At 57.3% G+C, this 118,266-nt stretch overlaps 6 protein-coding genes across 6 annotated transcripts; 1 reads left to right on the plus strand and 5 right to left on the minus strand.

Moving 5' to 3' along the window:
- Positions 1 to 8,991: 8,991 nt before the first annotated feature.
- Positions 8,992 to 10,226, minus strand: TCIM (transcriptional and immune response regulator). Its single transcript, XM_082495654.1, has one exon. It carries the CDS (start codon positions 10,187 to 10,189, stop codon positions 9,869 to 9,871), a length of 321 nt encoding a protein of 106 aa, XP_082351780.1. The 5' UTR covers positions 10,190 to 10,226; the 3' UTR covers positions 8,992 to 9,868.
- Positions 10,227 to 29,478: 19,252 nt separating this feature from the next.
- Positions 29,479 to 37,135, minus strand: LOC309681865 (indoleamine 2,3-dioxygenase 2-like; the record flags this gene model as incomplete). The annotated part of the gene is made up of 10 exons (XM_082495833.1): positions 36,827 to 37,135; positions 35,286 to 35,381; positions 34,631 to 34,750; positions 34,323 to 34,441; positions 33,898 to 33,912; positions 33,336 to 33,435; positions 32,999 to 33,116; positions 32,498 to 32,549; positions 30,543 to 30,691; positions 29,479 to 29,849 (listed from the first exon to the last, which is right to left on the minus strand). Exons 1-10 carry the CDS (start codon positions 36,977 to 36,979, stop codon positions 29,479 to 29,481), a joined length of 1,293 nt encoding a protein of 430 aa, XP_082351959.1. The 5' UTR covers positions 36,980 to 37,135.
- A 1,674-nt stretch (positions 37,136 to 38,809) lies between these two features.
- Positions 38,810 to 48,232, minus strand: LOC309681867 (disintegrin and metalloproteinase domain-containing protein 2-like; the record flags this gene model as incomplete). Its single annotated transcript, XM_082495836.1, has 17 exons — positions 38,810 to 38,915; positions 39,414 to 39,573; positions 39,733 to 39,841; positions 40,394 to 40,474; positions 40,722 to 40,905; positions 41,332 to 41,440; positions 41,917 to 42,115; positions 42,635 to 42,724; positions 42,941 to 43,121; positions 44,183 to 44,319; positions 44,451 to 44,571; positions 44,819 to 44,985; positions 45,808 to 45,879; positions 46,680 to 46,872; positions 47,036 to 47,112; positions 48,029 to 48,093; positions 48,199 to 48,232. 17 exons carry the CDS (start codon positions 48,230 to 48,232, stop codon positions 38,810 to 38,812), a joined length of 2,085 nt encoding a protein of 694 aa, XP_082351962.1.
- A 90-nt stretch (positions 48,233 to 48,322) lies between these two features.
- Positions 48,323 to 78,968, minus strand: LOC309681704 (disintegrin and metalloproteinase domain-containing protein 9-like). The gene is made up of 22 exons (XM_082495631.1): positions 78,850 to 78,968; positions 69,279 to 69,376; positions 67,813 to 67,877; positions 66,638 to 66,716; positions 64,755 to 64,831; positions 63,836 to 64,025; positions 62,970 to 63,035; positions 62,463 to 62,534; positions 61,551 to 61,720; positions 60,228 to 60,309; positions 59,316 to 59,449; positions 58,912 to 59,083; positions 58,701 to 58,793; positions 58,275 to 58,470; positions 57,646 to 57,751; positions 56,702 to 56,885; positions 55,955 to 56,035; positions 54,937 to 55,042; positions 53,139 to 53,277; positions 52,558 to 52,660; positions 51,795 to 51,922; positions 48,323 to 51,013 (listed from the first exon to the last, which is right to left on the minus strand). The coding sequence occupies exons 1-22, from the start codon at positions 78,947 to 78,949 to the stop codon at positions 50,899 to 50,901; spliced, it is 2,556 nt and encodes an 851-aa protein (XP_082351757.1). The 5' UTR covers positions 78,950 to 78,968; the 3' UTR covers positions 48,323 to 50,898.
- A 5,375-nt stretch (positions 78,969 to 84,343) lies between these two features.
- TM2D2 (TM2 domain containing 2) lies at positions 84,344 to 85,629 on the plus strand. Its single transcript, XM_082495655.1, has 4 exons — positions 84,344 to 84,560; positions 84,650 to 84,737; positions 84,837 to 84,952; positions 85,117 to 85,629. The coding sequence occupies exons 1-4, from the start codon at positions 84,355 to 84,357 to the stop codon at positions 85,328 to 85,330; spliced, it is 624 nt and encodes a 207-aa protein (XP_082351781.1). The 5' UTR covers positions 84,344 to 84,354; the 3' UTR covers positions 85,331 to 85,629.
- A 5,409-nt stretch (positions 85,630 to 91,038) lies between these two features.
- PLEKHA2 (pleckstrin homology domain containing A2) lies at positions 91,039 to 109,872 on the minus strand (the record flags this gene model as incomplete). The annotated part of the gene is made up of 12 exons (XM_082495731.1): positions 109,789 to 109,872; positions 105,241 to 105,404; positions 104,200 to 104,256; positions 101,997 to 102,045; positions 100,757 to 100,854; positions 96,829 to 96,975; positions 93,771 to 93,917; positions 93,534 to 93,602; positions 93,331 to 93,401; positions 92,519 to 92,582; positions 91,803 to 91,880; positions 91,039 to 91,380 (listed from the first exon to the last, which is right to left on the minus strand). The coding sequence occupies exons 2-12, from the start codon at positions 105,379 to 105,381 to the stop codon at positions 91,039 to 91,041; spliced, it is 1,263 nt and encodes a 420-aa protein (XP_082351857.1). The 5' UTR covers positions 105,382 to 105,404; positions 109,789 to 109,872.
- Between the last annotated feature and the right edge of the window lie 8,394 nt (positions 109,873 to 118,266).

Below are 118,266 nucleotides of genomic sequence, written 5' to 3' on the forward strand. Positions count from 1 at the left end.
TCGCAGTGGTGGCGGGGGCTCGGGATGTCCCCGCAGCCGCGGAGGGGCCCCCTGGGACGGGCTGAAAGGCGTTCGTGCGCAGTGCTCCTGCTTTGCTTCTGTAGTGTCCATGATAAGTGATGGAAACGATGTGCAAACGTGGAACTGCTGTCCGGGCGCTGTTGTGCTCGGCAGCTCTCAGCACTCCACTGACGTTTAACCTGGATTCCCCCTCGGGGTGACGGGGGGTAAGTCCAGGCCAGTCCAGATTCGGTGATGTTTTGCTCAGCTACAGATAATTTCGGTTTGCTTAGTCAAAGCTCAGTCAGCAACAGAGCGAGGGCATTCTCTTCCGAGAAGGCTCATTTGGGCAGTTTAAATGTTTCTGAGAAATGTCCCTCAGTCTCGAGGGTCGCAGCGGCGCACGGAGGTGGCCCGTGCCGGTGGAAGGGTGGCCGTGGCGAGGACAGCCGCAGAGCCCCGGCGGCTCGGCCTCTCCCGGGGCCGGGGACTCGCTGGGGAGCACCGGGAGAGCGGGAGGCGTCCGCAGGGCTCCTGCCCATCCGGCTCTGTCCTCCGGCGCGAGAGCGGGGAACTGGCAGAGAGCTACAAAATGGTGGTTGGGACTCGATAAACCGGACCAGCCAACCCCCCAAAACACAAGCACAACCCCGGGGCTGTTTGATTCGCTCTCCGCTGGCTTTGGCACCCGCGGACTTTTGTCGGAGGCTGCGTGGGGAGAGCTCCCGCTGCAAAGCCCCTTCCCATCGCACGGTCCTTTGAGTCATCAGTTTAAAGACCGAAGTTTGAGCCGTTTCTGAGGAAGGACCCAAACATGCTGATTACACAACGGGTTGCAGAAAATAGTGTTGCAACAAAGATTAACATGATTAGAGAACCGAGAGGAGCACTTGACCTAAAACAGTACACGAAAGGATGAAATTTTTAATTCTGTAGTAAGCAAAACCTGCTCAGCGTAGCTGGAGGCAGAACGGGAGTTAAACCCAGCCTGGAAGCCGTCCGGCGCGGGTCTGCGGCGCGATTCAGCCCTGGGATGCTGGTAAAATGGTTAGGATGCTGTTTCAAGTTCAAGTGCTTGACTTTATTTTTTGTAAGATATTAAAGCTGTTTACATTATTCAAACGGAAAAGGTCTCAAAAAACCCAGCAAAGTTAAATTTCAGTCTGTAGCAGCCGACCTTAGATCACCCCTGGGTTTTGTGCCAAAATAACCCGGGTTTCTGTGCGGCGCCTGTGGACTCTGCTCTGCCCTGTGACGAGGCGGGTGCCTTAATTACAGGCAAAGAGCAATAATTCGCCCCTTACAGCCAGGAAGAGCGGCTCCCTCGTCGCCCACGCCGGGGGACTGGGATCAGGCTGGGGGTGGTGGAAGGTTTCCCGAGCCGGTGCTGCCACGCGCTGCCCGCCGCAGCCACTCCTCGCGGCCGGGAATTAATGGGGCTCTTCATTTAGCTCAATTACTGGGCATCCACCTGAGAAGCTGTAAAGAATAGAACAGTAAATCTTACAATCAAATATTAAATTATACCTAATTTATTTACTTATGGCAAGCCGTAAGCCCCGCAATGGAGCGTGGAGAGGGCTCCCGGCGGCGCGGGGCCGTGCCTGGCAGCGTGCCGGGAGCGGTGCAGTGGGGGTCCGCCCGGGGGGGGCACAGGCAGGGTGAACCGCCGCAAGCCGGGGCTCCCCGGGCTGCAGAGACGGAACCCCGCAGCCCCTCCGGGGGCCTCCCACGAGCAGGGACAGAGGTTTGCTGCCCCTGCTTTACCTGCTCCCACCCGGGGAGTGGGAGGAAGGAGCTCGTCGAGCCTCCGAAGCCGTCCCCGCGCTCCTCCCCAGCTGCTGACGCCCTGCCTGAAACTCCGCAGCGCCGGCTGTCCCCGCTCAGCGCCAGCGAGACCCGCTGCAATCCTGCGCGAGCTCTCGGCGCCCAGTCCCGGGGCCGCGTGGCGTATGGCCTGGCAAAGGCGGGCTGCCGGCACCGTCTCGCTGAAGCCGAATGAACCTCCTGCATGCCGACCCCCCCGGCCCACCGTGTGGGCTCCCGCGTCTGCAGTGCGGCGGCCGCGCGCCTGAGCGCAGTGTGGTCCTGAGTTTCACTCCATCGCGCGTTTGCTCCCCTTTATCACGTACGCGGTTTCGCAGGGCACGTCTTTTGGCTGAATATATGCCTGGTATGAATTGCTGCAAGAAAATATAGGGGGGAAAGAATGTGAAAGGTTTAGCTTTAACGGGCAGGAAATAAGTGTGAATCAGTTCACGCAGGCGGATGGGAACAGGCTGTTAAAACGTCCCCGTCGGTATTAATTGCTCAGATGCATGTTGCTTCATGCGGGACACCCTTTCCAGCAGGGATGGAGCTAGCGGTGACCCGGGGGATTGCTGCAAGCGCAGGTGGTTGGGAACTGGTGTCCACGGGGGGCACCAGCAACAACGAGCGGAACGGGGAGGGGGTCTGCAATGCTGCCGCAAGCAGAAAGGGATCTGCGTGGTTTTGTCTGTAAGGATCCTGGGGGAGCTGGTTCAAGGCAACACGAGTCATTTTTTTCTATCTGAACCAATTTCAGAAGGCAGATAATGTTTTATTCACCTTTTTTAAAAAGCTATTTTATTTTTTGGCCAGTTAGCCAAGGAAAACCTGGTCCTTGACTTTGATAAATGTCTCTCCACCATCATAAAGTACTTTTGCATACTTTTTATTGCAGCTAAAACACTCAGTGTTTGGGAAGAGGCTTATTGTTAGGCTCTGGATAAAAGCCACGAATGTTTGGCAGTGCTATCTGCAGAATATATTCAAGGTTTTTACTTCTGCACAAAATCCTTCAAGTCGCAGGGATTTTTTCCATGGACTTCACTCAGGTCAAGATTTTGATACGCCTTTGAGTTGTAGGTTTGTCCTTGAACTCTCTGGCAGCCCCGTGCAGTCGTTCTGCAAACGGGCTCAGAGAATGCCACTCGGGCGAAGGTGGTTGGGTGTAAATCAGAGCCTCCCAAAAAGCTTGGCAGAGGCACAGGGTCCGATGGCTCACGAGCACATTTGTGAAATGATAAATTGTGTCTTGTACTTTGCAGTTTGGAGAAAGGGAGAGAAAAAATGCGTCTGGATTAGAACTTTTTTACCATTCAGGATGGCAGGTGAATTTTAAATAGAAACCCAGTTGGAGAATATGTCCAATCTGGGAAGCATAATTTGACAATTTTCTCTTTCCTTTTGATTATGCAATGTCAAAGCAGAAACAGTAGCAGGTGGGGAAAGTACCTTGAGTTGTGTCAAGGCATTGTGCGATGTTTACATGCCAGTGTTCGTCTACTTCCTTGAGGCGTAAAAGCACCTTTCCTCTGCAAAGACAATAGAAATCCACTTTTTCGTCTGCATGAGCATTTAAAAAGATGGAATTGTTCCCCGACGCTGTGGGAGAGCAGCAGGAACAGGGCAGGAGAAGCTGCGCAGCCGCCTGGTGGGGTGCATTTCCCGGGAGGGCGCCGTGCACTGCATGCAGCTGGAGCCCTGCCCGCACCGCGGGGCCACGAAAGCCGAGTCATGAGCCGCGCTGCCGCGACCCGCTCCTCCTGGCAGGCTCTGCAGCACCGCGCCGTAGGGGGGCTGTTGCCTGCGAAAGGGACGTCCCCCCCGGGGGACACCCGGGTGCATCTCTGCTACCCCGGGCGCGTGGGACACCTCTGAGCACTGGGATCAGCATAGACTGGTCGGTGTGGGGCTGGGCCAGCCGAGGGACCCCAGGTGCCTCTGAACGCCCTCCCTCGGGGCAGCTCCAGGACCGCTTCCACCTTGGGGTGTGCGGACACGGGGTCCTTCCGCTTCACTGCCGCATCCTCTCAGCCGCTTCCAAGCGTTCACGTAGTTTCTTGCGACCATGGGGAATGTCTTCCCCCAGAGCCATGGGGTCCTGGCCCCGGGGGCATGGCCGGAGGCAGCCCCCGGCAGCACAGCACCCGGTGGGAGGGAGGTGGGGAGCAGGCAGGGCGCGCAGGACCCCCGCAGCCACCTGCTGTGGCCGGGAAGCTGCTCCGCATTGTGTCCACCCTGCTGTTGTGCAAACCAGTCGCTTTAGCGTGAGTCAGGGAGCCCCCCCGGCCCTGGGCCCACGCTCGGGCACTGGGAGGAAGCGGGTTTCCCACGGAGGAGGATGCCGGTCCCTCCACTCGCACGATGATGCTCGCTGCGCGTGGGCGCCAGGAGGAGCGGAGTCAGGGAGGTGACAGCTCGCTGGCTCAGCTCTGATTCACTGCCCGACCCCCCACCCTGCCTGCCGGGGAGCCATGCGCCATAAAAACCTCTTGGCATGCTGGGGAGCCCACGGGCCAGCTCTGTGCCAGCCCTCTCTGCTCCGAACCCCCCTGTGCCCTCCTGGAGGCCCTCGTGAGCCCCCGTGCAGAGCAGAGGTGCAGATTAACGTCACGGAGTAACTAATCCCGTACAAGATGGTGTTTAGGTTTTGATGCTTTAGCTACATCTCGGTACCTTGACATCCCCTGTAAGCGGTGGCTTCTGAAGTGCTTACGGTTGGATAGCGATGGCTTCACCGCTGACCAGAGCAGAGAGCACCGTCGTGCCCTGCCACGTGCACCGATTCGGCGCACAGCTCCACGGAAATAAGGGGTTTTCTCAGGGCTGTGTATTAAGATTCTGGTCATAGTCTAACTTTTATTTTTTAGCAAAGATATATGGCGTCTCCTGTTGGCTCCAGTATTTTGGAGGCTTTTCTTCTCATAAATAGCCTTATCTATCACTTCAAAGTGACACTGTAGCATCATTGTACTGCATGTGAGGCATTCGTGCTTTGAAACCCCAGACCAGCTCTTTTCCATGAAAACCATACTAACCCAACTATAAATCTCACCGCTTTATAGCTCTTCACTCGCATTTAGTGTGCTTTATAGTGGAGGTTTTCCTTTTGCAGCCACAGATGAAATACTCTTCATCTGTGCCCGTGGTCCTGCCCTGCGCTGAGCCCTCTGGCGCTGAGCCGGGTTTGCCCGCCTGGGCACCGTGGTGCTCGTGCTGCTCCTTGTCCGGGGAAGGCTGCACGGGTCCGTCTGCCCGGGGATGATGCTGAGCCACCCCTGCTCCCCATCCCTGTGCCCCCCCTGCCGGCAGGGGGGTTTCCCCCGAGCCCTTGGCACACTGGCGGTGTGCTGTGCCACTGCGCCCAGCCTGGTCGGGTCTGGCACCGGACGGGCATCGTTCCCGCTGGAGTTTTCCCATGCAAGGAGAAAATCTACTCGCTGCCTGTCGCTCCCCAGCAGAGCTGCTGCCGGCCCCCGACTGCTCCCCCGGTGCCATGGTGGGGCGGGTGGGCACGCCGGGGAGGGGGTGGCTTTGCCTTGCCCGGGGCTGGCAGACGCCTCGTGTGCGGGTGCTCTCCTGAGAGTGCCAACTAGCCTGGGTGCACCCTGGGTGCTGAGCCGCCCGCTTGCCAAGGAGAGTCTGTACCTCCGGGCAAAACAGATGTGCGGTTCAGCTGAACAGTCAATTTTTAACTTGCCCCATTGCTCAATGGCTCGGAAGGGAAACTTGCCCGGGAGGTGTTGGCGTTGACTGGAGCACCCCGTCCCTCCGCACACAAACACTGCTGCGTGAGGTCTGGCCCGGCTCCGCTGTGGACTCTGCTCATGTTGTGCACATTTGTTTTCACCAGAAATTCGAAGGTCGCAGCACGGGGTGTTCAGACGCTGGGGAACGTCCCATCTCCTGCCGAGCACAGTGGACAGGCGGAACAGCACTGTTGACTTGTCCCATGGCAGGACGGTGGCAAGAGCAGCTTTTTGGAGAGCTGGGGATGGCTGTTTGATGGGGGGACACATCGTGGGACCTCTGCGCTGTCTGCTGTAACTGACCCCCCCTTTGCTCTGGGCTGTTTCTTTCCCGCACCCTGCGAGCTGCTCCCCACCTTCCCCGGTCTGTCGAAGCAGAGCTTGTCCGAGAAAGGTTCCTGCCTGTTTTCTGTCCCGGCTTTCCACGGCTTCTCCCCAGCTGCCTGCCGGGGGGACCCCACCGGCGCGCTCCCGGGCACGGCCGCTGGGGCTGGGGGTGCAGAGCCACCCCGCCGCCGTACCACTGTCTGCGGCAGAGCATTAGAAAAGGTAGATAAAATTAGCCGTTCGGACGCATGTTCCTCAGGATGCCGGGACAGAGGGACACCCAGTACAGCCAGTTTGACTCATGGAGAAGAATTAATGGAAACGCCCGGCTCCTGCAGGGAGGAAATACCTTGAACAGCCTTTTCCTCCGTTTGTTGCGTGGGGAGGGGGACAATGGGCCCTGCGTCTGGCGGGAGCGCTGCCGGGCTGCCCGGCAATGCAGCGCGCGCGCCGACAGACAGCCGGTCTGCGGCACCGAGCGCGCAGGAAGGGCCCGGCACAATGCGGTGACCTGCCCTCCCGCACCTCTTCTGCACCGCTACCCGCGGCGCTTTGCTCGGCCGTACCCCCGCGGGCGCCGCGGCGCCGGGAGCCCCGAGCCCTCCGCCGGGCAGCCCCGGAGAGCCGCAGCAAAGGCAGCGCCATGAGGGTGAGGGGCATGCGACGGCTCACGTTTGTACCTCGAACGCTCGTTGACAAACGTTTCATAACAATTAATTGCAATTTACTCTGAGCCCACTGCGAGATGTGCTGCAGTGCAGCCCAAACCTGCCAACACGGCAAACAGGCTGCGACCAAGGAAAATCGCCTTTTTCCACTGTAAAAATCCAATAACCACATAACTTTCTTGTAAGTGGCCGTTATTTATCAGGGATACCACTCGGGCCGATAATTTAAATGTAATGAGACAAGAGGGACTGTAAAGTCCCTAAGTCACCAGATCTTATCAGTCACATTATGCAGACGTCTGTGAGCAGGACTGTCTGGGCGCTCTGGGACGTGCCCCCAGCAACCGCTTCGGTCGGTGCTGCTCTCGCTCTGCCGCAGCCGTGGCCTCCTTCAGATTCACTCTCCACGAGGAAAGTGAGCGGCAGACGATGCATGGGTCTCCCCGATTGCAGGCAGCGCTGGGCTGTGGGTGGCCACAGGGAACCGGAGGGACCGTGGCACGAGTCAGGGCGCTGTAGGTGCCGCCGGCCGGGCTCGGGGACGTCCCCGTCCAGGGGAAACGGGCGGCTGCAGCCCTGAGCGGGACTGTCACCCCTCGCAGACCTGTGCCTTGCGGTCCTTCCCGCGGCACACCTCGGCCCCTTCGGAGCGGGGCGCGGGGGTTGGCACGGGGGCCAAGCGAGTGGCGAGGCTGTGACAAACCCACGGCTGGCCCGGGCGCAGGGGGTGCGCTGGGGAAGGCTCGGGGGTCCGGGGCAGGGGAGAGGGGCGAGCAGAGCCCCGGCAGCAGAGTTGGGGAAGTGGGAAGCAGCAGGACAGCATAAAGCACTTTGGGTACCCTCCAGGGGTTTCGGAGAGCATCCTCGTGCAGGGTCAGGGGTCCCGTGGGGTAACACACCCCAGAGGCAGACGGATTTGGTGGCGGCATCGCCCCGCTGGTTTCTGTTTTGAGTGTTTGTCACCCAAGGAATGGCGCTGATGGGAAAACCCACCGGAGCGGCAGGAAGGGCGCTGCATCCCAAATGCCCGGAGCGGCGGGAGGGGTGGTGCGGCAGTGTCCCGGGCTGCGGGCGGCCGCTCAACGGCCCCGTTTGGCCTTTTTTGGAAACAGCCTGTTTGAGGCACTTTGTGTCACTATGGATGGTTTCGTGGGGATGTGTCACCAGTGGGTGACACGGCTGCAGCCGAGTGTGGGACACCGCGCTGGAACAGGTCGAATGCCGGAACACTGGCAGCTGCCTCCCGAACAAGTCCCACGCCGAGGAGGGTTTTTCTGAGCGAGGGGAGATCAGAGAAGCCTTTGGGGGTCCTTTCAGAAAGGTCCATCCCAATCCAGGCGTGACTCCAGCTCCCTGTGGTCATCCCGGGAGGAGGGACCGCCCGGCATCCCCTCCCCTGCCCCAGCGGGGTCTCTGCAGCCGACGCTGAGCCTGGGACACACGGCAGCCCGGGGCAGGGGCGGCCGGGGGGGGCACTCAGCCTCTTGGCCCCCCCGCTGTGGCGGAGGCCACAGACCCTTCTCCCACCTCCCGCTTTCGGGAGGTCGGTGCTGTGCCCGCGGCCCCGGGGATGCGCGGGGGAGCGGGTGCTGCTCCGCACACTGGGCACTGCGCTCCCCAACGTGGGGCTCTTGGGCGGTGCTTGGCTATGCTCTCCGTGCTATAAATAATGACAATCATCCATTCTATTAAGTAATTTAAAGGATTATTTCTAGTCTCCCTGCCTTATCGGCAATTTCGAGTTTTGACTGTAGGCAAAAAAAATGCAGCTGGTCTATCGTTCTTCTGAATTGTTTTATCTTTGTTGCTCTAAGCAGAGTCATGGGAATGTTTTTTTCTAAACCAGCAGGTTATTAGAGGACATACTTATAAATAACTAGTCTTGGCTATTTTTAAGTATTTTCAACATAGTCTATCATGGTAGTATGGCATAGCTTGCAGAAAAACTGAGTCTGTTTCTGCTGCCAAAGTGTTCATAACTCACTTCTGTTTCTTTGGATGATGGGGAGCCAAGTCCGAGCGTTGCAGAAACGGCCCGAGCCCGACGCACCGCACCGCACCGCGCGCTGTGGCTCGGAACCGGTCAGCTCTGACACCGATTTTTCTGTTGCGCTATTGCAGAAGATGTAATTCTCCTTTATTACATGGGGGAAACTAACAGCTGAGTCCCATTTACAATTAAATTTGGTGAGGCCTTTCTGGGGATGCCAGAGCCCCCACAGCAGCCGTGGGTCGCGCTCTGGCGCTGCTGGCGCGGGCGACGGGCGATGGGCTCGGGGCAGCCGGGGCTGCTGCCGGCTCTGGCACCGGGCTGCCAACTGGCGCTCGGGAATTACGGAGAGGTGCGGGTAGTCCGCTCTTGGAGCCTCTACGGAATGGCCAGAACAGTATAACCCCACTCCTCCAGGAGAACTGAGCATTTCAGACAAGAGAAATTACATTTACTTCATAATTTATTAAATTTCAGATTGCCATATGCAATAAATTATAGTCGGTATAATAATAACATTGTCATAAAATATTACCATGAAGTACTTGTCTAAAAGCTATTGTAATCTATACAGATAAGAACTGTAGTTATGATATTTAGATTTTTCTTGTTAATGGGAAGTGAACAAAATATTAAGGAGCTTCACAGTAAGTTCAGGGAAATACGTCATTATTATTGCTTCGGTGCAAACAATTTATACTGCACACATACAGCTTGAGAAAGAAAAGGTACAGTTGCGTAGTGTGTCTCTGGAGCGAACGCATTCCCTGAAGGTTGAGTTTACCGCACCCGTATGGTGCACTTATATGCATTTTAACAAATGCAAAGTGATCCGCGATCAGCGGCTGCTCCGTCCCTGGAGCCCCCCCGCTGGCAGCAGCGAGGCTCGGCCGGGCTCGGGCTTCGAGGGAAGGAGTTTGCGGAGGCAAAGCACGCAGTCAGTAGACACCGAGTCCCTCAGAAGGTCTCGGGTCGCGCCCAGGCGCGGGGTTTCCCCTCGGCTCGGTCCCACGGCCGCCCGGGAGCCCGGCTGCCCCCAGACGGGGCTGCCCCCCCTCGGGGAGCCTCTGGCTGCCACACTGCCCATGCTGCCGCCCGCACCGGTGCTGCCGTCGGTGCTGATGCTGCCGCCCGCACTGGTGCTGCGGTTCGCGCCGCGGTTTGCTGCGTGCGCGGTGGGGCTGAGCCCCTGCGGGCGGTCTGTCAGGTCCCGTCCCGTCCCGTCCCGCCAGCGGCTCGCGGGGCAGCGGAGCGTGCCGCGTGTGGTAGGAGGTCACAAACAGTCCCGTCCTGAAATGTTCTCCTCCATTTCTGCTGCCTTCGCCCGTTCAGTGGACTTTAATGGAGTATTTCCGAAATGTCAGGAACTGCAGCAGCTTGTCTTTTCGCCTCTGCTTTAGTGCCATTAGCGCCCTCGTTTTCTCCTCCAAGTCCTGGTCGGGGGCGAGGATTATCTTGGCTCTTTCCTCCGCCTTCTTGTCCCCGGAGTTTTTGAAGAGTTTCTGTAGGGACTCTTCGTTGATGCTTTCAAAGATGTTGGCCACGGCTTTCTTGCGCAGGGCTGTGTCGAAGCGGTAGCCGTGCACCGAGGGGCTCACTCGCAGGGATGTGGACATGGCGGGAGTTTTGTAGCTCCTCTTTGCTTTCATCTATGAGGGGAGCTGCCGGGTTTGCCCTCGGGTCGAGTCGGAGGGATCGGTGCTGCGCTGACTCCCAGGACTGGTATTTAAAGGCAGTCTGGAGAAAAAGCCGGAGGCTCAAGTTACAGTGATGAGATCACGCTGATGTCAACACTGAATAGTCATCGGCGAGTTTAACAGTTGAGTTGCCAACTTTCCTCTGCCGTGCAGCCACGGCGAAAAGTTTCCTGTGTTTCTGCGATGGGGACGGGTTTTCTTTGACCCGGTGCGGAACGGGCTTCACGCAGCTCCAAGCATCGCTGGGGGACTTTGAGCCTGGCCTTTTGTCACACACGGAAAAGCTCTGCGTTCGGAATATATGATACGTAATAAAATAGACAGTTAGAATTCCAGGTGAGAGCTGTTGCAACACTAGCAAGAGGTGGTAGCTGTGAGCCTGTCTGTGTCCCGGTCAGCAGAAGTACAGCAGCGCAGCGGGACCTGCTCGGGTCGGGCACGGGGTGCTTTCTGCTGCCTCCCAGGTGATACAGGTCGTGTTTAGCGCTGACAGCACCATATTTTCTATTCGGCAAGTGGTTTACCAAAGGCAGCTGATGCATAATGGCCTCTGAGGTGACTTCCCCGGGATGTCACACCGCAGAGCTGCCCGTGGCCATGCTCTCCCCAGGGCAGCAGGTGACACCTCTCTGCCCCACGGCGCACATGGCACTGCAGCAACAGCACCGAGCAGTGTGTTGCCCTGCTCCTGCCTCAAGCATCCTTTTTCCTTAGTTTCTTGCTGACCGGTGCAGTTCCTCCGCTCCAAAAGAGTGTGTGCTCTCTCCACCCCACCCTCGGCGACGCCAAGCCCTTGGGCTTAGTCATACGGTTTAGTTTGAAGCCGTCCTGTGGTGAGCAGGGAGTTGGACTCGGTGATCCTTGTGAGTCCCTTCCGACTCGGGGTATTCTGTGATTCTGTGAGTCCCTCTCGCTGAGGCCGTGGACGTGGCATGGCTACCTGCAAGGGGCCGGCGCTGGCCACTGGAGCGTCTTGCTGGGCTTGGAAATCTGGTATTACTGAGCACGACTGCATCTGGCCCAGAATGGCGGTGCGTCCGAAAGTCACTTGAGCCCAGGGAGCCGGACATAAGTGTATTTGGGATAGTGGCTTAAAAGCGGCCGGATGCTTCAGAGGCACTGTTTGGGAAATTAGCTGCTTGTTTACTGGTTGTGTTGGTGACCCCTATTACTCATCCTTACTGAAGAAGTCCAGAAAGAGCCTCTGTCCCCACGCCAGTTTGACCAGCGGCCCCAGGGGGTTTCCCTTATTTACTGGAGAGCTGTGGAGGGGATCTCTGACCGCAGCGATGAGCAGATCCAAAGTATCATCACCCAGTTGTGTGTTGTTCCATATTCCCTTTAAAACTTCAGTTCCTTTGGACAGAGCGGGGGGATGTGTCTGAGCGCAGCCCCTGCAAAGCCCCCCTCCTGTGGCCAGTGGGAGCCACGGGAGAGGGAAGAGCACCTGAAGTCCGTGTGCCCGGCGGCTGTGCCGGCACAGAGCCGAGAACGGGATTAATGGTGAGCTGTTGCTCTCCCGGCAACGCGCAGAGCCTGCTCCCCAGAAGGACTGCCGGTCCCAGCCCCATCCAGGCTCTGCTGAAGCCCCGGCTGGCCGGCGCTCGCCGGGCTTTTATCTTTCGGAGAGGGAGTGGGCTGCGTGTCGGTATTTGACCGCTTCCCTGTGCGGGACCTGGGGAATCATCCCTGAGCGCTGGGCGCACCCCGGCACCGCCTGTGCCCTGCCTTCACCCGCATCCCGCCCCAGGACCGGCGCTCCCCGTGGTTGCCGGGACTTTGCTCCGCGCCATTGTGAAGGCGGGAGCTCTCCCTGCACGTGCCGGACATTGTTTCCCCCGATTCGGCATCGCTGCCATTGTACGGGTTATTTTTTACAAGCTCGTCTGGATTTCTTTTGTATGTGCTGGCTGTTATGCGCTTTAATGTGTAAACAACTACTTTGCAAACCCTGTGATTCTCCTTCTGCCAGAAAGACTTAAAAGCCTCTCGCTTCGCTGCAGTCTTGCCGAATTGGTGCGAATTACACATCAGCCGCTGTTGGCTCAACATGTGCAGGGCTGGTAAATCCACCCTGACAATAGGATCTTTTTGATGCGGCTGGCTCCCGGGGCTCTGCCGGTGAGAGAGCCTGGTGTTTTACGGGCTCGCAGTAACCTGAAGTACGAGGGGGGAGCAGCAGGAGCAGGGGCGGCGCTCACGAGGGGTCCCCTCCTGCTCAGGGGGAAAGCGCTGCCTGGGGCGCTGCGGGGGGAACCTGCCCGGAAACGTGCCCGACCGAAACGTTGGATGTACTTTGCTTCGCCGGACAGATAATAGAGAGTACTTAGGGCAAAAAATAGTGCCAGGAGAGCGGTGCTGTGGAAAACGAGCCCTTCTTTTGCCAGGCCGGGTTCCCCCGGTCGCACACAAGAGCGATGTTAACCTCCACCTGGTTTTCACCGCTCGCGTGGCCCGTGGAATCGTTCTGCAGGTAATTGCAGAGAGCTGGCTGAGAGAATAAGTTAGCAATATTTGTGGAAGATACGAGCTCAGAAAAGTATCTGCCATGGAAACCAAGAATAAAGCTGATGCTTTGGGAGTAAGACATCAGAAAGCTGCCAAGATGAAGCACACGTTTTCGTGTGAGCTCATCTCGCACTGAGCGGTAACAAATGTCTTTGCCCCTTCGAGCTTCTCTGCCCACTCTGTATAAATTTAGTTGTGCTCAACTCTGACTGAGAGATGAAACATGCCTCATCTGTTTTTTCCAGTAATTTTTGTTTATATCAGTCTTTTAATAGTGCTTTCCCAGTAATGCCTAGGAGGAATTATTCATGTGTTGGATTGGAGAGAAACTTCAGACAAGATGCGATTTCCATCACAGCTCTCCCGCTATTACTGTATAATTGCTTCGTGAAGCGCAAACGCTCTGTTTCACACATTAATGGGAGGATTAATTCCTATCTCCTCCGTCTCTGCAGAGCAGCTCGGCCACAGCCCTAATTGCGCTCTGCTTCTGACGACACGTGGGGGTCTGGAGTGCTGCAGCCGCGGGGGCTCTTCTTTCGGGGGACGGGCAGGATTGTGCCCGGCTCTCGGGTGCGGGGCAGCGCAGCGTGCCGGGCGCCACGCAGGCGTCCCCTGCCGGGTCCTGGCCATGAAGTGCTTCTGAGTTCTTGCAGGCTAAAGCGCGCCTGCGGGCCTCGCGATCAGAGCAAGCAGCCGCCGGAGGGCAAGGCTCGGGGAGGAGGGAGGGGGGCTCAGGTCTGCGCTCCGCCGGCAGCGCACAACCTGTTTGAATAGACCCGGAGGCATCTCTGGCTCCGAGCTGGGAATTGCCGGGGGATCCCGCCGGCACGGGTGCAGGAGAGGGGCAGGTAGAGCGGCATGCTCGCCCAGCCAAGCTGTCCCCGGCTGGGAACGCCGCCGGCCCTGCGGGGCGATGGCGGGGGGAGGTAGTGGGGGGCCGGGGCTGCCCTCTGCCGCAGCGGTGGCTGGAGCAGCCCCTGCCTTTCCCGCAAACTCTTGCAGAGAACTTCGTCTGCATTTATGTAACTGTCCAAAATCACTCCAAAGAAGGTAATCTGGGATGCCTCCGCGCTTTGCTGGGGCATGTTTTGCATAGCTTTCCTTTCCCTGGCCTGCCTAAGCCTGCAGGGCTTGCAGCACCGCGCCGGTACTGATGGATGCAGCGGTCCCCGAGGAGAGCATTGGTGCTGCAGAGACCCTTCCAGCCATGGGAACGTTCAGCCACTGAGCCTTTGGACGGGCATGGAGAAGGCTTTGGGGCAGGAGAGGGAAGTGAAATGATTGCCTTAAAAACATATTTATGTGCTTTGTCTTTAGCATATATAAAATCTGAGAATCCGAAATGCCTGGGAGCCTCAGAGCATCCCTTCTCTGCCCATCCCCTCCCTCGCTACGTGTGTTCCACCTCGGGCTCGCTCGCAGCCCGCGCCGCTTCCGCCGGCCGGGGAGGCTGGGGAGCCCCCGCCCCTCTCTGGAGCCGCAGACACCGCTCCTTCTGTTCGCTCTCTGCTGGGAAATGTGCCTGAGACGGAGCGCTCCGCAGCAGCCACAGCTGCAGGATGGCTGTAAGGTCAAAGAGGGACTGGTTCATCGTGTTCCTCGTGGAATCTGAATTCCTGGGAATTTGTCAGCCATCCAGGTCGTGCGAATGGCAGCGCCCGCCCCGGCTCGCCAACCTCCCTGCCGGCGGCTTCGGCCAGCTCTGGTCCTGCGCCCCTCTCTGCGCAGCGCGGGCTCCACCGGGGCTTTTCTGTTTGGTTGGTCGGTGGTGGGGGGTTTCTGCAGTTGTCTCTTGTGTAGAGCACGTGGGAACGCTCGCCCCAGATCTCAAGGCCGGACACTGTGTGCCCTTTGCTGACAAAACCCGAGAACTTGACTTGCCTGTGCGTGTTCCCTGCGGTCCCCAGGTCAGATGTGCGGTACGGTGGATGCACGCTAATGGCAGTTCTGCCGCAGCTCAGTTGCTGGAAAGTAAAGACGTTTCTCAGACAATCCTGCTCACACAGCTGCCTGCCCAAACAGCAGAAAGCAAGCTCTTGGCTTTCAGACAACAGAAGCCACGATTAAGCTGGTTACATTCCATTGGAGAAATTTTTAATGGGGAAAAAAAATTGCACCGTGTCCATTTAATACTTGTCTTTATCCTGCCTGTGGAACCGAAATTAGCTGCTGGATTCCGGGCCGCAAAGGCAGGCGTTGTTATACCAGGCATAGGCTGCACGGCATGAATTCTGCGCTCCAGCCTCCCGCAGCCGAGGGGAGCAGCAGTATTTTTAACGGACGTCTGTCCCTCGGCTGCAGCCGGCGGCTCCCCGCAGCGCCCCCCCGCCCCGTGCCTCCTCCCCTTCGCCCGTAACCTGCGCGTCTCTTCTGCTGACACGTGGGAAAATGGGCAGCAGCCGGTGCCAGCCGGGCCAGTCCTGCACCCGGTGGGAAATTTACCCTTTTAAGGACAGCACAGGCTGCGGATGAGTTACAGAAAATCATTTTTCCTGGTGTCGGCGCAGTAAGAGGAGTCGGTAAAAAGTGTCAGGGGTGCAAAGTGAGAGCAGAGCTTTGCCCCTCGCTGGTCCCACTGCGGCTTTCGGGCAGCGCGGCGTGTCCCCGCGGGTGGGTCCGTCCCTGGTGGGTGACACCGAGGTGCAGGTCGGACTGGCTGGAGCGAGGGGGGCTGTGGCCTCGAGCTCTGGGGACCGGCACGGTCCCGCAAGGCAGCAGGGAGGCGCTGGAGCTGCCTGGCCGGGGCACCGCTGCCGCTCAGCTGCAGGAGCCGAGCATCGCCCTGTGCACGGAGACCATATAAGAGTAAAGTTTGTGGTATTACTGATAATGAATGTCTCCTCATTTCTCATAAATTCTCTGCTAAATGTACGATCACCGAGTTAATAATGCAGTGCAGGACATAATGAATAGCCAGCTACAGTAAGTAAATCACGCCTGTTAAGAAACAGAACAGAAACAGAAAATTCTGGCACTTTTAGAAGGCAGGACCCTTTTAAAGAAGCCCCGCGTTCAGCAACACGTGGCTGAGGACACGTCGACTTCTGGCACGCGATGTGTGCTGCCGCGGGGGCCGGAGAGGCTGGGACCGGGGGGAGGCTGGCTGGCCACGGAAGCCTCGGGTGGCTTCTCCCGTTGCCTGGGGCTTCCCGCAGCCGCCTTGCGAAGGGACGCTCTGGCTGCGGTGCTCCCCGCTTGTCGTGGGCGATAATTACGAGAGCGGCTGGTGGCAGATTGCCAGCCGGAGCACGCGGTACGGCTGAAAGCCGTGTTGAAAGAAGGCAAGCCGTGTTCAGCGGGGACGCAGGCGGCGGCAGGCAAACGATGCGCTCGGGGCACGTGGGCAGGGCAGCGGTGAGCAGGTTTGCTGGGGGCCCGGAGGGTCCCCGGAGGGGTCTGGGGTGACCCCGCAGCCGGGCTGCTCCGCCAGAGGGGTGCCGTGCGCTGGCAGAACCAGCGCCCCGAAACGGCATCTACCCGTGGCGTTTGCGGTCCAGCCCACCGTGTCCTGCTATTCCCACGGGCACCAGGGAAAGTATTTTAATATCCTGACTTCAGCATCTTCCGCCCGGGTCAGCAGGACGGAGCACGGCAATGAAAGTTTAGACTTTCAAGCGCAAACACCCTTTTTCTTTCTCTGCTGAATTTCCTGTTTGATCTTCCTGAAGGTCCCCGAGTCCCCCTCGCCGGAGAGGGGTGAAGGCAGAGCCGTCTCCAGTTGTCAGACAGCTCATTGTCTGCTGCCGCGGGGACGGGCTCACGGGAAATCCTGCCTCGGGGCTGGGACGCGGCGCTGGCGCGGGTCATTGTCGCAGCCCAGCCCACGGGCAACGGCACCAGACACACGTACCGGCGCTCAAGTGTCCCCCTCGTCAGGGCTCTGCCCAGCCGCTTCCTCTGCCGCAAAAAGGGTGGCAGACAGGATGCGTGCCTTTGTCCTGCTCCGGCTTCTGGGGGCCCGTGGTGCCCCCCGTCGCTGCAGCGGCTGCAGCCCAGGGCTGTGTACGGGGGTCGGCGCCGGATCGTGCAAACCGGCATGGCACAGCCTGCCACGGGGCCGGGGAGGGGGTCCTAAAGCGGGAGGAGGGGGGAGGCAGAATGGCGGCAGCGAGGCACTGCGGGGGGGTGTTAAGCTGCTGATCGGCGGTACCCGGTAAAGGCTGTGACGGTGCAGAGGACATTCCGGGCTCGGCAGCGGTTCACCAAAGGCTGAGGGCTGGTGGTCTGCCTGGGACCGTGACCCAGGGGAAAGCCCGGGTGACTTCTGTGCGATGCTGCGACTCTGCGAGCGGTCCAGTGTGGCTGGGAACCAACCGAGGGGCCGTGCCGGGACGCGAGAGAGGCAGTTACAGAGGCAAGGCACCTTCACGCCGGTGCGCCCAGCCTGAAAACCGGTTTTGGTCTGCATCTGCTGCTTATGTGCCTGCTCCGAGCCAATTGCTGGGTCGCAATAAGGCTATTTCCCAGCTCTGGGGCACGGGCCGTGACCGACCCCTCACGCTTTTGAGGCAGTTTTCAGTTCTGATTTGCAAAGTGCAGTGCTGGTTTGTGACCCACCCACAAGCAAATTAAGGAGCATTTTCCCCGGTGGGGAAAGAAGCCCCGCGCTGTGCGGAGGGAGCCGAGCCGGGTCCTGGTTCGGAGGGAGAGGCTGTGCTAGCAGAAAACCTGCAAATTCAGTTCCTTAATCTCGTGGCAAAGCGAAAGGGGCACGTGGCAGAGGTAGCGCGTGTCCTGGCTGCGCCTCGGGGACGCGCAGCGCGTATCTGGTGGCAGCGTGCAGTCGGGGCTCGGGGACACGTACCCGAGTAACGCTGGGAGAAGAAAACTGATAATCAGAGCTGAGGGAAACACCCCGCCTGCGCCTGCGGGGAGTTATCAGGAAATCAGCCGATACGTACATTGTGTGGGAGATGAGCCTGGAACCGTGGTGTTACCAGCCCTGCGCTTCATTCCTCCGGTAACAAAAGAGTTCCTCGGAGAGAACAGATGGTGTTTGCCTCCCTCCCGTCAAGGGCGGCCCGACAGCTTTGTAGCTGCTAGAAAAGCAATTTCTGCCATCCTCCTCCCATCACCGCTGCCGTCAGCGGGGCGGCACCGCAGCCCCAATCCCCCGCAGCGCCCTGCCCGCACCCTGCCTGCGGCAGCGCCCGCCCGGATCGCAGGGCTGGGGGTTGGGGACGGGCTTTTGGGGGGTGGGCTTTGCACGCTCAGGCCCTGCCGCAGACCCCCCCACGGCACACCCGGGGCTGGCCGTACCCGCAGCGCTTCGGGGGGACGGGAGCTGTGCGGCACGGGCGTTGCGGGGGTTTGCGACCCACACAGCCGCCGGAGCCGGGCTCGGGCTGCTCCCCGGAGCGCTGCGGCTGTTGATGGGGTTACAGCAGGTTACTGAACTTGCGCCAGCGGTTGTTTTCCCCAGCAATTTGCAGCGCACGTCAGCTCCCGCTCCGAAGAGCAGTGGCAGGGCTGTAAAGCCTATCTCCGGGACAGAGGCGAGGCGGGCGGTTTCGGGCGCCGCGCCGGCGTCGCCTGCCCAGCCGAGGGCCGTGCCGGGCAGCACCGGGGCCGGGGAGAGTCCTGCCACCCCAAAATCACCGGGAGCGCAGTGGGGCACGGAGCTGCTCCGCACGGCCGCAGAGTGGGAAACCCCCCGAGGGTTCCCGGGCACAGCCCGCTGGCTGCCTCGCTCCTTCAGCTCTCGGGTGATGCGTTCCCGCGGTTTCCCAACAGTCATGTTGCCTAATTGGTATAATCTAAGTGACCGATGCCTTGTTTACAAGGAAGCCTTGTCTTTGTTCCCCAGGTCTGCCCTTGAATCCTTGTCAAGTGTCCGCGCTGGTTTGTGGGTATTTCGGTCTGTCTGCGTGGGGTTATTTATGCAGGCGGCTCAAACAAACCAGAAGCTTTAGAGCTGCAAGTTTATCTCAGCCCTGTGTAGGAGGGGAGGAAAGGGGAGAGAGGGTACTGTGGGGACGTGTATAGGTACAGTGAAAAGTGCTTTGCAGCCCCTCTGGCAGAAACCCGGCTGATGAGCAGACGGCCAATTGAGTGTAGGAGCTGCGACTGCTCCGGCTCTGATCCGCCACAGGTTCGGCGTCAAACTAGAAACCAGCCCGGCGCACAGTTTGTGCTCTGAGGATGTCGGCGTCTGCCCAGGAGAAGTAAATCAGATTTGTCTTTATGCCTTCATTTGGGAGAGAAACCCCCATCACGAGGGTCCGGCTGAGACTCGCTGAGCGGAGCGGGGGCCGGCCCCGACCCCCTCTGCCCCTCCGGCTTTGGAAGACGTCCGGGGAGAGAACGGCCTCCGAGCTGCCTATTGGCTCTTATAAACCTAAGCTTAGCTACAAGTGGTCATGTAGGTTGTGCTCTTTATTTATTCGGTGAAATTGTTGTACATGTGCTGCAGAGACCTCACTGCGGGGGCGCCGGGCAGTGCCGGGGCTGCTCCTGCGGCAGCGCTGGGCTCAGCCGCGGCTGTTACTTCTCTGCGCCCACAGTCGCTGCCCCGCGGCGCCGGCGTGGGCCACGTCGGATCCCCGGGCAGAGGCCGGGCAGCACGCAAAGCGTCTCAGAGGCGGATGGAAGCGCTGATGCTGCTTCCAGCCGCGTCCCCTTTCCCTCCCTTCTCTCTTACATAAGAAACCCTGAAAGACAAATGGGTCAAAACAAGGATTTTTCAATCTTGCTGGCGTCCTGCCGGGCCTGGCGTCAGAGCTGTGCGTGACACAACCTCCCACGGCCCCCGCCACAGACACAGTGTGTCATTAATGGGCCAAAACACCCGCGTGGAGCTGTGTGCGTTTTCCATGATACGCGAAAGGGCCATTCAGATGGAGACCACCGGGTGGAACAGCTCTCGTGTGGGTCGGCCGCTGCTGATCTGAGTGCACTTGAGAGTGCCCGGATTGCCCCGAGCTGCTCCGCGAAAGCATCGAGGAGGAAAAACTGAGCGGTGCCCGTGTTTTTGGGAGCGGCGCGGGTGAAGGCTGGAAGGGCAGTGCCGGTTCTGCCCCTGCGGTGGGGAAAGGGAAACTCAGGGTTTGGGTATTGCCGTGAGTGTGGGTGGTCGCTGCTGCTCCTTGAGACAGGAGTTGCCGTGTGAGCGGTGTGCGCTGACGCGGCCACGCGTTAGCGGCTCCGTGCAGGAAGGGGCCGGGGCGCGGGGATGCTGCGGGGCGGTGGGGACGCGTACGCCGCTCTGACGTGAGGCGCAAGTGAAAATAAAATGCGCTGTCTATCAGTAAACAGTGCCGAGCGTGATGTCAAGCTAAGGAGGTTGGTGAGCTCATCTGCAGAACCCTCTCCGTGCAGAGAGCTGAATCAGTTCCGGCCGCGATGAGGTTCATGGAAGGAGTGTTTCCCAAGGCTGTTTAGGGAGATCTTACGGAGAAAGTAAACAAAACCCAGTAGATGTCTGACCCCAAACCCCTGCCCCCCCGCAGGCCTCTCTCATGATGGCAGCAGCGGAGGGGAGAGGATCCCGGTGCGGCGCAGGGGACAGCCCTTGCCCCTCTCGCAGGCACTGGCGAGCCTCGGGCAGCCGCCTGCGGGGTTCGGGATGGGGCGGACAGGAGCTGCCCCATGGAGCTGCCCCACAGAGGGATGCTCGGGAGCAGAGCCGGGCCCCTGCCCTCGTGTGCAGCATCGCCCTTCGCCCGCACACCACCGCCCACCCCCGGAGCTCCCGGGTTCCGGAGCATAAGCAGCGTGCCCGGCCCCGGCATCACCGCCAGCGCACAGCAGCGACGGCCTGGGGGTGCTCTCAGGTGCTGCGTTTGGCCGGCACGCGGGTAAACACCAAATCTCTCGTTCAGCAAATGACTTGGGAAGAGAAAGGATGAATCGCCGCGCTACCCGCCCCTGGCCCTGCAGGGACCGTGTCCTGACTCACCCCGGCTGCTCCCGGGGCATCCCGCTGCGAGCGCGCTCTGCCCTGCCGCTCCTCGGCGGAATAGTTTCCTCGGGGACCTCTTCTCCCCCCGGGGCTGCGGGGCTCCTCTCTGTTGAGGAAACTTCTTTGATCAGGAGAAATTAAACCAGGAAAATATTTTCCGTTTGTGTCAGTATAAAAATGGCTCAAGCCAGGCGTGATTGATTGCCGAAATAAGTCGGAGCAGCCCCGGTGCCGTTTCGGAAGGCTTCCTACTGTTCTTGCGTACAGTAAACACAGAATATATTTAGCAGCAGAGCCCAGCGTGAGACAGCCTCTTACTGCAATAATAGCGGCGGCTTGTCTTTTTTTCCTTTTTTTTTTTTATTTTTCTAAGAATTCGGTTTGACAGAGCGGCTGGGACGCCAGGTAGGGGTTGCCTCGTGGGCTCGCCGTGCCTGCCTGCACCGCCAGTGCCTTTGTTTGCCCGTGTTTACCCGGGCTGGCAACCGCGGGCCGCGGTGACTAACTCCGCAAACAGGCGTTGGGACGGACGGGGCGCTTCCTCTGCGTGGCACCGGCGACATGCCACCGCGCCGGCGGTGGTTAAACCCTGGCTCCTGGCGTGAGCGGCCGCTCCGAGCGTCAGGGCAATCGTTCCCAGCCGTCCACCCGCTTCGCTCCCCTTCGGCCGAGGGTGCGCCCCGCGGCCGGCGCCGGGGTCGGGGCTTTGGGGACGGCACTGCTGCACCATGCCACCACGCCAGCGGGCCCGTGTGGCAAACACGGCACAGCTTTCCACACGAGGAAAGGTTTGCAGAAACGGGGTCCGCCCGACAGCATCACCCCCTCGAATCCTCAAGTGAGGACCCAGTGGAGCTGCGGTAAGAGGCGAGCGAAAGGACAGGGATGGTGGTTTAGTGCAAATCCTCGTGTCAGACCCTCCAGTGAGCCCCAACTGTCCCAAACACAACCTCGTGGTATTATACATGCAAATGATGGCCATGATTTATTTATTGGAAAACCCATATTTCGTAATAATGCACTTTCTCCATGGTATTTATTATTCAAATTACTCAAGCACATCGTCATAAACCAGGAACCCGCTGTGCTGGTCTCTGAGCAAATACAGAAGGAGACAGCCCCGGCCTCGGAGCGTTTGTGCTCAAAGCCTGTGGGTTTCATCACCCTCCTCCGGCTGTGACCAGCCCCGGAGCCGCTCCGGCAGCCAACGCGTGCCCGTGCCCGGCCGGGGGAGCCGAGCCGGCTGGGGGACTGGGGGACGGGATGGGACGGGACGGGATGGGGGAACCGTCTCCTCCCCTACTTCACTGCAGAGCAAAGGATGCCCAGAAGGGGGGATTAAAGCAGTCACTGCTGGTTTCTTGTCCCCGAGCACACAAGGTGTTCCTAGGCCACAGCCGTGGCGTATTTTCTATGCTCCCGCGGTGTGTGCAGGAGAGGAAGGTGCATGGCAAACCCCTCTCGCCCGGGCGCGGGTGTCCCAAAGACGAGGCTGCAAACCAGCCCTGTATCCCGCCACGCACGACATTGCTGCTGTGCGTTTTATGAACAGGTCGGTGGTTTCTGCTGTGTCCCAGAAACCCGTAAGTCCCCGGTGCCAGCGGGGACACAGGCGTTGCGGGCGGAGGGCTCGGTGCGGCGCTGCGGGCAGCGGGGGCTGCAGCAGGGGTGTGCAGACACAGAGATGTTTGTAGGGCAAAGGCCTTTGTCAGGACCTGTCCTGGGCTTGTTTCCGGACTGTGTTTGCCCCACACAAAGCTGTTTTTATCCTAATGCTAATGTTTTGGTCTCCGGTTCCTTTTATTTCCAAGCAGCATTAACAGCGCGCTGGTTTGTAAGCGCCGGCCGCGCATGGGGGACTTCAGGGCTCGCGGTAAAGCCCTTTCCCAAAGGTCCCTCCGGGTGTCCGTCCATCTGGTGACTCGCTTTGCACCGGTGCCGTTTCCCAGCACCGACCGTCCGTGGGAAAACATGACAGCACTTCTCTGGCGCCGGCCCCGCTGCCCTTGCAGCTTCCGCGCCGGCAGGAACGCGCGGTGCGGGGGCTGCAGCGAGCGAGCGTGCGGCGGTGTGCGCCAGCCCCGGGCACGCGGCCCTTGTCGCTGCGCCCCAGCGCCACTGCAGCGCTGACACTGCAGCTGTACCCATCACGCGCTGCAGCATCGAGCCAGCGGGAGAGGGGAAAGCGTTAGGATTCAGCAAACGGCGGCAGCTACGGAGGTGAGGGAGAGCGCGAACGCAGCCCGCACAGATGGAGCGGAGCAGAGCAGGGGAGGGATCCTCGTGCCGTCGGCAGACGGGGTAGAGCCGCTCGCCTGCCTGGTCTAAGACAGGTCTAAAGGCAAAACAACAGGAGAAACCCAGAGATTTACTGGAGGTCACACAGGGAGCAGAAGTGATCCTGTTCCTTCCCTGAGCGCGAGTTCCTCCGAGGCTCGTCGTGCGCGGGGTGGCATGTCCCAGTGCCACTTGGGCAACGAGCCTACAACAGGAGCGACGCAGCAGGTGGAACAGGATGATGCAAACTGCAGAACAAAAAAATCGTTGGCAAGGACACCTGTGACTGCCTCGGGGCGCTGCATCCGGCGCGTCCCCAGCACAGCGGTGCCGGTGGCCCTGGGCCGGGACAGCCCCGTGTTCACCGTCTCTGCAGCGATGGCTTTTCAGTCTGTTCTAACTCCCCTTCCATATTAGGTGTAATTTAGCAGCTCCTCTCTCCTCCTCCCTCTGTGCTGTAATTAGCACTTCTTGGCTTGAGTCATGTCCTTTAATCGTATCTGGACTGCAGTCACTCCTGCCACGGTGAGTAATCCCCCGCGCAGAGATAAAGCCCTCCGCGTTTCTTGTGCTCCTGCCAGGTGCTGTGTTCAGAGGGACGCGGTGCTCAGGGCGCGCGCCCGATGCGACGCCGGGCCGTGGGCGAGCAGCAGTGCCAGAAAGAAGGTGAAGGCAATTACTGTCTGTGCCCTCCTGTCCCCCCCAAGGGGGGAATGGCAAAGCAAACTTGGTTGTTATTAATAAATTGCGTTGAGACCTGTGGCCAAGCCGTGCAGGAGAGGAGAGCCCGACTGGGAGAGGAGCACTTGTCCCGAGGTGGTGTCCCCACGGCCCGTGTCCATGGCAGGCGAGCTGCTCGCCCTGCCCGGCGTGCCGTGACCTCCGTGCCCAGGGCGACGTGCCGAGCTGGGACAGTCGGTGGCCACTTCCACAGAGATGTGCTGGTGGGCTGTGGGGGGTTTGAGCTCGGGCGTGAAGGGCAGCGTGAGCGGCCGCCCCGGCCGGTGTCCCTCCAGAAGAGCCCCGGGACGGCCCCTGACCGTGACGCGGGGACAGCCGGGGCCACCGGTGTGAGAGCTTTGGGGGCTTATTCTTTTCCAGGGCACAGTGAGCGGCTGTGCAAGCAGGGCAAAATTCCAGCGGATAGAGAAAGCTGAGGATAGAAATGAGCAATCCTGGCAGACACACTCCGGGCTGGAGCAGGCGGCAGTTGAGATGGGACCCTCAGGGTTGTACCAGCAGCCAGCGATCCCGAGATGGGGCTGCGGACCTCCCGGACACTTAAGGAAAGTTGACCATGAAATGTTTTATAGCTTATGAGGAGCTCGTAAGGCAGCCAGGACCCGGATAATGGGGGATTTTAATTACTTGGATATTGATGGACATAATAAGTGTGCAGCAAACCACAAAGGGAAACCTGTGGCTAGAGGGGAGAGCGAGATTGATCTATGCACAGCATGTTAAGTAACCTAAATCGTTCGGAGCCTCTTCTGGCCCCAGTTCCAGGAGCAGAGCCAAGTATGATAAATAAGGTCGGGGTTGGGAAGTGTCTAGAATACAAATGTTTGTATTCTTGTTCGATTTCAAATATTCACGGGGACAAAAGCGGCAGCGGGAGTCGCAGCAAAGCGCTCGGCTGTGTCTGCCTGGGGGAGCAGCCCACCCCCAGGAAAGCTGCGAGTGCCCAGAGGCATCCCAGGAACTTTTGCCCAGATTTGCTGCGGCGGAAGGTGACCTGGGTGAGACGCGGGCAAGGCGAGGAGGGAGCCAGAGGCCAAAGCAATTGAGGAGAAGGACGGAAAGTCTGAGCAAGCAGCGTGGGTGGGATGGCGGCCGCCGGGCTGGGCACGGCACGGGGAGCGGAGGGGAGCCCGGCGGGCAGGGCTGGCCACTGGGCTGCGGGCAGGTCCCGGGGCCGACCAGGGCTCTTGTGAGCTTTGGTGGCATCCAAGGTGTGCCCAGGAGAGGTCTCCTCCTGCCACCTCGGCTGCGCACCAGGCTTCCTTCTCCATCACACGGGTCCGACCGTCGGCCATCACGAGGGAAATCTCTGCTTAATCAAAGGGGGTGACGTGGTGTCAAGAAGAAGGTGGACACCCCAGTGCGGGGCTGGGAGTGCCGTGCCAGGGCTGCCGGGCACCTCCCGAGCTGCAGATTCGCAATGGAAATGTGTGCATCAGCGCTGCGGGGGCAGCGCCTCTGTTTGCAGTGATAAGATAGTTTTCTGTGTGGGTGGCACTAATTTGGGTCTGTAGCTGCTGCTCTGGCTGTGGCCGAGGGCTGTGACATCCCTCTTGGCTTTACATCAGCTCCCCGGCAGGCGTCTGTCCCGGCTGGCCCAGAGGATGCTGCCGCGTTCGGGAGGTGATGCAAAATCCAGTCCTTGTGCCTGTGGAGCCCGGGCAGGTAGTGCCCTCCCAGGACACGCTGCCGTGGGCCCTGACCGCGGAGAAGTGCCTCTGGGAGCTGAGGTCTGGGGGCAGCCGCTCTGAAAGGGGGGGTCTGCTCTTTTGCTGTTTTCCTCTTGCTGAAAGAGCATTCACTTTATTAAAGAGCGGCAGAAATGGGCTTAACCCTGCCCAGCCCATCGCAGGCTGTCTCGGGTGTCCCACGGGCTCAGGTTGTCCCGGCTGGCGTCTGGGCTGGGGCTGTGTCACAGCTCGCTTTCCAAATTTCCTTTGCTCATCGTATCGCTGCCGGTGGCAGAAGGGCAGTGCCACCCCGCGAGGGCTGGGTGCTGCCCGGGGAATGGCTGTGGGCTCAAACAGGGCGCAGGGGACCAGAGCAGCAGAGACCGAACATTGCTGCTACACCTGTGGCTCCGTAGAGGTGATGGAGAGCTGTGGCTGGGCTCGTCCCGGGCTCCCCCGGTGCCTGCCCAAACGAGCCCTTCAGAGCAGAGCAGGACCTCGGTCCCACAGACCCATCTCGCTGCGTGGCTGCGAACAGTCCATCGCAGTGCGGTTCCTTTGCGGCATGCAGAACGAACGCCAGGCACCCTGTTATTCTCAAACGTAGTGTGGCGTTTTTAGGTACGGGCGTAAATTATTTAAATGCAATGTGCTTCCAGTTGTAATGCACCTGAGACCTTAGATGTCTGTGCCTTGTGATCAGTATTAGACAGCAGTGGTTTGGAAACAGAGAGAAATCAAAGCTCTCGTGCAGCAGCTGTCCCAGCCTGCCAAGGGAATAGACGGGAAGGGTCTGTGCATCCCTCTGCATCACTGTCTGGGTGCTGCGAGTGCGGCAGGATCCTCCCTGAATCGGCTGTAAAGGAGCTGATTAATGCGTGTGCTGTCGCAGGATGCGTCGCTCACAAAGCACTTGCTAAACTCAGCTCCAGTGCGGTGAGCCCTTGCTGTCTAATTTGCTGACCTGGGAACGCCGTGGTCTGACTCCGTTTCTGCGCAGTTTTTAGGCACCTTCCTCATCCCCCAAAAGTAATGTGATGAAGGTGAGCGTGCCCACCGGTGCGGGGTCACCCCTTGGCTCTCCAGAGCCCGCCGGCACCTCTCCTCTGGTTTCCCAGCTCCCCCTTTCCCTTCCAAGGCAGCACAAATCCTCCCTCCTTCCTCCCGAGTCGGAGCGTTGCTGTGGTTCTGTGGGCAGCGTGTGTGGGGCACGGCCCCGGCGCTGCGCCAGGGTTTGCAGCAGGAACGGAATCCCCCCCGGGGCCCTTTGCCCCTTCCTGGCGCCGGCATCGCTGCTGGCCAGAGCGGGGTCGGGCACGTCGCAGCGCGCGCGGAGCCCACGCATCCCCGCTGCGGTGCCAGCCCGCGCCGGCTCCCGCGAGCCCGGATGGGATTTTTCACTTGGTCAGAGTGGGGTGGGTTTTTTTCCCCCTCTAAATTTGCTGTTTTCCTGAAATGGTCTGAAATGTAATAGACCAAGACAATCATCAGAATGAAATATTTCCTACATGAAATATGCAGCAGCTATTCAGAAACAAAGATGGAGCGGAATGAGGGCTGCCAGGCAAAGATTTAAAGGTGCTGACACGTTCCCATAGGTTGTTTACCGAAGATCTCTCTCCTAAGCCCCAGTTTTAAGACTGCCTTTCAAAAGAGGGCACAAAATAAAATTTAGCGAGGAGCTTTAATAATTCAAGCTGCCGCGTGCTGAGGTTTTTGTTGCCCTTATGGGAACAAAACCTCATTTCAAAGGACCTTGACTCTCTTCTGATGGTGCGGGAGAAGTGGCAGTGCCAGAGCTATTTTTGCACTGAGACACTGATTGGGTGTGAAGTCTGTCTGGGGTGGCTGTGCCAGCACAACCTGGGCAGGCAAAACAGAGGCATATGGCCTCATTTCCCTAAAGGTGCCGATTCCAAGGAGTTTGGGGGTGCTGTCTCTCTGTAAAAGGGCACCCGGCATTAGGAAGAGAGCCGAAGCACTGCTCTTGGTGCAAAGCTCTGCCCGCCCATCCCGGCACGGCGGGGAGAGGCGAGCCCAGTGCCGCAGGCGGGGGCTGGGAGCGCTGCCCGGGGGAGCAGCGGGGACCCCCGAGCTGCGGGGCTGTTTGCTGCTCTTGCTTCGTCCGCTGCGGTGTCTGTAGCGTAGCAGCCTGTGTCGCAGGTCCCGGGCTGAGCTCGGCATCGGGCTGGGTGCTGGTCTGCTGCAGACACCTGGTGAGGACCACGGGTTCGTCGGAGGCGTTTTTCCCTTGCTGGCTGAGGAAACCACGTGTCCCCTGCCACAGCCGGTATTGCTCGCTGAGACATCAGAAGGTGAACCCCGTGCGTGCCCGAATGCTGCAGCTTTGCCCCTGTGACATCCCGAGCCCATAATACATCAGGAGCTGCAACGAAGCTGCCAATGGAGAGCAAAACCGTGTGCCCTCCTGCAGCATCTCCGAGCCAACAGCAGCCTCCTTGGCACCCTGCGCTTTTCCCACGTGCTCTGCTCGCTTCTCCCGTCCACTTTCCCCTCTCGGTCGGGTTTGAGCGACTGCAGCATCATTGCCATGGCTGCAGAGTTGGTGTTTGGCAGCAGACTTCCCCTGTGAGTAATTGTGGTCCCGCTGCAGACGCAGCTCTGTGAGGCAGAGGCAGCTCTGGGAGATCTCTGCCTGTTACTCAAACCAGGAGTGGGCACTTCAGCAGTCAAAACTGTCTTGTGCAGGAAGAAGTGAGAGCGAAATGCCGGGTCACCGCGTCCGACTGTTAGCCGGGACTCTTGCGGTCACCAGCCCAAGTATCAGGTCGGGCTGGAAGGTTTGCTGGGAATTGCTGGTTTGAGACTGCCTCGGTGGTTTGGGACCCCCAGGGGCCCGCAGCCCCCGGCACACAAGAAGCGCGTCGCGTGCGGGCGGTACAATGACAGGGCTGGTGGGGGAGGGGGGCAGAGGAGCCGTGTCTGAGTGCCAAAGGCTGTGGGTCGCAGGGAAGCCCCGTCTTGAGACCCTCTGCCCCCCGCAGCCCCCCAGATCCCCACTAGTGTTTGGTGTTACCCGTCCCCCCCCTCCCCGGCCCTCCGCTGCGAGGGAGCCCGGCGGCGGCGCAGCCAAAAGCGGGTTTCTGCCGCCACCTCGCGCTGGAGCAGCGCTGGGATGTGGCGATGGACTGGCCGGGGCCGCGGCTTCGCGAGGGACACAGGGCCCGCAGCGGCTGGGTTTGGGAATCGCTGCTTTATTAGGCCCTGTAACCCGCTCCTGGTTCGAGCTCAAACCGGGACAAACCCCAGCGGCACTGGCAGCCCCCACCCCCGGGGGTCGCAGGGAGCGGGTCTGGTGGGGGGCAGCAAGCAGCGCTGGGACGGGCACAGCTCTTCCCGGTGCCGTGGAAGGATGCTGAGCCCTTCCCGGTGCCGTGGAAGGATGCTGTGCCCATCCCGGTGCCGTGGAAGGATGCTGAGCCCTTCCTGGTGCTGTGGAAGGATGCTGAGCCCTTCCCGGTGCCGTGGAAGGATGCTGAGCCCTTCCCGGTGCCATGGAAGGATGCTGAGCCCTTCCCAGTGCCATGGAAGGATGCTGAGCCCTTCCCGGTGCCGTGGAAGGATGCTGAGCCCTTCCCGGTGCCGTGGAAGGATGCTGAGCCCTTCCCGGTGCCGTGGAAGGATGCTGTGCCCATCCCGGTGCCGTGGAAGGATGCTGAGCCCTTCCTGGTGCTGTGGAAGGATGCTGAGCCCTTCCCGGTGCCGTGGAAGGATGCTGAGCCCTTCCTGGTGCTGTGGAAGGATGCTGAGCCCTTCCCGGTGCCGTGGAAGGATGCTGAGCCCTTCCCGGTGCCATGGAAGGATGCTGAGCCCTTCCCGGTGCCATGGAAGGATGCTGAGCCCTTCCCGGTGCCATGGAAAGATGCTGAGCCCTTCCCGGTGCCGTGGAAGGATGCTGAGCTCACTGCGTGTCTTTTGGGGGTTAGCAGCAGCAGTGCTCTCCTCCCTCGACAACCCAGAGCATGTTCCCCATGTCCCAGACCTGCGCGAGTGGGAAGGGGGCTGCTGGGAGGAGGTTTTCAGTGAAGGTCACCGCGGTCGGATTTTGGCTCGTGTGCCGCAGACATGCACTGGAGCAGTTTGAGCTCCTGCACCCGCTTTGAGCAGTGCCTCGGGGCACGTCAGACACTTATCATCCCTTCCCTGGTGGTGTCCCTGACGCTCTTCAGGAAGCTGAAGATGTGGGACCCCCCGGTCCCTTTGGTCTCCAGCGCAGACGGGAGCTTCCCCGCGCAGGGACCAGCCCCGTCGCTCGGCTCTGCCCGCCCGGCCTTGGCTTTGGCTGCCGCGACGGTGATGTACTTGGTGACGATGGTGATGTGGTAGGACCTGAAGTCTGCCAGCGCAGAGACGCAGCGGTTGAAAGCCGCGCAAAGCCGTGCGTCTCCGGAGGAGAGGACGTGCTGCTTCAGGGAGGGGGCACGGTGGATCTCCTCCACGAAGGCTCTGTGGGGCGGGGGCATGTAGCCCCTCATCCTGTGCAGGAAGGCGGCTGCAAGACACCAGCAAAGGAAGACATAAGTTGTGGGCGAGTGGGTTAAAGCAGCTGAAGCTCTTGGGGAGAGGCTGGATGGGAGCACTGGTCTGCAGGGACCATGGCACTGGGTGGGACCAGCAGCCGGCGCAGCCTCCTGCCCTCCGCTGTGCTGTCTCGGTGCCTCCAATTAATTGGGAAAGAAAACCCATATTAGGTCAATGCTCTGTTAGGGTTGCCCTAAAAGGCAGGTTTTAGCCCTTGCTCTCAGCCTTTTGGTTTCAGGTTGTTCGGGGGAAGTGTTTTGCTATTAAAGCGGTTTCGCTAATTTCTGATACATACGTTCTGCTGTGGGCCAGACTAATGCGAAGCCATGTGAACGGATGAGCTAATTTACTGGCAGGCTGCTGGCGCGCTCTGCTCCCTCCTCTCTGGTCCCATATATAACCTCAGTAAAAAGTTGACACACGAAAAGCAAAGTCTGTCCATCTGGGAATTTATAGTGGCGAGGAAGTGCCTGCCAGAGCCTCGTTTATAGACTTCCTCCCTAACGAAGCGGGCAGAGCCCCGTCCCTGCCGGGCTCCACGAGGGTTTTGTGGGGGTGAGATGGCATCGACTGGCAGATCCGGGCACAGCCACGGGCATCGCTCTGGCTCTGTTCTTCCCTCGCCCCTTATTTGCTGAGGAAAAAGGAAAAATGTGGGACTTACTGCTCTCCGTGCTGTGGCGAATCCCCAGGAGCTCGTCAAAAGCGTGAAGGACAGTGCTCTGCGCCGCGCTCCCTCCCGAGTATGCCATGGGCTCCTCAGACACACCTTCGTATATCAGCCCGGCCGGCATGGCGGGGTTATCCTTCCAGCTGGGGGAAGACACGGCCGTCAGGCGGGAGCGGCCGCGGGGCGGCTGGTAACGGGGGGGCTGCGAGACGGGACCCGGGGCGGGCGAGATTGAGCGCGACCTTCCTGACCCGGCCCATGGATCTCCTCCTCCTCGCTCAGCCTCGGCAGCTCTCCCCAAACGTGAGATAAACTTGGAAATCAAACACCGTGTCGAGGCACACAACAAGGTCATGGGTGTAGGGAGAAATCCTTACTTACCCCTTGCCTACGAGCTAGGGATTGTTCTATGGGGCGGCCGTGCACCGCTGAGCTCCCCACGGCACGGCGCGGCGCCGGGACAAGCTGCCCCACGCCGGGGCTGCACCGCTGTCTCCGACTGGGCTCCCGCCTGGCGCTGGGGCCGCGTGGCGGTTGGGACCCGCAGAGCGGCTTTGGGTGTGCGAGAGGGGAGGGGTCCCTTGGCTGGGGAGAGTCAGATAGCAGCACCTAACGTACTAATGCCTTGAAATCCCGGTGGCCGTGAGGAGAAGTCGGGTGGCCTCTGCGGCAGATAGAGTCGCCCAAACGCGCTCCCAAAGTTTGTACTTTGTATTTTTGTCTGTTCTTGTTACTCTTGAGATGGTGTCGTTAAAGGCAGCGCAGGACAGCCTGCCTTGATTTATTTCAGCAGAGAACAGGTAATGCGATTTCCTCCCTCTCATAAAGCCGCTCGTCCTCTCCAGCCCGGGCAGCGGCGGAGCCTCCCCCCTACCGCATTAACTCACAGCCCCTGTCATCCGCCCTCAGCCGCCTGCTGGGCAAAACCAGATAAATGCTCGCTCACAAATGGAAAGAGGACTTATAATTTCAGAGAGAGAATGTGCCTGGCACAAAAATATCTTTTGACCCGAAGAATGCACCGTTTCATGAAGCTTTTGGTGCTGGCTGCTAGGGCTGTTTGAGTGCTGGGGCAGATTTTGCAGAAAATGCAGAGAAAATAGATTCATTATCAAATACCGGAATATTTTTAGCTCTCCCAGGATGTATTTATAGTAACCTTTACTAGTGGGAAGTGCTTATAAGCAGAAGGGAATTTGAAAGGCATGTTTTTCCAGGCTGATGACCATCAAGACGAGGTCAGCTTGGATAAAAAATGAGAGAAACCTAATCAGGATGCACGGGGCCCTTCGGCTTAGGAATGCGGAGATATGCTGAAGAGAAACAAAAATAGAAGCCCCCTGAGAAGCCCGGGAGCGGAGCTGGGGATGCGCGTGGCCCCGCGGGGGAGATGAGGGACGGCAAACCCGCAGTGCTGGGCTCTCACGGCGTGTTCCTGCTTTGCCCAACTGCGATTTTTCAGTGTTTGGGGGCGGTTTGTGTTTTTTAAGTAATGGAATTGCAGTGGAGCAAGAGCGAGAGGCTTGTTACGGATGGCTCCTTAACACGCAGAGTGAAGGGACCCCACTCGGTTTTGTAGCTGTGTGTGTACCGTGTGTGAAGTAAAGAGAAATCCGTCTTCTCCTGTCAGAACTGGGGCCAAGAGCGGGAATGATTTGTTTCTGCCGTTACGGCTGTTGCGGCACAGAGACAATGGGGTTTAAGCTCAAGTGGGGGATGGAGAGAAGCGGGGGGGACAGACCCCAGACCTCTGCCGCGGTCCTTGCCCACCAGCTCCAGCAGATCAATCCCCTGGGAGCTCCCTCCCTCGAGGGGGACAGGACCGCATCGCTCTCGGGGCCACCGCTGCCGGACACAGCGCCGGTCCCCTCCCTGCCCCCTCCCAGCGCGTCCCCCGGCCCCGGGAACTGCCCACGCGGTGGCTTTGGAAGGAAAGGCAGCGCACTTACCCGGAGAGAAAGATCCGGATCACAGCGTAAAATACTGCTGGATCCACATAATCTAGGAGGAAATCAGATCACAGATGTTACTGCAGCCAAAAGGCGATTGTTTCCCTCCGCATCAGCGTTTCCCACATGGCAGTGCGTCCCCCCGCCGCAGCCAGGGTGCCCCGAGCCTGTGCTCGGGGGAGGGCCGGGCGCTGCGCGGTGCTGGTGGCCCTCCCGCAGTGGGGTCCCCCCGGCCGGGCTCCCCGGGGCACCGCTGTGGGCAGCACAGCACCCGCGCTCGGCGCTGCTCAGCCCGAAAACACCCCACACTCTTCCCCTGGGTCCGTCTGGGTGCCCAAACCCCATATACCACCCTGGGAGCGCCGAGCTCCCCCCAAATTCCTCCCGCCCCATCCCTCCGGGGAGGCTTTATGGGCCGAGCGTGGGCACGTTCGCACTAGTGCTGGAGCGTGCACAGCGGTGGGAGGACACGGCTGCCCTCCGGCTGGAGGCTGCCCCTACCGTGCATCCGTTTCAAAGCCGCGCTCATGTCCCCGATGGCCTCTGCCAGCTGCTGCAGGGCGTTGTGCAGGGTCTCCTCGTCGCGCTGCACGACGGCACGAACGGCCGGAACGATTGCCTGCGAGAGGAGAGGAGAGGAGTGTTGAGGGGGCTGGGATGTCAGTGTACAGCAGTTTTGGATACCCGCTGCCACCCGTGCCAGCTCTGCCCTTGCTTCCAAGCAAGCGCGCAGGGGACGGGCGCACCTCGTGGGCGCCTGCGGGCGCTTTCCGGGTGAGCGAGGAGCGCTGGAGGGAAGGCACAGGCATCCCGGCTGGCGCCCCCGGCGCTGCCCTACCTTAATCCCAGGCACGGCCGCCTTCTCGACCAGGAAGGTGACAAGGATGAAGCCCCGCAGGCTCTCTCCCCCGGGCAGCGAGATGATGGTGTCCAGGTTCCTGCAGGGGCGACCGGCGGAGCGGCCGAGCGCGGGGGGGTTAGGAGAGCGCTTGGTCGGGGTTTCCCCGCACCCCCCGGGACACGTTGAGCCCTTGGCGCAAAACCCTCCCGGCTGCGAGTCCTCTTACCTGCGCCCCGGGCGGGGACAAGCGAAAGGGGAGGGGGCTGCGCTGGTTCTGAGGGATGTGGGACCCTCCCCGGGGACTTGCGGGGCTAAACGTCTGGCCCACGGGGGCCAGGCTCTGCGTGGACCCGAGCAGCCCCTGCGTGGCTCAGCCGCGGTCACGGCACTTTGCTGCTGTTGCGGTGGCATTTGTGTGCCAAAGACTGAGCTGGTTTTGTTGCGCTCATACATCAAGAGAGAGGTTGAACCGAAGCAGAGCCCCGCAGTGCCGGAGTGCTAAGCCAATTCAGACAAAACTAATACTGTTAGAAAATAACTAAGCATCTTAAATACTTACTCGATTTCCAGAGGCCTGAAGGCATTTTGGTTATCACCAACAAATGCACAAGAAAAGAAAAGAGAAAAAGAGATGTTATAGATCATTTCAGCAACGGACTGTGCTCCGGGAGACAAATGAGTCGCTGCCCCACGGGAACCGCCATCCCCCGGGGGAGGACGGTCCCGGAGGCACCCGGTTCCCCACTGCCCGTGTCTGCACCCACATCTGCAGTGCCGCAGCCCCAGAGAGCTCTGCTCCCCCCCCTTCCCCGGACCTTCTCCGTGAGACAGACCCCCGGTGGGGTTTCAGTGGGTTTTGGCAGAACAGGAGCGGTTTGGGGAACGTTTGTCCCCGTAGTGCTGGATGGGACCTGCTGGGGCTCATCACTGCTGCCCCGACTGTGGGAAGGGCCGCGCTCGGTCTGCCGGCGTTTGCCCCTTTACCCGCTGGGGTTCTTCCTCCTCCAGTTGGCCAACACAAAGTCCGCATGGCTGAGGATCGGGGGGAGGCCGAGGGCCTGCGAGACCTCCCAGAAGGGGATGGCGAGGTTTTGGGGCAGGACCTGGAGAAGCACAGGAGAAGATGGGGCCGCTGTCAGGCTGGTGGAAGACACCCGGGCCAGGCAGGGGGGTGTCACGCTCCTGCTGCAGCCTCAGGAAAGGGACTTGGCCCCCATGGGATGAGTCCCAGGGGAGCAGCATCAGCCCCCGCGTCCCGAGGAGGGGGTGAACCTGCTCCACGTGGCTTTTACCTTCACGGTGCCCTCCTCGCCCTCCTGCCAAAGGTAGCCCATCGTGATGAAGCTGAGCACCAGATGTGCCAAGTGCAGCTCCTCACGCCCTCGGAGGTGGTGGGTGCTCAGCTGCGGCATCTGCCAGAGAGACCCTGGGCAGCCACACCAAGGGCCCCCGTGCGGGGGGGGGGGCTGCCCCGCCAGCCAGGGAGGGACCCTCGCCCCTCCCCAAAACCCTCTGCGCCCTCCCACCCTGCAGGATTTGTTACTGATGTGCTGTTGCTGGCTTGTGAGCGTTGACGGTAAACTGCAGGATTTTACTCAAAAAGGTGTCCCTCTCCCGGGGCCTGGGGGTCTCCTGGAGCGCCCGAGCTCCGCGGTGTGGAGCGTGGCCGGGATGAGCTGTGGCTCTCGTGACATCTAGAGGGTTTCCCCTGCCACCGCAGGCCACGCTGCAGCCCTCGGCCGGCCGCTGCGCCCCGGGACCTGCCGCGGGAGCCACGTCTGTGCCCGTGTCACGGCTCTGCCCTCGCATGGTGTCATACTGCCCGTGCACGGCCTCGCTGAGCACACGGCGCGGCTGCTGGTTTGCTTTTCCACGCGTTCAGCACGCGCTGCCGTGTCCGCCCGAGGTTTGAGAGCGCTGCAGAGGCGGGAGAGACAGCCCGGGTACCTGGTGGACCCGCGAGCGGAGCTGACGGTTGGCGATGAGCCGAGGCAGGTCGTGGGCGATCTCCATCCAGGGGGCGTAGGGCGCCGGCAGCTCCGTCTTGGTAGAGAGAGGCGAGAGGGGGGGGGGGGGGGCTGTCAACGCAGAGACTGGCAGCACACGGTGTCACAAGGCTGTGTCTCTGCTCTCCCCCGGTTCCTGAGCAGGTCGGGACGGAGGTGGGAGAAGATGTGTCCGGGGGTTAAATGTGGCGTCAGCAGAGCTGGCCACGGGGCCGCGCAAGAAGCAGGGGCAGTGCAGCCCCCTCCCCTGAAGAGGAGCCTTCAGGGCTGGGCTGGGTGAGGGGGACGTGCTGCCGCCATCAGCCTTCGCGGCACAGCGCGAGGCTGTGAGAAATGGGGCCCAGAGCGCCCCGGTGTGCGCAGGTGGCAGCTGAGGGGGGGGACCGCTCACAGCAAACGTGGTGCTGCCGGTGCCGAGCCTGGGGAGAAGTCACGGGGCGTAGAGCTGACGGGTGGGTTGAGAGCCGGGCTGGCTGCCCCGGCTGCTTTGGGGGAGCAGGGGGGACCGCGGCCCCTGCGCACCCCCGGGTTGGGTGCAGCGGGATGGCCAAAGTGGTCCTGCACCGACGCAGCTCTGGGGACCAGCACGGCCCACGGGGACTCGCTGCAGAGGCGGATGGAGCCTGCCTGTCCTGGGGTGGGGGGTCACCCCCTGCTGGGGTACGGGGTGCTGGGACAGGAGCAGGGGGAACAGAGGGCTCGGAGATGAGCCCAGCCCTGGGTAAACCCTTTGGGGTCGATGTTGGCTGAGACACAATGTCCAAACCCTCCTGCTCCGGTCCCCACTCCGGCTGCAACGCAGAAGAGACGGAGGGTCCGGGGAGAAAAGGGAACCGGGGGGGCGATGGGGCAGCCGAGGGATGCACGGGAGGGCCGGAGCGGGGCCATGACTTGCCCCTGGGGCTGGGGAGGGCCGTGCCAGACATTGCCTGGCTGAGGGGGCCTGGGGACCCTTCGCTGTCCCACTCCGTCACGTTTGCAAAGGGTTTCTGGGGCTCCGGCGGGGCTGCGCTCACGCCTGCGGGAATGGAGGGGAGCGGACACCGCCGGCCCGGGCTCCCAGCGTCCGTCCAGCCACGCACGCTGCCGCCGGCGCTTCGTGTCCCGTTCCCCCTCTTGTAATACCAGCCTGCGTGATCGCAAATTAATGAATGATAAACAAGGGTCTGCCTGTCCCTGAGCACTGCCACTGCGAAGTGAGCCCGGTGACAAATGGCACTGCTTTCAGCAGGGCAGATCCGCAGTCTGACTGCTCTCCTCGTGCTCCCCCAGCTCCTGTAACGCCAAGGCCAAGGTGTGACTTGCAAAGCTGCTTCTCCTCTCCCCTCTGCCGCTCGCTGCAGCCAGTTTAATCGTTTTTAAAGCGAGGGGTTTGTCCTGTGAAACTGCCTAAGCCAAAATAGCACGTGCCTTCCCCTTCGCTTTTTATAAACTGTTATGGTGTTAAGTTGAAACCCAACCAGAAAGCCGCTCACCCACCCCTCTATTTTTCTGCCTCCTGCAGCACGCAGACGCGGTGGCACAGCCGTCTCCTACCAGAGGATCGGGAAGAAGGAAGCCGTACTCCTCGGAGAGCTGGAACCTGGTCAGCGCCAGAGGCAGCGGGGTCTCCTCCGTGCCCTCGCCGGTCTCCATCACCGGGTGCCAGCCGCAGCGTCGGGACGTGCTCTGGCTCGGCTGCGCCGCTCCCGCTATGTGCTGAGCCAGCGCCGGGCGCCGCGGCCGCGGGAGCGTACCTTGTCCCGGGGGGAGCCGGCATCCGGCCGCCCAATGGTCAGAGGGTCCGAGCAAACACGGTTAAAGGTTGCTGATAAGGCGTTGTCGTGGAGCAAACATTGCTCTCTGTCCCCGTGGGCACCCACCTACGGGGAGGGCTCAGGGAAGCTCCCTCACCGCGGGTGGGGGCTGTGGGCTATCTGCCCCGGGACCTCCCTCGGAGCTGCAGGGATGCTCCAGGCTCCCGTGGGAAGCCCGGGATGCTTTCGGCTGGTGGCAGTGCAGGGACGCTGGCCCTGCAGCCGGGTGTCCCCACGGTCCTGGCAACGCCAAACTCACGCCCTGTGTCCTGTGCTTGGTCTGCAGGAACCGGCGACCATCCACGTCCCGCTGGAGGCTGCAGAGCCCGGGCTCAGCACAGACCCTACACTGCAGCCCCCGCGGGCACCGGGTATGGCCCCACAGCAGAAACATGTGTCGGTGGCGGTAGGAACTGCCGGCAGCCCCCACCACTGTGCGTGACACCCCCTGGGTGCCAGGGCCCAGGGACCTTCGTGCCTGCAGGACCGATATACGCTCCATCCGCCCTGAGCTGTGTCCTCAGCCCTGTGCCTGCGTGAGGTGCTGCTGATGTATGCGCTGACCGTACGCCCAGCACAGCCAAAATAAATTGACGGGAGCCACATCCAAAGCAGCTGCCGCAGAAGTACTCACGGCACGGCAGGGAGTGAAACTGCCCAGTCCGCGTTTCGTGTCACTTAAGGGTTTATCTGCATTTCCAGCGAACCGCCTAACGGCTCAACGTGAGCTGACATTGTCATTAAGTTCCCAAACAAAGAATCTCCAAACAAAGTGTGTGACCATAATGATGGTTTTACGCGGCAGTAGGGCATGGCGTGCCGGTAGCGCACCCGACCAGAGCACCGGCTGAGCTCTCCCCACGGCTGCGCGCACCCACTCGCAGGCGGGCAGAGCCCTCGGGGATGCCCGGGGGGAAATCACACCTCCCTGCAGTGCGGGTCTGCGCGCTTCTGACCTGATCGCGCTGCACAGGAGCAGGACTCCCTGCCCGGGGGGGTTAACGCTGGTGAGGGTCACGGTGCCGACTGGCTGGAGACAATGCCTTTGTCCCCCGGGGCACATCGGTCCCCTCCCTGCAGTGGGTGCTGCTGCCATGGCACCCCTGCACTTCTGCCTGGGGGTCCGCTGGGACCAAGGGGCCCTGAGGTGGGGGCACAACTGTGCGGGTTGGCCGGAGGGGCGCTGTTTGCCGGGCTGTGCCGGGGCACCCCGAGCCCACCAAGTGTCAGTGCTGCTGTTTGCCCGCCCAGGGAACATGGGCTGCAGCCAGAGCGGGGACGGGCCACCGGCACGGGGGTTTCCTGGCACAACACCGCTCTGATGAGTGAGGTTCCCCCCTCCCGCTGCCCCCCGCCAGTGGGACAGAGCCTGCGGCCACTGCGCACCCACCCTGCGCTCTCCTGTGTACTGGCCACCATGACAACAGCCCCCGAGTCATTGGGACAGGCCAGTGGGTCCCCCCGGCCCGAGGGGGGCTTGGCAAGATGCTCTGAGCATCCAGCTGCAGCACCACTGCCCCCCCTGGCCACCAGCCCAGCGTGGCCAGCAGCCCCAGCCCCGGTGTGGCCAGCAGCTCCAGTGTGGCCAGCAGCCCGACGGCCCGGCCAGTAATGGCCCCACCACCCCCCGCACATCAGCGCAGACCCACAACTCCCTCCAATGCCTTTATTAGCGCCGGTGCCCTGGGCCCAGCTCTGTGTCCAGCTCCATCTCCGGCTCCGTGTCCATGTCCGTGTCCGTGTCCCGGCCGTCGCTGCCCTCCTCGGCGGAGGGGCTGTGTGGGGACCCGCAGCGGTGGCTCAGCCTCACTGGTGTCCCCTGTGCCTGACGCAGCCCCGCTCCCACCCGCTCCGCTCCTCCACATCACACACACTCTGCTGCCACTCTCCGTTCTTACGGGGCCCCGCAGCTCCTCCGGTTCCCTACTTTCCCCCTTTTACAGTTCGCTTTCCCCGGGAATTAGCAAACAGAGCACCTATGTCCTCTGGCTCTTGCACACAGACAGCGTGCTTGGTGCCAGGAAACCCACCCTTTGTTTTGCTTCTCCTACATTTGTAAATTTTAGCCATCTGTTTGCTGGTTTCTTCCCTTGATGACCAACAATCAGTTCCCAGTTTACCAACAAACAGTTCCTCTTTCCCAAGCGCTGCTTTCCCTGCTCTGCCCGGGCGGTAAACCCCACTCGCCGACTGCTGCGGTAACTCCGTGCTCCCTGCCCGTCTCCCACACCAGAGTGGAGGATTTGCATTAACTTTTGATTTAATCAACTCACCCAGCCGCTGGTGACCCCCTCCTCGCACAGAACCTTCTCAGCCGTCTCCACTTCATAATCACGACGATGGCACAGATGAGGGTGAGGAGGAGGACGCCGCCGCAGCTCAGCCACAGCCCGTCCTTCAGCACGGCCAGGGCAGGGGGTTTGGTGGGATCACCTAGGGACGGAAGCACAGGCACAGCTCTGGGTGGTGCCGGGCGATGCCACGGGCCGCCTGCTCAGCTGTGAGCGTGACGAGGCCGTTCGCGGGGCTGTGGGAGCCGCCGTTGCGCCCGGTAAAACCACGGGGCACACATAGCCTGGCCGCGGCGCTCACCGGTGCGCAGTGCACTGTCAACGCTTCCGCCTACGGAGGATCCTCGAGTCTTGCAGTGGGGGGGGTTCCAGCCCGGATCGCAGTGGCAGTTCTTCTTGTTATTGCACACCTGCCAACGCCGGGGCGGGCAGAGGCACCCCCTCACTGTAAAACCCCGGCTGAGGACCAGTGCTCCATCCCCACCGGGACTGCGGCTTTCCCCCCGCCCCGGCTCTCCCCCGCGCCACGGCACCCCCTGCGCCCGCGCTGTGCCCACAGCCCCCCCACACCCCGCGGCCGTCCCCTGTGCTCCCCCTCCGCCGGTCCCCACAGCCTCTCGCCTCGCGCAGCTACGCTGAGCGTTCCCATCACTCAGTTATGTGCAGTTAAATCCTCTCTAGATGCTCTTTTTCAGTTTTCCACTAATCTAGACAAACGCTCCAAGCCCCTTTATCTCACATTTTTTGCCTGGGAGAAAACGTAAGTTAGGTATTCTCACTTAATTTCTCCCACAATAACTTGTTACTGTGTGATGATTTGGGAGAACAATCGTTAGCCCGAAACACAGGGCTGGGCAGCTCACGGACGGGCCCCAGTGGGCGTTTCACCAGAACCGCTCGCTCCTCTTCAGCGATATTCGTCAAAGCAGTAACACTAACTTCACTGCACCGCTCTTACGTACTCCGTGCCCGTGGCATTTTTTCTGCGCGTTGCAGTCATACTTCAGGACGGAGTGTGGGTGGCACGTGCCATTCATACAAACCTGAAAGACCAAAAGGAACACAATCCCGCTGGGCGGTTTTTCATCACCCTTCACCACACTCGCTGTAGCTCTAAAAAGGATTCCTCGCCCTAAAGAACGACCCAAAGTCAAAAGCACAGGTAATAATTATTAAAAACGTAAGTATAGACCATCTTTAACTCATACCGCAAAACAGCAACTATTTCTAGAACTGTTGTGGCTGTGATAATTCTATGCCGTTTGCAGCTGCTCGTGCAGTATTTCTTACCTTTCCGGGACCGCATTTTGTGCCTTCTTTCACCAGGAGAGGATCCGGCGCTGTGGGTCCGTGCATAAAATCAAAAGACACGCAGAGATGTTCTTGCACTTGGGCATAAATTATGGCACCCTTGACTTTTGTGAAGGGAATACGGTTCGGGAATACACACACTAACTTTCCACATTCCAGATTCCTGAAAAATTCGTTAGCACAATAAATGAGGACAGTGCAGACAGCGACTGACTGATGACAGTGCTGCAGACGCTGAGGTGCACAACTTGGGGAGGGGGGTTTAGACAAAATAAAAACGTAAGCACGCGACATTTCGGAAGAGTTCAGTCCTTGACACCGGGGGAGAGGCTGTCCTACGAACCAGCAGGAGGGAGCGCTCGCACCGTGAGGTGGGCGCCGAAGTCACCTCTGGGAGGCTGCAGTCTCGCCACATCGCTCTTTCTCTCAGGAACGCCTCGAGCGGATACTGCACGTCAGTTCCGCCCGGCAAAAGCAAACATACCCAAGGCGACCTTCTCGCAGATTATTGCTTTGCATCGACAGTAAAGAGAAGCACAAACTAAACATATATTCCCAACTCAACGCTTTGCGTTCCCGTGAAACCTACGGCCAGGAACAGGGCTGATAGCCGTCCCGTGGGTGGGTGCCGCAGTGCCCAAACCTATCCCGCTGGCTGTTGACTTCTTCGTAACAGGCCAAAGGAGCATTTTTTGCACCTGGAAGTTTAGGAATACCACTGGTTAGCACTGAGGGTAATACAGACCAAGATACCTCTGCTGCCCCCAACGCTTAGTTCTCACTCGGCTGCTGCTCCAGCCCCATCGCCAGCCGCCTCCGCTCGGGCTGGGGGACAGATCTGACAGCCTGCCCGGTCCCAAACACCTCCCACAACAGCACCAGGGCGTTTCTGGCTCGTTCTCCCCCCTGAGGAGGCGGGGGCTGTGCATGACTGCTCCGCCAGCCTGAAATCCCCGCGGGAACCGTCACCCTCTTCCGGCCGCCCTTTCCCTTCCCCTCTCCCCGAGCGTGGGACGTTCATCCCGCGGTCTCCCCACCCTTCCCCACACCCCGTACCCCCGGCACTCTCCAGTTTCCCCAGTTCCGCACAGGAGAGAGGGTGGGCATCCTCCGTGCCCGGGTGCCGCCTCCTGCCCTAGACCGGCCCTGGAGCTCGACGCCAGCGCTGCGTTACCTCTCCCGTAGAGCTGCCGGCACTGCAGGTCCGGAGACTGGCAGCGTCCCCGGTAGCAGTAGCCGGTGCCGCGCTCGCAGCCGTGCCCGTCCTGCACGTACAGGTCGGGGGGGCAGGACGCGGAGGACCCGTTGCAGAACTCGGGCAGGTCGCACTGCGCGTCGGCGGCGGGGCGGCACTGCGAGTTCTTCTGCTTGAACTGGCAGAGGAGGCAGAAGGGACTCTCCTCACCTTCCGCACACCCCCGGTGTGGTGCCCCCTCCGGCCCCAACACTGTCCTGAGACACATCCCCGGTCCCTCGGGACCAGCCCCGAGGCGCTCGGCTCATCCCGCACACGTTACGGTGCCCACGACACTCTTCCCCCTCCCCCTCCCCCCCCCCGTGACATTCCTCCCGGGGGTTTCAGGGACTCGAGCGGGAAAGCCCTTCCCCCGGAACCTCTCCACAGTGGAAAGTTTGTCTCCACCCTTCAGCACGGGAACATACTATTTCTCCAAAATTAAGTAGCTACCTTGTGATAATTATAAAAATGTGCCTTATCTGACATCACAACATAATGCAGAGGAGATAAAACGCAGCACAAATACCGTTAGGTTTCTTTGGAGAAGCCCATCCCAGCAGAACCAGACGCTGTCCGACAGTGCTGCCCTAGGAAGTACTCCTGCTCCAGGGTTTAAGAATGGCCTTGACGTCTGGTAACTACGCACACCCCTTACCTGGCAGTTTTCACAGCACAATCCCACGGAGCACTTCACTCCCGGTTTGAAGGTGCACTGGGGAGTGCAGCACGTGTCTGACGCACAGGCCTGCGAACGCGCCGGGATTTGCCGCAAACCGCCCGGTCTGCAGCAGCGCCGCTCCCCCCGAGCCCCGTCCTCCCCACGGGGAGCGCGCCGCGGGGGCCCTGGGGAGAGCAGCAGCGCCGCACTTCTGCATGGGACCGCGGAAATGCTTTAAACGCCACCTGAGACGGCTCTCAGGGCCAGACAAAGCACAGCCCTCCGGCGGAGCGCGGCACCCACCTCCGGCGTGCCGCAGTCGCACCGCTCGCCGGGCTCCACCACGCCGTTGCCGCAGAGGGCCCCGCGGTAGGAAGGCTGACGCAGAGCGTGTCGGATGAAAGGGCAGTCCCTGTTCTGCTTCAGGAAGATTTCGAAGTCCCTGATGCTGCAGCTGCTGAAGGCTTTTGTCCCGCTGAAACCTCTAAAATAAAGCAATTATCCATTTATGCGCTAGCACACCTACCCCCGTTCACCCGCTCCGAAGCCCGGTGCGACTGAGGGCCTCGTGCAGCGGCTGGCACGCGGTGTGGCCTCCCCCGGGCGTCCTTCGCTCCGCTTGCCAAAGCAGGCTCCGCTCTGCGTTATTAACAGAGATTGAGAAGCAATCAGCAATATTTTGCTTTTGACAAGAAAAACGCCCATTTCTCAAGTCAAATCACTACTTTATCATTCCTATAGTAAGAACAATTTTTTTCCTCCCAATGTTTCAAGTTCCTTTTAGGATATCACTCTAGATGTGCTATTTTAACGTATATTCAACATGCAATCATTTTGTAAAACTTGATTCAAATCATATATGACTAATAACACAGGCAGAAGTGCTGGAAGAGCGCGCTTTCCTCTTCAAAGCTAATCCAACCATTGCTTCTCAAAAATATTCACTAACACAAACATTGCATTTTTTATGGCTGAGATAATATAATGGAAGGCCAAAATATCTCAGGATTTCTAGTAATTAAGACATATTTTTATTTTAACTCCTATTTTCTCATTGGCTATTCTTTTCCCCATACTAACAAAACCAAATCTGAACTGAAATTCAGATTGACTGGTCTCTTAGTGTCGGTATCTACACTTATATACCGTTACATGTGTACCTATACCCATTCACACACGCGCACATATATAAATACAGCTCCTCGGACTTGGGAGGGAGCGTTTCCCCCCGTCGGCACTCGGCTGCACCGACCGCTTACGCCTGACGCTCTCAGAGACCAAAAGCGTTTGAGGTCCACAACTCCCGGGCGGTCGGTTGGCAGGCACCGCTTGCGTACAAAGCTAACTTTTATCGCATTTCAGGAACTAGAAATTAATTCAGATTGCCAGACATGCCATTTCCGCGTGCTAAAGCTCAAAAAAGGAATGGCTCTCGCCTAGCCTGAGCAAGGCGCGCCCAAGACGCCTCTGATGAGAGGACACCCTGCCCACCCACCGCGTCTGCCCCGGCCCCGCAGCGCCCCGGGCCGGGACCGACCCACTCACAGCGCCTCCGGGCTCATGAGGCAGACGCTGCCGGGGCAGCGGCAGTCTCGGGGGTCGTCGTAGCTCATGCCCAGGCTGCGTCCCAGCAGCTGGGCCAGGAGGACGGAGAAGGACTCCAGCGTCGTGGCCCCTTGGTACTGGAGGGAGGAGAGAGCAGGGCTGCCACGGCCGCGCTTTCCCGGCGGAGACCCCGGAGGACCCCAGCTCGGGCCACGGATGCTCCCGCCCGTCCCTGCCCCCGCCACCCGTGGGGGAACTCCGGCTTCACGGACACCCGCGGGCTGTCGGGGCGCAGGCGGCACCGTACCACGGCCACTGCGCCCGCAGCGTCTCTCTGACACGCCTTCCCCGGAGCCGTCGTGCCCATGAACGCCGCTCGGTCCCTGTACCTGAAAGACAGGCGCGCTCACCGCCCGTCCAGCCGGGACACCCGCCGCCGTAGCCCCGGCCCGGGCCGGCCGGTCGTGCCCGGCTGGGACGGACCTCGCTTCACATCTGCCCCGCCTCACTGCCTTCTCACTTAATTTGTACAAGAGGCATTCGCAGTCATAGCAAATTCTGTTTTTCAAAAGTCCATCGTGCACTCAGCAGGTTGTTACTCTCCACTCTTCAATACCGACACTAATTTGTTCTTACAGGAGCAGATACGGCACTTCGTGGGGCTGCAGAGCCGGGCTGGACCGCTTCCACGCCAGCAGCCGCTCCAGCGCTTCCCCTCCGTCCCCCGTTGTGGGAACTGTGCCGTTGTCCATCCACACCTCCACGCCGGACAGCGTGACTCTGACATCGAGGGACCGGAACAGCTGAAAGTTTACCCAGAGAAGTGGCTGTGCCCAAACGTTCCATTTCAAGTGCTGTTTAACCGTTTGCTCTCGTTAGCAGCCACGCAGGAGCTGTTGGCAACCGATGACGGCTTTGTACATGTGTCATGAAAAAGGTGTGGGAAATATAAAACGGAAAAACAGTGAAGCGTGTCCGAAAGAGAAAAAAACTAATTAGTTCAGTAAGCAGGATCTAATAAACTCAAAGACAACCTGAGCTTGAGTGGAGATACTAAATAATTAAACATACAGAATACACAAACTTGTCCTTGTCTGCATTTTTTAGGTTTCCAGGGGGAGACACTACATTCCCTGTCATTTCGCGTCAAGCGCTCACCCAGCGGCATACGCTGTGTACTGCACAGGCAGGAAAAAAGGAAAATCTCTCCCCTCAGACAGACGGACAGGAGCAGCGGCGGCCGCGGGCACCCGCCTCAGTGCAGGACGGCCCCTCGGTGCCGCGCGTCCTGCGGGAGAGCGTGTCACCCCAGGGACGGCGGGCACCGGCCCCGCTGCGCTCCAGCAGCACTGACGTAGAGCCCGCGTGTGTGTTGGCCGGCAAGGGGCAAAGCCCCCTCCACACCTCCCGCCCCAGTCTGGACAAGTCCCGCACAAACTTGGAGCTCTGACAGACTCAGCCGAAAAGTCAAAAGCGAAAAAGCTGAGCTTCAGTATTTCCAGAGCGCACAGTTAATTGTTATTTTCTCAAAAATTAGGCAAATTGTACCAATGCCCCTCCGCTAGTAGGCTGAAATACGCCATCAGAATTTCCATCTCGGTACGTACAAATCAGGAAAAACTCACACTGCTGACCAAGGCGGAGACCTCAACGATCTTCTGCGTCACAACATCCTCATCTCCTCCCAGGTAGTCGAACTGAAAAGTGACATGAGATTCTGTGTAGGTTATTTCCGCGCTGAAGCACAGGGGGTTATCACGATCCTTCGCAGAGTGGCTTCCGGCCACCGAGCCGTGGCCACGAGGCACAGACGGCGCTGAGGTGGGCAGGACCACGGCAAAGCTTCATCGCAGCTCAAGGAAAGGCGAAGAAACCCAACACAGACCAGGAACTGACTGACACACACTTACCAAAGCCCTCTCCAAAACCACGTAGAGTGTAATCTCTCGCTGGTATTTGGACATGGACTGGAAAAAAAAATATTCTTCACTGTTAATAATTCATTGCACTAATTCAGTCACGAGGCAAAACAAATGCTGACTTGTCCCAGACGCTGAACCTTCCACGAGGCACCGCCATCTGCTGATTTTGTTTTCAGAGCAGAAAGCAAAAGCTGTGCATTAACTCTTAGGCCAACGCGGAAGTCTTTCGCTAATGCCGTTAGCTCTCGGCTCAGAGGAACACCAGAGCTTTGGGACACTCACAGGGACCCCGTGGCCAAAGTGGACAGCACACCACTGCCAACCGTCTGCAAACTGGAGGGAGAAATGTGCCCACTCTTTACAAACCCATCAATAAACCTTGCAGCCCCTGGTGACGCCTCTCATTAGGCATGAGGTGGGTAACGATCCACGCGACACCCCATCACACGCGCTGGCACTCCCAAACACACCCGTTTCTGTCCAGCCGGACGCCCCGGCCAAAGCCTCCTGCAGGATCGGGCCCCTCCTCGCGTGATGGGACATCAGCGCCACCGCGATGACACGCGCCCACTCACCTCATCCCCTCCGTGCTCCTCCCGCGACCTCTCCTCCGCCGTCAGCCCGCCGGGGCCCTGCTCGGGGTGGCCGGTGGCCAAGGGGGAACCTGCCCTCTTCTTGTCGCTCACTCGATACACAAAGTGCTCAAACGCAGGAGAATAATCCAGGGGCTCGATCCCGTAGCTGATATTCGCAAACTGCAGCAAGCCCCTGCCACGGTGACAGCACATCATTTGTCACCGTCTGTTTGTCACCAGATGCTGTGGGGAGGCTGCCGCAGCCCCCGGCGCCTTGGAGCGCAGTGGCCGGAGCATCCCTGGGCTCCCCGCGGCACTAAGGGGCACGGCAGCGCCGGGAGGTGGCGGTGCATTACCTGAGCCCCGCGCACATGCTGAGGGTCACCGCCGAGCGGGGGAAGCCCTCGACGTACCCCCGGTAGTGGCAGTTGCCCTACAGCCCAACAGAGCACAAGGAGCCCCTTCTGTGACCATGAAAGCAATTCCCGCTCCCATCACCCAACCCGCCCAACTGCACACGGCTGCAACGCTGACGGTACAAAATACCCCAAAACAATCCACGGTTACCTTGAAACGGGTTGAGTCAGAGCGCAAAGATCCCTTTTCATTAGACACATAAATCCTGAAATCATCAGATAAAAAGACACTACAAAAGAAAGGGGTGAAGTGAAGCACTTAAAATAGTCCTCTCTTACCCAGTTTCCTGAGTTTATTCCAGTCCTGCAGCCTGCGCTGCTGTGTTGCCCCGGCAGATCCAGAACCCGCTGGATCGTGGGTACAAACATCCCCCAAACCCTCCTTGCAGCACCCGGGCACGTGGCACACGCACACATTACTGCAGCTTTGGGACGCGCCGGCAGCGGAGCGCCATCCCGGCAGCTCCGGGGGCTGGGAAGAGCCCGAGGGAGCCGCGGTGGTGTGAAGGGGGGCAGGCGGGGATGGCCCCACAGCCCCACACCGTCCCGCAGCCCTGTGCCAGGGCAGAGCGTGTGATGGGGGAACAGGACAGCAGCGGTCAGACGGGGCAGTGCCAGGGCCAACTTACTGCTGCTGCAGGTGGATGGTGTACGGCCTCCCCTCGATCCCGAGGACGTAGGACACTGCATCCTTGTGTGTATGGGGAAGCAGAGAAAGGCAGAATTAGGAACGATGACTCCGGAAAAGCTCCGAGGGCAAGCACAAGGGCTCAGCGCTCCCTCAGCAGGCACAGCCTTTGCAGCCCTGGAGCACTGGGGTGGTGCCTCCGTTACAGCTGCCAGCACATCTGTCCCCCCCTCCTCTGCAGCTGGAGCCCCCGGTCCCCTGCACGGCCCTCCAAGACCCCCGACCCGCTCTCCCTGATGAGGTACCGCTTCTCCCGTGGCCTTTGCGGGCAGCCGCAGCGGGACCGTGACCTGGGCCAGCACCGGCGAGCCTGCAGGGAGGGAGACGTGTGCGGTGTGAGCCCCGTCCCTGGCGGTGTGGGGCGGCCCCAGGGTGGGAGGACTGGGGGGACCAGGGCTTCCCGGCCCGGACTCACTCAGCAGCAGCAGCAGCAGCAGCAGCCGCCCCATCGCCCGGCCGGTGACTGCCGGTAACTGCTGATAACTGCCAGTAACGGCCCCACCCGCCACCCAAAGCAGAGGCGGAGGAGAGAGAGAGCGCCTTGTACAAAACCAGCATCTTTATTGCTCATTTGTTTCTTACAAAGGGGGTCGGTAACAGCCCTTTCGTCAGAGCCCGACAGTACAGGAGCGACGCGCATCACCGCACACAGCGGGGACGGTTCGGCAGAGGGCAAAGGTCTAAACACGTGTCGGACACGGACATGGCATGCGCTTTCCCCAGAGCGCCTCGGGGGACAGGGACAAGCGTACACTTTAAAAAAGAAAGTCAGTAGTCATCTTCAATATTCAACACATGTAAAATTTGAGCTATTTCCTTTCCATAGGATCGCTTCTAAAAACCGCGTTCACTGCCCTACACCACCACCCTGCAGATATTGCTAACGTGCACGCTGGAAGTATAAAAACTCTTATCTATTTAAAGGCACCATTTTCAGCATAGATTTAGTTCACACATACAGCTTCAAATACAACGAAGTACGTCTCTCCCTCGGATGACTTCATTCCCTGGATTCCCTCCTCTCCTCCCCACCCTCCGAGTTGGCCCACGGGAGAGCGCACGGCCGGAGGGACTCCCACGACAGCCGCCCCCTTCAGCCATGGAGCCAATCCCCACAGACAGACAGACAGCCCAAACTGAGCAGAATACAACAAAAATGAGGACGTGATTATCCTGGAACAGAAGACCCCCACAAATACGTCTGCTGATGTTCTAGGTGACATTTTACATATTTTAATAGTGTTATAAATCTTAGTCTAAGTTTATGGGAAACCACAGGAGTTCAAGTATTTTATTACTGCAAATGCAAACACTATATATATATATTTATATAAGTATATACACAGGAAAAGATTTTGGGGGGCAATATTATGGGGGATTTTGCAGATTTGAGTTTGCACTCGGTGGCTAGCACAAAGTGAAAACACCAAGCACTCTTTTCAGTACTAATTTCACTTTTAGCAAGGTTGTGCAACAGATTTCTAGTTGTGACCACCAGCAGCCAGCTTCTACCCACGGCATAACGGTACCACGATGAAGAGAGCTCCTTGGCCAGCACACCAAATGCTAAACACTCCTTTTCAGAAAGAGTTTTAAAATCTAGTTTAGTCAGTGGTGTAGAAACGGGCAGCAGTCCAGTCTAATGCAAGTTAGCCTGTAAGCATCCTGACTGACACCAAAACGGGGAGGATTAGGTGAAAAGTTTGCATTAGTCAACAGGTTCCTGTTTAAAGTGCTCCGAGAAGCTCAGCTGGCCTAAGCAGAGAGGGAGTTTTTGCTTCCCAATGTTCTGCAGGGACTGTTAATCAGTCTTTAAACCCAAATTAAAACCTAACAGCACCCCATTTTTAAATCCAAAATATGGCCCATGTCTGTTCGTACCTTTATTTTCATTGCCCATTCACAGAATCACAGAGTGGTCGGGGTTGGAAGAGACCTCTGGAGCTCCCCCAGTGCCATCCCCCCCGCCAGAGCAGGGGCACCTCCAGCAGTGGCACAGGACACGTCCAGGCGGGTTTGGAATGGCTCCGGAGTGGGAGACTCCCCCCCCCTCTGGGCAGCTGTGCCAGTGCTCTGCCGCCCGCACAGGAGAGAAGTCCCTCCTCATGTTCAGACAGAATTTCCCATGTTCCAGTTTGTGCCCATTGCCCCTTGTCCTGTCTCTGGGCACCACTGGAAAGAGTCTGGCCCCATCCTCTCGCCATCCGCCCTGTAGATATTGCTCAGCACTGATGAGATCCCCTCTCAGCCTTCTCCTCTCTGGCTGAACAGCCCCGGGGCTCTCAGCCTTCCCTCCCAAGGGAGATGCTCCAGTCCCTGAGCATCTTCGTAGCCTCTGCTGGACCCTCTCCAGCAGTTCCCTGTCTTGTGGTTCATAATATTAGTGGAAATTAGTACAGGATTCTCATTTACGAACTCACAACTATTAAAACTATTAAACTTAGTGCTCATATAGCACAGCTTAGTGTCAGTCAGTCAGCATGAAAGTAAGAATTTAAGTGCCTTATTACACACGAATAAACATATATACATGCATAAACATGTTTACAATATATTTATCTTCCTCTGAAAAAGTACACTGATACCTTATTTCACTTGTGCCATTAATGCATAAATGGAAACCATTTTCCAGTCCATGCAATATAATTTTAACTTGGCCAGATTTCCTTGTTTGGAAAACAACATGGTCACTTCAATTCTTCACTGTACATTTAGAAAGACAACAACGAATCAGACAATTTCGTTATTAGGGCTCATGGCAGAAATGGGGAAACCAGAAGCAACTCCCAAGTGCTGTACTTTAAAGACTATTTAACTGCAGGCTGCTCCGCTTGCAGCTGGACAGCCCTGCGGCGCGTCACAAAGCCACACTACTCACTACTCAGACGCATCTAAGAACGGGTTCGATGTTTTCACTTCCTGTAGCTTTGGTAGAGGTATTTAGTTTAAAGTTTTACATTCCTCGTTTCAATATCTCATTCGCCTTATCCCAGGCTGCAGAAGGAAGGCTTTCCGGGATTTCCACGGGCCGCTCAATGCAAGAAGGGGAACTGCCACCTCAGCTCTGTCTCAGTGAACAGGTCGGCTCACGTGAAGGCCCTGAAGAAGGCCAAAGCTATTTGGGAGGCAAAGGTGCCGGTCGAGAAGGAAAATACTGTCCCTGAGGTAAACATTTTTGCTGTGACGGAGGAGGTCCCTGAGGTGCGCACTTCTGTTGCGGAGGTGGTGGCCTACAAGGGGACAGAGAAGCTTTCGTCAGTCCAGGTGAGCACATCCACCGCGCGCGTCCCTCCTGCCCGGCACCAGCCCCGCGGCCACTGCGGAGGCTGCCCCCGGCCAGCTACGCGCCTTCTCCCAATCTCGGCGTCCGCGCCGAACACCCATTGTGACCACACCATGGTCAGACTCTGCTTTCCATTCCCTGAAATCCTCAGGGATCCCCAGTGTGTTAACACACCATTTTTCCCCAAAATAATTTAAAGACCTCCACGAGTTTCCCACCAACACAAGCTATTTTGAAGCACTCCCTCCCGACACCTTGCGCTTTCTGGATGTTTTATGGCATAGGCATTACATCTTAGAGATACAATTAAAAAGTAAAATGAAAAATAAAGGAAAACTTTCTGCTCAAAGTTAATGAGAAATGATCCTGTACCTGGCAATAACATCCAGGAATCAGCGAAATGACAGATTTTTGAGCAATTTCTTTTTAAACTACCTATTTTCAGAAGCATTTTATTCACCTGTATGCAGGGCTAATCTGGCCCCAGAAAAGCATTCTGGAACCTGTTAATCAAAATGTGGCTGTGACAGTGTGTAAAATGAATGCTGTGGGTAATAGCACCTCAGATCCACAGAGCAGAACGAAGGAGAAACTTCTTTCAATAAAAGGTCAGTCCTGCTTGCGTATAACACGTGATGAAATACCCTAATGCTTACAGAGATGAAGGCAATGACAATCCATATACATCAGCGCAACTGCCAATAGTTATTTGCAGTAACTCGACCAACCTTGTCGGCATCTTCTGCGGCTGCGGTGCCTGGTATTGCGGAGATGGATAGTAAGACTGGTGGTAAGCCTGCTGAGGATGCTGGTTAACTGGGTAAGATGGGACAGGAAAAGTATTTGGTTCCATATCCTACAAAGAAAAGATAATGAGAACGGTCACAAATTTGCACTTAGGGAATCCAAGTATTTGTTTCGTCAGTTAAGTGAGATTTAAGACCACTTGCAAACAAACCTGGAAGCATCAGAGTTGCTCTTTCCTTCTGAGAGACTCAGTAGAAAGAAGCAACAGCAGCCTGAAAAGTACTGTATTTTGTTAAAAAAAAAAAAAAACAAAACAAAACAGAAAGGCTGATCACGGCAAGCGTTTGATTTGTTCTGCAAGTGTGCTTTGGCTTGTTATTGCATTCAGAGAGAAAACTGCTCGGCAGAGGAGTGGGGCTGGAGAGCGGGCAGGGACTGCTCCCTCCTCGGCTGGGGCGGGGGTTCCGCGCCAGGGGAAGGGGCAGCACAGCAGGTAAACTGCCTGCCAAGGCACGCACAGCCTGTGAGAGCGCTTCAACAGCGGGAAACTGAGTCGTTCCCCATACACACTTAGGAAATAATCCTTCTCTTTGCCTCTTAGCAAAGAGAAAACCCGATTTGCAGAAATGAAAACATAAGGTAACTTTGAAGCTTTTATTAGGGCAAAAACTATATAAACTGCTTCATCTGTTACTTTAGATTAACAGAGAGCAAATAGAGTAATGGAAAGTGGATCATTCCTACCATGGGAACACCTCTCGGCGCGTAAGGCATGCCGTGTGAGAAGCCTCGGTGGTGGTAGTCTCTCGGTTCGGTTTCTGTTCTCGGAGGTGGTGACTGAAGTGACCTGAAATGCAGTTGATATGGACCGTGTGAGCGTATCACTTTGAAAGAATGACTATGCAGGCTATGAACACAAGCACTTCAAACCCGTTAGATGGATTTATACCATCTTAGCACATATCGAATGTCAGGAAGATAGCAGTTGCCACGTATCTAATAAACAACATAACTGTTTTTCTGTTTCGGATTTTGACAGCTTCATTTTGCCACTTAATATCAAAGATGGGACCCAAAAATAAAAAACCCATCACAAATGCATGACAACAAACATAATGGTAAAAAGAAAGTTCTCTGCTCCCTCAATTTAAGATGAATTTATCTTTTCTGTCATTGCCCGGAGCAAGCTACGTGCGTCGTTTCATGCGGGGCCTCTGCCTGGGACTGGGATATGCCCCCACACTTCGGCATTGGGCTGTGTAAACAAACGTCTATGGACTCCTTCGAAAGGGCAGAGGGGAAGGTAAAAAGGAGACTATACTTACGAATGGCAGCGTGACATTAATCTTCTATAGCATCGCTTCAGCCTGTCTCTTTTTGCAAATGCCAGAGCAGCAGCTATAAGGAGTGGGAGGACCAGGAAAAAAAACACCAGCAGCCCATTTCTCAGTGAGGTGTCTTTGTCTGATGGGGACAAAATGACAAAGAAGAAAAGTATTACATGGCATTACCACCACTTGACTCATTGTAGCAGTGACTATTTGGAAGCATTGGTTCTACAACTATTTTCCATTTTTCACAGAAGAAAAAACTACAGAATCTAGTAAGAGTGCAAGATATATGCCCAAATATATTATTTTCTGATTATCTTTTCACAGGGACAGTCTGGTCAAAGACGAAAGAACTGTACGTGCCATGATACCCTGGGCTATAACAGCATACTGAATTACAAGATCAATACCTAATTTTTCTTCCACTACATTACTCTCAAGATCTTACAAACTCAACTGTGAGAGACAAAATCAAAGCTTCTGCCCTTTGGTCTGATCCTAAATCTTCCTCTTCTCCTACTATTGCTTGCAGTAGGCAAAGATCTCAGGTTCTTAACAATCTACGTTCTCTGCTGCAGACTGTACAAAAAAAAGCCTTTCCCTTTTTTGTCTGATAATTTGAGGCATCTGTCCGTGCTCCAATGCGATTCTCCAGTCTGTTATTGCATCGACATAGCCTCTAGCCTCCTCCCACACCATCGTATGGAAAACAGTCTTCAAGATTATTCTTGCAGCTCATAGAAGGGACTACATCCCATCTTTATATACTCCACACGGGCACTGCACACATTTTCTCCAAATTATAACTTGGATTTGGCTTCCTATTTCATCTTCAAACTGTCAGTGAGAAGAATAAGCTTCACAGGCACCTTCAGTTTGCTTTCTCACATGCACGAATTGTGCTTCCCTGCCCCAGGCACCATTTCCCCACTCTTCACGTTCAAACACAGATACATAGACCTTCCAAGTACACAGACACATCACCCTGCCCTGTCAAACACTGACCTAGTACCTTTCCTGGGGAAACAACTACATGGAAAAAAAAACAAATTCCCTCCCCAACCCATCTTTTCCTCCATGAAAAAAAGCAAACTGAAAGTCTGCAAACAGCAGAGTGTCACAAACCTCCTTATCCCCCCATTTCTTTACCGCGTACCTCTCTTCTACACCGTAAATTGTTTGGGGCAGGGACTACATTTGTATTTACTCCCAAACGAAGCATGCTGTCTGTGCTCAAACAATAAACGCTGATAACATAGTGACTTGCCAACACGCGCTGCCCTAGCCCGCCTCGGCCAGGCGTCAGTCCTGACGGCACCGCAGGTGCACCCGCAGCTCTCTGCAGGTACCAGAACGGGGCAGCTCCTCCTCTCTGCCACCACTGCGGGAAGCAGCAGGTCCTGACGGAGATGCAAGTTCGCACAGATGGATTTGAACCCACATCCTCAGCCAAATTTCATGTTTTGTTTGGATCTAAGAACGGAAAGGGCTTTAATTCCAGCTTGGACACAGAGAAGTCCAAGAGGATCTTGGTGCGAGGTGGCAGAATTCACCGGAAGGCAATTACACCAGCCCAGGTTCTTTCCCCGGCATCCCAAAAGAGATAAGTGCAACACCCCGAGCCCAAAACTGTAGCTGGAATTGTTTGCAAACGAAACCTGGTGAAGAGCCAGCCGCCAGCACTCCAGCCACCAGAAGTGGTGGCTCCAGAGCAACCGGGCGCCCCGCACGAGCCCAACCCCTCCCCGAGCGAGCCAGGCCCCAGCCCCGGGGCTGCCTCACAACCACTTGCCGTTGTAAGGAGGGCCACTGTCCAGACTGCCTCCATAGCCCTTAGTGTCACAGTAAGGAGGGGCCCAGCCTGCTTCACAGTGACAGTTCCTGTTGTTATTGCACACCTGTGTTTGAACAACACAAACATCACAATAAGCTCTATTTAGTAACTTCAGTTTCCACATATGTAAAAGCAGCATGCAGTAGCCATGACCATCTACTCTGTCCCTTCGTACCACTCTGGAGAACTTTAACCGGCATCTCCCACGTCCGCTCTAGACAGCCCCTGGCCAGGCGTCTCCAGATTTCACATGACTGAGCAAGCACAGCCTTGCTCAGGATGAGCTTCCACAGATTAGCTATCCCAATGGCTTACAGAGCTGGCTTTTGCTCCAGCCCCCCCCTCCCCCCCGTGAAATGCAGAGTTTCAAATTACATTAGTAATTCTGGAATTGGGAATTCTTCTTGCCTGGCAAAAAAATATCATCTTAACAGCTTTTGTCAAAGATTTTTTTGATACTGTTACAGGCTATCTTGCCCAGAGACATTTTATAGAGAGTTTTACAGTTAAACAAAACAAAAATAATTAAGTTACTATCCACCATTTTAAAACTTTCTCAACTTAGATAATTTAGTCCAACTTTTGCTGACTGTTAAAGGCACTTTTCTCATTAACAGTACCAAAAAGCAGCTTTTTACAGCAAAACCCATCCTCAAGAACCACAGAATTTTTTCAATCACTGCATCTAGCATTATTCTACTTTATTTACAGCCTTAAACAGCGAAGAGCAAAAGACTTCCTAGATGCAGAAAAGACTAGTATATAGACACTGCTGATTAAACACAATTACTGTGTATCTGGCTCAAACTGGGACTTCTGATTAAAAAAGTCCGTTTACATATTTGCACAATCCTTCTCGTAACAAAGATGGCAGAGGACCCCATGTAGAAACACTGCCAGTTGGACCAAACCTTACAGCCCCAGCGCCGGTTGCGAGTGGACTGCCAGCAGGAGCAGAGGCTCCTGCTCTACTCACCCCGTGCCCGTGACACTGCCTCTCCACGTCACAGTCGTAGTTCAGAACGGAGGCACTCACGCACTGGAAGTGCCTGCAGATCTAGGGCAGAGGAGAGACGCACACCGATGGAGCACGATGGCATTTCACTGACATCCTTCCCCCTCCCGCGCTCCCCGCCTCCGCAGCCGCCCCGTGCTCGCTGACCACAAAGCAACGCTCCTACTCGGACGTGACAGAGCCCCGCTCCACGTGACGGAGCCCGGCTCCACAGAAACACTCTGCGCTACCAAAGGCTTCTCTGCAAGGGGGCTGAACTGTCACTGCACGTCTTTTGTCTCCAGCCTGAATGTAAGGGAAGAGCAATTAAACCGTGCACGGTAAGGATCTGTGGAACGCACATTCCTCTGCTGGGGCTAAGCTTCTAGGCTCTTTGGTTTCGTTGGATTTTAATTGAAAGTTGCCTTAAAGGCATTTGTGTGTGCCTAGCTCTTCCTGCTCATTGGCAGAGCTGAGATTTTGGCTCTTAACTTACTTAATTTCTTTTGCTTCATCTATAAATGAAAGGCTCATTACAGTTTTTCTGCACATACACTGCAGTACTACACAGTGTGGGGAACCAACGGACTCGCTCAGTTTTGCATTAACTACAGGCACCAAAAAAAAGTAACGGCCATAAAATATTAATGAAAAAATGCAGCTGAAAATTTATTCACATGAACCCCGTGAATTATTACCTTAAGAAATCACTTTTTAATTGTTAATTACCTTTCCAGTATCACATTTAGTGCCTTCATTCACCATTCCTGGGTCCGGGACATCAGAGCCTAGCTGGAAATCTACACCCCAGCACGTGGTACTTCTAATGGGAGTTTGGATAATCGCAGGCTTAATTCCAAAAACAGGCATCGTTTTCACATTTTCACATTGCAGCTTCCCACACATGGCATTCCTACAACATCAACATATGAATACTGTAGTGGCACTTAAATTTATTCTGAGAACAAGACTATCACGCATTTGATATGATCTTTTCTTTCTACCGGAAGACACTACTTGAAAATAAAATTGAGGCAACTCGCCAAACAAAACTGAGCTGGGCCTCGCTTCAGTGCTGCGAGAGTAGGGATTTATCCCTTCTTTCTGCAACCTGCAGGGACCTTTACATTAAAGAAAACACGATGATTTGCTGCTTGGTTTTCTGTACGTGAACACCTTAGGATAAGAACGATCGATGACGGGAGATGTGGAACACGCTCTCCTTGCCGTAGCCCCACGTCTGGATGTGTGACGCACCAAAGCGCTGAGGCCACAGAACACGGCACACATGGGAAACCGTGGCACGAGCCTGAGAGCTTCAAACCCAGCTACGGAAGAACCGCCTGAACTTTCAAACTCATTTCCACTATTATGTGCAAGAGTTAAAGCCAGATAATCTAAACCAAAAGTCAACAAAACTTACAACTGTGTAAGTGTGGGGGCTTTGAGCTGAGTGTAACAAGGGCTTCAGAAATTAGGAGAAAGCACATCTTTTCTCAGCCATCTCACTGTGGTTTCCCAATGATGCACACATGTCAATGAGATTAAATTATGGGATAACACGTCTCTCCCCAGTGCACCTGCTAAAACACCCCAAACCAATACTGCAGCACCTGAATAAGGATTCTCAATGATACACTTAGGAACTTTTTGATGCACTGGGCTCAACTCACCAGCTGGAACATTTCTTGTAGTCATGGCCATGGAAACCACAGTTGCCAAATCTGTCACCCTTGGAATTCACTTCAGCAAAACAATCGTTGGGTGCTGCTTTGGCTTCTGCAAACGACAGCCCATCCCCCCGACAGAGAAACCACGTTAAACAGGGACAGAAACATCTCACGTTAGCACATCTCCTTTACCCAGCCCAATTATCCTGCCACACCTAGTGTTTTCCATGCAGCACAGAGCGCTTAAGAACTAGCTCAAAACAGCAGAGGTGAAAGTGTGAGTTCTACAAGGTTCCAAGATGAAAAAGAGAGAGAGAAAAATAGTCACTTAACCTTGAGTCAGTTATACCATCTGATATTTCTTCATGGCTTCTTTACAGCCCTATACACCAGAAGCCCCACTGTAATAGGAATGGTCAGTGCAAGAAAATTACTACTTGAATCATCAGCACTACAGTAGTAACAACGGCAGAACGTGTGAAGGCTTAGCCATAAATACCACTGTTTTGAATCCTTTGCCAAAGCCAGATGGTCTTTGTTACAGGAAAACAAGTAAACATATTTTAAATATACTTAGTATATTCTTTTAGCTACATGTCCTAGAAAAATAGTAACGCTGTGCTCCTCCTTACTTGAGCCAAAGATATCCTGGCACTGCGCATCGTAGTACTGGCAAACGCCATTGTAGCAGTAGGCTTCCTCATTGTGGCACGGGTGACCGTTCTGAACGGTGAAGTCCGGCTGGCAGAACTGGGACGTGCCGTTGCAGTACTCTGGGAGGTCACACTCGTTGTTACTTGCCCGACACTCAGTTCCTCCAGGAAGGAGCTAAAGAGAGAGAGAAGGGGGAAACTGCGTCGGCAAATAGAAACCTTACAGCAGAGACGAACACTGCACCCAACCCACAATATGTCCCCCCCCAAAAAAAAAGGCGTTGATCTGAAGCCCTCGGTGTACATGCATGACGATTCCCTCTCACAGCTGCACTGACTAGGCAAACGCTCTCCTTTTCTCAACCACTGAAGAACACTTCCAAATAATACGTCCAATTCTCTTACCCGGCAGTTTTTACAGCAGTCACCATAAGCACATTCAGCACCGGAGCGGAGTCTGCAAGTACCTGGTTCACAGCAAGGATCGCTTTCACATTCCTTAAAACAGAAGTGCTGTGAGTGTCAAGAAAATGGCACCCTCCACCATGCACTGTCCCCTCTCCTGCGAGGGGCACGCAAGGCGTCCCTGGCAGCACTTGTAAAACACACAACTAACCTTTGGTGAACCACAGTCACAATCCTCCCCAGCATCTACCAGCCTGTTCCCACAGTATGGGACGCTATAGGTTTCATCAGGCCTGGGAACGTTGAGCAGGCAGCTTCCACCTTTGTTAAGGGTTAGCTTCTCAAAGTCTTCTGCACTGCAGCTGCTGAAGTTCCTTGATCCCCTGCAACAGAGAACATAAGCATATCTTTACACTAAGCCAACCCACAAGCATTCCCTCGGTTTGCAGAACAAGGGTAACGTTTGCTTTCCCCGAGAGCTGCAAGTGTGACACGACTCTTTGCAAGAGCACTTGCAAAGAGCACAGGTTGCACACAAGCAACCTGTAAACACTAAGCGCATGGGTGGGGAGTTCTGACCCTCGGAAAGCGCTTTCCCTTTTGGCAGTTACTTACGATGCTCCAGAGCTCATAATGCAACTGCTTGCTCCACAGTGACAGACACGTTCATCATCATGGTTCATCCCCAGGTTATGTCCCAGTTCATGAGCCATAATTGATGCAAACATCTGTATACTGATTCTTCCAAACTGCACAAGAACAAATCAGAAGAAAATTATCAGACAGCTTATATTGAGAAAGTCAGTGTTTACTTATGTGCCAAAAAGACACTTTTGTCATTCTGTCTCTACATTAACAGGATTCTCAGACCAACTGTGCCTGCCTTCCAACCAAGCACATGCCATTTGCTTAGTAATAAGAGCCCTTAGATAAACGTATTTGGAACACTACTTAACAACCTCTACTTTCCAGTGCAGCTGCAACATTAACACAAAAACTAGAATTCTCCACCCCAGCCCAAATGTCCTTAAATATGCAAACTCCAATTCCAGTCCCTCTGTCACTAGTCCAAGAAAGCAAGTGCTGGGATTGCCAGTTATCCGAGATCAGCAATTCAGTTCATTAATGCTCTGCAGTTTTGCATAAAGAGGGCAGTCAAGCGGCACTGCTCTAGGAGTGCACGACTGTGCAGGTCAGGCAGACACCAGAGGACAGACTTGAGAAGAACACCCACAGCTCCTCATGCTTCTAAGGCAGGGGTGCTTAAAATGTCAGCAGAGTAATCCTCTCCCTTGTTCATGAGTGCCGCACACAGAGGAGAGGAGAAGCTGAGCAGAGGACGCAGAAGACTACAGAAAAGTTGCGATCCAGATATCATGGAAGTGCCAGAAATGGTTGGGGACCGCATAAAAGCCCCCACTAAGCCACTTCAGCTTTGTTATGAAAGACTGTGCACTTCCAGGAAGACTTCTAGAGTGCAAAACTCATATCTTGATCCCATTTACAGTATCACTAAAGATATCTCACCACATTGATGCCTCCCGCGTGGCTCTTGGAGCACACTGTTCCCACATAGGCCATTCCAGCTGTGCCACCAAACCCCTTCTTCCTACAGTCATGGGGAGAAAAAGGAAAGGCAATCATCCCGACTGTGCAGACACACGATACTGCCAACACTACAGCCCATCCACACAGCCACTCAGTACATCGCTTCTGCCTGGGGGGCACAAAGTACTGCTTTTCCAGCTTTCCAGGAGTGCTACTACTGACTGTGGGTATGAACGTACCAGTTCAGCTTTATCTTTCTGTTCATGGTTCTTTTGTTCTTTTAAACTCAGATAAGAGTTTGCAGAGAAAGTCCCGCTCTTCTGCATCTTCCCTCTAAATATAAACTAAGTGGTCCACCCTAAAGTCATTTGTTTTAATTGGCTGTTAGCTGCCTTTCTACTGTTGCCAAACTCCATAAATTTCTTTCCTTGTCGACTTCCTTCTCATTACTCTCTTATTTTGTTTCTACACAGTTCTTAAAGCTTAAGTGCAACAGCACAATGCACCCCATTTTACTTTATATACAAGAATTTTAAAAGTTAATATTTTTCAGCCATTTCACCCTCATCACCTGAACGATGCTGTTCTGCCTCGGAGGAGGAGGCGCCCAGCTCCTGCGGGGAGGGGAGCTGCTGCCATGCACAGGGGCAGGCTGGGCGGTCGCCCCGTGCAAAGCAGTGCTCTCCCCTCTGCCCTTTCTCGTACTTTGGGCAGCGACTTCCTACGGCTGCGCTATCTGTGGGAGCGGGAAGTGCACAGGGGCACGCGTCCTGGAAGCGGAGCAGAGACGACAGCTCAGGAAGCTCTGTGCTAGTTTAAGGCAGTAGGGACAGAAAGATTAAAGTCACGTGTCAAAGCTCAAACCACGTAGCTAGCTTCTGGATACCAACTCTGAAACAACGTTTTCTCCATCAAAATGTAAAGCTCTGCACCAAGTTTATGCTCATGTTGAAGTGGAAAAAGCCCTAGATTACAAGTCTAACCAGTGTACAACCTGACCGAGCATTATCTGAACAGAAGCTTTATACAATACAACATGTAACATTGCAGGACATGTGGGACAAGAAAAAGAATTTGTTATTTAGCAATATACCTGTCAGAAAGGACACTGAATTCAAGGACCACAGAAACCTTAAAAATGCTTAAGCTGACTGGGAATGTTTTCCCACGTACACAAGCCACAGCAGATTGCACCGGATTCCCTGCGGAAATACAGCGGCTACTTTTGATACTACGGTACGGCTGAGCAGACAGGAATAGAATAAGCTTCTTAAGAGTCCAAGGGAAGGAACTGCAACTCACAGAACAAACTGGGCACTGTCATGTCTCCGGCGCAGAACAAGATTCTTCTCTCGCCACTGTACAAAATTTGCCAGCACATCACCAGCACCTCCGTCTGTGCTGATTATGTTTTCATACTTCCAAATCTCTAGACCAACCAACACAATGCGGATGTTCAACATGATGTACATCTGCGGAAGGAAAAAAAAAGGAGAAATATTTCTGAAGACCCTCAAATAAGAACAAGTGGTCTGGTGTTATGCAACTTAGTGCAAGACGCTATTTTTTCTGTTTGGGTTTGTTCTTTTTTAAAAGTTAGCACACAATTCAAATCACCAGAATGCCTGTGATTTAGACTTTCATTAGCTAAAGGATCCATGCTTAAATCCCGTGCTGGCCATACTATAAAAAAAATCCAAAACAGAAATAAAACCAAGTCTCAATCTTGACAAATAGCATCATCTAAATAGTCAAGTTGGAAGACACGCTTTTTCTCTACCTTTTACACATACACAAGAATTGCAATAATTGCAACAATCTGTCCTGTCACTCACTGGATGTAACGCAGGTTGGAGGAGTTCCCTGAATTAATTCTCAAGTATGATGACTGCAGATTAATTTAGAGGTGGAAAAGTTTTCATAGTGACACATTCACCAAAGGCTCCTGTCAATAAATACCGCCATCACTCTGCAGCCCCCACTCCTCTGGCACTGCTTCAGCGCAATGCGCAGGCGCACATGGGTTCTGTCTGTCATCGACACGATGACCAGGGGAACAGGTTTAGCTCCTGGCTTGATAAAAACCTTTATTTCATTCTCATCAAAGTGGTAGCAGAACCGACCCCACAGTGGAAGTTCACCCAAGCAGAGAGCGCTGCAGGGCTGCTGCACGCAGCGTCATCCCCACTGACGCTCAGCATAGCTTTAACTTACGCTGTCAAGGAAGTTTGCCAGTTGCACCATGTGTTCTCTTACTTCTGTTTCACTCTTCCCAAAATCTTCAAACTGCAAGACAAAGAACTTAATCATGAAGAGATAAAGACAAGAGCTAAAGAAAGGAACAAAAGATTTTAAGAGTTGTAACATTAAAAACATTTTTGCCTGGCTCCAAATCTCCTGTCAAGAAGGTGTTAATCGAGACAGCAGCATCTCCATTGCTATTGCTCAACAGCTCAATTCAGGAAAAAACAGCAAAGGCAGTTTTTGGCACTTATTTTCCTTTTATTATTAGATTCCTTGCTGGTAAAAACTCTCCACGTCTGACAGTTTACTCTTCAGGAAAAGAGTATTGCGTAGAACATGATTATTCAGTTTTAGGTTAGCATATTTGCATAACCTTTGCTGAAGTGTCAGCGTCTCTTAGCAATCCATTTGGGAGTAACCAAGACTTTCAAGCCATCTCCTGGGGAGAAGGAAGGGAAAGTGACACACAGCCCCTACCTTTTCTTTATCCACAACTATGAACAACTCCACATATCTTGTTCGATGTAGGACCGCTCTCTTGCTCTGCAGAAAAAAGTTTCAGACAACTTCAAATTTATTAATTCAAGTGTACACAAAAATATGCATGACATTGTCATATTTCACTTGATACAGCCAGCGGTTTGAGAGACACACCCAAAGCACACTGTGCCACGATGAAAACAAGCCAAAACCAAGAAGTGTAATCCAACGCAATGAAAATTTCTCTATTAGTGTTTTACACTAAAATTTAGCTGCACAAAGATTTTCCATGTTTCAAAAGCAAGGGACCTGTTTACTTTTCATACGCGTCTCTCTGGAAAAAAAGCATACGCTTTTATAAAGGAGCAGAAAGATACTAACAAGCAAACGCCAACAACCTTGAAGTGAAACACAATGTTTTTCATACTCCTGCTTCTGCTGCAATCTTGCTCCTGTATAGCCAGGCTTTAAATGACAAAGGGGACTGTCACCCCAAACTGTTAGTCTGACGGTCAGGAGAATGGAGTAAATAACACGATACTCTCCTGGCTTCAGATGCAAGACTTTGTTAATGAGTCTCTCCAAGGAGGGTAGTGTTCCTGCCCTTAAAAGCCCCCCAAACCCTCTGCCCATGAATAATCTAACTAGCCCCTGCACTCTCACTCTGCGTGCAGAAGCAGAAGAAAATTGCAACTGTTTTGTTGAAGCAACCGAATTTCTCAGCAGCGTAGAAAGCCCTCTGAAACAGAAACCTTTAGGTATGCGCTAAACCCCAGGAAATCTGCTAAGCTGCTTCCATATTCTGAGCTGAACACTCACAAACGCATTACAGGGGACTGTGGAAAAAACAGTGGAGTCCTTACTCGCAGTAGCTGAGTCATACTGGGATGGTGATTTTCCTCTGTGTGTTCCCTTTCATGGTCTTCGGTGGTCACCCCACACATCGTGGGCTCTCTCTTCACGTTATCCAATCGATATAAAATGTGTTTAGAGCCAGAAGAGGAATCCATGGGCTCAATTCCATAGGTGATGTTCTCTATTGTCACCAAACCCCTAAAATGTGGTAGTGTGTGAGAAATTCTTGCATTAAGCACAGAGGATAGTTACCCAGATTTTTTACAGTAAAACAAAGGAACAATTATTCTTTGATAACTAAAGGCATGCCTATCTCAGTCCTTGCGAAACAGCATGCTTCATTTCCAGCCTGAGCGCAGCCTTTCACTGGATATGGCCTTCACAAATACTGCAAATTAAACATTTTTGTAAAAGTTCATGATGTCCAAGAAATTAAGTCACAGGCCTTATTCAGAAATGTGTTAGTTCAATTACTATTGCCACTTTGGTATCTGACATGGCACTGCAAAAAAACAAAGTCCCAAAAGAATTGGAAATTAGCCCAAAGCGGAAAACACTTCTAATTCAATTTGAAGGGCACAATCCGTAGGGCCAGTTCTGTAAAATTTGCAGACTAGTGTTTGACTTTCCATTTTTGCACTATGTACAATTCGTTGTAGCAACCATCTATCCAAATCAGAAAATAAGCCAAAATTTGTGTCAAAGAACGACTTACTGTACTCTGATAAAAACTTGCCACTTATTTAATGGTATTTCAAATATTTATTAGCCACAGAAAGACTGCACAAAGGCATACACTATTGCGGCTGGCCAATGAAACCCTGCCTGGCCGAACAGTAGTTAAAAACAGAGCAAGAATTTTGTTTCAGGTTCAGTGAGCCACGAGACTCACGTGACAAGAGGGACACAAAAGACAAGCTGTGCTACCTGAGCCCCGAGCAAGTGCTGACAGCCACCACAGAATCCAGGGTCCCCTCCACGTAGCCCTGATAATGGCAGTGATCCTACACGGGAAAAGAAGGGCGCGTTACACGTATTCCACACGTATCTGCAGACCCAGGGTGATCTCTGATCGCGTACATTGCTCTGCCTGCCGCTGACCGGCAGTAGTTACAACAGCCTGCCTCTACCTCTACCACAATATAACAGCGTTTACTTCACTAACGTACGTCTAAAAACTTCCTCACCTGCCTTAGCGCCACAAGGACTCACACATAGGAAGCCAACGAGGATGCCAGGGGCACAGCACTCCAGCTGCACCCCTGCCTCCCTACGCTGTGAAGCAGATGCTCTTCCCAGCTCCTCGGGGACAGCCGTTCATTACACACGGCGGTGGCAAATCCCACTCGCCCACTCACTCATTCCACCTGAAGCCGATTCAGAGCTGCCGCTGCCAACACGTTATAAACACCCAGCAAGCGCAGCTCCAGCATGGTCCAGCAACTGGATTTCTTAACTTAACCGTAAGCCACCCTACTCTTAACTTCTGTCCTCCACCCTGCCTCAAATATTTTGAGGCCAGCCCCTCCCAGCTGATTTGGGCCAAATCGCCATTCAGCCTCCTAGAAAACAGCTCTGCAAAATGTTTAACTTGTACGTAACCTCTCTCCAGCTTTCCTCACCAACAGGCACTGTGCTGCCGGGACCCTTTGGCTGCACAGTACACCCCTCATCAGCCCCGATGAGACAGTGTACTGCCGTTTTGCCCTCTGTATATACACATTTCGGAAATCAGACAAGGTGCTAGTATGGGGCAAATGCACCCCATTTTCTCTGGCAAGTGCATTTTTGAATGTTATTATAGGGTCAGGTAGATTATGTTGGCTGTTGTTTCAGCAATGAACGCAGAAAGCACCGAAGCCATGTGCTAATCCTCCAGGGCTGCGGTGACTTTCACGACCTCGTGCAGAAAAAGCATTTTTCCACTTAGTCAATCATTTTTAACTAGGAAGTAAATATACACTTGACTCAGGTGCTCTCTTTTCAAAAACAAGATCCTATGAATCATACATGACTAACTTCCCTTTCAAAGGAACAACATTGATACATCAGAAGAGTGAAGCCATCAGAAATACTCTCGTGCTTTTTGTATCAAATGAGCTGCTCTTTACTTTTATTCTACAAGAAGCAATTAAATTTTCAAAGGCAACCTAGCAGGTGGGCTGCCTGTACAGAAAAAGAGGGCTGCAACTGCTTTTTCAGTGGAATAACTCCAATGCTATGCAGATAACCTCCTTCTCAAAGGTCCTCCAGACTTGATCTCATCCATTCCTTCTAGTAGTTCCCAAATTTCTGGACTAACAGACAGCCTGTCAACCCTCAAAAATTCTTAGAGTCACTAACAGACAGCCTCGCACAACAGAAAAGATGTGTCAGCAGCTGACCGTTCATTTTGACTTGTGGACCAATCTGGAAGAGCATTGTGCGTACAAGTCAGAGCCGCATGTTCAGCCACCAGACCACCCCAGTTCTGCCCCGTGTGTTCTGGTCCCCATGAGAAGCAAGGCCGGTGTCCAGAAGCGATACCACAGCACCACTCTCAGACGATGAGGTACCGGACAGCTAAGAAGAGCATTTCCTTTTCAGAGAAGAATAGCTTTTAATTAGACAGCAATCAGCTCCACATAAGAAAATACGGGTCTATTACAAGCTCCAGACTTGTCTCCGGGCAGTGCAGTGCATGCACGGCATTAGAAGGTGGCCCAGTGAGAAACACAACTATAATTTTCTAACACATGACTCCTTCATCCTGTAGATGGCCCAGTGTTCAAGTCACCTTCAGTAAGGGTATAAAAAGAAAGAAATCCTACCTGGATATCTGGATGTTCAGATTGTAACTTCCCCTCCTTATTATAGGTATAAACTGTGAAATCTTTGGGCAGCAGTTCTCTGTAAGGAAAGGGGAGAAGGAATACAAGAGGAATTTCATGAAATGACTATGGCACTATAGCAGGGCAGTAAGATGATCCTAATCAAAAGTGTCACAAGTGTGTAAATTGCAATTAAATAAGGAAACATTCAAAAGAAAACCCCCTCAGAATTAACAAAGAAATTGTGCATTTCCACAGCAAAATCCGAGATATCAGAATGGCGGTACCGTTAATGAAATCAAATCCACCACTTCACCCCAGATAAGCAGAAAAAACATCAAACCCCATTAAACTGTGCTAAAAGCTTGCTTTCATGCGGGGGCGGGGAAGTCATATACAGCACTCAGTCTGCTGTATATGACTTCTCTTCCTCAGTTTTGGAAGGACGTGCATTGGGAAAGTCTCCCACGATTATGACTGCTGACCCGTACTGGTAAATCCCTTGATGTGGCGTAGCCGAATTCCCATGTTTTGGAAGGTTAGCGGCTTGGCAAGTGGCAGCTAGAGATCCCCAGGGGCTTGTAAGTGTAAATAGTTCTGTCTCTTTTGTCTGTTATGAGGGCAGTTTTAAGAAGCAACAGCCTGGTAAGAGGTAACTTGCTGTTGCTGCGAGTGGCCCTTTAAAAATCAAACTCAAGACAGACAACATCTATATTGTCTGTAAGTTATGAACCTTAAAGCCTTGAATATAAAGTCAGTTTCCTCATTTATTAGTGTTCTTGTGCTGCTGAGACAGGAAAAAAAACCCTGAAACAATAAACAAAACCCAGAAGAAAGTGAAAATATTTACTTGAAATATAGTTCAGTTTGTTTATTTTTAGATGTGAATGGAGAGAGTCATGTCAACTGTTCCCCAGATCCCCTCTGAGCAAACTACTGCTTCCTTCACTGACAGGGGATCACCAGGGCTGCAGGAGTTCAACATTTCTGGTTGATAGCCAGGAGCGTGTGACTCAATCCACTTTCCCTGTCCTTCTCTGCCGATTTTGCAGAGCTAGCATGTAACTGCACTTCTCGTAAAGAACCTCAGGAATCAGAACTCACAAGCAACCTGCCAGCTCGTTACTTGGACACAACAGATGGAATGTAATAATCTGAAGAAATTCATCACTTACTTGTTCTTTTCTAGATGAATCATGTATTCTTTTCCCTCTATCTCAATAGCATACGACACCTTGTCCTGAATATAAAAAAGTTGCATTTTACTCATGTTAATGAATAAAACATTCTTTGACATCAACAAAAGTTCGGCAGAAGACAGTCTCTGTGAGCTTCATTACTGCTGCGACTGCGGCATTCAAATCACTCCTGCCACCTTCCGTACCTCGGCACTAGTCTGTACTCTCAGCCTTTGCAGATACAGCGGCAGCAGCACAGACCCTGCTGGAGCCGCAGCTGATACCAACAGAATCTAAACCACCTCCTGGAGGGATGCAGAGCTCTGCGGATCGGAGCGTCTTGCTGGTACCCCAACACTGGTCCGGGGAGCGGGCTCTCCTTGGCTGAGCCCACGAGACTTCGCAATGAGAAGTCAGGATCCTGACCACAGCCGTCAGGATTCGCTCTGGTTCCCTGCCACCCAGCAGCCAACATGACTGCCATGTCCACACACTGACATTGCCAGATACTGAGCTAATAAACTTTCCTTCTTAAATCCCGCTAGTTGCACCACACCAGGAATAACCACGTGTGAGTGAGCCTGAAATCTATTTTATAATTGTCCCTACCTCCGGAACCTGGCATCCCTTCCTGTGTAACTGGGGAAAAGTCACATGAAGGAAGCTATTTCAAAATAGCTTTGTGGTTTTCTTATTATTTGTTTCTAAGACTTCCACAGTAAACCCCTTATTTATAGCTGGAAAAGGACAATACAGCTTTACTCCTGAACATTCACAGTGAGCCAGTACCTCCACACCCTTGTGTTAGCCAAGTGCTACGCACAGCAACTAGGGTCCTTAAATATTACGTGGATAAGCTGAATCACCTGACCGCTACATCAAATATCACAGCAGGAGTACTAGTCAACGGCTGTGATAAACTGCAAGGCATTTTTGTTAATATTAAATTCTGCCAGTGTTTATAAGACTTGAGACTAAACACGGTTGGTCTAATCCAAATACTTTGAAGTGCACAGCTACAGTTACATGGCTACAGCAGAATAATACAGGCTGGAAAGTACCGCCGGAGGTTGTCTAATCCGCCCCCCTGCTCAGAGCGGGGCGAGCTACACAGTTGGCGCAGGCTGCTCTGGTCGGATTTTGAGCATCTCCCAGGATTACGATACCATCACCCCTCCAAAACTCATTCCAGTGCTTAACAACCCTCATTGTGGAGTTACAACCCTCAACTTTTACACCCAGATCAAAAACCCATTGCAGCGACCCATAACGTCTGGAGCAGGGAGGTATTTCCCGTAACTCGGCTAAAGGCAATGCTAGATATAATACCTTTCGTAAGGGTGGGTACTTGTTTGCTGCTAGATGAGTCCAATAGCGTTTTGTGAGAATTTCAGGTCAGTTTTGGGTGGACCTCATTAGAAAGTAGATATTAAACTGAAGGCATTTTTAAGACTGCCCAATACCTGCACTGAGGAGTCATTGGAAGCCTCTCGCCGTTCTCTTCCTAACCTCTGTGGGATTACGACTTCGTAGGAAGACAACTGAGAAACCTGCTGGAAACCTAGAAAGCAGAACAGAAACACTGGCTAAAGAAACAAAGCAATGGGAAGGATAAGGCACAAGGAAGAAAACGCTATTTCAGGAAAAGCCCTTTCAGCAGGAAGGGGACAGCCTGTGATTCCAGTTCAGGTCTCCGGCTTCTCTCAGCCCCTGGAACTGGGATGCTCGGTGCGGGCCTGCAGATCCCTCTGCCACCAGGCTGGCATCGCTTCTCATGGCAGACTTACAAGCTCTGCTTTTAAGAAAGAACACAGCACCCCATTGCCAAGGCACCACACGTGTTTAGAGAGCTGTAACCCAAACCGAAAAAGCCAAAGGCCCTGATGCACACAGGAGAGCACAGAGCAAACCTGAGAGCAAAGCACACTTGGCATGACCTGTAAAAGGCCAGAGAAAACAACGGCAGAGAAGACACCAAATTTACCACGTTTCAAATTGAAAGCTTCGCATTCCTGTTTTACAACTGTCTACGTCGTACACCACCACCTTTCATCAGCAGGAATCAGAGCACCCAACAAAGCAGGTCAGCACAGACGGAGAACAGCACAGAGAACTTGTTCAAGGACGCACAGACAGTGTCAAAAGCAGGTGTCCCGCACTGCTGAGCCGCCCCAGCGGGGCCACGCAGCCTCTCTAGATGCGCTCCCGGGGGCTCCGGTCAATGGCACGGCAGCACAATGCCAGTCCAGCCTAGCCCAGCCTTACACCCTTGCCGCGCACATCACAGCCAAACTCCTGACACCAGGCCAGTGCTGCTCATTATGTTCTTAGAGAGCTCTTAAGGACCTTATAAAAACAAGCGAGGTAAAGCAAACGCATGCAACAAAGTGGCCTTCTGCAGATCGCTTTATAAGTGCTTTGCGTATGCAACATCAGCCAGAACCTCTGACTGAACCAAACAAAAGTCTACGGTCCAAGTTTCCTTTATAAGGCATCGGTTTTTGCAAGCAACTGTTCTATACCAACCATGTAAACAATAATAAATTGCACATGTAAATGACTTTTCCCACTAACAGCCTGCCCGTGCCTGGCACAGGAGCTGCTCCCCTGAGATGCAGGAGGTTGGTCACCCGGGACTGCCGGCAGGGTTAAGAGCAACACTTTTACTAGCTCATGGCAATGGGATCGGTGAGCTCACCCGAGGAGATGGAGCATCCCGACCCAAAGGTAGGGGGAAGGGAATCCTCCTTGTCACCAGTGTCTCCAGAAATAATCGCCACGCATCGGGGGGTGGTGGTGAAGGGGTGCTTAGTTTCTGAGATCCTCCAAAAACCCTCTGAGTGGGGCTGAGATACTGCATTCATTTAAAAAAAAGTCACTTCGAGCATGCCAAAACTCACACTGCACCTCTGGGGGCGGCTGTGGCTTCTCGAGCCGCACGAAGGCACTACGTGCTCAAAGCCCCTGTGGGAGGCCTGCTCCATCACTTGAGAAATGGGCAGCAGCCCCCACGCAGGCTTTAAATGCCAGAGGTTCCTCCAAAGCCTCCCCGAGCCAGCACAGCCAAGCTGCAGGGACATTCAGGATCCTGCAGATGCTCCTGCAGCCTCTCTTCCCATCGCCGGCAGGCTGCCGCGCACCCTCAGCACCACGAGCATCACCTTGCATCAGCGTTCCAAACGGGCATCCAGGGAAGCAGCTGCCCAAGTGAAGTGCACGTCCACTTCTGCACTCTTTCCACCGATATCCCGAAAGGGGAAGCAAAAGCAGTTAGATTGCTTTCAACTTCTCCCGTTACAGCACACACATCCATCTGTTTGGAGAAGAGATGCATTGCAGTGCACCTATTTGTAATTCAGCATTTTTGCCACCAAAGCATAGGCAGAGCTGTGCTGTTTCTCAAAAAATAACGTAGTACACATACTGCAGCAGAAACTTCATTAATTACAGTGATTGTTGGAAAAAAGGTAATAAAAAAGTAGAGAGAAACTTCCTGACAATAGCCCTTATGTTCACAGGCTACAGAACGTACAGTGTCAATACCTCCTTGGCCCAAAAGCAGGGGAGGGAAGGGCTGCTTCCTTCCCAGGGATGAACCACCAAAAGTACATACTCCGGCAAATCACTTCTCTACAGCTGTCATTTCCAACCACACATTTTGCTCGTATCCGGTCCCAAGCCCTTGCACGTTGCTGCTCTGCACTTGTTACTTCCCCACCGCCATCCAGAAGTGCCACTATTAGTGGGGATGTGACACTGTGACATTTGGACAGGGTTTTGGAGACTCTCTTAGGACACATGCTACGGGGACGTCACAGCACGGTTAATCTTCACAGTGCTCAGAAAGTGGCATACCTCCTCAAAAGCAGCTTGGAAGCAGAAGACAAAGGAGTGAATCATCATACGAAGTGAGCAAAACTGGGAGGGATTTCTGAGAAAAGTGTGACTCTGAGAGGCTTCCTCTTAGAGAAACGGCACCAAAAGAGTACAATTTTCAACTCTCCGAATACTCTGACAGTTCTCCCCCCACTTTCTGCTCTCCTTCCCTCCCTTCACTATCCCCAGTTTAGGAGTTGATTACAGGTACAATGCCTTATTCTTCCCTTCATTGTGGGAAAATTCATCAGAGAAGGAGGGCATGTTTGTCTTGATTAGCAAAGTGCTTCCTATTACAAGCTAAAATATAAGGGTAGGAAGGCACCGCCTTGCTTTCTAGTGGAGCTAAAAAGAGAAAAGCAGCCTTCACGATAACAGTTTGAACTCAATGCAAATAGCTTTCCCTTTAACTTTCAGTTCTCTTTCCTCTTCTGGCAAAAACACCCTTTCTCTCCCCATGGTTCAGTACAGATCAAATTGACAGCGAGCCCGCTGATGTACAGAAGAGACAAGAGTTTGTTTTGTGGGATTGCCACTGGGACAAATCCACTGCGCAGCAGCTGGAAGCGCAGCACACCCCTTCACTGGCACTGCCCGGGACAGAAGCACCCGTTCCAGCAGGTCTCTCTGCAGCATTGACCCTCACTTTATAAAGAACCTACTTCGGTGCTGACTGCCCTATACAACATTTCACGCATCACTAGCAACCCTCAAAGAAGGCACCAGACTAGTGAACCAAAAATCCAATGAAAGGGACAAGTGCAACGAAGCGAGAATTAGAACGTGCAAGAGACAGCCCTGCCCCAAATCTTCCTCCTACAAAGGCTGCTAGTAGGGGACGGGCCTCCTCCTTCCGAGAAACACGAAACCTTGAATGATGTCCTTAATGCAATAACACATTGGCCACCTCAAGTCCCACCTAGCACCCAGCGCTCCTTCTACTGACTGACGCGTTCAGACCTCATCTCACCCAGGGAAGAAAAACGTACTCAGCCTGACCTAATTAGCACAAGGCGAAACTCCAGCGAGGACAAGGCAGTTTGCAGCTATCGCAGCAGTCCAGATAAATGCGAGGTTCCAGCATGCTGTGACGGCAGTATCAGATACGTTCCTGCAACCACATGGGTATTAAGATGCCACCCTCCAGTCAAGACGGCTACTATCCACGAGAATTCATCCACACATTTCAGTACAAAGTAAAGGTGGTTTAATTCATAGCAATTAAAGAAAGGCAAAAGCAGCAGCAAAAACCAAACCCAAATACTCATCTGCTTTCCACATAAGATGTTTGAAGATATTTATATTCAGTTTTCCTAAGATACGCTATTTTTTGTAGCTTTTTCTCCACCCCCTTTTGAGAAACTTGATTGCAGTATAATAAGCATGGTTCTCAAGCACAAGTAGTTTGCAATAAATTTTTCAGTAACTCACAGGACTTCTTGCACTCAGGTGCTTCCTGGCACCAGCCAAGGCTGCTCTCTGAGCTGTACTACACATCACCACGGAGAATCTGCTGCTTCTCATTCATTCTTGGGTGTAACACTAGTTGAGATTGCATTTCCAAGGAGAAAAAAAAACAATCACATCCACTATATTTATCTTGTCTTGTTAAAGATTGCCTTTAATTACCAAGCATCAGAGGCAACTAGGAAGATGTGAATCATCTTCCCCTCTCCGCCCCAAATCCACAGTAGGAATTTCATGCACGTTCCATGGCGTGCGGGAGCTTGAAAACCATCGAAGCGTGTCACAGCCCTTACAGCTCTCCAGGCACTGAGATAAGCTGTTGGGGTATTCACTCCCCGACAGGTAAGATCTATGTTCAGCAAAAGTCAAGAGGCATCTACTGCCTTCATGGACCTCGGCACGCCTGCAGATTGCTGGCTCAGTGACAGAAACACAGCTCTCAGCTACATCCACCCACACTGAACAGTTCACCCCAACCATCACCCTTCTTTTACTGTAACTCTTTCCCAAGCCTACTAAAGTGAGGTCGAAGATACAGTCTTCAATGGAAGCAAAAAAAAAAAGAAAAAAAGAGGAAAGTTTAGACTGTAGCCTGTTACACCACAAAACAAACTAATTTCATAAAAACAAGCTCATCGGCATGTGATCAGCTCAGCAGCTCAGGCTGCAGACAAACACTAATAAGGAACATGCAGAAAACCACCCTTCCCGCACTGAGGAGGAGGACTGGATTCCTGGGAACAAGGCTCAAAACCGTCCCAGCTGCAGCATCACGGGGTCCAGCAGTGCACAGGGACTGCCAGCAATGGCTGTGGGGGCTCGATTTCTGCTCTGACCACCCTTTTCAGATCCCCCCCCTGCTTTCAGCATCACAAGCGATACCAAAAAGCACCATTCTGTACAATAAGAAAAACACTAAAATTCCCCTGTCGGTACCCAAATTTGTTCACAGCTGTCTATCGGTGAAACTCAGAGACAGGACACCCAGTATGACCATTTACTTGTTATTCACCTGCTTCAACTTACTCAATCTCCAAGTGAGACTGGAAACAGAACCAGGAAAAAACCCAGCACCGCACAAGTACGGCATTGCTAACACTCTCTGCAGATCTACCCCGTGCCTGCATCACCCTAGCAACTTTTACCCATTTTACTATAAACATAAACCTTTGCCCCAAACCATATTACACCTAGAGCATCAGCCAGCAGCAATGAGTTTTAATCTTCTATTAGCTGTGGGCATGTCTGAATCAAAAGATGCACACTGCTAAAGCATTAAATACACAAACTCATTAAATTAACCATTATTATAATCGATTACAACTAATAGATGAGGTCAGCTGTACCGGTCATTTGACACTGAGGCAGCAGACTGCTCACTAGAAGAAGCGCCAAAAGCTTCAGACAGCCACCCAGCCCATCCTCGGGTCCCAGGGCAGGAGCGCTTCCACACAAGGCATCTCCAACGAGCACCCCTGACGTCCAACAGATTTCCCTCGCTGTGTTTTAAGCTGTACCTCTAATCCCCAAAGGAGGTGGACAGTTCAGTCCCCTTCCATCGGGCTGCAAATTTTTGGATTTTCAAAGTGTGCTGTCACACACCCCTCCCTATTCCTTCAATTAAGTAACAGCCAATATTCAGTATTTCCTTGTGGACCCTATTGCTTAGATCTCTGACTGCCCATATTAGGCTCTACTCTCCAGTTAGACAGTACCTATCCTGAAAAAGGATCCAAAACAGGACACAAGGCCTCACAAGTCCCAAGGTTCACATGCTTTGTGTGTTTATGGATCTCCACAGGTTAATCTTTCTTCTGTAACAGATAGCACGGCTGATTCACTTCTTGTTTCACCTACTCTAACACTCCTTTCCTTTCCTGCCAACATGCTCCTGCATCCCATTTTTCACCCTCTCATACTTGTGCAGACAGTTATTTCCACCTCAGCAGAACACTTTGCACCCGTCCTTCCAAAGCCACATCTTTCGGACAGACGTTTCTCTCACACATCCACATTATCGGGATTGCTAATCCTTTCTTTAAGGAGCCTGAATCCTATCTGACTGGAAGGGCATCAACTGCAAACTTCAATATGCGTTCTCTGTATTCCACTTTCAAAATCATAAAGGACTTTGCCATACCCGCTGAGGAGAAACTTCTGTGAATCGGCTTACGGATGTCCTTCCAGAGCAACATGTAACCACCGATTACTTCTTCAATCGATTGCATACCAGGGAAAGCATTTTTAGGTGCAGTTGACCGTTCCACTAAGATGACAGCTGTAGTAAGATTTACTCTTCGGAAAACTGGAAGCAAAAATCTCTTTCATTTTCACTGCGTAAATGTTATCCGAGTCTACTTAAAAATATGTAGAGATTTATAAAAAGCACCAAGCTAACAAATCTTCTGCTAAAGCACCCGGGAACACCTGGCCAGCTGTTCTTCTACTGAGTGGTATTCCTCGTGACTTTTTTTTCCCATCTCCTCCCTCCCTTGCTCTAAATCTTCAGACCAAGTTGGTCTCCTTGCACTGCAGTGCCTTTTTAGAAGGTAGGAAAAGATGACCGACTATCATGGCAAGAGAAGCAAATTCATCTACTTGATTTATTGCTCACCTGGTATATTTGTTTAACATTACAGTCGGCAAGAATAGTTAATGTAATTTCTCTCAGTATTTTACTGGGGGTGTTGGACATTAATGAGGACATTGAGCTCTTCTACAGCAGTATTTCCTAGAAAAGTCTTACCTCCCTCTTGCTGAAATCCTGACCTATGCTGTAAGTGTTTCCTGTCTAGACTCTTACTATTCCTTCTGCCCTTTCTAAAGCCACGGTAATTTGTCAGCAAGACAACAGATACTCTTGTTCCGCAAAAAGGACTATTGCTTTTCTCAGGTACTGTTCACAGCATCCTCTCCACCTTGGCACCTTCTTACAAGGAGAAACAGAGCAAAACCACACTATCCTCTGGTGCAAGATGATTCATCTCACTGGGACACGCTCCCTCCGGGGTCAATGGCCCAGGAGTCCCTGCCCTGCCACCCGTGCCAGCCTTGCCCATGGAGCGGAGTTCCTCGCGCACAGAGCCCACTCACTTCCTCCGCGTCTCGTCAGCTGCGCAGATGTCAGTGCGCTTCACACAGGGGAGGTTCGTGGGAACGCTGCTCTTTGGAGATGTCACTATCTTTAAATTTGGCCACCAAAGGAAACCATGCAATACACATTCAATCACAGAACTCAGTAGAGTTGAGCAAATAAACTTTTTTTTTTATTTTAACTTGAGAAATGAGAATGATGAAGACGTGAAAACTACAAAGTCATGTTTCAAACTTCCTTTTTCCGAAAACAAAGCACTACAAGAGACAATATTAGCTACACTGAAATTTCTTTCCTCTTTTTATTCTTCACATGGAGGAAATAACCACAAAACCTCTCTTTACTCTGCTGACTGATTGTCCCAGATTTGTTGAAATATGGGTGAGGCAGTGCTGTGTTTTTCACAAGCTGAACAAAGGAATTATCTTAACCAAACATTGCATCTCCCCAGAAAATTTAAACCAAAGTGTTTAGACACCTTAAGAATCCCTTTAAAAACTGGTAAAGCATGGCTAGAACATCCTGACATGTGTATGACACCAAGTATCAGGGAAGAAGCCAAGCAGCAAAACCCACAGTCCCTACCTATGGCAATCCCAGATGGTTTCTTTATGAATTTGTACAGGCAAACGCTGAGGCCTCCTACAGACACAAATAGGAGGGGAAAATCTACACTATACAAATCCCTTCAGGCTACACATCCCTATATGATTGTGTTCATTCCGGAATTTTCAATTAGTAGTTTCTGGTAACACCCCATTTCTGCCTCATATCTCTATTTATTGGGGAGTGTCCAAAGCATACACATTCCAACCCAAAAGTTGGAAGTGCCTGGATGAACTGAAACAGGTGACTCGTTTCTCCCTTCTCCTTCATGCTCAGACCTGAGACAAACGAGGTCCATTATCTTTCATTGCAGATTTGGCATTATTAACCAGGACAGAGACTTCAGAAGGCACAGCCTATCCACCATCGGCAACTGAGGTAACTCAGGGACCTGCATTTCCTCCCACCCACAGGTAGGAACCAAAATATTACTCCTCAAAACACCAACCAGTCTATTGAAAGCACAGGCATCCGATATCCCGGAGACATGTCGTTTAAGACTTTGCTCGGCAGCGCTCCGGCAAGGCAGTTTCCAACACGCCATGCTACCTCCACCACAAGCCAGCAGCCACCTTTCAAAGCCTGGCTTCTGTCTAGCACACAGCTCGCAGCCGCCAGTGACAACACGCCAAGTGAGAGGCAAGAGATTCACAGCACAGAATCCCTCAGGGAGAGATACGCACCACAAGAGCACTGTTTCTCAGCAGGAAGCATCAATATTAGTTTTAGAGAAGACTCCTCAATTAGAAGTCCCCGACTAAATAACTATGCATTAATGATAAAGCACCGAAGTTTAACACAGAGCATGTATCCCTTCAGGGGGAGGAAAATGACGACAGAGGAGACATTTCTGTCTGTCACGTACATATAACATCAGAATCAACATCATAATAGCCCATAAACAGGACAGTTTCAATTCATAAACAGCCCATAAAGAGAGCACAGCATCAACCCATTAAAAGCCCATAAAGAGCGCACGTTAGCGATGGCACTGTGCCTGAGTTCTCACCTCAGGACACAGCCTCTGTCCTCCTGGGGGAGAGCAGCCAGTGGGGGTCCTGCCCTGTGCCCAGCCATGCCAGCACCAGCACTGTCCTGGCTCCACGATGGACAAGGCCACCCGGACAGAGAGGGGGAAGACACAGGTCCCCCCACGCGTCCCTTGAAAGGCAGTGGAAATGATGTGGGTGTTCTGCCACCTCCACACAGAAACCCAACATCCTCTGGGCAGGGGAAATGACACGGTTGTACCCAGGACCTGCTCACACAGATTTCTGGGAACCCCATGAACAGGCTGACCCCCACCCCCACACATTTTACAGGCTTTCCTGTACATGGGTCACCAACTGCCTGGTCAGAGCCTGGCCGAGCAGCCGGCCTCACCTGGCACAGGAGGGCCAGCAGCAAGGCGACGGCATTCCCCGGTCACCTGCAAACTCGCGCGGGTGTTGGGGGACGTGCCAGCCCTCCGGCCGAGCCTTCCTCCCGGCACCGCGGGGTTCGGACAAAGGCCCCGCTGTCCTCCCGGCCCCTCTGCCGCATCTCCCACCAGGCAGGCGCGTTTTGGCAGAGACGGTCCCGGACAGGGCCCGGGCTGCGTGGCCAACCTCAGCGCCCACCTCCCCCGTGGTCCTTCAGACACCTGTGACCCCTGTGCTGCCACCGTCCCCTGCCCGCGCAGGGGGGCACCCGTGTCCTCAGAGCCCCGCGCATCGGGGGGGGGGGGGGGGGGGGGGGGGGCCGACGGGGACAGCCCCGCTCCGGCACAGGGGAGGGGGGTCCGCCAGCCCCGAGGACGGGAAAGGGGCTGCCAGCGCCCCTCGGCTGCCCCAGACCCAGCCGGGCCCCGATCCCCGCGGAGGGGACGGGGCAGGGCCGCGCTGCCCGGGAAGGGGGGAGAGGGGCCGCAGGCCGCCTGCCAGCCCGGCCCGGGCCCGCCGGCAGGGCGGGGGGGCGGCGGCAGGCCCCGGCCCCGGCCCCGGCGCACTCACCCGCGCGGCCCGGCAGCCCGGGCGCGGCCAGCAGCAGGAGGCAGAGGCAGCTCCGCGCCGCCCGGGCCCCGGCCCAGGCCATGGCGCTCCGCGGCGGCATCGCCCCTCCCGGCTGGGGCGCTGGGTCCGGCCGGCGGCCCGCGGCCTTATGGAGCCGGGCCGGGGCCTGCGCCGCGCCGCCCCGGGGCGGGGCCGCTCCGCTCCGCCCGCAGCTCCGCCGGCCCCGGCCCCGGACCCCCCCCCCCCCGGCGGTAACCCCGCGGTTCGGGTCGGGGGCACCCGTCCACCCGGGACGCTTCATGGCACACCGGCCCCGCCGGGTCGGGAGGGGGACCCGAGCGGCACCTCCCGGGTGAGAGCGGCCGGGAGAAATCCGGCCTCGACGCTTCCAGGGCTTTCTTAGAGAAAACGCAACAGAGGCCCGAGCAAGCGGGTCCCGGAGAGAAATCCCGCTGAAGGGAACGGGTGTCAGCACAGACACGGTCACTTTTCTGGCCTTCCCTTCCAAAAAACTACATCATAAATTTGAAGCACGTGGAAACACAGCTTCACCTTAACTCTCCACCGCACGACACCATGGGATACAGGTGAGTAAGAGGAAAAACTCTCCAAAGGAAACACTGTCACCGGCGTTACGGCGCTCTGCTCCAAGAGTCATACGTGTTGCCCTGACCTGCCTCCGGCCGGCACACCGCCGCCCGTGAAACACCCTCCCAAGGCACTCCATGGAGCACCATGCCTTCCTCCGGGCGGAGGAGGAATAAACAACATGTGACACATCAGTCACACTACTGAACGGGTGATGGCGAAGCACCCTCATGCCATAGTGATAAGCAGCGTACAAGAGCCTAGACAAATAAAATCCAGTTTTACCAACAACTTCTCCTTTACTGATAACCTTTCCTGGGTTTACCAAGTGTGGTACTTTACAGGGTTTTTTTAGGCCTCCATGTTCTTTTCCCTACTAGGTCACAGCTTTCAAACAAAACAGATGCAGTGAAATACCTCACTGTAGAGAGCCAGAGCCAGACCTGCACCAAAGGCCACACACACCTCCTCAGCACAAACAACAGACAACTAGCGGTGAGTGCCCTTTGAGGGCTACCAGCCAGAAACACCCCTGCACACCCGAGTTCTCGCTCACAGGGGTCTGACCGCCATCTACAATGTTTTAGAAATTGCTTTTGAATGCGCATAATGCAAAAGATGCCATCAATGAACACTTAACATGCTGAGCTATGGGCACAAGTCTTCCCCTGCTCCTTAAAGATGAGTTCTTGGCAGACTTCAGCAGAGGTTTACACTGCTGCCACTACAGTGAACAACTAAAGAGCAAAGAATCATTTGGCCCTTCGCGTTCCCAAACCCTGCAACCATTTTTGCAGGAGCTGTAGGAAGACAACCTGTGACTCAGGTTTCCCCCCTCGCAGCTTCCAGCAACCAGAAAACCTCCTGCTCCTGTCAGAAGTAGACAACAGCTCGACTCTATGAAGCCAGTTTTATGTACCCTAACAGACCAAACCACAAAGCCATGCAGGAGGCCGGCACACTAAATTGTATGATACTGCAAGGTGCGACAGAGAGTTTTATTCCCGCCTGATGTTAGAAACAACACAGAGGTTATGTGTCTCCAACCCTTATGGAAGCTGCACATAGCATTGGAGTCAGGTATACCCTGTGCTGCCCATAAGCTGGGCATTACCCAAGATACAGAAGGCTTCCCATGGATTAGGATAATATCATGGATCAGGATAATATCATGGATCAAATACGGATACGACTGTGCACTGTACAAATAACGCACAAACATGAATCATCCCACAGTTCCTGCCTGAAGGGCATGAGATTCCCGGGTCCATATTTAGCAAGAGCCATATCCATCTCCCTTGACTTCTGTCACTCACCACCACTGCTGCAGCCTTGCAATACATGCAATTGAAGACAACACACCTCAAAGCTCCAGAAACGAACCAGAAACGAGGCCAGAAAGTGAGGAGAGCTTTTGAACACACGTTTTGGGTCAAATGCAAACCTGCCAACTTTGGAAACTAAAAATCTGGAGAAGTGCTCATGTGATCAACCAACACACCTGAAACACCCACATCAGCAGAGCTATCACTCAGACACGGCGGAAGATGCTCTTGGAGAAAAACTGGTGAAATAAACCAATAAATCCTGGAGCTCTGCAACGTCTTAACTCACATATGAAACCTCAAAGGCAAGCACTGGGATTCAGGCTGTCAGTCGTCTTCAGCACAGACCTTATGACTAGAATAAGGCAAAGTGAGGAAACCCATTGCAGACAAGAACCTTAGAGATTATGTGATGTTAAAAATAGGATGTTTCATTCTTTCAAAGGCTTAAATAGGAGCAATACGCTCTTAAATAGGCATAAAAGGCAGAAACGGGAAATATCTCAAAGAAACAAACTTACTAAGAAAAAATGTACACAAATGGAAACCAAATACGTGTGCTGGACATCTCATTTCCCCAGGACACTGGTAATACAAGAGTAAGCCATGCAATACAGCAGCCAGTCCAGCTGACACCACTCGCTGATGCGGCTGCTGAGTCAAAAAGATGCAAAACCAACTATTTACACCAAAGGCAAAGTAGTATCCAGTGTGATAATAAAGCTTATATGGTAGATGTTGAAAAGGATCTCATTCCATGTCTGGGGAAGGGAGGGGAATTTGGTGTTTTTCAAGGAAAAGCATTCCATCAGCCTTTGACAGAGCAGGGACACAGTCTCTTGCCTATAGCTGATGGTGGGATCACAAGACAGCAGCCCCATTTCCTAAGAAATGCAGCGAAGGGGATGGCGCAAGGCCAGAGTCGTAATGACCAGCAAATAACTGGGACCTCTGCATCTCCTCTGCAGCGGTAAGGAAAGCCCCCAGAGCCATTTCCTCCTTTTTGTCACTGCCAACCCCCTTTGAAGGCTGTAGGAGACTTTCAGTCTGGTTTCTAAAGGGAGCAAGGCTGATGTACAACATGAGCAGCAGTACGGTCCGTTGTATCAGGGCGTAAATATTCTACATATGGGTACTCGTGGAGTTCACTGACACTTTGTGAGCTGGATGACAGACACTGCCGGGCTGCAGTTTAGCGAGCCATACTGTGCGTGAGCCGACAGTGAGGGCAGGGGAGAGGATATGGAATGAATTCTTCAAACATCTGCTGTTTGTCAGCTATTTTCACAGTTCTTTGTAACAAAGCTGTAGAATCATTAAGAAAAGAAATTTCTCAGAAATCCTTGTGCTGGGGATGGCAATTACACTCCCTTTTCCAGTGAAGGCTGAAGGCGTACCTTTGCCAGACCGAAGGGTATAAGAACTCCAACTAAACTGGCTAAACATGCAACAGTAGTTTTAAATAGCAGAGTCAGATGTGTCATGTTCTCCCTCCAACCTCAATCCTACTGGCTCCCACATCCTCTCCACATACCACGTGTGTGGTGTTTGCTTATAAGCACTGTAAATAAGACAGATTAAGGATTTTGGATGCAATCAGGACTTCACTGACATCACCAGCAACAGTCCAGCTGGCTTCGGAAGCACACTCATTAACACCACACCAGTGATCGCTGGCTGATGGGCACCTATGAATCCTGGTAATGGCTCTTTCCCAAATACATTCTTATCAAATTACGTTTTGCCTGGCTTCCAGCTGGATTTAATGAATGCCACGTACCTGCCTCAAACTGCGCTTGGCATTTCCAATCTAATGACCTCAGGACACTGTGGGAGGGATTAAATGAGGTAGAAGAAAATGAGGCAGGAGAAAACTGATGGAAATAGGCAGCAGCTTGTCCAGATGTACAGGGTCAATAGCAGGATCCCAGTCTCCAACCCTCTATCTTTCTATACCTGAGTGCACCATTCTCTTCAATTAATCACTGAGTCTCATCCAGAAAGCACTCAAAGGTAGATCTCTACAGCTCTCTGAGCATAACAAAGAAAGGCCAAGAGCAGGCAAGGGGGGCTCCCAATGCCAATCGCTTTGTACAAGGAGCAGAGCAGTTAGGATAAAAAAAATTTTGCTACTTGACTATCCAAGCTGTACTAGTACCTCCTCTGGGCAGGGAGATGGTCTAGGCAACTCTTGAATTCCCTTTCCTGTTTTCCTATTAATGGAAAGTTTGCTTAAGGGGTTCAGTCACATTTATTTTCAGAAGGCTTCCAGAGTTACACTTCAGGATGCTCAAGGGAACAGAGACACAATTTCACCCCTCCTGACTCTAAGCCTCCTCCAGGCAGCACTTGGCTGTACAGCTCCCTCCGGACCGTGACCTGCTGCTGCCCTGGATGGTATTTCCTTGCTGCCACCTTGCCTCCGATGGCGTTCCCAGACCCTTTGGACACAACCTTTCCCCCAGCAGTCAAGTCCGAAACATCAAGCCCTAAAGCATGAGTTTCATTTACACCTATTTCAGAGATGCTTTACACTGACAGAATGGTGTAAAACCTGAGTAAAGCACACACTCAACATGATCTTTCCTCTGCCTGCTTCAGTGCTGCCAACACAACCCTCTGCCACCCAGCCCACAAGCTATGCAATCTTTAAGCTATTTCTAAAGCCACTTGGAAGCCTCTTAATCATTAAAGAAGGGCTTAGTGGGACAGCTGGCCATCGCACCCGACAGGCAACCAATTCCTGTTGCGGGTCAGAGAAAATCCCACTGCAGCCGCACCACAACCCCGCTCTCCAGCCGCCAGCAGCCACAGGGACAGGGGGAAGGCGCCGTTCCTCCGGGAGGGCGGTACAGCTCCACAGCGGGGACCTTCAGGCCGCTGCTACGAGGAGCTGAACCCTCGCTCCCCCCGGCAGCCCAGGGAGAAGCGGCTCTCCGGACCCACCAGGGCTAACCCGGGTGCGGAGCTGTTGCCACCGCGCCGAGCCCAGGCTCCAGGGGAGCGGCAAGCCCCGGGAGGGGACCACCGAGTACCGGAACGGGCACCACGGGACCCGACGGGCGCGGGCTGAGCGCCGGGGCGGCGGGGGGGGGCGAGGCCTCGCTCCGCGGCTGCGGGCCGCTCCCCCCCGCGAGGCGAGCTTACGGCGCGGGACGGCTCCTACCGCGCCCCAGCAACTCACACCGAGCGGGGCAGCGCGTCCGGAGCCCCCTCGCTGCCGGGGGCCTGACGGGGGGAGGCGGAGGGCGGCGGGGAGGCTCCGGAGCGCGGCCACCCCTCACGGCGGGGCGCAGCCCGGGCCGGGGGGACCGCGCCTAGCACCGTTGCCCCGCCTCCTGCCTTTGCCCATAGGCTGGCAGGCCTCCCTGACAGCCAATCGCCTCCTCGCCTGGCACGCACTTCCGCCTCGCCTCCTGGCGTTTCCCCCCACTGTTTCTTCCGCCTTCGCTCTGACTGGCTGAGAGTGGCTGTTCCCCGCCCCCCAGGGCAAGACGGCGGGCGCCCATTGGCTGGCGGCGGCGCGGCGGCACGCGTGGCCCGGAGGCGGCGGCGGCGGCGCCGCCGTTGTTTCCTAGCAGCGGCCGCCGCCATGGCGCCGCGGCGCGGCGGGCCGGTGGGGTACGCGCTGTTGTGCGGGCAGGCCGCGCTACTTCTCGGCAACCTGCTGCTGCTGCAGGGCGCCTCCCGCGGCCTCCCCAACAATGGCACTGAGGCCGAGGCGCCCGGCCCGGGGTCGCCCGCCGCCGCCTGGGCCTACACCGACCCGCGGGCGCCGCTCGTCCTCTGCACCTACCTGTGAGCACCGGGCCGGGGCGCGGGGCGGGGGGCAGCCGCCTCACCCTCCCTCACCGTTCTCTCCCTCCCCGTTCCCTCCCTCCCCGCAGCCCCGAGGAGTTCGTGGAGTGCGAGGAGCCGGTGGACCACGGCGGGAACGCCACGGCGCAGCAGGAGCTGGGCCACGGCTGCGTGAAGGTGAGGGGCGGGCGGGCGGGGAGCGGCGGGGCCGGGCCGCGCTGGCGGTGGCCCCCGGGCCCTGCCCGCGGCTGAGGGCCCTGCCCGCGCTGCCCGCAGTTCGGCGGACAGGCCTACGGCGAGGTGGAGCACACCCGGGTGCAGTGCCGGGCGCTGGACGGCATCGAGTGCGCCGAGCCGCGGAGCTTCCTGCGGGGCAGCCGCCCCTGCGTCAAGTAGGGCGCGTTCCCGCGGGCCCCGCTGCCCTCTCCCGGGCCTGCACCTCTCCCGGCCCCCGCGGGAGGGAGCCCCGCCGTCAGGGACCGGGCGAGGCCGGCGGGATGCTCACTCCGGGGGGCGGGCGCGGCTCCCCCCTCACCTCCAAACGTTTCCATTGCAGGTACACTGGACACTATTTTATAACCACTCTGCTCTACTCGTTTTTCCTGGGTTGCTTTGGAGTGGATCGATTCTGCCTGGGCCATACCGGGACCGCAGTGGGGAAACTGCTGACTCTGGGAGGACTGGGGATCTGGTGGTTCGTTGATCTTATTCTCCTCATCACCGGTGGGCTGATGCCCAGCGACGGCAGCAACTGGTGCACTGTGTACTGAGAGGAGCAGAACCGACCCCGAAAGAGGCGAGCGGCGTCTGCAGGACTGGGGACGGACTTGTGCTGCAGCACCAGAACAGACTTCTGCCTTGCACAAACATGGATTTACAAAGCTGTAACTTCACGTGCAGAACAACTATTCTTGTTAATTCCTCTGTACAAACCTTGGACACAAAAATGTTCAGTATATATTTTGCTTGTTTAAAATAATCTGGATTTCCCCCCACCCCAAGCGGGAACAGTTTAGGAAATCAGACCTTGCAAACACAGGGGGTCAAACAAAGCTTAATAAAGTCTGGAAGGGGCCGACTGCAGTTACTTTCAATATTAGTAGAGGACATACAGCCACGCAGAGACGCAGGCCACTAGCGTGTGGTTTTGTCTTACTAGACTTTGCAAACCTTTAAAGTTGGGTAACCTGTTACAAAGTTATAGAGATTCTGTGGCAAAGCGATGACCTCCAATTCTACATTATTTGTTTAAAAACTGTGTTCACTGGGTGCAGGGGGAGCTGGGTTAGGTTTAGTAGAACCTGCACCCTTTGGAGTGCAGGTGGGGAAAGCCACAGTGCAGCAAATGATGTTACTATTCAGGCCTCTCAAAAGAAGCGCTTGTGTCCATCAGTGTAACTCTCCCTGCCTTGCTCATATTCTGGAATCATCATCCATAGGACACTGCAACCATTCCAAAGTACACATGTGTTATTTCAAAACTACCTGTTTCTCCTCCTGTCCCCTGCCCTTCATAGTAAATTAGTGTGCTTTTCAAAGCATCCCCCATCACGCTGCCTGTGGCAGCGGGTTGCATTCCCTTTCCCTGCTGCCAGATAGTCATATTCTTGAAAACCATGACCACTCAGCAGTAACCATTCATGTTTTACAAAACTGTTAAGTATCAGCTTTGCCTCATCAGTGACAGAGGGCTTGTGTCCTTCAGGAGCTGCAGGGAATGGCCGGGAGCCGTGGGAGAGCTGGGAAGGGGCCAGAGCTGCCGAGAGTAGCTCCTGTCTGCATGGCGGTCACCCCCAGCTCCAGCCCGTGGTACCGAGATGAGTGGGAGCTTCAAGCAACCTCGCGCCCAAAAGAGGAAGCCTCACCAGATGCAGTCTGAAAACTTACTGAGCTGAATAAAAATGGGAAAAGGAAGCTGCAGTAAGTCACAGCCAGAACCAGACACAAAATCTGTATATGCAAAAGGCCAGTCACATTTGACGTAAAATACAGCAAACATAAACTCTCTGTTCTCACACAGTTCTGCAAACTGAGGGCCCTCCAGCTGTTCGCATTTGGCGATTTTCTGCCTGTGTTACTTCTGTCTCCGGCGGGGCTGCAATGGGGTACAATCCGGCCGGGAATTCTGCCTATTCCAGTTTTGGTTTGTGGTTTATTGCAACAGCTCCTCCTCCCTGGGGAATGGGGTTTGTATCCCATTTAGGTCACAAGTAATCTGAATTTGGCAGCTTTGCACAGGCCTCAGGGCAGTGGGGTGGGGGGAGGCTTCATCATGAAACTACCGCATTCTTCAGACCAGTGGAACAACAGGGCTGAAAAGCCCACGGTGGGGAAAAAATGATGCAGCGAGCCAGAAAGAAAAAAATAATAATCCCATGTGCAAAAGCCCATCGTTGTTAACATCTCCCCATGTCCTCAGCCCAGCAGCTGCCAGCTAACAGCAGGACCTCGAATTCCTTCCGTGTACGAGGCCGTCATGGACTACGCTGAGAAATACCAGGGTATTGCTCCGACAGCTTTCCTCCTGCCCGCGTGTTCAGAAAGGCAAAGACAGTTGTGACTTCCCTGCCACCGCCATGCACGCGTCCCCTCTCGCACCCAGAAGCCACCCGTGTGCAGGGCAGCAGCGCCGGGGCCCACCTCACGCTGGCCACAAGCAGAGCACTCGGCCAGTCCTCATTGGGAAACCCGACATTGAAAGCAAAAAAAAAAAAGGTAATAAAGTGTTTAAACCAAGAGTTTTGTTGGGATACACTTACCCACGGAAGGGCTCAAGATGAGCAATAGCTGATGTCTTAACATCAGCAACAATAAAACCAAACTTGCCCCTCGATCTGGGAGGATGCACATCGCCCGGAGACGGGCGGCTTCCACCCCAATCTGTCGTGTTCCTACCAAAGACACGCTCTGGGAGCGAGGGACGCTTCTCACCCGGGTAGGCCCTGTCCCCTCGCTTTCTAGCAGTGACAAACAAGATCAAAAACTTTATCAAAGCAAAGGCTGCGATGGCCCTTCGCCCTCCCCTCGGGGCTTTTCCCCGGTGGCGCTGCCTGGGGGTCAGGGTGTCCAGGGGGGTGGGCAGCCCAGCTGGCTGCAGCACCGCAGCGGGGGCCTCCAAGGGGCTCCAGCCCTACGTGTGGCACAAGGGACACCGGGCAGGGCTTGGGCAGCTCCGTGCAGCATCCCAAAGCCTCCGCCAGCACACGATCGCTGCTCCCCTTGCACTTGGGCGAGCCCCCGCCGGTGGCCCCCGTGGTCTCCCCAGCTGCTGCACCCTGTCCCCCCACCCTAAATACACAACGCCAATGGACAGCCTGGAAAAGTGACTGGGATTTCCTTCTTTATTTAAAAACACAGGGAAAAAGGGGTTCCGTCTCCCGCAGCCAGCGTTGACAGGCAAGGGGGGGGAGGCGGGTAACTGGCACCACGGGAGACACGCAGCATCGCCCGCGCGAGGCACCCCGGCCCTAAGAGCACTTGAAACCCACAGCCAGCGCTCGCAGAAACGGCTGGAACCCCTTGGCAGTTTTCACAGAAAAGAGCAAAACCCTTCTCTCACACCACGCTCTCCATGCAAGATTCCTTGGCCCGGCACGCATCCCCGGGAAAGCGGGGAAACTCCCAGCACACACTGTGTTCTCCAACGGGAACAGCTCCGGGGGACGCGTCTGTCCCCACGCGGGAGAGCCGGGAGGCAAACGCAGAGGCGAGGGGACACCAGTTTGGTTTAAAGCAACGCTGCAAAGCTCCATCGAGGTCTGACTGCGTCTGCCCAGTCCTCGGGGAGGGGATAGAAACCCCTCCCCGCAACACCACCCGCATTGCGGACGGGTCTGGAGCCCGGCTCGGCTCTGACCGCGCTGCGTTCAGGCGCACATTCAGCCTGCGCCCGCCCCGGGACGGGTGGGAATGAGAAACAGGAATGTCGCAACAGCGCTGGAGCCACTGGTAGTTTCTCCTCCTGGATAATTAACCCTAATTGTGCAACAAGCTTCTGCTTTACCATCCCAGGCCTGAGGAAACTTTGCAATTATCAAGCAACAAAAACACTTGGTGCTCCACGCTTGTGAAGCGTCGCACAAAGTAACCCTCGTCCCTCCGCATCTGATGTTCTCCAGAAATGAGGTCAGAGCGCTATCACCAAATGCCGCGGCTCTGACTGACAGGCTTACCAAACTACTAAAACATCTTTGAAACACCATTGTACGAGACAAACAGCAAGTCAACCTAAAAAAAAATATTTTTTTTCAAACACTAGTGCAAATAAAGCAAAAAGCAGAAGAAAAAGGAACAAAATTATCTAGGTTTCTGCAATTAAATAACAAATATTAACACTCGCCCTGTACCGTTTGCATTGATTCCCACTCGTTTTCATAGTTTCAGTGTTCTCCAGCATCTCCACCCCCTCCTTTGAGCCACCCATACCCCCAAATTTGGGAGGCTCTGTCACCCCCCCTCCCCCCACTGCACCAAGGCTCCTCCAGCTGCGCCAGCCCCGCGCCCCCGCAGAGCGCGTCCGGAGGAGCCGCCCCTGCGCCGCAGGAGGGGATCCATGCAGCAAGACGCAATTTAAATCTTGTTCAGATCCAATGGGCTGATCAGCGCCTCGGAGCAAAGCTGATGGAGCTCCGCTGGATCGCAGGCTGGGGCTGAGCTGGGCTGCAGCACAGCTGCCAAACAGCTGGAGACCTGGGAAGGGCAGGGACACACCAGATTTTTCGCTTCTGGGGAGCACGTTGAGCTGATTTTGCAGAGCAGAGAATGTGTAATGCCAAAAAAACCCAGAAAGAAAACAAACAAAGAAAAGAAAAAAGGTAAGGAGTCCACCATAGAGGGAAGCCTCGTTAACCCAGCCACGCCGTGCACGGCAAAGCTTGCAGCGGCATTCCCGCACCCTCCGCCTGGATTCATCAGCTGCAGTACAGCTGAGATGGGAAAAAGCGTGTCCGTGTCGGACGCGGGACACAGCAGCGCAGCCGTGCCAGGGCGCGCGCAGCGAAAGCCCCTCGTGCCGGTCAGCGGGGCCCCAGGCGGCCCTGGCACCGCCGCAGCCGTGCCCAGAGCTGCGGTGCGCGGCTAGGGCGCTGCTCCTGCCCGCAGGGCACACACGGGGCACCGCACCAGGCCCGCCGCAGAGCGCAGCAGCAGCATGCCAGAGGTGCCCCCACTTGCTCTTCTTCCAGCTTAACGCAATTCCGGACTAAGGCTTTCCCACCCAAACGCGCGCTGCTCTCCGTGGCACGCAGACACGGTGCCACCAACGCTCCGCTCCCAGTGCTTTGGGTCCGGGCGAGAGCCCGCAAGCGGCAGGAGGAGTAGCCGCTGCGCCCGGACGGGTTCGCTGCAGCTCTCAGTCACACCAACACAACCTGCTGCCGGCGGCAAGCGAGGACGGGGAGGCGAGTCCTCGCTCGGCCCCCAGGGGTCACAGGCACGTTTGGGGGTGAGGCCATCAGGCGATCTCACTGCCGAGGGAACACCTGCACCTTCGACACGCTATTTATCACACCTCCTACAGGAGCCGACCGGGTTACGGACATCACGAGTTCACGTTGCCCTAAGAACTTCTGCTCCTTCTCCTCTCACGGCGGCAGCGGGCGGCTCGGCTGGACCAGTCCTCCCAGTTCCACTGAGCGCTCGGCTTTTGTTGTATTTTGCTAAAAGCACTTCACCACCCGGGCAGGGCTGTCTGGTGCCCAGACGTACGCGGCGCAAAACCGACACCGAACCTGAGGATCCTCCCGCCCCCGGGAGCCCCCGTCGCCCCGGCTCACGCTCCGAAAGTGCCAACGAGCCCCCCGGGGGGGCCGGGCCGGGAGCCTGCCAGTGGCCACCGACAGAAAAAGACATAATTAAAAGCCAACAGATCTGTTGATACGCCCCTGGTCAGGCAGGGTAAAGAACTGGTCTCCTGGGGAAAAGAACTCATCAAAAAGGGAAGTTGCAGCGCGTCCCTCGCGCCGGCAGCCGCAGGCTGGTGCCTCCGCGCCTCTGCCCGGGGAAGGCTGAGCAGCGCGAAAGGGGAGGAAAAGGGGTTTCCAAACACAAGAAAGGCCACACTCCCCTCACGCCTCCGAGACCTCCTGCCACTTCCTCCAGGCTGGTTTTTGGGGGGAAACAGCGCAGCTGCAGAAGAGGATGCCCCTCATTCCAGCTGTGCCGGGGACCAGCACAACGGCAGCACGAGGCGCCCGAAACACGGAGCGCCTGGGGCACAGCCCGGGCAGGAGCAGGCAGGGACCCCGCTCCCCGGCACAGCGGGGCACCGCGACACGGGGCCGGCCGGACCCTGTATTGCCGGGAAGAGTGGCAGTGGAGGGAAGGGGCCACGTCACCCCTGCCGAGACGACGGGGTGAGCTCAGTCCGAGGCGCTGAGCGGATGCACGCAGACCAGCCCTCCCGGTCCCGGTGCGGCTGCGCACCCCGAACTGCCCCGGGGAGGCAGCGCGCAGAGCCGGGGGGTGGCTCAGCGCCCAGTCAGACGTCGGAGGTCCGGATGCTTTCATCGTCCAGGTCGAAGGCGAACGGCTTCTCCTTGAGATGCTGCGGCTCCGACTTGTGCCGCACGCGCTTGCCCAGCGCGGCTCCGGCGTCGCGCTCCGTGAAGGCCGGCATGAACAGCGAGTCTCTCAGCGGCGCCGGCACCTCCTCAGGCACCGGCTGCTTGCCCTCCGCCTGCGGCACCGGCGTCCAGGGCTGCCAGGAGGAGGTGGAGGGGGCTTTGCACAGCGCTCGCCTCTCCTCCGCCTGCCTCTGCTGGGAGGGGGCCGCCGAGCCCCCGGGCCTGACCATGGAGGTGGATCTCATGAAGGACATCTCCTGCAAGGACAGACAGACAGTGAGCGCTGGCTGGGCTTGGGCTTTCCCGCGTGCAACTGCTGTGAGCGACTTGCAAAGCCCCGGGGCCCTTCACACGCTCTGCGGAGAGGGGGCAAAAAACCCCAAAGCAAAGTGAAAGTCTGAATTCGGCAGCCCTTTGCCGCCAGGCAGGCTCTCGCTCGCGCCTCGGAGCGCAGCGGGCTTCACGCTTCACACTTCACCCAGTCCGATGGCTGAATCTCACTTCTCCGTCTTTTTCAAGGAAAACTTTTCCCGCGGTTGGCAAACCAACCCAGAGAGGGCAGGGACCTCACCCTGGGTCGGGCTAACCGAGCGCTTACACAGGCCACCAAATAAATATCTTGTACATCGGCGTGATCTTCATTTGACACTAACTATGAAGCAGAAAGGCCATGACCTACCCTCGGGCGGGTTTTCAGGGCCTGGACTGCCCCCGTGATCACTCGGATCCAGCTGTGCATGTCCTCCGGGCTGTCTGCCTGCAACACACGCCGGCCCCGGTCAGGCTTTGCCTTCCGCTCGCCCCGGTGCGGCCGGGCCCCATCCCTGCCGCGGGGAAGCGTGGGCGCGCAGACGGAGGGGCTCCCACCCTTCCCAGGGTATTTGCTACCGATTTATAAGTATTACTATTTGCTACTACCCCAGCTCCCCCCGCAGAAGGGGAGCCGCTCTCCACATCACAGCATCTTCATCTCAGGAATAGATAAAGCTTTTAAGGGAGAAAAAAAAAAAAAAAAAAAAAAAAAAAAGACAAATAAAACTGTCGGGGTGTTACCAAGCCTGCCCCGCTCAGCCGGACACGGGGAGACCGGCTGCGTCCCCCCACTGCAGAGAGGGGCTGGCAAACCCTGGGGGGTGCAGGCACAGCCCCACGGCTCGGGATGCTCCTCGCACCACCCTGTGCTGCTGTCTCCGCTCCTTCCTGCTCACACAAATAGCCACTCTTATAAATAAGCCCGGGGGGGAAGTGAAACCGTCCCGCAGCTCTCCCTCGCCAGGAGAAGCTCTCACAACCTCCCGTGGTGGTGCCGGCCGGCCGCCGCGCTGCGGGGGAACAGCCCCTTCGCAGGAGCTGCACTTACCGCGCAGCAAAGCGAACGCGCCGCGGGCGCCTCACCTGGATGTAGAAGGTCCTGGAGCTGGTTATGATTTCGAAGAGGTTGTCCCGCATCAGGAGGTCACTAGGAACAGCAAGAGAGAGAGACGGTCGCTACCAGCGGTCGTCGTGGATGGAAAACCATCTGTATTTGCCCTCATCTCTAGGGTGTGCTGGGGAAACATACTGCAGGCCAACCTGGGGTCTCGTGCGGATTTTGAGAAGACGACCCAGAGACCACTGCCTTCAGCTGCACACACTCGGCTCCTGCCGCCTGCAGGCAAACCCCCGCCCCCCCCAGACCCGCAACCCATCTCATTTACAGTCCATTTTAATTGTGAACTTCCCCTTACTTCTTAAGAACAAACGATTCAAAGATATATTAATACATTATATTTTTACTTTAGCCGAAGAGCTTTGTTTTCTCAGTTCATTTTTCATTGCAAGTCTTCAAGTTACTTTGATTTTATCAGCTTTGGCTGCAACAGAGTGTTCCCGAGAGGCGGTGCAGCCAGCCGGGCGCGTGTAAGGAAGGCGCCTGTCTGCGCTCTCGGCTGCTCCATCGACACCTTTGTTCTTCCGCCACACGACGCTATTTACTGCGCAGAGCCTCGTACTCCTTAACCCACGGAGACAGGAGGAGGACACCTGTCCAACGCCTCCCCGAGCAGGGAGCCGAGTTCCCTTCCTGCCCTCCTCTGGTGCGGCTCCTTCGGGAGCTGCTTCCCACCAGCAGCCGCAGCAGCCCCAGTCCCCGTCGGCTGCTCCGGCCCCGGCACAACCTGGGGCTCCGGCGGGAGCCGCGGTCCAGGGAAAAGGGACGGGAGCATTACCCAGACTTGACGAGGCACTCGTGGGTCTTGCAGACGTCCCTCAGGAGAATGGAACGCAAGGGCTCCTTGTCCTGCGGAGACGAGAGGAGACGATGACCGGCTTGGCTGGCGCTGGCAGCGCCGGGATGTGCCTCCCACGGAGCCCCCGCGCCGGCACAGGAGCGCGGCAGCCCCTCTGCCAGGCCCAGGCGGGGGCTGCTCACCTGCTCACACTTGTAGTAACTGATGGAAAATTCATCCAGAACGAAGTACCGGCGCTTCCAGCTCTTCCTCTGGAAAAGAGGGGAGGAACGGCTCAGTGCTGGGCTCCGCGGCTCTCCCCGTGCTGTAGCGGTGCAGCATCCGGAGCATCCCGGAGCATCCCCGACCCGCGGGGCAGCAGCCAGCCCAAAACCGCCAACCCAAGGCCACCCGCGGCGCAGGCGACCCCCGGCACTCACCACGTTCCCCTGCTTCACGCAGTAGCCACTCTTGAGGACGGGGGGCCCGGCGGGCGGCTTGGCGGCCGAGGTGGGGATGTAGCTCTGGGAACGCCGCAGCAGCGGGTGGGCGGCCGCGTCGCTGCCCTCCCCTCCGTCCCCCCCGTTCTGCAACCGGAGAGCACAGAGTTAGCAGGGGTGGAGAGCGCGGGGGGGAACGACACCTGAGCGGGAGGGAACGCAACCCGAAGCGAGCCCCGAGCGCAGCGCTGCGTGCCACGGGTAATCGCGATGCCTGGACACCAGACGGGGAATCAACCAGAGTCGAGAGCTGATTTTATCTCATTGCACACGGCTTTCCAGACCGCTGCCTGAGTACTATTTGCCCTTTCGGCACCCACATGTTGAAAACAACGTTAAGAAATCGGAAAGGCTACAGAAAAGCCACAGCAGCAGAGAGAGGGCTGAGGAAAATCCCCTGCAGCCGGGGCGTTACCGGACCCGTCTGCCCGCCTTAGCAAGCGCCGAGAGGTGACCCGACTGCGCCGCAGCCCTTCTCGGGGAAACGCAGCGACGGAGGAGCTCTTCCACCTGGCAGAGGGAGGCAGAAAAAAACCCGCCAGCTGGAAGCTGGAGCCCGACAGACCCAAGTTAGAAAGCAGGGATGCTCCGCAACTGGAGAGGGACAAATATCATGGGAATAAACTGCTCAGGAGAGCCGAAAGTCCCCGCTCCACATCTTCACAGCCAAATTCTCCCAAAAGAAACTGTGATGTTTGGAGCTCAGGTAGAAAAATGGCGCTTCCCCTGTCCCCAGGCTGTCCCTCCCCGAGCACAGAGCTCAGCGCTGTGAGCGCCGACGGGCTGCGCAGTGCAGGCAGCCCCCGCCCCCCCCGAGCACTTCCCCGCGCATCCCAAGGGCCGGACCCTGCCCCGCCGCCAGCATCACCCCTCTGTCCCCCGCACGGTCCCGTCCCCTCCCTTCCCCCTCGGCAGCGCAGAGGGTGGTTGAGATGAAACATCTGCGCTCATCTCCTTCCCCCGTCCCTCCAACCCCTTCCTCCAGCTCCGTGCTGAGGTTTGAGAATTGCCATGGCAGCCGGGGTGGCTCTCGCCGCCACCAGCCTTATATGGCACCCGCGCAGCGCGACTGCCGGTGCGGTTAACCAGCGACCTGCCCGCGCTGCTCCTTCCAGCACCTTCGAGAGGCTGCTTTGGCTTCTCCAGGACAGAGCCAAACAGCCATTTGGCTGTCCCCAAACTGCCGCCGGCACCTCCGGAGAGCGGCGGAGCAGAGCTCCAGCCCGGCCGGGACGGGGAAGCTGCCCGCTCCCCTCGCCTGGGCTGCACCGGCGCTGCCGAGTGTTACGGACGCGGGTGTCCAAAACCAGGGATGGGGACGCTGCTGCCACAGGGAGCGTTACACCCCGGAGCCGCGGCGAAGCTGCTGGCCGGTCTGGGGGTGCAGCCGCAGCACGGGGCTCCCCGCGGCGGGGCAGCACCGGCCGGCCGCGGCACAGCCAGGAAACCACAGACGCACCCAGGAAGCTGCAGCGGAGGAATAGCTGTTTCACACGGTGCAAGCAGCAAGAGCACGGAAAATATTCCAGCAGCTGATGCACCACCTCTAAAAAAAACCCTCTGTGAAAGAGAGGAGTTGGGCCGGGGCTGAGGACGGAGCGCGCGGTGCTCAGGAGGCGGCGGCAGGGGAGGAGAGGGAGGCCAACGCCAGAGTCAGGAGGAAAGAGCAGCTTTAACTCACTGAATCAAAAAAGAAAAGTCGCAGGGCTGGCTGCTGCCGCGGCACACGGGGGGCACGGCCTCCCCTGCCCTTCCCCCCCCCCCCCACGCATGGGGCCGAGGGTCCAGCAGTGCCCCGCGGGGAAGGGACAGCCACCGGCCCCATCGATCCCGTGTGCCTCCGCACCCCCCCACACACCTTCACACCCCCCTCCCCGACAAACCCCGTGGCCAGGGAAGCGTTAAAAGCGCCTGCCAGCAAAAACCGCTGCGATGATCTAATTCTCTGCTCTATTTTTAGTGCTGCCACCGATAAGAGCTGAAGTGAGACCCAGAGCCGGACGAGCGCCTGAAGGTGGCAGACACCGACGGCCACGTGCCGAGGACAGGGGGTGCAGAGCCACAGCCAGCGGTGCCACCCACCGCCTCCGGCACGGGTCAGGCGCTTTGGCTGCTTCGGTGGGGGCAGCAACACGGGGTCCCGCTGCCCCCGGCACCTCGACGGGGGATTTGGCCCCAGGAGGGGTGGGTGGATGGTGCGGGATGGCAGGAAGGTGAGCAGATCGGTACCCTCCTCCTCCTCCTCACCCCCCCTCCTCTCACCACTGCTGAGCGAGACACAGGAGAGGTGCTGCAGGGCGCTAAATGCAGCTATTTATACACCCCTGAGTGGGAAGGGTTTGCGGGCACCGAGCTGGTTTCCAGAAATGAAAGCACACATCAGCCTCCCCAACAGCCAGCGACTGCCTCCAGCCCCACAGCCGGACCTCCCCCGGACCCCCAGAGCTCCCCCGGACCCCCCACCCCAGCCGGGGGACCCACGTCCGCAACCTCTGCTGCTGCGACACGTGGGTCGGAGAAGGACAGAGCCCATCGCTGCTGTGGCTCAGCAGCATTTCTCCAGCCCTGGCGCTGCCCAGTACCGGGGGGGCACAGCGGGAGGCGGAGGCAGTCACGCCCCGACACTCGCCTTCCCCGCGCTCTCCCGTCCCAAAGCGCAAACTGGGGGGTCATTTGCAAGAAGCGATGTGCAGCCGCCCCGGCCCCGCTCGCCCTCGCCGGCGGGCAGCGACAGCAGGAGCCGGACGGTCCCCCCGGCGGGCAGCGGCCCCTCAGAGCCCGGCTCACGCGCCCAAAGGCCCCCGGCAGCGGGTGCGGGCACATCGAAGCGGGGTGCGGTGGGAATGCCCTCGCACGGAGCAGCCCGCCGCCTCTTCTGCTCATCCCCACTGGGAGCTGCTCTTAAAGCGCAGGGAACAGAGGGACGGAAGCGGGGTGCTGACGCGGCGGGGGCTTTACCCCCGGGGTCTGGGATGGCGCGCAGAGCCTGCCAGCTCACCTGGTTGATGGAGATGGGCGTGTGGACCACCACCCCCCCGATGATCTCGGTTTTATAGGCCACCTGGGGCTTCCTCTCCTGGGCCTGGGGCACCAGCGGGGGCTTCGCGATCTCCGTGGCCGGTGGGACGCTGCCACCCTTTGGCACCTACGGGAGAAAGAAAGGGGTGAAGGGCACAGGCGTGACCGTGCCGGGCAGCCCCCCGCCTCCACTGGGCACCCATCGTCTCTGTCCTTCCAGCCTAAAAGCAGCAATGTCTCTTTAAAAAATAATAAATGAACGAGCCGCCCCAATTAAGGAGGGTGTGGGCCCCACCCGGGCGGATTGCAGGAGGCGCCGAGATGAGAGGTGGTGAATGATTAAGCATCAACTCACAGGAGTCTGCGACTCGCCTCTGCAGCCCAACGCGTTTGCGGGACGCTCGCTCCTCTAATTGTCCCCGCTCTACTTACAGCTTGGCTTAATGATGAGCCTAACGAGGCTGAGCTGCAGCACGTCCACAGGGGCACCGCAGACAGCCGGGCGCTATTTTACACGCCGAACGCCCGCGTGTCCCGCACCAACGCGGGGCAGTGTCTCGGCCGCGAGCGGCCCCACGGCCCCGGGCAGAGGCTGCGCCGCGGGGACCGGCTCCCATTGCCGGCCTCCCGCCTCTCCCCCTCCCAGCTCCTTCCTGCCGGCACCCGGCTCGGCACAGAAAGGCGGGTTTCCAAGTTTTCCATCCCGAGACGGCACTTCCACTTCTCTAATGCCATTAATTGGGGGCTCTGGCTCCAACCCACCCTCCTGCCTTCCACCCCGAGGCGCACAGGGAGCGACCCGCTGTCCTCGCGGTGCAAACCCCCCCACGCGTCGGCTGCTGGATGGGCAAGCGGAGCTCTTGGCTGCTCTGACGTCCCCCCGCGGCCGACGGCTGGACTCGGGTTTGAGCGGAGCCCTGGCTTCCGTCTTGGGGGCAGAGGTCTGCGCTGAGACCCCACAAACCCACGCGCAGGAGAGCTCTGGGAGGAGAGGAGGAGGAAGGGCCAAGGAGGAGATCCCGGTCACCCCACGGCCACGCTGCCCGCGCGGAGCCCCGGGTGCTCCCCAACAGCCCGGCTCGGCTGGCGGGGCAGGCAGCGGCAGGCAAGGGGCAGGCAGCAGCAGCACGTTAAGGTGCCATCCCTTCCTGCTTCGGAAACACCGCTGCCAGGACAGGCAGGGGCCAGACCATGGCAGGTCACACGCGCCTGCGCTGCACAGCCCCGTGCAGAGCACCAGCGCCCGCGGGCACCGTCACGCACCGACCGCCTGCCCCGGCAACACGGGCGAGCGCGAGGCGGGTGCGCGGTGAGGCTGGGGAGCCGGCACGGGCCGCCCGGCCGGAGGAAATGGTTTCACAACGCAGATGCAGAGCCATTGCAGTGGGGACAAGGGGCGGAGCTGCACCCCTCTGCCGGCGGCAGCGCAAGGGGGAAGGTGCTGCTCAGCACCCGGCACGGCTCAGTGCCTCTCCACCTGCAGAAGTGAGCAGCGCCCCTCGTCACGGTCACACCAGCTCGCTGCACACGCGCCTCGTGCCTTGAGCCACCGGCTCCGGAGCGAGCGCGCAGGGTGGGGAAACACAGGAACCGGTTTGCCAAGAGCAGAGGAGAAGTCTCCGTGAGAAGCGGAAGCTGAACCTGGCGCTCCGCACCGGGAGCAATACCCAAACTGCTGCCCCCTCCTTCTGCCCCGCCATGGCGAGCGGCTCGGCCGGCACCGAGCGCACACGAGTGTGCGTGGTGTGACGCACCCCCTGCCCGGGAGCCCGGCAGAGCCCACGGGGAGAGGGAAACCACGCAAAGGCCAGAGGCGGGTGAGGGTCCAAACCCCACCGAAAGCCAGGACGTCTCCCCACGGCCCTTCTGCGCCTCCACACCCACGCTGGAGCGATGAGGCCACCACAGCTGGCACAACCGGAGACCTACGGCAGCTGCAGAGCGGGGAGAGGGATTTCCCAGGCAGGGCAGAGCGGCAGCGTCACCCACACCCCGGTGGCCCCGTGTTCCCCCGCCAGCCTGCGAGAACTCCTCCCTGCAGGGCTGGGTGCGCTGGTCGGCCGGCCGGGACACAGCCAGCGCTGGGAAGGGCTGGCCGACATCAGGGTACGAAAGTCACCCCGGTTTACTGCAGAAACAGAAGATGCATCGCTTCCTACCGCCGCACCCGCTCCCACCTCAGCCGGCCCGAGCAAGGCGGGCTGCTGCAGGCAACGGCCCCCGTGGTACACCGAGAGCCGTGTCACTGGCGGGCTCCGGTTACAACTCCCAACTGGTTTTGGAGGTGGGTTTTTTTGTGGCCGATATCACCTGAACCCATAAAAGAGAGGGTACAAGCCAGAGCCTGTGCAGTCAGTTTGGTGGCTTCAGGCACAGAGGTTGTCACATTTAATGTACGTGTAGATACAAAAAGAAAATACAAGCCAGGTGTGGTCTTGTAGGCGAGTTTCCCACGGAGACAACACAGCACTCCAGGGATTGTAAACAAAAAATTCACAGAAAAAAGGTTACCTGATAGGACCCAATCCGAAGCTGTCCATCATGATTTTTCCTTACATTTAGTTCACAAACCACAAACAACACGCATCAGCGCGTGATTGAGTAAACCCCTGCTAGCACGGAGCATTGGCAAGGCTGCTAATTGCAGGTACGCGGAAGCCTGGGGTGCCCCCGACCCTTTCGCCGGGACCCCCCACACCCCGAGGCCGGGAAGAGGCCGTCCTGCGCACGCCGACCCCAGGAGTCCCCCGGCACAGGGGCTCCGCGCGCCGAGCGTCAAACGCAGCGTGCAGACGGCGCCTCTGCTCCCGCTGCACGGGAGAGGGAGCTCAGCATCACCCCGCGTCGCCAGCAGCGCCGGGCAGCTGAGGAGCACAGATTCCCCGAGTTACCGGGTCAGCGACCATTCGTTTACGGTTATACGAACGCAACAGTAAATGAGAGGAGATGGCAGACAAACTCCTCTCAACGCAGGCACAACCCGCCCGCGATGCCGCGCTATGCCGCCTCACAAGCCCCGGTGTTCCAGGAAGAATAGAAATTGAGTAAATAAATTATGGAAGCGCGAGAAAGACGTCCTTGGACAGCCACAGCGAGGAGTCGGCTATGGGTACCCCGGCCGACAGCCGGGAAACGGCCCCGCAGCAGGCGGGGATGGGGACCGATCCCGCAGCACCTTCGCGGGGTGCAGCCGCCGCCCCCCGCAGCAGCGGGGCAGGGAGGGCCCGACCCAACAGCGGCAAAGTAAATCCCAACCAGGCGGATGCCCGGGGATGGCGGAGGGAACGTGCCCCGTGTGAAGCCAGAGCCTCGAGGGGGGTCAGCGCGCAGCTCTGGCCTCGGGGAGGGACCCGGCGAAGCCGTCCCGCCCCACGCGCCAAAACGCTGCGTCGCCGGTGGGTCCCTCCCGGGCTGCGACCGTCTCCCCCTCAGATCCGAACCAGCCCGGCAGAACCGCACGCAGCCCCGGGGCGGCTGTGCAAGAGCTCTGCTCTCCCCGAGCCGTGCGGGGCGCCGGGGACGCTCCCCCGGGAACGAGGGGCTCTCGGGAGCTGCAGCCCCGTGTCACAGCTGCGTCACTCAACAGCAAAACAAGGGACGCACGCGAAGCGGAGCCGGGTCCAGAAGGACAAGACGGCACTGCAGCCACCAGCGGAGAGCTGCACTTCCATCCTTCCCCGGTGCAGCCTCGGCACTGACCCAGAAGAAAGTCTGGCAGGTTTGGAGCAGACCTGCTCCCGGGCTGGGCACCGCGCGGCCACCGCCACGGCTGCTCCCCAGGAGGGACCGGGCAGGCGGCGGCGGAGGAGAGCACCGCGAGAGGAGAAGCACAGTTCTTCCAGGCGCTTATCGAGTGTCTCATCAAGGCAGGACACGGCAACACCAGAGAGGGGCACAATGCAACCTACCGTGATCTTACTGGCCCGGTTCAGCGCCTCCACCCAGTCCTGCAGGTCCTTCTGGTCGCTGGCTTGTAGGAAATAGCGCTGCGATAGAGCGTTGATAACTACCAAGGAAGGGAACGAACAGAAGAGTTAGGGAACCCCATTCAGTGCTCAGCGTTATTAAAAGAAATTAAACAATAAATCAACAAGACAGCAGCTCTCAACACCCCGTCCCAGAGCGATTTGCAGATGTCGGTCTCGTAACCTCTCGCATGGAGAAGCGGCTGAGGGACGTGGAGGGGGATGTGGCAGCGCGTAGGGACAGCGGGGCTGAAGCCAGGCTTAAACCAAGGCTGTGGCACGGCCCAAATTCGGGCTCAATCTGGTGCTGAAGTTACCCCCTCGCGCGGGGCGTCTGAGGGCCCTTTGGGGATTGCTTCACTCGGCTCTTGGGCTCTAACTCTCAGCCGAGGCGCCGGTGCCAACCCCACGCGGGGTCCGGGAACCGCCTCTCCTCGGGGACACGCTCCCCGCAGGCTCCCCCTGGCCGGCAGCTCTCGGAGGACTTCTGCACCAAAAAGCTGGAGATATCTGTAAGATATCTGTATTCGCACGAGATCTTGCCGGAACTCCCACGAGGCTCCCGCCCGGGCTCTGCCACACCGGGCTCCTCCGGAGCAGCCCCGTCCCGTGGGGACGCGCCGCGCGCGCTGGTCTTGGGCTGCGTCCCTGGTGGTAAAGCACTGCAAAGGCAACGCTCATCCCCGGGGACAAGTATGTGCTTCTGCTCTCGTTTCTGTTGCTTTAAACCCGGGTTCCCAGCTCACGCGGGAGGCGCTGAGGCAGCGTGGGTCGGGCTGAGGCCGTTCGGGTGGGGGAATGGGATAGGAACCACTCCTCCCTGGCACCCACAGGGAGAGCAGCTTGCGCTGGCGTTAAAGAGGGAAAAAAACTGTATTGCACAACATAGCGCAGCACAACGGGACACGCGGAAAGTATTCCGGAGCACAGCGACGGGGACCGTCACGGAGGGGACCCACAGGGTCCCGCCCCCTCCCCAGGCTCTGCCTGCGCATCCTGCGCGGGGTCACAGCGGCAGGGCCAGCGCAGGGCTAGCGCGAGCGGGCGCCGGCAGCATCCCCTTCCCGCCCCGGCCCCAAGGACGCTGCAGGCAGGTCCCGCGGGTCCCGCAAGCCGCAGCCTCCCGTGGTGGGGCGTCCCCCCTGGCAGAGCCCCGCCGGGGCCCGGCGTCCCCCCCACTCACCAAAGCAGAATGGAGTTTTCGGCTTCTGTTTCGGGGTGGCGATGCTAACCTGCAACAGAGCAAAGTGAAGAAAAAAATCAAAGATGATAACAGGCGCTAACGGCACACATGGGAGCTGGAAGTTTGCATCCACGCACCCGTGATGGAGGGGACGCCGGTGTTCCCCAAACTCATCCGAGCCCCCGTCCAACACCGATGCCGCAGCGTGAGCGCGGGCCGAGGAGCTCCAGCCCTGCAATTACCCCCTCGGCAAACGAGGAGGAGAGCCGGCCAGCTCGGGTCAGGGCAAAACGAACGTGGCCGGTGGGCAGGACCCAATTAGCACATCCTCCCCGTTCAGCTCCCGCTCGGAGCCCTGCTGGGTGCCACCGTGGGAACCCACGCGGCATCGCTCCCACCCCAGGCTCTGCTTCCCCCCCCGGGAATGGCGGGGCAGGACCCCCAGCAGCACGGCCGTGCCCTCGAGGACGACACGCACGAGCCCAGGAGCCGCAGCGCAGCTGCGCGGGCGCTCGGCAGCCGGCCCGTGTCGGGTGGGACACGGACCACGTGCGGCAACGGCTGCGCGGTCCCAGGGGAAGGTCAGCGCCGAGACGGGGCTTTCATCTGCCGCTCCCCCCGGCGCTGGCTGCACTGTAAAGCAGAGAACGGAAAGCTTTCAAAGGCCTTGAAAACGCGAGTTTCTGCTGGACTAACACAGTCGCTCTTGTCAGCAATTAAGAAAATTGAGGGAAAATAGCAGCGGTTTCTCCCTAAAGAGTAGGAATCATTTATGTAAGAATAATACTCCCCGGGGCTCCAAGCACAGCATTCATGGAGTATTTATTCTGACAGGCTTCCTCCTTCGGAGCCAGTCTATAATGCTTTAAATATGTTTTCTCAAGCAAACCTCCATTTTTCTGGCATATTTACAGTTGGTAGCTAAAGCCGCTGGCATAACCCCATCCTGCAGTTTGTGACCAAATGCTGTCCTACAGCAATCTGCATTTAGACTAAAACGTATATAATTTATAAGTGAGGCTGCTTCCGAAATGGGGAAGGCTCAACCTCCCGGCGTTGCTTCATCTGCGCTTAATTTATAAATCATGATTCAGCAGGAACAGAGAGATCTGTCCAATTCTTTATGCGGCCCGGCACGGAGCTGAGCCGGCGCGTGGCCACGAGCCCCCGCTCCCCCAGCCGCCGCCGAGGGGCAGCTCACGGGAAGGGACGGGGGCAGCTCCGCTTCCTGCGGCCGCGCTGCAGCCACAGCTCCGCGTCTTCCCGTCACCAGCCCCGCAACTGTTGTCATTTGTTGCACTACTTTCACCTTCCTGCGGAAGCCGGATAATGCCATTACGGCAGAGGGAAGACCGAGCTTCCAGGAGGTCTCATCCCTCAGGGCGCTGCCCTCTGAGCACAGGGGAGAGCTGCTGGTGCCCCCGAACCCATCGCCAGAGGGACCTTGGGACCGTCTCTACTTCCCCATTTTCATTCCTTTACAAGAGGAACATTTTTCACGCTGAGAACACTTGGCCATTGGAATACCCTCCCCAGGGAAGTGGTGGATTCCCCATCATTGGACACGTTTGGGATTCAGCTGGACAGGGTGCTGGGCCATCTTGTCAACGCCGTGCTTTTGCCAAGAAGGTCAGACCAGGTGATCCCTGAGGTCCCTTCCGACCTGGGAGCCGACAACTGGGTCTGACGAGCACCCTCCCGCAGACCCCGGGCTGCCGTGGGACCCACAACGGGGAGGCGTCACCTCCGGGTTATGGGGACTGAGCACCAAAGCGAGAGGGGCACCGTGGCGCGAACACAAACCCTGGCTCGGTGCGGTGCTGGAGCAGCACCACCACGCTGATGGCCAGCGCGGCATCCCGCTCGCACCCACACCGCGCTCCCGTCCCCGCGCAGCCCCGCGTCCTTCCTCAGGGCACAGCAGATCCTCTTCCTCCCGCGCCCCGACCTCGCAGCCCGCCCCGCGCCGGCCCGAGGGCGAAGGCGAACACCAGTCCCCCCGCAGGGACCGGCCGTGCTGCGGGGATGCTCCCTCCTTCCCGCAGACCCACTCAGGCTCCCGTTCCGGGCAGGACGGCACGGGCTCGGGCAGGACCTCGCCTCCAGTGCTGCTGGGATGAGCCACCGCCTCTCCCGGGAAAGCCGCGCGGATAAGGGGACAACGGGGAGCGCCCATTTTCCCTCCGCCCCACCCCGACATTACCTTGGAGATGTAGGTCAGCTGCAGAGATCCGACAGCACCCGCACCGATGGCCAGGTTCTGCAAAACGTTTAATGAGCAATGGGAGTTAAATGACAGGGAGAAGGCAACAGCGCCCGGCCGGGCTGTCCCCTCATGCCAGTGGGGTCAGGCCGCAAACCCAACAGCCGCGCTGCCGGCCCCGGCCGCTTCCCTCCTCTGTGCCCCTGCTTCACCTCGCACCCCGCGCGCGGCTGGGACCGGCCATGCCGTGCTGCACGCGAGCGCCCTGCCCTCCTCCGTCCCCTCCGGACGGCCTGTCCCGCTCACCGCCCCGAGCGGCGGCGCCGCAGGTGCCAGAGGGGCTCCGAGAGCCGGAGCCGCTGCGAACACCGCTGGCGGGCGCTTCCCCTTCCCCTTCGAACACGGCGATGCACAACCCGCAGCGAGGCGCTCTTCAGGAAGGCAGGTGCCTCCGCAGCCTACCAGCGGTGCTCAGGCACCGCGGGGTTTCCAGCAGGGTCTTCCTAGAGCTCAGCTTTGGCTTTTGCTCTGTCGAGCTGGACCGAAAGCGCGGGGGGCAGCTCCCAGGGACAGCGGGTGCGACAGGCAGGGACTCCATCTCCCCCAACCACCCGGCTCCTGGTCCAAGTGCTTTTGCTGCGTGACACTGCTTCTGAGATGACAAGTATTTCTATGATAACCTCTTCTCTTTCCTGTTATCCCTGTCCCTACACTAAGACACAAGGGAGATGCAACACCTCACAATGGCACAGCGTTTCTGTAGGCTCCTCCGCGGTACCAATGGCTCCCGGTGGCGTAAGCTGCTGCTGGGGCAGTCCTGGAAACCACCAAAGTCGCAGGGGCTGGAGCCTGGTCGCGGCTGCACCCAGCCACGGGGGACCCCAACAGACAACTGATGCAGCAGAGAGTCCTCCTTTGGGGACCCGCAGGAGACGCCTCCACCAGGGCAGCCCAGCGGGGAGCCCGAGATGCAGCTAAAGACTCACTACCGACTTCCGCGGCCGTGCCCAGCGCGGAGCCCGGAGCAGCGCGGGAGCCTACCTGCGGGTTGTCCATGTACCAGAGGAGGCAGTTGGCCTGGGTGTCCAGGATGAAATACCTCCGCAGAAACTTGCCGCAGGTCTCATTTTCTTCGATGTCCAGGAACCCGCAGATACGGTTCTGTCGATCCAAGTACGGCATGCCGGGCTCCTTCTCGCATCACCCTGCAGAGGAGGGACGGGCAGGGAGAGGTGGGTGCTCTGCTCCCGCAGCCCCAGCTGCCCAGGGAGCCAACCGCTCCGGCACCTTCGGCCGCCACCTCCCACGGCCGCCACCTCCCACGGCCGCTGGCCGAGCATCCTGCGGGTCCCGCTCCCCACCCTGCCCCGACCTCCCGCTGCCTCTCCCCAGCCTCCACACCGGGCTGGACACACAAAAAGCAAAGTCAAACGGGTACCGCCGTGCGCTCGCAGCGGGGGGAGGCTGCCGAACACAAAGGTGACCCCACACGCCTTCGGGACAGGAGGGGTGCCAGCGTGCCGGCCCCGGGTGCAGGCAGGAGCAGGGCAGATCAGACCAGCGAGCGGGACCGAAATAGCTCAGCGAGGAACTGCGGGACTTTGGGAACCCGGGAGCTGCAGATGGACTCAATCACTGCGCACTGCTGAACAAACGCTCGCCAGCCCGGCTCCGGGAGCACTCGCGGCACAGGGCAGCACCAGGGTCACCGCGATGCCCCGGGGCAGCAACAGACCGATGCCGAGTGACAGCCCTGAACTGTCACAGGGGTGGCCACGTCCCATGGAGCTGCCCTCCGCAGGGCTCAGCAGCGCGGGGCAGCCCCGTGCCACAGCTCGGCCCACCGAGAGAGGATGGAGTAGCCACAAAGCATTTGACGTGAGACACCAGGTCCCTGGGAACCGTAAGAAACAATAATCCCGAAGCGGCCTGCGCGCTAGAGAGCCCGAGCGCGCTCCCAGGAAATGGAAAACAATCTGCAACTCCAGCAGAAAATCTGTGCAGCCAGGATGCCGAGTCAGCAGGGAAAACAATGACCCATCGCCGCGGGGCCAAGCTGTGTCACCAGGCCTGCTGCGGGCACGGACCCCCCGGCACTGCCCCCCGGCCGGGACGAGCCACCTCTGAGCTCCGCTCGGCCGCAGCAGAGCCGGGCTGCAACGCCGACCTCCCCGGCAGCCACAGAAGCAGGGCGAGACGCCGTGCCGAGCCCGCCACAACACGGGCACGACGGCCCTGAGCAGCCGGTCGGGAGAGCATGGCAGCCGCCGTGACCAAAAATGGCCTTTGCTCGTGTCCCCCGTGGGCGCAGGACGTGGGGGAGCTGGAGCATTGCGCCCCGTCACCCCGCAGGAGCGGCGGCGGCTTTGAGTCAGCGGCAGTGGGTGCACGTTGCCACCGCTGCCATTTGGCAGTGGCTCCCACCCACCCGGCGCAGCGGAGCTGGCTGCCGAGCCGCGGCGGGGGGAGCCCCTCGGCACCCCCGCCATGGGGCTGCCCCACGCACCGGGGCTCTGTGCCGTCACGTCCAGCCCCGCGCGGGGAGCGAAAGCGGCACCGGGAGGCGCGGGCAGGGCAGGGCACGTCCCTGCGCCCGGGCAGAGCCCCCTCACCGCGGCGGCGGGCGGGCGGGCGGCGACGGAGGCAGCGGTTACCGAAAGGATGCGAGCTGAACCGGGTGCGGTTTGTCCGGTAGAAGAGGGGTGACGCGCGCAGGTGCCACAAGTGGAGGCTGCACAAATAAGAGATCTCATGCAGAAAAGGAGGAAATACTATTTTTGAGCTGAATAGCTGCAGTGGAGTGGGGCCCCGAGAGGCGCGTGTTGTGCAAGAGTTGTGGTGCAGCTGCGAAGGTAGAGGTGGCAGAAAACAAGTCAACCTGTTGTCAGGATCTCGGAGTTTATCGCTGGTGTCTCGGAGATGGGTATCAGGGCTCTGCTAAGAGGGAAATCGCACCGCTTCGGTAGAAGAGTTTGTTTTAGAACAGCCCATCTGCCCTGATGCAAGCGTTATGTGGGCACTCCACGTTTTACTGCTTTTTTGTGGGGTTCTTTTTGTGGGCCGGGGGGAAGCACACGGAAAGCAGATCCCCGAGCGCCTTCAACCCCACCGATACGTCCGGACCGGGCCTCATAAACTGCCTCTTTCTCCTGCTGCTAATAAAAGTCCAGAGATTTCTGCCTACGGGATGGCTGAGGAAGAGCGGAGGTGTGCGCAGGCAGCGCAGGGCGAGCCCCCAGCCCCACTGCCGGACCCACGGCACACCTCCCGGCACTCCCTACATTCCCCCTCTGCCGTCCTTAATTAATACGGGCTCAGCTGAAAGCCCACGAACCAGCTCCACTCTTCTGTGCACGCTGACCCCGGATGGCACTTGCGCACACAAAAACCTTCGGGCAGAGGAGACTGCAGCGGCTCCAAGCTCTGCCCTCCAGACCGCGCTCCTCCTCGCCCGCAAGCGAGGGGCGATCTGCCCCGTCCCCCCCCGGGGCCGGGCACAGCGCTGGCACGGGCTCCCCCCGCCAGCCAGGTCCCCGTCCCCTCACATCCCACCGCCCGCAGGACACGATCCGCCTGTCTCCCTGCAGCCACTGAGAATTGCACTTTTCCGCAGGAAAAGGATAAAAGCGGCATCTCCAGTTCCGGCAGCACGCGGTGTTTGGTGCCCCTGCTCAGAGCTCCGGCAGGGCCAGAAAACGCTCCGTTTGCACTAATGTTTACTATTTATATAACACTTTGTAAACTCCAAGTCATAAATATTTCCATGCAAGACCCAAAGTTGTGTTTGCTGTCGGAAGGACACAAGACCAAACCTGAGGGGGAGAATAAGAGGGACCTCAGAGAAAATCAACATCATTTAAAAGTGCAGATGAGTCCCTGAAGGCCTCGCAGCGAGGAGGCGCTTCAGCGGACATCCTTTATGGAAACACGCCGGCCATCACGCTGGCACTGGGCACAGCGGGCTGTGGCTTATGGGGATGCCCGTGCCCCGTTCATGGAGGGCAATCTGCCATCCAAGGTCAACTTCAACTTCCCGAGCACCGCACCGAATCAGGCCCTCAGGGTCTCATCACCAGATCCCGTTTATGAATTTATGCCATTTCGTAGTGACTTCCAGGACTCCTTCCCACCACTGAAGCAACTGACTTCCCAGCTTTTTCAAAGTCATAATATCCCACCAAAAAGGACAAGCCTTTTCTGCTTCACTTAACGAGATGACAAGAACAATTAGACCATAGAAGGTTTACAGCAAAAATACCCTTTCGCCTGCCTCCTGACATATGGGGAAGCGCTTCCCAGGAGAGGCAGAGGGTGCAGGGCATCGTCCAAACGGCACCCGAGCCCCTCTCTGTGGTCACTGCTGCCTCAAAGGCCTCGTGCACAGCCACACCGACAGACTTTCCGGGAAGCACCCACAGGACGCCAGCGCTTCGCCGCACCACCACGGCTGCCCGTGCCCTGCTCCCTGCTGCCGCCGGCACAGCTACAGCCACGGGAGCGCGACCCAGGGGCACCCTGCAGCGGAAAAAGCCACAGCAACGGCAGACCTGACATTCAGAGCATCGCAGCATCGCTGGCCAGGGGCATCTCCTCGGCACCTCACCCCACAGCACAGCCCACTGCACCTGCAGGCAGCCACAGCATCCTCCTCCTCCTCCTCCTCCTCCTCTCCCACGCCTGTCTGAGCTGCCCCAGTGCCGGATGGGGCGCAGGACGACCAACCCCGTTTCGGGAGGGCTCCAAGCTGCGATGCCCGCTGCCCCCGCACAGCCCCGAAACAGCCCCCGCAGCGCGGGGCGACGGCTGCAGCCGCAGCACCACGTCCCTTTACCTGGCCCTGCCAAGGAGGTCCCCGAGCTCGCCCTGCCGACGTCTGTCCGGCGGCTGACACACGGGAGAGACGGTGTAGGCACAGCCCAGCGACTAACTCCTGCTAATTCCAGACGTTCGCCTTAATGCAATAATTAACCTGTTGAAAGGCAGGCTGGGAGCAGCGAGGATGGGTTTCTTCATCTCGCCACAGCAAAGCAGCCCGGGGAGCGCCCCGGCCCGCTGCGGGTCCCCAGGCAGCCCCGCGCACTCGCTCCCACCCCACAGACCCCCAGCGGAGCGTGCGGCGCCCCCAAATCTCCCCCAGGGTCCCCACTGCCAGATCGGGGGGCCACCCCGGCAGGAGCAGCCCTGGCTACCCCCACCCAGCTCTCCCCGCGTCCCCCCCGCCCCCCCCGGCCGCAGGCACTGACGGGCAGAAGCGGCCGGGGCAGGGGGGGCCTCTTCCCCCGGGACCGGGCACGGATGCTCCCGACCGCTGCCGCAGGAGCTTCTGCCACATCCGCGGACCCACGCACCAGCCCCACGGCGGCTGCCCCACCTCGGCCCCCCCCCGCGCACCCACGGCCGCCTCCCGGCCCCCCTTCCCGGGGGGAGCCCCGGCGGTGGGGGGGGGCGACGGAGGGAGGGAGGATGGGGACGGGGCGGCGAGGACTCCCCGACCCTCCCCAGCCCACCCCCACCCTCCCCTTCCCGCGGGGCAGCGCTGCCCACGGCGGCTCCGCGGACACGCGTGGCCCCCGCGGCCGCGGCACTCACCCCGCGGCGTCCCTGCGCTGCGCGCCCCGCGGAGCGGGCGGGGGCTGCGGGCGGGCGGCGGAGGGGGTGTGCCCCCGGCTCCGCGGCGCTTTTTTCCGGGTTAATTACGTCTCTCATTAGCAAACCCGGCCCCGGATGTGAGTGCGGGGCGCCCGGGCGGCTCCGTGGGGCGGGCGGGGGGGGGGTCGTGTCGTGCGTGTCCGCCCCCCCCCCGCGCACCGGCACCGGCACCGGCACCGGCACCGGCACCGGCACCGGCACCGGCTAACCCGCGCCCCCCCGGGCAGCCGCGTGGGGCGGGGGGGTCGCTGCGGAGCGGGGTCGGGGCCGGCCCGGTCCCGGTGGCCGCCCGGAGCTTTGCCGCCTCCCCGCGGGGGGGGGAGAGCTCCTCCGGGAGCCCCCGCCCTGCCCCGGGCTCCAAATCCCCCCGAACCCGGTGGAAAACCGCTCGGTAAACCGACAGCTCCCGCTCTGTCCCCGCGACCCTTCGGCAGAGAGTTTCCCGGGAGCTGCTCTGCGGGGTCCCTGGGGACGGCTGCGTCCCCCCCACCTCAACCTGCCCCCCACCGAGGCCAGCGACCCCCACCGAGGCCCCGCGTGGGGCGAGAGGCAGCCCACGGCCTGCCCCGCGGCACCCGCTCTGCGCGCTCAGGTGCCCAAAATAGCGAGCGGGTTCTGGGGCAGGAGGCGAACGCGAGGGCAGGCGCGCGGTGGTCCTGCTCTGCCGTCAGTGCTCAGAGGGCACAAACCCGAAGTCCCCGCGCTCCCACCCCACGCGGGGCATCGTTACTGCTTCGCAGACCCCCTCCCCGCTCCCACGGCCCTCTTACGGTGTGTAACATCAAACACAGCAGCACCTGAGCGCACACAAGGCGAGCGCAGCGTGCACCCCGGGTGACCTGTCCCAGCCCCCGCATCAGCCTCACACCCATCACCACCATTTTTTCAGTACTTTAGGTTCGGGTCCCGTCAACCCAACGACACCCGTGAGTTTTCCCCCCGAGGGGCGGTTTGAGCACTTGGGCATTTTCACACCGGCCTGAGGATGCGCCCGGTGCTCTGCTCGTGCACGCACGCAGACTGGCAGAGTTCAGGGCCAGTGGGGAGGGGGGCTGGGGACGATGACCCCCAGCGCAGACCCTACAAAACCCCTGTGGCACTAACAGCGGCGCTGCTGGGAAGGAGCAAGCGCCCGATGGGGTCGGCACAGCACCCTCGCAGGGCGAGAGGGGTGAACCCCGCCGTGTAACACAGCGGTTGCGTTGGGCGTCCGTGGCACACCGCTCCCCGAAACACTGCCGCCGCCCTCGCGGCAGGTGAGGTCTCCGGTGGGTCAGCAGCGAGAGCCGTGAGCAGCCATGTGTGTGCCACAGTGCCGGGGCTCATACGGCCCCGCGGCGCCTCCTCACCTGAGAGCGCTGCAAAAATAAAGCCTGGTGTTAATAATTGCTGGTTTGAGTGGGCAGACCGTTGAAAGCCGTGCGGGTCATGCTTCCCCTTTGTGACAGTCTCAGGGTCCTTGTCACCTGTGTGCGGTGTCACCCCTGCCCGCAGGGAAGCTGCTCCTGGCCAAGGACAGGCCCGCGTGTACCGTGCTTGCAGGCGCTGCCCGCTCACCCAGAAATCCCCACGGCCGCATCGGGCGGTCGCTGGTGAGTCAACGGGCTGAGCCCATCGCCCACACCCGAACGGTCCCTACCTGCCCGGGCCGATGTAGCCACAGAAGGTCAGCGATGCTCCCACCCCCCGAGGGATCGGCTCTGCAGAGTCCCCGCGTAGGGGCTGTCACCAGCTTCGCTCCTTTCCAGGCGGTGCAAATGACCCCAGTGCTGTGCCCTCGCGGCCGGCGTATCAGCGGGTCTGTCCTTTCTTCATGCTAAAGCCACACTCTAGTTTTGAGGATCCGGTGCTATATATTTTAAGATTTTTTATTTTTTTTTTTTGCAGCGCAGTTGCGCCCCGCTCAGCGCTTGCTGTACACGGTGCTGTTAAGTAAACACATTGCCTCAACCCCCCACATTTCCTATGGCCTGGGTCATTTTTAGAACAAAGTTGGTTTTTTTTTTTCTTCCCCCCCCTTCCATGTTGCAGAAGATTGCCCAAACGCTCTTACTGAAACCATGTGTGTTCATTTCTGCGTGCCGCCGCTCCGGGTCCGTGTCACCGCCCCGGGAGCAGCCGAAACCACAGTCTGTCACGGCAGAGAGCAGCCTCCAGCCCGCGGCAGGTACGACACGCCGGAGCGCGGCAGGCGAGGGCCCGCTCTCGCCAGGCTTTTAACCGCGGGCTGCGGCGTGGCGCTGAGTGGGGACAAGCCGCCCAGCTCGGGTCCCAGCTCCTGCAGGACCATCGCTTGGGAAATCCACCGTCAGGGTGGATTTGGGGAGCAGGGAACACTGGCTCTCCCCCACCGTGCTGCCCAGGACAGCGTGGGCTCCCCGCGGAGGCACCCTCGGAAAGTCCCCGCTTTCTCCCTGGAGCTGCGTCTGGCCACGAAGCACTTTCTCCCAGTGCGGGTGAAACCGATGCCAGTGCTGCCGGTGCTGCCGGCCCTGCGCAGGGAGCCCTGCTCTCACGGACACCGTGCAAGTGGGGCTTTCCCAGTGTTATTTTTTTCCCAGAAATTTCTTCTTGGACCCCGACAGGGCTGTTTCCCCCATCCATCCTCAAGCAGAGCACAGAGATCAGCAGCATTAAACAAACGCACCGTCCGGCTCCGCAGTCGCTGCTGCTCCCCTCGCTGCTGCCAGCCGTCCGCGGCCACGTGCCGGAGGAGCAGCTTCCCTCCCCGCTCTCATCCCTCCGCAGTTTCCCCGTTGGGGGACAGCGCAGCCCCACGCCCCGCCAGAAGCTGCAGCCCAAACCGCATCATTTATTAATTACATCAGGAGAAAAGTGATGACGTCCCTCCGCGGCTGCTCCTGCCAGCGCTCCCAGTGCGTTATTCCTGGCGCTGCCCGTCTCCCCACGCACACGGGCGGCCACAGACCCTAACGCCCATCCTCACCCAGCTGCAAACACCGATGGAGCCAGAGTCTGACAGCGCCAGGCACTCGCTGTGGAGCTTTTGAAGGTGCTATAAGGGAACCAAAACCTGAAGCGTGAAAAAACACCAGTTATGGAAATGAAGACCACAGCAACTGGGTTATACTTAGAGTAAATTGAAAAAAAAAAAAAAAAAAAAGGCAAAAAACCCCAAAGAGAAAACAAGGAGGTTGGAAAAGCAACTTTCCTGCCTCAAAGCAGGACCGGCTGCTCCCCGGGGTGAGGGCAGGGACATGTCCAGGCAGGCTCCGGAGCTCTCGGGGTGGATACCACCAGCCGCTGCTGCGCTTCCCCTCTGTAACCCGCGTTTGCGCCTGTGCTGAATGGGGTCCGTGTCACCCTGCGCAGGGGGCGGCACACGCGGCGAGAGGCAGCTCTAACGGCAGAGGCGAGCTGCAGAGCCGGGACGCAGCACGGCCTCACCCGCACCCACCCGCGACCCTCCTGCGGCCCACGCGCGTCCTCTGCGTCCCGCTGCCCGCTGCGCTGCCGGCACTGCCGCTGCCGCGCTCTGCCCTTGCCCTGCCAACCCCTGCCTTCCCCCCACCCCCGCCCCTGCCCGCTTTGCAAGGACTAAGCTGTTCCACAGAGTATTTTTGTACCGGGGCATCCCTTGCAGACCGCGTGACTCGCACCAGAGCCCGGGGCTGAAGCAGCCCTGTTCTCTGCGGGCGCAGTCACATGGCGGCTGCTCACACTGCTGCTCTGCCTTTACTCAGAGCGCCTTGCACTTCTCCTCCTGCGTTTTTTTTCCAACGTATTTTGCTGCTGTAGCCGGTCTGGGGGTACGAGCAGCCCACTGAGCTCCAGACCAGAGACACCCCATTAGCAGATGTAGGGCCACGAGGGGACGCCCAGGGCAGGGCACGTCTCCGCCCCAGGGCCTTTGGGGGTCCCACCAGCACCCATAGTCCCCCGCAGGAAAACATCCCTCCTGGAGCCAGGGGAAGGAGCAGGGCCCGCAGCAGACAGAATAATCTGCTTTGGGGATGTCTCCCCTCTAGTGGCGGCAGCCGGGCATCCCTCTTGCTCGGTGTTAACCCTCACAAGAGATACCCATGTTCTCCAGGACTTCTGGCACTCACCGAGGTCTCCGTTTCGGCAGCGTCCCGCAGCAGGGAGTTCCACCGCTGGACCGGAGCATGCTGAATTATCCTTTTTCTTCTGTTCGTACTTGCTCTTTTCGGTTTCAGTACCCGTTCCCTTTTTTCTTGTGTTATGACTAAGGGAAACTCCCAGCGGGTCGCTTTGCCGGGGGCGCAGCGGCAGGGCTGTCAGTCAGCAGCTCGCTGCCTCGCCCCGCGCTACCTTCCCACTCTCCTCTCCACGCTCCCGACCATCCTTCTCTCCCCTCCCTTCATCCTTCCCTTTCCTTTCCTCCTTTCCTCCTCATTCTCATTTGTTCACTTTTACCATTCTCCTTAGGAAACAAAGCACTCCGGGGGGTCTTTCTAGCAGAGCTTTAAGCTCCACGAACACCAACGGTCCCGGGGCGCAGAGCAAACCCCACATCAACGCTCCAAACCGTGGGGCCAGCAGGAGTCACCGGCACCTCGCTGCCCCGAGGACCCCCGTGCACAGGGCAGCCCCAGACCGCTGCGGGCCGGCGAGTGCTGAGCAGCGCGGGGGGAGAGGAGCCTCCCCGTGCCCGGCCGGTCGCTGCCGGGGCTTTCCCCCCCCGCTATGGGTCCCCGCAGCAGGCGGAGCACCGGCTGTGCTTGGCTCAGCGCAGACGCTTTCACATTCGCAAGCGTTGCGTGCGGGAGATAGCCAAGGAAGCGGTGTGCTCGCCTGCTGCCTGGCGCTGGGTCCCGCGGGGCCATTGGAGCGCCGTCGGCTCCACAAACCTCGGGAGCTTTGTCCTTATCCCAACACACAGCAGCCCAGTTTCCCACGCGGCAGCTCTGCCGGAGTCCCCGTGTCCTGTGCCCCCCCGCACTCATTTCATCTCCCCCTTACCTCAACCGCGTGCTGTTTTCTTCTCCTTAGACTGAAAACCATCTGGATGAACCCCCCCACCTGCATCAGAGCAGCCCAAAGTGGGGCGATGGGCGGCGGGAGGACTTCTACATACAGCCACACTTGCGCAGGCGGGAACATGGGGCACCTGCGGGGGACACCCCGGCACGAGGGGTTCGAGGGGAACGCCCCGGGGGAGGGAGGAAAGCCGGACCTCCCGGAGGGGTGGTAGCAGCCAGGGGATCGATCAGTCACCTGCAAGTCTGATCTCTCCGCAGCCACAGATGCGCAGCGCTGCGGGTCTGGGGACACCCCCCCCCCCGGGTGCAGCGTGTCCCGGGATCGCCGCAGAGCGATGGATGTCCCAATGGACGGTTTCCTCCTGCCAAGCGGCGCGGGGAGCTGCACCGAACAGGCTCTGCCGATATTTCACACCAAATACATTTGCAGTCTGTCCGGACCCACATCTTCGCAGCCACAGGAGGAGAGGAACACTCCCCACCGCCGTGAATCTCGGGTTAGCACAACGCGCCCCAAAATCATCTCTCCCGGGGCAGTGTGCTGGGAGGGGGCTCTGCCCCAGGTCCCCCCCAGGCTCGGCACAGCAAAGCCTCCCGGGGGGCTGCGCTCGGACGAGCTCCCATTCCCACGGGGAGCACCGGGGCGGCACACCAGTCCGACTTGGGCCATTGTCCCGCGAGGCGACGGTTCTGCTGCGAATGAGAGGCAGCGCCTGGGGACGCGGTTTTCAACTGCAGCGTTTATTTGCCTGATGGCGGCGCGGCCTCGTCCGCGCTTCGAAGCAGAGAGCGAACCCGCCGACCTGCGCGCCTCCCTAGGCTATTGCAGCAAGCAGCTACGCCGCGCCGGCCGCCCCGCGCCCCACGCCGGCCGCCCCGCGCCCCGCGCCTCACAGCCAGCTCAGCAGCAGCTTCCCCGCCAGCGCGGCGGCCAGCAGGCTGGGGAGGTGGGGTGGCCTGGCCCCCCCGCCGTTCCGCGAGCCCTGCGGGGGCCCATTGCAGTTGTCGCTGAAGCAGCATTGCAGGGTGGCCCCGCCGGAGCCGCCGCGGCGCGCCTGGTCGCAGAAGGACTTGTAGGAGCAGGATTTAATGACGCTGTCTGCAAGGGAAGGCACACGCGACGCGGGGGTCAGGCGCTGCCGGGCGGCGGGGGCTTCAATCCTCCCTGCCAAGGTGGGGGCAAGGGGGCAAGCAGAGCCGTGTCCCAGCACGTTGCGTTGCAGATGTCGATAAAAGGGTCTCCCTCCTGCCCGCGGGAGAGCCGGGCAGCGGTCTGCTGGCCAAGGGATGTCCCCATGGTCACACCACTCCAAGTCACCGCACAGCACAGCCCTGCTGTGAAACGGTGACCACGTAATTATAGCCATGTGCGAAAATCCCTGCGGCGCAGGCTATGGAGTGAACCCGAGGAGGGAGCTAGGGTTGGTTTTGGGAACCATCTCTGTCCGTCTCGCCGGCCACACTGCCGCCGCAAGGCTGCACTGAGCGTGGCGGAGCGTTTCTGGAGGGCGGCCGCGGCATGCCCCAGAGAAGGACTTTCCTCGTCCAGGAGAGGGCTGTGAGTTACCTCAGACCGAAAGCAGGTTTCTGAGGACTAAGACTTGGAAAAACCCAGGTGGCTCATCCCGGCTTCACGGGGACCAGAGGAAGCCAGCTCCCGGTCTGCCCCAGCAGGTCCTCTGCTTCTCCTCACCTGCTGGTCCCCCAGCACCTCTGGTCCCCCTCCAGTCCCCCCCAGCACCTCTGGTCCCCCTCCAGTCCCCCCCAGCACCTCTGGTCCTCCCCCAACCCCTCCAGTCCCCTCCAGCACCTCTGGTCCCCCCCCAGCATCTCTGACCCCCCCCAGCCCCTCCAGTCCCCCCAGCCCCTCTGGTTCCCCTCCAGCCCCTCCAGTCCCCCCAGCACCCCCGGTGCCCCCAGGAAGGGACTCACTGGGCGCGGTGATGGTGGAGCAGGCATCGGCGTACTGGGGACAGCTGTGGGAGCCCTGCTTGTTGCAGTCGTTCTCGTTGGAGGCGACGCATTTGTGGCATTTCAGCGCTGTACCTGCGTGAAGACGGGGAGGAGGAGGAGGAGGAGGAGGAGGAGGAGGAGGAGGAGGAGGAGGAGGAGGAGGAGTGAGAGCGGTGGCAATGCGCCGTGCCGGAGCCCTGAGTGCTGTTCACAGTCTGTGGGTCTCCACGGCCACTGGTGACCCCCAGGGCAGGGGCAGGGCGTCACGGGTGAGGACTGGCGCTGGTCGGAGCCCAGCAGCTCTGCCGGCCGGGAACCGGCAAGGCCACGGCACGCAGCAGCCTTTGGGGGGGGTCTCTCCTGGCCACGAAATTCATGCAAAACTCTTCCAATTGTGACTCAAAGCGATGAGGGCTAAACCGGGCGGGCTTAGCTCTTCCGAGTCCTTGCTCGGCAAAAACCCCCTGGAACGGAGAGTCCTGTAATCCCCTTTACAGTAAAGACAGGTAGATGTAATATTTAAAAAAATACCCTAGATCTTTGTCTTCTTGTGCCAAATTCCATTTCAAATGGCATTTTGGGGGGAGAAGGGAGGGTTCACCTAACCCGTGGAAGTGGGGTTTGAGCCTTTGGGCATCTCTAAACCACAGCAGCTCAGAAAGCGCACCCCGAAGGTGCTGCGCGGGGGACACGTGCGGTGACCGGCAGCGAAGTGTGGGGCGGGCGTGTGTGCCGGGAAGGACGAATCATCTCCGAATTGTCCTCAAAGGAGGCCGCAGGCACGGCAAGTAATACCCAGCCCCTCGCCTCCACCTGCACTCTGTGCCCCAGAGCTGATCGCGGGTGTAAGAGCTGTTTGACCCTTTAGGAGAGGAAAATGCACAACTGCCAGAGGTCCCCGCTCAATTTAGGAACCGGTTGAGCAAATGTGAAAGCATTATTATCACAAGAAGAGACTTTAAATAACAGCTCTGTTTTAAATGTCTGCAGACAAAGCACCCCCCTCCAAAAAAAAACCAAACCCCAACCAAACGTGAAGGTCCTGCTCCCGCCCGAAATGATGAATACTTGATTTGGGTGGTGACGGTTAAATTGCAGCTGATGCCGGGAGTGAGGTCTGTACCCGCTTCCCCGGCTGAGCGGAGCCCTCTCGTGGAAGCGGGTCCCGCTCCCGCGCGGCAGAGCGGACCTTGCGGGAGGCCACGGCTCCCACCTTCAGCTCGTGGGAAAGACGACCGGTGCCTCCGGGAAACTGGGATTCCATGGGCCCCGATGCCAGTAAATGCCCGCCATTAACCCCCCCGACCCCGACTCCCACAGCGGGCTCGCTTGGCTCGTGCTTCTCCCGTGCAGGTCTCTGCAGCACGGTACAACCTCCCGTCTACCATCAGCTACCAACGGTTCGGTGTTCACCTTCCCGTGGTGAACAACCTTTCCCTTGATCCTGAAACCGCCCCCACCCGACCACGCTTGACGGCATCGCTGAGCAGCACAACCACCT

Source organism: Vanellus vanellus, assembly GCF_965231255.1.
Source record: "Vanellus vanellus genome assembly, chromosome: 26".
Classification (NCBI taxonomy): Eukaryota; Metazoa; Chordata; class Aves; order Charadriiformes; family Charadriidae; genus Vanellus; species Vanellus vanellus.

Coding starts and splice junctions, on each gene's coding strand:
- TM2D2 (XM_082495655.1), top strand. CDS start 84,355: ATGGCGCCGCGGCGCGGCGGGCCGGTGGGGTACGCGCTGTTGTGCGGG. Junction 84,738..84,836: donor TGGGCCACGGCTGCGTGAAG/GTGAGGGGCGGG, acceptor CGCTGCCCGCAG/TTCGGCGGACAGGCCTACGG. Junction 84,953..85,116: donor GGCAGCCGCCCCTGCGTCAA/GTAGGGCGCGTT, acceptor TTTCCATTGCAG/GTACACTGGACACTATTTTA.
- LOC309681704 (XM_082495631.1), bottom strand. CDS start 78,949: ATGCCGCCGCGGAGCGCCATGGCCTGGGCCGGGGCCCGGGCGGCGCGG. Junction 58,794..58,911: donor GTGACTGTGGTTCACCAAAG/GTTAGTTGTGTG, acceptor TTCTGTTTTAAG/GAATGTGAAAGCGATCCTTG. Junction 58,471..58,700: donor ACTGCTGTAAAAACTGCCGG/GTAAGAGAATTG, acceptor CTCTCTCTTTAG/CTCCTTCCTGGAGGAACTGA.
- TCIM (XM_082495654.1), bottom strand. CDS start 10,189: ATGAAAGCAAAGAGGAGCTACAAAACTCCCGCCATGTCCACATCCCTG.